The sequence below is a fragment of the Sebastes umbrosus genome, chromosome 16 (assembly GCF_015220745.1).
Source record: "Sebastes umbrosus isolate fSebUmb1 chromosome 16, fSebUmb1.pri, whole genome shotgun sequence".
Lineage (NCBI taxonomy): Eukaryota > Metazoa > Chordata > Actinopteri > Perciformes > Sebastidae > Sebastes > Sebastes umbrosus.
In genome coordinates, this window is record NC_051284.1 from 19,886,969 (window position 1) to 20,008,689 (window position 121,721).

At 38.9% G+C, this 121,721-nt stretch overlaps 9 protein-coding genes across 11 annotated transcripts; 4 read left to right on the plus strand and 5 right to left on the minus strand.

The window, feature by feature from the left end:
* Nucleotides 1–3,885: 3,885 nt before the first annotated feature.
* nkl.4 (NK-lysin tandem duplicate 4) lies at nucleotides 3,886–6,448 on the plus strand. Its single transcript, XM_037746697.1, has 5 exons — nucleotides 3,886–4,014; nucleotides 4,099–4,184; nucleotides 5,391–5,468; nucleotides 5,564–5,718; nucleotides 6,137–6,448. The coding sequence occupies exons 1-5, from the start codon at nucleotides 3,966–3,968 to the stop codon at nucleotides 6,216–6,218; spliced, it is 450 nt and encodes a 149-aa protein (XP_037602625.1). The 5' UTR covers nucleotides 3,886–3,965; the 3' UTR covers nucleotides 6,219–6,448.
* Nucleotides 6,449–8,389: 1,941 nt separating this feature from the next.
* Nucleotides 8,390–21,943, minus strand: tonsl (tonsoku-like, DNA repair protein). The gene is made up of 28 exons (XM_037747476.1): nucleotides 21,661–21,943; nucleotides 21,453–21,548; nucleotides 20,049–20,191; nucleotides 19,723–19,906; nucleotides 19,474–19,603; nucleotides 19,116–19,287; nucleotides 18,891–19,005; nucleotides 18,636–18,787; nucleotides 18,145–18,297; nucleotides 17,737–17,862; nucleotides 17,370–17,568; nucleotides 17,212–17,267; nucleotides 17,020–17,109; nucleotides 16,631–16,703; nucleotides 16,363–16,526; nucleotides 15,002–15,125; nucleotides 14,634–14,875; nucleotides 13,684–14,173; nucleotides 13,402–13,604; nucleotides 12,775–12,881; nucleotides 12,064–12,220; nucleotides 11,887–11,965; nucleotides 11,491–11,798; nucleotides 10,587–10,758; nucleotides 9,977–10,152; nucleotides 9,761–9,834; nucleotides 9,330–9,463; nucleotides 8,390–8,931 (listed from the first exon to the last, which is right to left on the minus strand). Exons 1-28 carry the CDS (start codon nucleotides 21,683–21,685, stop codon nucleotides 8,732–8,734), a joined length of 4,344 nt encoding a protein of 1,447 aa, XP_037603404.1. The 5' UTR covers nucleotides 21,686–21,943; the 3' UTR covers nucleotides 8,390–8,731.
* A 4,786-nt stretch (nucleotides 21,944–26,729) lies between these two features.
* On the plus strand, nucleotides 26,730–44,191 carry LOC119475074 (gamma-aminobutyric acid receptor subunit rho-1-like). The gene is made up of 10 exons (XM_037747560.1): nucleotides 26,730–26,840; nucleotides 34,387–34,437; nucleotides 34,580–34,686; nucleotides 35,619–35,686; nucleotides 36,135–36,358; nucleotides 36,700–36,782; nucleotides 37,298–37,438; nucleotides 37,895–38,047; nucleotides 39,789–39,985; nucleotides 42,009–44,191. The coding sequence occupies exons 1-10, from the start codon at nucleotides 26,734–26,736 to the stop codon at nucleotides 42,309–42,311; spliced, it is 1,434 nt and encodes a 477-aa protein (XP_037603488.1). The 5' UTR covers nucleotides 26,730–26,733; the 3' UTR covers nucleotides 42,312–44,191.
* A 1,440-nt stretch (nucleotides 44,192–45,631) lies between these two features.
* Nucleotides 45,632–84,266, minus strand: LOC119474597 (peptidase M20 domain-containing protein 2-like). 3 transcript variants are annotated; one of them, XM_037746702.1, is made up of 9 exons: nucleotides 84,155–84,266; nucleotides 69,397–69,529; nucleotides 50,371–50,821; nucleotides 48,833–48,981; nucleotides 48,582–48,724; nucleotides 47,077–47,231; nucleotides 46,638–46,764; nucleotides 46,342–46,449; nucleotides 45,632–46,165 (listed from the first exon to the last, which is right to left on the minus strand). In XM_037746702.1, exons 3-9 carry the CDS (start codon nucleotides 50,803–50,805, stop codon nucleotides 45,990–45,992), a joined length of 1,293 nt encoding a protein of 430 aa, XP_037602630.1. In that variant the 5' UTR covers nucleotides 50,806–50,821; nucleotides 69,397–69,529; nucleotides 84,155–84,266; the 3' UTR covers nucleotides 45,632–45,989. The 3 variants fall into 3 exon arrangements, with proteins under 3 accessions (XP_037602630.1, XP_037602628.1, XP_037602629.1); XM_037746700.1 differs by lacking the exons at nucleotides 69,397–69,529; nucleotides 84,155–84,266 and adding an exon at nucleotides 53,513–53,931; XM_037746701.1 differs by lacking the exons at nucleotides 69,397–69,529; nucleotides 84,155–84,266 and having other exon boundaries at nucleotides 50,371–51,307.
* LOC119474596 (cannabinoid receptor type 1B-like) lies at nucleotides 77,832–81,354 on the plus strand. The gene is made up of 2 exons (XM_037746699.1): nucleotides 77,832–78,213; nucleotides 78,915–81,354. The coding sequence occupies exon 2, from the start codon at nucleotides 78,991–78,993 to the stop codon at nucleotides 80,410–80,412; it is 1,422 nt and encodes a 473-aa protein (XP_037602627.1). The 5' UTR covers nucleotides 77,832–78,213; nucleotides 78,915–78,990; the 3' UTR covers nucleotides 80,413–81,354.
* On the plus strand, nucleotides 83,740–89,112 carry LOC119474599 (akirin-2-like). Its single transcript, XM_037746703.1, has 6 exons — nucleotides 83,740–83,949; nucleotides 84,232–84,414; nucleotides 86,440–86,583; nucleotides 86,705–86,854; nucleotides 88,244–88,315; nucleotides 88,455–89,112. The coding sequence occupies exons 2-6, from the start codon at nucleotides 84,234–84,236 to the stop codon at nucleotides 88,463–88,465; spliced, it is 558 nt and encodes a 185-aa protein (XP_037602631.1). The 5' UTR covers nucleotides 83,740–83,949; nucleotides 84,232–84,233; the 3' UTR covers nucleotides 88,466–89,112.
* A 561-nt stretch (nucleotides 89,113–89,673) lies between these two features.
* On the minus strand, nucleotides 89,674–98,262 carry orc3 (origin recognition complex, subunit 3). The gene is made up of 20 exons (XM_037746698.1): nucleotides 97,926–98,262; nucleotides 97,766–97,823; nucleotides 97,587–97,684; nucleotides 95,959–96,097; nucleotides 95,316–95,420; nucleotides 95,019–95,185; nucleotides 94,769–94,920; nucleotides 94,405–94,564; nucleotides 93,593–93,706; nucleotides 93,316–93,449; nucleotides 92,989–93,052; nucleotides 92,771–92,887; nucleotides 92,553–92,632; nucleotides 92,130–92,263; nucleotides 91,564–91,658; nucleotides 91,364–91,461; nucleotides 91,114–91,255; nucleotides 90,913–91,029; nucleotides 90,536–90,615; nucleotides 89,674–89,937 (listed from the first exon to the last, which is right to left on the minus strand). Exons 1-20 carry the CDS (start codon nucleotides 97,947–97,949, stop codon nucleotides 89,832–89,834), a joined length of 2,184 nt encoding a protein of 727 aa, XP_037602626.1. The 5' UTR covers nucleotides 97,950–98,262; the 3' UTR covers nucleotides 89,674–89,831.
* A 1,033-nt stretch (nucleotides 98,263–99,295) lies between these two features.
* znf292a (zinc finger protein 292a) lies at nucleotides 99,296–115,102 on the minus strand. The gene is made up of 8 exons (XM_037746795.1): nucleotides 114,918–115,102; nucleotides 111,474–111,628; nucleotides 109,680–109,758; nucleotides 109,264–109,399; nucleotides 107,856–108,058; nucleotides 107,370–107,506; nucleotides 105,977–106,118; nucleotides 99,296–105,849 (listed from the first exon to the last, which is right to left on the minus strand). The coding sequence occupies exons 1-8, from the start codon at nucleotides 115,065–115,067 to the stop codon at nucleotides 99,736–99,738; spliced, it is 7,116 nt and encodes a 2,371-aa protein (XP_037602723.1). The 5' UTR covers nucleotides 115,068–115,102; the 3' UTR covers nucleotides 99,296–99,735.
* A 1,859-nt stretch (nucleotides 115,103–116,961) lies between these two features.
* cga (glycoprotein hormones, alpha polypeptide) lies at nucleotides 116,962–119,138 on the minus strand. The gene is made up of 4 exons (XM_037746311.1): nucleotides 118,876–119,138; nucleotides 118,687–118,798; nucleotides 118,394–118,578; nucleotides 116,962–117,248 (listed from the first exon to the last, which is right to left on the minus strand). The coding sequence occupies exons 1-4, from the start codon at nucleotides 118,900–118,902 to the stop codon at nucleotides 117,174–117,176; spliced, it is 399 nt and encodes a 132-aa protein (XP_037602239.1). The 5' UTR covers nucleotides 118,903–119,138; the 3' UTR covers nucleotides 116,962–117,173.
* Nucleotides 119,139–121,721: the final 2,583 nt, after the last annotated feature.

Below are 121,721 nucleotides of genomic sequence, written 5' to 3' on the forward strand. Positions count from 1 at the left end.
TAAACAATTCCTTTGTCTCAGTTTTCACATCAGTCCCAAACTCTTCACAGTGTCAATCATTTGGGTGTTTTATGCGTAAACACAGCCGTTTTTAACTTTATATTTTTCCACTTTGTATTTAGATTTTTGCCCACATGTTCTCTGTTATATGCAGGGCCTAAAGAACTGTTTCCAGGACACTTTATCGTCTCTCCATCTCACAGTTCAGTAAGCCTCACTGATTTACCCCCACTTGATCTGCCGGACCATCTGACCAGACAATCTGCACCCTGCAGTCCTCCATCAGAGAGTCTGGTTCAGACTTCAGAGGCTTCAGCAGCTCCATTAAGCAACTGCTCACATGTTGAAATTGTCTCTGGAGGCGCAGCCTAACTATAGAAGTTGAGACAATTACAGTCACTTTGCTATTTCAGTGACTGCCCATTTTCCTGTTCTGTGTCTGTGTAATGACACACACACCAGGCCTTCACTGCAGGATGCCTGGCCGGTCTCAAATACTTGACTCTAGCACCACCTGTCGGTTTACTAGAGTCACAATAACATGCAGTTACTGAAGCTGATACAGTTAATGGTCCAGAGCAACAGCAATTCAGCAATCTGAATTAGTGACATTGGAAACTACACTTTTCTAACACATTTTGACACTTTTACATTTTCACTACATGAGTTGAAGTTGTGGGCAATTCAAAGTTGTAGTGTGTGCAAACTCGTTTTACTGGATGCATAGCTGTTTAGTTACAGACAAGAGAATATATTCAGTAATTTTTTATTTTTCTTATAAAACTATACAGTAGATAAAAACAGAGGTACTCATTCACAAGTCACACTTTTTTCGACCTACTGCACTATGACCTTTTTCAACAAACTATACTATAACTTTTTTTTCCCTTTTTTCCAAATACTATACTATGACTTTTTTTATGACATTTTTTAACATACTATACTTTGACTGTTTTCATGACATTTTTTAACATACTATACTTTGACTTTTTTCATGACATTTTTCAACATACTATACCATGACTTTTTTCATGACATTTTTTAACATACTATACTTTGACTTTTTTCATGACATTTTTTAACATACTATACTTTGACTTTTTTCATGACATTTTTTAACATACTATACTTTGACTTTTTTCATGACATTTTTTAACATACTATACTTTGACTTTTTTCATGAAATTTTTTAACATACTATACTTTGACTTTTTTCATGACATTTTTTAACATACTATACTTTGACTTTTTTCATGACATTTTTTAACATACTATACTTTGACTTTTTTCATGACATTTTTTAACATACTATACTTTGACTTTTTTCATGACATTTTTTAACATACTATACTTTGACTTTTTTTCATGAAATGTTTCAACATACTATACTATGATTTTTTCATGAAATTTTTTAACATACTATACTTTGACTTTTTTCATGACATTTTTTAACATACTAAACTATGACTTTTTTTCATGAAATTATTTGACATACTATACTATGATTTTTTTCATGAAATTTTTTAACATACTATACTTTGACATTTTTTTCATGAAATTTGTAGACATACTATACTATGATTTTTTTTCATGAAATTTTTCGACATGCTATACTATGATTTTTTCATGAAATTTTTTAACATACTATACTTTGACTTTTTTCATGACATTTTTTAACATACTATACTTTGACTTTTTTCATGACATTTTTTAACATACTATACTTTGACTTTTTTCATGACATTTTTTAACATACTATACTTTGACTTTTTTCATGACATTTTTTAACATACTATACTTTGACTTTTTTTCATGAAATGTTTCAACATACTATACTATGATTTTTTCATGAAATTTTTTAACATACTATACTTTGACTTTTTTCATGACATTTTTTAACATACTAAACTATGACTTTTTTTCATGAAATTATTTGACATACTATACTATGATTTTTTTCATGAAATTTTTTAACATACTATACTTTGACATTTTTTTCATGAAATTTGTAGACATACTATACTATGATTTTTTTTCATGAAATTTTTCGACATGCTATACTATGATTTTTTCATGAAATTTTTTAACATACTATACTTTGACTTTTTTTCATGAAATTTTTCAACATACTATACTATGATTTTTTCATGACATTTTTTAACATATTATACTGTGATTTTTTTTATAACATTTTTTGACATACTAAAGTATGACTTTTTTTCATGAAATTTTTCTACAAACTATTGCTATGCCCCCGGTCTAGGGGAATCTAGATATAACACGACGTGCGACTCCCACTCTTCCCACTCTCAAGAAAGGCCATCTCCACAGGGTTTGAAAACACACAAGCAGCAGTTTATTTTCAGTTGCAGAGTTGAGCCATGCCCAAAACAACAAACAAAATATCACTTATTTAAATCTAACCTTCCCTAAACCATTATTGTATTAAATAAAATACAAGTCTCTAACCTAAGCTCATACCATCAAAACAAGAGAAATACAGCCACTTGGCAAACAAAAGAAAAGAGCTTCTCACTCCTACCAAAACTGCTTTAAAGTGCTCTATATTTACAGTGACAAAAAAACTGAAATATTCACAAATTAGTCAAAACATAGTCCCAAAATTCAACCCTAACAAATGATCAAATGTTGTGTTAACAAACAATTTACACTACCAATTAACCACTCTCAAAAGAAACACATTAAGTCATAATTCATACTTATCACAGTTCACAAATATGCTGGCAGCTGGAGTTTAAAAAGGCTGATATCATCCAGTGGACCAATCAGCATGCAGCAATCTCCTTGACTGGACCAATCACCAAGCAGCACCTCATCACTCAAGTCTCACACTCTCACACACGCACGCACGCACACACACACACACACACACACACACACGCACACACACACACACACACACACACACACACACACACACAGGCACAACAACACAAAATGTTTGGCCGTTATTTCCATTTCTTCCTCTCACCCTTTTTCCGCAAACTTACCCTTTCTTAATTATATTTGACACAGTGCATATTTATGTGTTTCGTATTTTCAACTAGGCTATATTATAATGCATACATACTTGTGTATTTACTATGCCCATTAGAAATAATGTCTTATTTAAACCTGTGTTATCAAATCTTAATCTGGATAGAACATCACTCTTGTAAATCTTCCTTTAACACTGTTTTTTGTACTTTATAGTATGTTCTACCTTTACTGTCCTCATCCCATTTTTTCTGATAATGTTCAGATATTTTCCTTTTGATTGTTGCTTTACCCTCCCCTTTACCTAATGTAATGTCCATTATATGCCTCATATTTAATGCTCTTTTCGCTATCCTGTCTGCAGCAGAGTCGATACACAGCACCACCATATCTGGTCTCACTTCTGAAGACCGATATTCGCTGCCATCATCTCAGGATGTAAACTCCTGTTCCTACATGATCATATGGTCTTTTGACTAGTGTGTGAATATTGTGCGTGCAGTCCCTTGGCAGGTCACAACGTGAATAGATAAAGAATGAAACATAAAATACTTAAATCTCTATTTGAGGACAACACACATGAACATGAACATGAACATGAATATGAACAACATTGATTTTTGGTTCAATTCGAAAACAAAGACTTTGATCTACACACAAATGACCCAGATGATTAGATTGTATTAGTTTTTTATGTTGTCTTTGTGGCGACACGGTGGCTCCAGCACACCATTTCCCTTCACTTCAAAGAGTGGGTGCACTGACTGGAAAAAAGATTAAAGTCTAGATGAGTGTGTGTTCATTTACGGGGTGGTCTCGACAAAACCACCTGAAAGTTTCAGTCGCTACTTGTGGTTTGAATTTCCATCCGTGTAGGTTTGCAGAAGTGTTGTCGTGCAGCCCCTAAACTCTGTGTATAAAAGGTATAATATCAGACACACACCACAAAGCATTGCTCACTGCCAGCAATGGAAACATCTTCAGTCCTCCTTGTGTGCATCCTGGTGACATGTTCAGGTGTGTTGATGTGTTTTTTGATGTATAACATTGTCTTTATCATGTTAACTGTTCTTCAACAGTTTTGTCTTTGTCTCTTCACAGTCTGGACAGTCTACGGGAGAAGCTTCGAGATCAGCATTGATGATCAGGAGCAGGTGGAAGTGGACATCTCTGTGAATGCCGGCAAGGTAACGTCACTGTTTTAAACACTCCGATAGTCCAGCATTCATCTTCAAATATCAGATGGCAAATTGTTAGCTGATCAACAAAGCGTCACTTCCCAGTTCGCTGTGTCTCTGTAGACTATGTGACCTTAAACTTGACGTTGGGCCTTTAACCCTGACTTTATTTCTTATCCCAGTCTAAACCCAACCTGAATAAACTCAGGTTTATGATCAGTGATGGCGGAAATGCTCAGATCTTCCGCTTAACTAAAAGAACCAGTGCAACATGCAAAAATAAAGAAACAGATGCAGTTCTGCAGAAAATGGTCCCTGTGACTCACATATTATTACAGATTTCATTATTAGATTATTAATACTAATGCATCGTTGTGAAAGTTGATTTCTACTGTTACAGCTCGATTTATTACTTTATTTAAACTAATAGTGGTAGAAAATCTGAGGGGTGGTTAAATGGTTAAAAGGTTGGAAAGAACACAAGTGTGTATTCTTTTTTAAAATTTTTCTCTAATATTAGCAATTGTTCAGGGATTATATATTTTTATTAAGATAAGGGCAACATTTTACTTTAACCCTCTATTTAGCATTTATAAGCAATTTAGAGACATTTATAACATACTATAATGTAGTTGTAAGCAGATATATAAGGACATTTTAAAGTGTTTATTAATGTAAGTCAACAATTTCAAGAAGACATATTGTATATGTTTACAACTATTGTCAAGTTATAGTGACAAATACATTAATAAACACTTAAAAAATTCCCAATATGTGTCTCGAGTCCGGACTTGAGTCCACTTTTTTGAAGTCTTGCACTTGTCTTGGACTCGTGCCTTGTAGGACTCGGACTTGTCTTGTCTCGGCTACTGAGAACTGGTCAAGTTGTGCCTGGCTGCTGATTTGGGATCAGTTGTACAAAAAGGCAAAAAAAAGCAAACTCTAGTTCTATCACTATATGTAGCCTATTGGCATTGGGAAGACATTATTGCCTATTATGGTCTTGAACAGGACTCGATTTGCTCAGGACTCAGTCTTGACTTGGTCTCGACTCCCTTAGGACTTGGTCTTGGACTTGACTTGCTTAAGTTGGACTTGACTGCAGCCCTGTTCCTAATAAAAGCATTTATTAGTTGTTTATTTACTGCTTATTCAACCTATTTCCATCACATAAAGTATTATTTTTAGGACTCATCCTTTTACTCCTTTTACTAGCTTCCAGGTGTGTGCTGGGCGTGCAAGTGGGCTTTAAACAAAGTGAAGAAAGCTGTCGGAAATAATGCCACTGTTGAGGTAAAAAATGAAATGTCATCACACAGTGAGCAGGATGATCTAGTTGGTGTTTTGTGTTATTATGAGCAAATAATGATAATTGTGTACTCTTACAGAAACTGAAATCAAAGTTGATGTCCGTCTGCGACCAAATTGGCCTCTTAAAATCTCTGTGCCGCAAGTTTGTGAAGGCACACCTCTCAGAATTAATCGAGGAGCTCACCACCACTGACGATGTGAAGACGATCTGTGTCAATACTGGAGCCTGCAAGTGAGTTACAGCCCGCCTTTTTATAGTTCAACTTAGTTCAACAAAGTATTTTTTATTCTTTGCATTCCACTCAAGTATTTCCAAGTTATGCTACTTTATACTTCTACTCCACCACATTTCAGAGATAAATATTGTACTTTTTTACCTCACTATATTTGTTTGATCAGTTTATTACACATGATGCATTGATATAGATTAAACTACCCAACATTGTATGAAGTAGTTTCGATTATCTTTATAATTATTATTATTATAACATTGATAGGGGTCTTTTACTTTACTTGTAATGAGTATTTTCACAGTATGGTGTTGCTAAGTTTACTTAAGTAAATGATTTTAATACATCTTCCACCACTGATTCTCCATTACATTTTAATTATTTTGATCCGTCTCTGTTTTTCTGATGTGCTCTCTTTAGGCCAAAGGACATGTCGGACTTGGACCTGGTCTTTTATCCAAGCGAGGAGGAGCCATTTGTTGAAATTAAAAAATTTCTCTGAGGTTGTAATTATGGGCAATAATTAAGATGCACTTAATTTGCAAGAAAAATATACAGTAAACCACATGTGATTGACATAAAAAGGTATATAATCAAGAATCTCTTTTAACCACTGCATTTACTTTGTGCTGTGCTTTCTCTTGTACCTTTTTTTTTCTTCTTTGCAATGCCTCTAATGTCACTTCATATTTCTGTATCTGTGCACAGATATCAATAAATGTTTGCATTTCAGATTTTATGAATATTCTTTGTCAGACGAGACACACAGTGTCAATTTAGAAATTGCATCTGCACCGTTAAACCCTGTAAAAAATCGTATAACTTAAATTTTGGTGATTAAAGTGTAACTTCACCCCCCCTCACCCTAACTCCACCCACAGCATCATTTTGAAAAATGAAAAAAAGTTTGAAGGGGCTGAGACGGAGACGTGGACGTGTGAGGCAGGAGTTGCTGATTAAAGGGTGTTAACAATCTTTTTTTTTAATATAAATTTGGTAAGAAATGTCAATATTAACACCAGTATTGATGTGTATCATCACAATTCAGCAGAGTAAGTCACACATGTGCAAGTCACGAGCAAGTCTCAAGTCTTAACCTTCAAGTCTCAAGCAAGTCTCAAGTCACTGTGGTGAGAATCAAGCAAGTGAAGTCGAGTCCCTGCTGTTAAGTCAAGCAAGTCACAAGTCAAGTCATACGAAATTTTGATGATCTATCCCAGTTTCCACATTTAAAATCAGTTAAAAGACAGTGGTCATGAAAAGATGATTATAGGCATACTTCACAGAGCTCATGATGAGTCTAATTAAAATGCTCACCATGGCAAATAAAAAAAAAGTTGCCAGTGAAGTGTCCCTTGAAAATATTGAGTTACGGATAAATTAATATAGTTAAAAAAATCTGTATTCTTCATTCCTTATCTCTTCCTTTTATTTCAATCCAGAGGCTGCTTTAATAATAATAATAATAATAATAATAATAATAATAATAATAAATAATGTTATGGGAATATCACATTGAAATGAAACATTTACAAACCTCCTCTGATTATTAATTCTCCTGTGTAGGCCTCTGCTCCATCCTAGTATGATGCCAGGTTTGCGCGCATTGCACTAGAAATCACCCAATGTTTCAAAAACAAAACGTAACTTCTCAATATCTAGAAAAATTAAAATATTTAATTAAAAAAAAGGCAAGTTCTTTCGAGTCATCTGTCTCAAGTCTAAGTTAAGTCTCAAATCATGAATACCAATTCAAAGTCAAGTCGAGTCTTTCATCAATGTTAGTCAAGCAAATCTCAATCAAGTCATGTGACTCGAGTCCCCCACCTCTGCAATACAGTTCTTAAATTAAAAGATTACATGCACCTCTATGGTTTGAGAAAAATATTTTCTTACAAACATAAAAAAACAAGATTTTGTAATCCATTTACAAAAAAAGCTAAAAGAAAAGTACTTAGTTCGTGAAAACAAAATGTTTTAAAAGTTCATTTGACGTTCAAAATGACCAAAACAATATTAATAGTGTGACTACAAAGCTGACACAACAAAGGCTCTTGCTGAGTAAAATCACATATGTGAAATTCTATCGTCTATTCTTCTCAGAAAACTTTAACTTCCATACTAAAAAAAAAAAAAAAAAAAGCAACCACTGCTCACACCTTTCTCTGACAGGATGCTGTTGGGGTTATCACCCCTCACCAACACAATGACTAGATAAAACACATACATGTGAGAATGGTCCACATGAATATTTCTCACCAAAGCTTTGAAGTGCAAAAAAGGTATTTGGGACAGCCCTAGTGATAAACTCAGAGGACAGGTCTGGTGATAGTGTATATTTGTAGCCACGCTAGCAGCATGAGGAATGGTTGGTTGATTGTCCATCCAGACTGAAATATCTCAACAACTATTTGATAAATTGCCATTGAACTGGGCAACATGAATGTACAGACATTCATGTTGCCCAGAGGATGAATCTTACTGACTTTGGTGATCAGGTCAAAATTTAATTTTTGTCCCATACTTTGGTTATTTTGTGCACAAAGGTACAGCTGTTTTTTTTATGTACAGTCTGTGTACGATATTGATTCAATTTTAAAAGGTTTTGTTGTTTTTTATGAACCAGGAAGAATCCCTTCATAGAGATGAAAAATGTGCCACTGAAAGACAAAATCATCATCAGTCACTTTAATTGTTTTTTTATATCAAATCATACAATCCTCCAGTGGGTACATCATGACACGACACACTGCTAACATAACAGACTTTCACAGATACACATAAATAAGGCGTACAAAATACATGAAACATATAAGCCATTTACAGAGCGTTTCGTGGATGCCATGTCACTGACAGTTTGCTCTTTTTGCAGCTTCACTGCTAACTGAACAAAACCTTAAAAGAGTAGCACCCTTATTATAAAAAGTTGTGTGTCAATGATTTCACATGGCTCAAAATTCAGTGATAAACCATCTGCCATCGTCTCCCGAGGCCCGTTTCCAGTTTCCCCCATCTTCACGAGGAGGCGGCAGCAGAGAGCAGACATTTACTGTTTCGGTCAATGAAGTGTCCACGTGACCGACTGGTGTCCCAGCTCTGCTTTAAGGCCTGCCGGTCCAGCTTGTTGAGTCCCTGAGAGCAAAGACGGAGATCCTTGACCAGCTCTGACAGACCATCCAGACCTGCACTGTCCCAGGGCCCAGACACCTCACAGCCTGGGGGTGAAGAAGCAAGCAGATTATTTTATCTTATTTTGGCTCACCGTTGTGTTAGGGATTATCCTCATAATTAAATATTATTAATATTACACACAGCCTCACAGGTATAATGTACAAATTTAAACTAACTTCACCAAAAACTGAAAAAAAATCTAAAATGTATACATCTGTTTATGTCACCTCCTCTTAATCCATCCATGCTTTTGAAATATATTCAAAATGTCAATATATGAAAAATCTGGAACTTTTTTAAACAATGTTTGTCACAAATCTTGATATAAAAGGATAGTAAAAATATAAATTATTTTAATTTGATGAGAAACCGTGAATGTGCGGTCAACATCACAGGTTACCTGTAACTTAAGACCCATGCACACACCCACACACATGCGTACCTTGAAGGTTTAGAAGGGTCAAAGGTCGACAAGCCTCTCTGAGAGTGATCAGGATGTTGTGAAGTCCGGCTGAGGTAACAGACGGATTTCCCGACAGGTTCAGACTCACCAGGGTCGGACATGAAGGCAGGCACCTGGAAGGAGAAACCAGAAAGTTTATTAGAGAAGCTGATGACTGTAGACAGAGATCCCAAATTAAAGATCATTCACAGTGAAAAAGAGCTCTTGGTTCTGTGTTAATGTACGGGGCATGAAAATAATCCTATCACCCAAAATAAGGCAAGTTAAAATGTCATCACTGGTAATTCTGAACGCATGTTCACAGACCTTTGGCAGCCCGCTTCAAAGACATCATTACATCATAATTATAATTTGGTGATTATAATAATTCTGATTGAAATTATGCATGTTCACAAATGCAGCACACTCACCTGGCCAAGGTGGCAACACTGCTGTCCGTCAAGCCGTTCGCTGCCAGACTGAGGTGGGTCAGTGAACACTCGTCCTGTGAGGAAAAACAAATGCTTTGATTCGTCCTAAAAGGTACAGTTACACGTCTCAATCAATCCACACATGAAGGACATTTGTACATGAAATGTGTTTGTGTGTGTGTGTAGAGTACATAATCATGATTTATGTGCGTGTACCTGTGACAGGATTTTGGTGAGGTGTTCCAGCGCCGGGTAATCAGCCGGACCCCTGCAGACGGCAGACAGGTCCAGGTGAGTGAGACTGTGGAGAGGCAGAGTCTTCAACACCAGCTCAAAGCCAGTGGAGCCCAGTGCATTGTGGGATAGACACACTGATTTCAGGTGGCCCGCTCCTGAAAGATTAAAAGGATATTAATTTATTTATCTATATACTCATTTTAAACTCCCAAAACATCCTTTTTAAAGCTGAAATAGATTATATGTTGGATCCTGACACAAAATATTGGCTTCTAGATTAATAATAGCACCCTTTGTCTCCATTTATAACAAACTGAAAAACATGATCTCTAAACATCCGGTGGCAATTTAGTTGAGCTGAAGAAAACTCTGCCTGTTAAGCATCTTTCACACAAAGCATAGATAACCTTTCAGCTAGTGATTTTCCCATTTTCCCTGAAATGTTACTCAGTCTTGAGGTGGGAAATTGGCAGTACAGATCTCCCCGAATATCGATCCCTGCCTCCCATTCACACATGAACCCATGCAGGGAAAGTCCCTGAGCATTTCAGTGGTAGTCTGCATCTGCAAAGGGACTTTAGAGAGTCACCTGTGAGAGCGTTGGCTAGCAGCAGTCGATGCTGCTGCAGGAAGCGAGCGGTGAGGCCACACGCCTGCAGAGACAGCTTGGCTAACAGAGGGCAGCAAGACAGCAGACAGGACAAGGTCTCAGACACGCCGTCACCCAGCTGGTTCATACTGAGGTCAAGCTCCTCCAGGCACTGAGAGAGGAAATGTGCATAAGAGAGAGCGAGAGAGAAAAAAAAGAATTAGATCTAATCTATAATAAACTGATGACTTGTCATTCTCAGTGTGATGGAAAATGTGCATGTTTGAGGTGACAGTTAGTTTTGACGCTGTGGTTTGTGATAATACAAAACAGGGGGGTGTTGTTGATTTTGTCACACTAACAAAGTGTGACTAATCTCTTCTTCAGCAAGAACATTCGTCTTCACACGTAATTTAAGTCTAGTAGACACTTAAGTCAGTTCTCCCAAACGGCAACAACGAAAAAAAACATTTTCTTGCCCACTCCTTCTGTTAGTTCTGAAAAGATAAATCTAAAACCGTCTGCGTGACCGAAATATCTATTTCTAAGAATCCTGCCACCAACGCAATAAAATAAAGCAGATTAATGTTTTGTTTGTGGTATTGAACTCAACAGCGGTATGTATTTCTATAATCCACAGATCTCACTGTGTTTTATGTGGGTTTTTGAGTGCTTTGGTGGAGGCAGAATTGCTGCGTATAAAAACAGAAACTAGTAAAAAGAATGAGAAAATTCACTATAATATAACTAAAAGTTACTATAATATAAATGTAACTAACTTCAATGTTCAACTTTCACCACTCTCTGGATCCAAACTGTCAGTTACGGGACCAAATTATCTTCACAAGGAACACTGATGACAGCGGGTGAAATAAAAACAGACTCGTCCAGCTGGGCTCTTTACCGGAAACGCAGGATGACTCCGTCCATTTAAAGCGTTTACTGCCTTCTCCAGCCCGTCCCCTGTAATGCCGTTGGCAGAAATGTCCAGCAGTCGAAGCCGAGGCATTGTTATTGCCGTGGCAACCAGCTCTGGGAGAAGGTTGTCGTGGAGACGGTTGCCGGAAATACGCAGCTCGGTGAGGCTGGCCTGCAGTTTGAGGGCACGGAGGAGCGGGTTGAGGGAGGAGGGCGCCAGGCCGAGGCCGCACGCCGACACAGAGGAGCTCCCATCCTGCACCTCACACAGCCGGGTGACACGCTTGTTCTCATCTGCGGGGGGAGACAAAGAGACGCTCCAGGATGGGTTATCATTACATGTATGTCTGTGTTTGTGTGTGTGTGTGTCTGTGTTGCTCACCCACTGCCAGGCTGTTGCAGGCCTTCTTGTAGCGCTCAGGGAGAGGAGGAAGATCCCATGAGCAAACTTCAGCCAGAACCTACAACAACAACACACCATTATAATTCTGTCCGAGTGAAAATAAGTCAAACTAATCTTTAGAAAGAGAATTTTCCTAAAGCCTCAAACTGGCCTCACCTCTTCATTGGTGTGCAGGACAGCCAGCAGCAGGTCCTGCGGGGAGAGCAGAGCACCTTCCTTCTGCAGTGAGAGGCGAGGCAAGAGGCCACATTTCTGGTAGTAACGCTGAGCGGCCTGCTCACACAGCCACGACACGGTGCAGGAGTCGGCCTCACTGGAACACAGTGGATATACACAAGGATATGGCTAACAACACAAGTATGGTCCCTTCGACTCAAAACTGTTAATGCCAATGTTAAATCCCCAAAATCACATAACTGGTGTCATTCATTCATAAAAAAAACTGGACCCCAAGATGGTGCTTATTAAGTCCAATGAGAATTGTTCACCTGGCGCATACGCCAAAACATGTTTTCTAGCTTCTGGATTTACTTCCGGGTTATGCATTCCACTGAATCTGCACAGTAAGGTTTCTCCCACTGGCCCCGCCCACAAGTTCACACTTGCCCCATAGACTTTACATTGTGATGATGTCACAGATTTTTAGATTGCTTTTCTCAACTCAGGGAAAGTTTGACAAATATAAAACATCCATGGATCAAAAATTCAGAATAGAAAGGGGTCATAATCAACCTTGTTTACAGATGTCTCTTTTACAGTGGTGGCCTATGGGGAAAATGCTTTATGGGCCACAGGGCGCTACTGGAAAAAACTGGAAGCAGCGGCCCCGTATCCGAGTCTTGTTATACGTCCATGATGTACACCAACCTTTGCAGAACTGGGATGAGGAAAACATCTTCCTGAACTCTGACCCTCATTCGTATTGGTGGAGGCAGCGATGTAGGCATGGGAGCAGCCAAACGTTGAGCTGGAAGCTGAAATAAAGTGACAAAAAACGTACATATAAGCAAAACAAGTTGGCTTCTTTAAAAGGGGAAATCCACCAAATCCCGAAATAAGATCAAGACTAAGATCTGCAAAATGCTGAAACTGAGCAGCGTGACTCGTGCGAAGTTATGATGTAAAATACACAAAATCAGTTTAGATTCAAGGTAAAGCTGATGGTATTCAAGCTGCAGCAGTGTCTTAAAATGACACTACCTTCTTGGTCATCTCTCATTCACCGGCACATTCATCATTGTCTAAAGTTAATCAAGAAAAAAAGACAGATTCCTGACGAATGAAGTTCCACTTATGGCCCCTAGTGATGCTGAAACATGAATAATTGTTTAGCGGCAGTCAAGGCTGTACTGAATAAGGAATATGAAATATCTTTCTGAACTTTGACTCTTTGACTTTATAGTTACATTACCTTTGTCTAAGGCATTTTTCTAGATCTGACTCCATCTGTAACTCATCAGACTAAATGGCAGTATACTGAAGTTTTTTTCTCACCTGCATGTATATTTGTGGCGGTGGCGGCGTCTCAGGTCTCATGTCCTCATCGTCTGTAACCGTGGGGCTGTGTGACCTGTTGACCTCTCTTCTGCCCAACCTGACCATCCCCGGCATCTGAGTCATTTTGACCTGGTGAGGCTTCAGAGAGCCGTTCCTTTTCAGAGAGAGACTCCTGCTGGAGGACGAAGGAACTGCAGATCCTGAAAGAGAAGAGGGGAGCATAATGAAGGTAAACAAGCAAAGAAATGTGGAGTAAAATAAAAATGAGACAATCATTACCTCTGCAGGCTGTGTCAGAGTTTAAGAGCCTGTTTTGACTTCTTGCTGCTGAAGACGAGACAGTGTCCTCGCCTCTCATCCCAGTCTGTTCCACTCGAAGCCTCCTCTTCTTCTTCGGCTGGATTTCCCCCAAATCGTCCTCCAGCCACTCGTCAGCCAGATACTCCTCCTCAGGCACTAGTGCTGATTTGTTGTTGCTGGATGAAACAGCTGGCGTGCCAGAGTACTGAGGCTGCGACAGACCCTGGAGGAGAGTTTTGGCGCTGCCCAAGCCTCGAATGGCACTGTGGTACTCCTCACGTGCAAAGACAGACGGAGCGGGGGCCTCCCTGGCGCTCTCTCGACCTGAGTTTGGGATCAGGTTGGCTTCCCTGTTTGCGGGGACTTCCATTTGACTCGGGGCTGCTGGGAAACCATGTCTAGGGCGGACGGCACGCAGAGGACTGACCGGGCAGTCAGGGTCGCTGTCGTCTGAGGAGCTGCTGTTATTCTGAGGAATACATATACACACACAGATCTAAATAATTCAGTTTCAGTGGCAGGGTTTCTGCAGGAAAGTTAAATTCAAGGCTTTTTCAGACCTTTTTAAATATCACATAATATGCAATTTAACACCTGTTTCATTTCACCGTCCAAAGTATGACAGAAAACCCTAGAAGGATTTATTATGATATCACATTATTTTCAGTACATTCCAGCAGTATATTACCATAATTCCTAATTATTAATGAGATCTGGACCCGGATAAGCAGCATAATTAACTAATCACTTGCCCGTTAATAGACGATAAGCTTCCTAGTGATAGCGTTTGCATGATTTAACAGCCTCCTGCAGCACAATCCACTGTTTAAAGGTGTATAAAGTCTCCCGACAGGTCATGATCAAATACAAAAACATTAAAGTATAAAGTGTTTTTATCTACATATGAATAATCATTTGGCAGACATTACCCCATACAAGAGAGCAGCCTCTGTTCCTCTGGCTCTGTGCCGCTGCGTTGAGCCGTTGCTCTGCCACCGTTTGGGGCTGGCAGGTACCACCTTCACCTGTGAGTTCCTGCTGGGCCTGGGCCAGTCTTGGCTGGAGGAACAGCCCCCTCCAGAGGACGACAGGGGCTCGGAGTTCTCGGCATCAAACAGCTGGCTGTCCTGCAGGGCATCGAAAGGCTTGGCTGGGGCCGGAGCAGCAGACACTGTGTTAGACAGAGATAAGTGTGGGGGGGGGGGGGGGGGGGGGGGGGGGGGGGAATTCTGTGTCTGAAATTATATTTAAAAAGGCAAACCGAGGCTAAACTGTTGTGATGATGTAAAGGTCTCACCTCCCCCTGCAAGCGCCTTCCTCAGCAGTCTCTCGGTAGCGACGCACTCCTGCTTGGTGTCCTGGTCCAACTCTCTGCTGTACGTCCTCTGCCACTGACGCAGGGAGTCCATGGCGTTGTCGCCCTGATAGAGGATGGTGAAAGCACGAGACAAATGCACACAGGTAAGCCGGCGATATGGCCAAAATCTTCTATCCCAATATAGGTCATTTCATATCTGGATAACGATTTACATCATGATAGAGCATGTTTTCTGGTAATTCAATAAATAAATAGTTTATATGAAATAACCACATGGTAAAGCCGATTTTTGTAAAACTTGAGTGCAAAATGGACAAAACACTTTTAAGTGAAATTATATAGAAAAAAAAATACATATAGGCCTAGCCTATATCACGATAGAATCAATATAGAAAAATGTATACAATTTATATTTTTATATCGTTTTGACAATATATTTATATTGTCATATTGCCCAGCCCTATGTAAGTGTTTAGTTTACTAGTGATTTCAATATTACCAGTCAGTGATTTTAACCCCATCAGGAGTGAAGATGTATGTGAGTTTTCACCTCTACCTCAGTCATGAGAACAACCCTGCTATTTTTCAGAAAACCAAATTAGGAAAAAATAATAAAAAATTTAAGTATCAGAAAGCCTCTTATGTTTTATGTAGAATTTGTACTATTTGGTAGAATACCAACAGAAATGTTGTGTAAGGATGATACATATTTATTTAATATTTTAAGGATTTCTGCTCTGAAACTTGTAACGAAATTATGGTTACAGGAATCCTGTCCGTGCCTCCATGACGGGAAAGATGTAATAGGGAAAATTCAAACCACAGAGCAAATTACATTTAAACTAAGAGGGAATTACATGGAATAAATGGTTTCATTATGAAAAACAAACAATATTTCTATCTATTATATAATAGATAGAAATATTGTTTATATGAGACATATTGCATTTTAAAAGCGTGTCTCTGAGTTTTTATACATCGAGCTGTGTCTCTGAGTTTCATCAGCTCAGCACACGGTTTAACTGATTTGTTTTGCTACATCTATTCAACACTGTCGCAGAAACCAGTCCCTCTGTTACTGTAAAAGCAGCCTATTCAGAGAGATTGTTTGTTTGTAACTGTGTGCGAATTACAGTTAAATAATTACTGATAAAGAATACTAGAAAAAGTCAAAATTCTCTGATTCTAGCTTCTTAAATGTGAATATTTTCTGGTTTCTTTACTCCTCTGTGATAGTAAACTGAATATATTTGAGTTGTGGACAAAACAAGACATTTGAGGACGTCATCTTGGGGCTTTGGGAAACACTGATATACCAGAGGTTGAAAAGCCACACACACCTTGGCGTTGCGTTGGGTGACCGAAGCCCCTCGTTCCACCAAGAGTCTCGCAACTCTTAAATTTCCACAAGCGAGGGCATCATGGAGAGGCGTCACTCCCTCACATAAGGGACCACCAGGGTCATTAATGTTAGCGCCGCGATCCAGAAGCACCGCTACAATGTCTGCATGAGAGAAAGAGAGGATACAAGAGGGGTTTTTGTTTTTTTCATTTTTATAAAAACTGCATTTATACAAGGTCAAACACAGTGAATATGAAATCAGTTACCATAGTGACCGTGGTTGCAGGCCTCATGGAGAGGAGTCCAGCCACAATAGTCTCTGGGGTTCACTGGGTGACCCTGACATTCACACAAGCAGAACATAATTAACTATCATACAATCCAGGTTGATGTTTTTTATTCTTTCTTTTTATCTTTATAAATAAATGCTGATCTCTTCTTGAAATTATGTGTTTTTTGTGTAATAAATATTTAACAAGCTTAGGCAAGACGTTTTGTTATGGGACTTCTGCTCAGTATACTACAGATTTGACTGTTTACTGAGGATTTTACTGTCATCTGTCTGACTTTCATTGCATTTTGTCTTGATTTTGCCTTTTTTTGGCCACATTTCCATATTTTTTTAAACAAAAATGATAAATCTTGTTACACTCACCTGTTCGACCAGATACTGGATCTGCTTCAGGTTTCCATCTATACACGCTCTGTGAAGAGACGTCTCGCCCTTCTCGTTTCTCTTCTTCCACTAAAGTAAGAAAACAGATACAAAAAGAGAGTAAAACACTGAAGAGGGAAGATAAAGATGAGATGACAGCTTGTGCAAAGTGACAGCTGATATATGACTCACCCTTCCTGCATTCCTTCTTCCTGATACCATCTTGTCATAACCCTCTAAATCATCATCTAGAAACCATATAAAAAATATATTAGACAAACAGAAAATAACTTAAATATCATATATACTATAATCCATTTTGTCTAGAGATGTCAGGGAGGCAGTTCTACCTGACTCTGAGAGAACGACATCACTGTCATCAAGAGGTTCACTGTTGTCCATCTCCTCCTCTTCATCCTCCTCGCCATCACTCCCATCTGGACTCCAGCCCTCGGCTGCACACAGCTCCTGCAGCCTCGCCTCGGTGTCATCAGCCTGCGATGAGCCATGTCGTCTCTGGGACGCCAGCCAGAGCCTCAACACGCGTTTCTGTCGAAGGGAAAGTGTCTGTTTTTAGACCCTTCCCACAGTATTGTTATATGGATTTGCAGTTGTATAAAAAGGCTGATTATGTATCCTTTTTTTAGCCTTTTTAATTAAAGTTTAACCTTTTCTTATCCAACTAACTTCCCCAACTGTCAGCTGCTCATTGCTTACTTGTAGTCTGGTCTGCCCAGACGTCTGAGCGCAGTGTGAGGCTGCACTGTAGCTGCTGTCCATGTCCTCCAAGGCACAGCCGCTCTCCTCCTGAGCTGCTGCGATATTCAGCCAAGTGCTACACCCCTGATATAGACAAGTACAAGGAATTAAATTATATGCAAGATTTATTATTACATTATTCATTATTGTAAATTATGTTGGGACAGTTTGACAGTCTAAAGTAAAACACTACCAATCAATTAGTAAGCAGGTGTTCTCCCACAAACATAAAAGTGATTCAATTGGTGATTTTTTTTATATACACATGATTTACCTGTATCCATAAAACCCAGATAATATCACTATGGTTGTAGAATGGACAAAAGAGAGTAATGATGGGTGAAGGAACATGCAGTGCTTGTATACCTCAGTGGAGTTGCCCTGTTGTAAAGCCAGCTCCTGTCTGTAGTGCTCCACTGCCTTGCTGTGCTGTCTCAGGTCTGTGTAGGTCGCAGCCAGGGAGACATGGATGACAGCCAGCTCCCTGGCAGGTTTTCCCAACGCCTCAGCACCCTTAAGCTGCACCACATAGACAACACAGCTTAAAAGGGATAGTTCGGGTGTATCGAAGTGGGGTTGTATGAGGTACTTAGCCATAGTCAGTGTATTGCCTACAGTAGATGACGGACAGCACGCCCCCAGTTTGGAGAAACAGGAGTTTCCGCATCCGAACGGAACCAAAGCAATGGCATTTGCCGGCCGTCATCTACTGTAGCTAACACACTGACTATGGATAAGTATATATATATATAATATTATACTATATATTAATTATATTATTTGAATAAACACAAATAAAGAGCAGTTCAAATGTAGTGAATATTGGGTGCTAAAGTAAACATTCACATGTTCTTTACCTGAGCTTGATATGCATCCAGAGCTTTGTTGTAGCAGCCGACTTTACAGTAAAGGTCCCCAAGCTGCTCTGCCAGCCCCACGGCCTGATGGGAGCTAAGTCTTTTGCCCTGATCCTCCCCCAACTCTTCCTCCAATTTACAGCCCTTGTCCGCTATAAAATTCAAACAAATCATGCCATCAACTCAGCTATCTTAGTGAAAAACATAACAAACAATCAACAGGACTGAGTGAATAAAACAAACTGGCTCTTTCACCATATTTGAAAGCTTTCTTCACTGCCTGCCTGTCAATTGGCTGCTGGGAACCCAGAGAGACAGCTTTCTTCAGAGATCGTCTAGCTGCTACGAAATCAGCCAGAGACAGCTGCACCTGTGGATAAATGTCACGGAGACGCACAAATTACAAAATGTACAGCCACAAAAACAAAAAAAATGGGTTAATTTTACTATAGCTTTCTCAAGAATGTGTTTTTTTTTTACCTTGCCAATGCAGTGAAAGCACTCGCTCTCACTGAACTTCTCTTTGATCTTCCTTGCACACTCTTTGGCCTGTTCAAGGCAGCGCACGGCATTGGACTGTTGACCGTGACGGAAGAAAATGTTGCCCAGGTTAAAGTTTGCACGGTAAAGATCCTCCAGCAGCTGACTCTTCCTTTAAAAGGATAAGAATGGAGAAAGCACAATTAACAAAACTTTATGATAATCGTTCTTACTGTAAGTTCCTGTTGAACACGGTTAGTAGTTAAGAGTAAGAAAAAAATGAAACATTCCTCACTATTTCCCATCTTCCTCACTGAGTTTTTACATTTTAATAAAGTTTAGTTTAGGATGTACTTACTCTGCAATAAAGACACTTCGTCGGATAAACTCGCTGCAACGTTTAGCCTCCCCCAGGTGATCACAGACCAGACCAAGATTGAGGAAGAGACGTGCCTTCATCTCACTAATCTCTCGCGCTGGCACAGTCCCTGGAGGTAAGAAAAATGTAAGAACAAACAAGTAATACAAAAACTATAGGCGCTAGATAATTCTATATGCTCCATTAAATCCCTGAGGATACAAAGAAACACATAGAAACAGTGCAGACCTTCCAGACGGTCATCCACAATGGCCAGGCTCTTCCTGAAGGCATCCTCCGCTTGCTCCAAACTGTTCCTCGATTGGTCCGATTCATAACGGAAGAGGTAGGTTCGACCGATAGTGGCCAGCGCCCTTTGCTCCTCAGCATGATCTCTGACAGAGCGAGCCAGGTCCAAATGACATCGCTGATGCTGGCGAAGAAGAATACACACAACCCCTTACATGCTTTCTTAACATCCCTGCAGGGTTTTAATATGAGCCTGCATGTTGTCCGCTACATGTCTAACACTATAGCACTGACATAAAATAAATAAAGCAGATCAATCTACTCACTTTCAAAGCAGCCTCGATGTTTCCCATCTCTGCGTAGCACTCTCCTATTTTACGATTGGCCACCGCTCGTCCAATCACATCATTTAGCACCTCGGAGAGAGACAACTCCTGCTGGTGCTCCCTAATGGCAGCCTCATAATCACCTGAGATACACACAAAAAAGGAACAAGGATGGATGAGTAGATTTAGAAAATAGGACACAGTAATCTTGAAGCTGCACTTTATCTAACTGGAAATCCTTAAACTGTTTTTGTGATAAGTACATAGAGGCAGAAAGAGGTTGTACATGTAATATTCACACACACCATGAGAGACAGGAAATGATTGCACACTTGCCAGGACAATCGGAAGATTGTTGGATGGTGTTTTGAATGACAACTGGATTGATTAAACAACTAGTAACTCCACACTGAGAGGGGTTCAATCATAAGGAGGTAGCAGAAGAAGAAGACAGTGGTGTGGAGGACTGTGAAGCTTCAGATTTATGCAGAGATGATGCTCGAAGCTGCTGATTGAAACTCACCAGCATGGCCCTCATTATGTGAAAGTATTGTGAATAAATTTGGGTATAATTTACAAATACATTCAGGTTTGGGGGCGGCAGTAGCTCAGTTCATAGGGACTTGGCTTGGGAACCGGAGGGTCGCCGCTTCAAGTCCCCGCATGGACCAAGTACTGAGTGTGAACTGGTCGCTGGAGAGATGCCAGTTTGCCTCTTGGGCACTGCCGAGGTGCCCTTGAGCGAGGCACCAAACCCCCAACTGCTCAGGGCGCCTGTCAGGGGCCGCCGCCTCGCTCTGACATCTCTAAATTAATGCATGTAGATCCTGTTTGTGCATGTGTGTGTATTTCGGGCCGGTGTGTACTATGTAATATGTAAAGTATAACAGAGTGAAAAAAATTAATTTCCCCTCGGGGATTAATAAAGTGCCTTTCTTCTTCTTCTTCTTCTTTGCAAGTTAGGAGTCACCTCCATCTGTATATGTATAATAATAATAATAACTTTAATTATATAGCACTTATCTAAGCAAGGTTACAAAGTGTTTCACAACATACATGAGAATAAAACAAATAAAACATTGATGATCAGTAACTCTGCATGATCTAGACATATTACTGCTATCAAAACCTCTGATCTGTGCCCTTGTAAACTTGTGTTTGGTGGATTATTTCTCTGTTGTTACAATGCTAATTGGCATTGTATTTTACATGGTTGGAAAGTCTGTTTATTTACCTTTACAATGATGTCCAACTTGTAAGGATCATGCATTTGTGGGATGAGCAAATGCATGATCCTTACAAGTTGGACATCTTTATTATCTTTATCCCTTTATTCTATATAATAAATGTCATCTGCACATATTCCTATCAGAGTAAGTTGTGAATATTATGAACTGAACTCACCACTTCTGGACAGCAGCTCTCCCAGCTGATTGCAGATGTTTGCTTCCTCTGTCAAGTTGCTGCTGTTCTGCGCTTTGCTCTTTGCTTTCTGCAGCTCTGCAGAGTAAACATACACATATCATCAACAGTGTAAACAATCAAAAACAAAAGTGGACACACACAAACGCCTTTAAACTCACAAAATACCATAAAGATAATCACTACTTACGTTTTATCTCCCGTGAAGAGCTCATCTTGATTCAGCACTAAAAGCTAACAACTATGTTAGATAGCTTAGATGGACGAAACCCGACTAACAAATCATTTAATGCTTCATTTGTTTTACTGATACGTGTCTTTACTTGTCCATTAATGTCCTCGTTGTCATTTGCGTATGCGATCGTGTTTAATATCTCATCAAATAGCGCTAAAGTTACCTAGTAAACATGTTGTTTTGCTTTAGCTAGCAGCAGTTTAGTTTACAATGCCCCGCCAGGACTGCGACAGCCAATCACGTCACTGCATTAAACCAGCCAATCACATCACTGCATTACGCACATGCGTAATTTCCCCCTCATGCTAGACTCTCAGGCACAAATCCTCCCGCAATTACTAGGATTAAAGAGGTCGTGTGTCTCAGCCCTGATCATCTGCTATAACCTAGAGCAGGGGTCAGCAACCTTTTCTATCAAAAGAGACATTTTAGTCCAAATTAAATAAAATAAATCTGTCTGGAGCCGCAAAACATTTGATCATCGTGATGAAGGTAACACAGTTTATAGTCTAAGAATATAGTATATAAGTCTAATGCAGTGAGGGCCAAAGAGCAAATGTACTACGGAGTATTAGGGCCACATTGAGGGGAAAAAAATGGAGATTTACAAAATAAAGTCATAATATTACGAGAAAAAAGTTGTAATATTTTGAGAATAAAATGATAACTTTACGAGAATAAAGTCGTAGTATTACAGGAATAAAGTCACAACTTTACAAGAATAAAGTCGTAATATTACGAGAATAAAGTCATAACTTTACGAGAATAAAGTCGTAATATTACAGGAATAAAGTCATAACTTTACAAGAATAAAGTCGTAATATTACGAGAATAAAGTCATAACTTTACGAGAATAAAGTCGTAATATTACAGGAATAAAGTCATAACTTTACGAGAATAAAGTCGTAATATTACGAGAATAAAGTCATAACTTTACAAGTAAAAAAGAAAATAACTCGTAAAATTACTACTTTATAATATTGACTTTATTCTCATAATACTACGACTTTTTTCTCTTAAATTTATGACTTTATTTTCATAATATTACAACTTTCTTTCTCAAACTTGTGACTTTATTCTCAGAATATTATGACTTTATTCCTGAAATCTCAGATTGATTTTTTTTCCTCAATGTGGCCCTAATACTCCATCGTACTGTCGTACCATAGACATACAACAATGATAAATAAAAATGAAAACGTAAACAAACAACAGTTATTCATTTCCATTTTTATAAATCCAAAGGGAGCCACTGGAGAGGAGCTAAAGAGCCGCATGTGGCTCCAGAGCCGCAGGTTGCTGACCCCTGACCTAGCACTTAAACATAAGGTCTATGAGGGTTGTTGACGTTTCTGTGGACTGTGGATGGTGTACAGCTTGAGGACAGTGTGCTTGTTTGTCCTACAGACTAAACTCAGGGAATAAATGGCACATATTAAAAAAAAAAATGCCTACTGTTCATAGTTCTACATAGAAACAGGGAAGGGTTAGTTCAGGAGACACAAAGAAAATTTCAGGACAACTCTTCTTCTTGTGGGTTTTTTTTGCTACAGTTTGACAACTAGTGATTGTCAGTGCATGTCACAGCCTAAGAGACAACCGCAGCAACACATAATAGCTGTAACTCACACTCTGTCTTTTATTTACTCCTCTACTTCATGGGTTGTTTTTTTTGTTTGTTTGTTTTTTACATTTATCCTTTGATATTGCAATATATTGTTATTAAATGTTTTTTTATTTGTTTGTTTGTTTTATTGACACAACAAACATTAATTACTTCTTTGTTGTTTTCTTCCATTTACATGCATGTTCTTTTTAAATATGTATATATTGTAATTTGCTTAATGAATTGTATATATGTGTATATATGTTTTTGTTTTTATTTTGTTCTTTTTTTAAATTTTTATTTATTATTGAATTGACGCTTTGGCAATATTGTCCACCTGACAGTCATGCCAATAAAGCAAATTGAATTGAATTGAATTGATTGCACTCAAATCACACACAAAGCTATAGTACAAAGCTACAGGAGAATATTAAAGGTCCCATATTATAAAAAAGTGAGATTTTCATGTTTTTTTTATTATAAAGCAGGCTTAAGTGCTATATAAATACTGTGAAAGTATCGAAACACTCAATCCACAGGGAAATACACACAGCCCGTATTCAGAAACTCTGCATTTGAAACAAGCTGTCAGGATTTCTGCCCATTCGTGATGTCACAAATATACAATATTTAGACCATTTACACAATTTTAAACGTAAAGATTCTAAAGGTGTCCCAGTTTATTTCCTGTTGCAGTTTATGTGAATGTCATCAGCTGCAGGAAGTACACATGGACCCAAGCTGTAGCCTAGCAACGCAATTCGGTCAAAATGTGCTAAAACGGAGCGTTTCAGACAGAGGGTAAATACAGGCATATTCAGGCAGACAGTATGAGGAAAATAAAGTTTTTTTTTAACATTACAGCATGTAAACATGTTCTAGTAGAAACACAAAATACAAGTATGAACCTGAAAATGGGCATAATATTGGACCTTTAAAGCATTGTGAGTGAAACAACTGATACAGAAGTAACAAACAGGGCAGGAATTAATGTTGATGAGTAGCTGGTGCCTGTTTCCTGGTCTGACTCTACTGTATGTGGGCCAAGTGGATGGATGGATGGATGGATGGATAGATAGATGGATGGATAGATGGATGGATGGATGGATGGATGGATGGATGGATGGATGGCAGAAGACATTTAAAGGTAATAGATAATAGTTAGGAGCTCATTCCTGCCAGGGAAATAAAAAGAAAAATCTTAAAGAATTTGAATTGGTAGAAAAAACAAATATTGAAATACCTTATAATATGACAGGATATGAAGTCAGATAGTGCAGTATCTCATGATTATTAGAAATCGATCAATAAATTGTCATGGCCAATATAATTGGCTTATTTTAGCTTATCACAGATATATTTGTATTGGTTTATATGTGGGCTTTATTGTAGTACAGAAGATATGTTAAGATATGTTCCAAGCATAAGCAGCCCCCAGGGAGTGCTGAAAAATTATATTTTAGAAAATTTCCCGCTCAGTGTATATCTTAGTCTTAATTGCTAAACAACCAAATTTAAGGGATCCTTATTCAAAATGTTTGTTAATGAATCTAAAGAGATGCACTCCAATCTCTTCTTCTTCTTCTTCTTCTATGAAATGAAATGCATGCGTGCTATTAAGACAAACTGAAACATCTGCACACCACCTCAATAATGCAAATGCTAATAATAATAATTATTGTTTTGCATTAAATATTATTTTCCTCAGAAGTCGTGGTGTGCAGACTTTTCAGTGTGTTGCATGTTTATGTTAAAGGTCCCATATCGTGCTCATTTTCTGATTAAACTGGGACACATTTAGAATGTTTACGTTTAAAACCGTGTAATGATCTAAATATTGTATATTTGTGACATCACAAATGGACAGAAATCCTAATGGCTTGTTTCAAACGCACAATTTCTGAATACGGTCTGTGTGTGTTTCTCTTTATGGGAACTTTAAAAAATAAATATCGGCCAAAATACTTCATGATCTCAGATTTTTTCACTCTCAAATATTGTTATCGGCCAAACAGTATCTGCTACTTGTCTAATAATCTGTTTTTCACTGCCAACTAGTGGTAACAGCATGCTGTTTCTACTCACCCTCTAAAGCTGTGATGCCAGTGTATAAATCATAAATAGTTTGTGCATTTGGTAGCTGTAATATTTGCTCGATCAGCAGGACTACTGTAAAAAAAAAAAAAAAAAGGATCCACAAATCTGAAACAAAAAACGATGCCTAACGTTACTTACACCAATTTTCAGATTGACATCCATGGAGTTAACCCAAATTCATGATCTTATAATCCAACTGTTCAGTCTGCTAAAAAAAAGGGGACACATGGCCGGTGACGTCAGCGCTGAGACATTTTTTGATTGGCTTATTCAGACGGACTGACAAATAGTGGTGCAGCCTCTAGTGCGTTGCTAAACTGAAAATCACACCCATTATTCATCCTCTTGACTTTTTTGAAGCAGATTGATAGGTGTGCGATGATCAGACTGTCTGTTGTAACCAATCAATGTAGTCCTGTATTTCTTATCCATTATTTGACAGAACAGAAGATGTTGAAAAACACTGCAAATATTAAATAATCAGTTGCTTTATTGGCTAAATAGTTCATATTATATATGCTCTAAAGGTTGTAGATTTGTAGGGCTCTTGTTTAAAAACCTCTGTTGGCCTTATTTCTGCTGGATTTGACAACACATCAACCTGTGTAATCATTTTTTGGAAAATATTCCAAAATCTGAGTCCCCTGAGAAAACGCAGTAGACACGGCAGACAGCGAGAAAATAACTCCTCAATCATAAAACCCTACATTCACGGTCCAGGTTTCATATTAAACAAAACTGAAACCCCACAAAAACACCGACAAGCAAGAAATACAAATTTGCAATTTTTTTGGCAGAGATATTTGACACGCCAGACACGAGACTCCTGCATGAGAAAGAAAGGAGCCGAGCAGCCTTTCACATCAGACACAGCGCTCCCTCTCAGCCTCTCTCTGTGAGTCTGCAGCTCTAAACCGTTGACCTTACAAATGAGCGCGCCGCATCATTGTGAGAATTGGTGTTTCTGGGCGGTGCAAAGTGGAGTAGAGCACATCAGAGTGCAGGGTATCTGAGCACAGCAGAGCACAGAGAGGCAGGCACATCCGCCGCTGGAGGGATCAAATCTGTACCATCTGACGCTCAAGGATTTATGGGTTTAGTCAAAATTGCTTTTCCCACTGTGGAGATTAAGCACCGTAGGATGTTTTCCACTCAGGCCGTAGAATAGCTCAGTGTGGCTGCTGCTGCTGTTGCTGTTTTTCCTTTCCTGTTATCGGCTCTGGCGCTGGAGAAGGGAATGTCTCGGCAAGGCAGAGTGCTCCGAACCCTGGAGGGGAGTAGATTCTGACTGACAGGAGAGGTCCGTCCTCTGGGGAATGTGAACCATGCAGGTGGATGCTGTTCTTGTGCTCTTCTGTGTTTGGCTCGCGGGTGCCGCTGGGAAGATGGCCCAGTCGAGGGGTCACAAGCTGGAGACCAACAAACAGAGCAGGTAATGTCAAAGGAGTCACAAAAAATGTATTAAAAACTAACAATGGAGTGCATGTTTTTTATTGTCTTGACAGTTTTAAATGAATGCAAACGTTTCTTTTGTTAAAGCTCCACAGAAGGGCTTCTTTATGTTCTTTTAGATGTTTTTTAAGGTTTACACGATGTTGTCCGGTGTTTCCTGTGTCACCTGTGCTGCTCCCTCCCCCTCTGAAAACATACTTATTCAGACAGCAGATTGGAGAGTGGCGAGAGAGAGAGAGAGAGAGAGAGAGAGAGTGAGAGAGAGTGAGAGAGGGAGACCTAAATCCCCACATCTATTTATGCACTACTAGTGTATGCTGTGTTCTCTTGCCCCACAACTGCCGCGGGCCAGTTAATGACTGTTTTCCCCACTGGCAGCAGTTGTAGCCAATGTCATTTCCAGGTGATTATTTAGGCTAATTGCTGCCTTGTTAATGCGTCCAATGGATTAGATGTTTTAGTCGGGGTCTGAACTAGATCTGGGAATTGTTAAAGCACCCTCAATTCTACATGTTATTGACTGAATTGGCTTCAACATTTGGAAGGGATTTAAATAGAAAGGTTTGTGTTTGTTTGCTTATAGAAGTTTTATCACTGCAGAACAGTATGTGGAGGTGCAGTCTGGCATATCTGTGGTGGAAGAAATGTCACATTTGCACTACAAAACAAGCGACTGGCATCTTAGTCCTTTTTGACTCACATTAGAAATGCTGATAACTTGATGCTGATAATCAAAAATTGACATTATTTTAATGATTCAGTTCAATTTGAGGCCCGTAATGAAGCAGAAAAACAGTTGAAAATTGGTATTTAGAAAGCTGAATGCTTACATACAAATTTTCAGAAATTATTGTTTTTGAATTCTCATAATATGTGTGTACAAAGTAGGGCTGCAAATTACAATTATTTTCACAATTGACTAAAAATCTGCTGATTATTTTCTCGATTTATCATTTGGTTTATAAAATGTAAGAACAAAAACATGCTATGCAGGTTCCCAGAGCCAATGGTGACAGTTTATAATGCCTTGTTTAGTCTGGCCAACAGTCCAAAACTCAAAGATATTCAGTTTACTATCATATAAGACAAAAAAACACATATATTCACAATTAAGGAGCTAGAACCACTCTTTTTTATTTATTTTTTTTTGCCATTTTTACTTAAAAAATGAAAATTAATTGTCAAATAGTTGCAATTTTGTGTCAATCGACTTGTTTCAACTCTAATAAGAATATATGTTGTATCCCTAAAGGTGCTAAATTCGAAATTCAGAGCATATACTGCATATATTGCCTTCACATGGCTCTCAACATGGCAACGGCCAACAGCGCGAACAGTGCTGACAGAGCTAACGGTGTTTAACTGAGGGGGAACCGGAGGGTGGGCGTTACGCTTCTGCGACAACGCCTTTCGGTTGGGACGGCGTTATCAGCTGTAACCGCCGTATGCAAGCAGTGCAGAGCAGCAGCCGTGAGCGAGCCGGTAGAGCACGCTCACATGCACTAACATGCGCTAAAAGGCACGCACCTGGCTATGTCAACAAAGCACGGAGAAGCTCGGATAACAACACACACAGAGGGAGAGCGACTTCGTTCTCTGCTCAGGATGACATTACTCCACTATATCTTTACATAACAAATAGTTGTTTGATGCTATATTAATGCTCTGAATATCATAAAGAGAACCTCTAAGTGTATTGAACAGTGTGTGCAGGTGCAGCCTCACATAGCCTACTTGCAGTGCAAGAAATACGACTTCCTTACAAAACAAGCAATAAGCATCTCAGTCTTTGACGTGCATTAGAAATGCAAATTCGATCATTATTTCAGTGAGTCAGTTACATTTGGAGCACATTTTGAGGCATAAAAAACAGCTGTAAGGTATTTAGAAAGATGAATGTTTACATGCACAGCAAAAATTGTCAGAATGAATTTAAATAACACCCCCAGATGGCTTTGAACACCTGTCGAGGGCTGTGAGCAGAGAAATAACTCATGGGGCTGCAACTAATGATGTTTTCATTACCGATGAATCTGCTGATTTTCTGTTTGTATGATGAATTGTCAGAAAATTGTGGAAAATGCCCATCACATTTTGTTAAAGCCCAAGTTGATGTCTTGTTTAATCCGTCGAACAGTCCAAAACCTAAAAATATTTAATATATACTGTCACAAAAGACAAAGAAAAGCATCTTGACATTTGCATTTTCAGATGGAGCGAACAAATGTTTGGCATTCTGTTGTCAAAATAGACTAATTGATTAATCATTGTGCTCTTTTTATATCTATCATATAAGTGGAGCACAATTATAATACGTTCAGCTTCACAAAGTCAACACTTTTAGATGGCTCTGAACACTTGCTAAGAGTAACATGGGAATATTTGCCTTAAAAAATAAGGAGAAAAATAAAAAATGTCTGTCCAAAATTCCCTATAGATTGGACTCTTTTCCAGCATTGACATCTACAAACTCAACTATTCTCTTGTAGAAATATCAGTATATCAAGAGCTCAACTATATCCTGAGGTCGTCAAGTGAGAAATGATGATAAGAATTTCCCAAGCAGGCAAAGTACAGCGGCGTACGCCTCATAAGGCAATCAACGTTGAATGATTTGCATCCACGCTTAATATATTCAACAAACCCTGTCAAATCATATAATCCCTCTGCCTTTAGATACACTATCACTTTTCATGCGGTAACTGTTGTTATTTATAGATCAGAGCTGCTACTAAGATTCTCATCATTTGCGTGAAATGAATGCGTTTGACGTAACATACCTACTGGTTCTTATGTACATTATAGCAAACTGAATGTGGGTTAAACAGTTCAAGCTGCCTTTTTAAACCTAAACAATCCTCCGTGAAATCTACAGTCATTTATAGTGATCATCTCAGCCCTGAGGTGATTAGGATGATCATTAAGTATAAGAGGAGCACAATCATCTGTGGAAAATCTTCAAAAGACAGAAAAGCATCGAGTGGCTCAAAGCTGCCTAATCTCTAAACGCCAGTGTCGCCTTGTTATCAAATCTGTTTTTTTCCCCTGCAACTAGTTAAAAGTCCTCTCACATCGTGTCTTTCTCTCTGCTGACACAAACACAGTCTGAGAATACAAATCAAATGTAAATCTCTCATTCCTCTTCCAGCAGGCTGGAAACATCTCATACACTTATGCAGAAGTCGAACCTTTCCTTCTCCCTGTTTCTCATCACTCCACTCCTCCTCTATTTGAGTGTGAAATTGCAAAAGCGGCTGGATGCTGCTGGCGGGAGTTGTGGGAGTTTTCCCTATATTACTTACATTTTCTTTTCACTCGCTGCCTTGAGGAGGAAGCAGAGAGGGGGGGATAAGTGTAGGACAGAAGAATCCCACACATGAAATCATCTGAGGAGAAAAACCCTCATGAGGATAATTTTAAGTGGTCGTTGGATGATTATTGGGACAGAAAAACACATTGTGATGATGTGAAAAAATTAATCATCCTGCTTGTTTTTTTTTTCGATTTCCCTCTTACTTTTTCTTTTTTCACACCTCCACATCATGGATGTATTGAGAACATAACTCCACATAAACAACTAAAGCAGGGGTTTGATGACTGAGTGCCAATTTAGGAAGCAGCATAAGACTGAGGGTCAGGTTCAGGTCAGGGCGTACGATGTCTCTTTCACTGAACAGCTTAGCTATTTCGTGAAATACGCAGGGCCGGCTTAAGGCATAGGCCATATAGGCAGTCGCCTAGGGCTCCTACTTCTGGGTGACCAGGTGTCCCACTTAAAGAGGAACTGGATAGCATTTTTATCCTTTGTCCCAAGTCCCACATATTGAGACGATGTCCAACATATTGGGACGATGTCCCACATTTTCATTGGCTTTAGTTTTCAAAAGTCAAACCACTGCAGGACAGACGGATTTTCCAATCCCGCAAAGTGACAAGCTATGCAGGTTTTGGAAGGAATATGATGGAAACTACAAAGTAAACGAAAAGCAGCTACAACAAAGACTGTCAAACTACTTATTATTTAGAGTTTTTTGTGAAATTTGCCAGTTATTTTTCAATTTCATACAGGGGCAATACGACATGAAGCGATTTTATTATGTTATATTATAATATCATTTTAGTCTCACAAGAAACGTGCAGGCTCAATAAGAGATGTGCCGATCTATGGATGCATTCGGGCCAAGCATATAGAGATGTTACAAGATAAAGGGCAGAATAAAATGTTTATTATTTAAGTTAGATAGATAGTATCAAAATTGTAGACGACCTCTCAGCCTTGGTATCGTGTCCCACATTGTCCCACACAAACATACTCTTTGTCCCACATTTGGATTGTTGGGATCTGGTCACCCTACTTCTGGGGGACCCTCTATTTTCTGCATTGAGGTAACAAATGAACAAATAAAGAAAGAAAGAAAGTTTCACCCCTGTAACTCTCGTTGTAGTGAAACTGTCTAAACACTTTTAAGCCAACAATATCAGGGATCAATGGTTTATTTATATTATGGAAATAAATATCTTACCTAACCCTATATTGGCAACGCCGCTGGTGGGGCTTACGGGGGCTCCAAATCCGAATTTCACCTATAGGGCACCAAAAGGGCTAGAGACGACCCTGGAGATAGAGACACCACATAACTCACCTGGTTACAGCTTCACAATATTTTTATTTATTCGTTGGGCAGATAAGCCTCGTTAAAACTATTCAACCTTGCATTTGTTCTCTTCACCCATGAACTTGACATAGTATTTATAATTGGTCTCAAAATGGCATTTTGTATTAGCTTAAATTACATGAGCACCGAATTCACCTGTTTGCAGATAAGGCAGATCACTTTTTCTGTCCCCTGAGGACAGAAGAAGAGCTGATCCATTTCTACTGAAATCTCCTTTTTTTTCTGTGGTAGTTTTTCCATCTCTCTTCCACATTAAACTGACGAGTCGTCCACCAAAATTGCTAACTTTAACTAACAGCACTAGCATTGATGACAGAACACGAGGTACCACTAGTTGCCTGGCAACCAGTAGCTTTCTACAAGTTGGGGGCGCAATTTGACGCATGTTAGTGAGTAGGCTACTAGTGTATTAAATGTAGCTAACTGTTAGGCTATTGAAAGTAAAAGTATTGTACGACGGAGTATTAGGGCCACATTGAGGAGAAAAAAAAATCGGACATTTGGAGAATAAAGTCGTAATATTACGTGAACAAAGTCGTAATATTACAAGAATAAAGTCATAACTTTACGAGAAAAAAGTAGTAAAATTACGAGATAAAAAGTCATACATTTATGAGAAAAAAGTCGGAATATTACGAGAATAAATTTGTAATTTTACGAGAAAAAAGTCGGAATATTACGAGAATAAAATCATAATTTTACGAGAAAAAAAAGTCGTAAAATTACGAGAATAAAGTCGTAACAGTCATGGAGAATAAAAAACACTAAACTACCCTGCTAGCAGTAACAAGCCTAGTTTAGCAGATTTACCAATAGCTAGCTAACTAGCAGGTAGTATTTGACTCTACGAAAGCACAATTTAAAGTATTGAATTGTAAAAACATTTTAGATATTAATTTCAAAGTAATGGACAATTGGAAGAGGAAAAAAATGCATTGAGTTGGTTAATATTGTGTTTTTGCCTTCATATTCCCTAAAGTTTTTATAAAGGTGGTGGAAGAAGCATTCAAAGTCTTACTTAAGTAAAAGTATAAGCATCAAAATATACTTGAAGTACTACAATTATAAGTACTCATTATGCAAAATGGAACATCACTAACTTATAATGATAATTAGCCTAGCGATGTAGTGTGTGGGGATACTTTTTTTATGTTTTTATACTGCCAGGTAGCTTAATCCATAATAATACATGGTCATTTATTGTTGATTTATATTTTGTGTTAATAATCAGACTCTGCAAAGTAACTAGTGACTATTACTAGTACTTAGTTACATTCCACCACTGTCTATATGTCAATGATTTTTGTTGTAAAATAAGTCTAAAAATACATCAAATGAAGATATTACACCCTATCTGTTCTACCCAGTCAGCCGGTAATCTTTAATTCCCTTTTTCTCAACTTGCTCTGCTGTTACTGCTCTCTGCATACGTCATCAGTGTGTCCACAATGACCTCTGCTGGACTCTGGCCCATTAACCCTGATGCAGCCCCTACTGCGTTTGCATGCATGCAGGTCCGAAGCAGAAACAGTGTGTAGACAGGCGGTCTGCTGTGTGGCGTAGGCAGGCAGGCGGAGAGAGAGGGGGGATTGGAGAGGGTTTCTGCCAAGAGGATTAGGAACCAGCTGCTGGATGGACGCAGACGAGTAGCACCCATTGCACATCAGAGCTCTGCAAGCGAGCCAGAGAAACCCTCTTCTCACCGTTTCGTTTTTAAAAAAAATCTGTTTTCATGCAGTCCATTCATCTCTCCCCCGCGCTCTCTCTCTTCCTCTGTGGTATTTCCTTAATGCATGTCTATGGTTGTCACAGGGATTTGTCCCTGTCTGTCACAGCATGCTCTACTCTAATAATCCATTTTAGGGTTTTTGGAAATCTTTTTGGCCTCAAAAGGCTGCCTAAAATACAAGTATACAAAGGCAAACCCCTCTTGAAAAGTGACACCAGAGAAGAGCTGGCTTGCTCTAAATCAGATGTGATGAGGAAATGCTCTTCTGCCCTTTATGCTATTTGTGGATAAAATGTGTGTGATGTAACAGAATGTACTACTACATCGTCTTAGGAAGTGAGAAGCATCAAAACAAAACAAAAAAAGGCTAAATTATTGTGCCTACTCTAAAACCATGTAGATTTAGGCTTGCCAATAACATGCGCATCATCATTTCTTTCAAAATTAAAGCTGCAGCTAATGATTATTTTAATGATTGATTAATCTGCTGATTATGTTCTCAATTAATCTATCTATTAATCTTTTAGACTGTTAAATACAGTAGAAAATACTGAACAGTATAATTTCACAGAGATCTAGATGACATATTTAAATTGCTTGTTCCAACAGCTCAAAACTAAATATATAATATAAAATATATAAACTCAAATATATTAAGTTTACCATCATACAGTATATATGACATAGAAAACCATCACATCTGCATATTTAATCATTTTAAAGCACTCTGAACTGCTTTTGTATGATATTGTGCTACGCAAATAAATTTGAATTGCAATTCCCACAGTCCAAGGTGATGCCTTCAGATGTCTTGTTTTGGCTGACCAACAGTCAAAAGCCCAAAGATATTCAGTTTACTGTCACATACAACAAAGAAAAGCATCAAATCCTCTCAATTGAGAAGCTGGAACAAGCAAATGTTTGGCTTTTTTGCTTAAGAAATAACTAAAAGGATCATTCGATTATCAAAATTGCTGCAGATTAAATTTCTGTGGATTTCTGCTCTACATATATTAGAACTGAGAATGAAAAATCTTGTAAAGAAAGCTAAAAAAGACATCTTGATTTGACTATAAAATCTCAGCAATCTCAATTATGTATTACTGTTGTTAACTTATCAGGTCGCGAAGAGAGACCAGCATGGATGGGGGTGGAGGTCCCAAAACCGGAAGGTGAGTTTTCAAAATCTTTGATTAAAACGTTTTCTAAGTAATATTGATTCTTTGGCTAAATTGATTTGGACATTAAAACCACACATGACATATCCCTGAAAGCTCATTGTGGCCCACATGTCTTTCTTTTTTTGTTTTACAGCCCAATTTACAAACGCAGTCCCGACATGACAAAAACTCTGATGACAAAATCTGAGCAACTCCTGAGAATAGACGACCACGATTTCACCATGAGGCCGGCATTTGGAGGTCAGAAAATGAATGTTACTTCATTTCTTTTTAAATAAAATGGTTTTATTTGTAAAGCTCAGACGTGCTGGGTGGATGTGGTAGAGGCTGCATGCTCAGCTGGATAAGATCTGCTCATTGGTTTGGGCAAAACAGTCCTATAAGCATTAAGCTCTTGGAGATCTTAATGACACCATCCATGCAAGCTGTGCCACAGTTTCCAATTGCAGCTCAGTTCTTTACATCGCATGTGTGTGATGATACACGTCTTTTTTGCATCATCACTTTATATTAGAGGGATTTGAAACAGAAAGGCTTTTGTTTTCACTAGAAGATAGTAATACATTTATTATCCTTTTAGCTGTCTTTATCCTTTCATTTGTCATCTAAACCAAGTAATCACAAACACGAGAGCTGTATTTAACTACAAAAAAAAATCTCAGCCATGAGGCTTTGAAGAGAGAAACACGTGTTGTTTTTATCAGACCGCGACTACTTTTAATCACACGACAATCTGCTGTTGAAAACGCACCAAGTGACCCTCGCAAAACCCCTTTGGTTCGTTTGATTTCAAAACATCAAGTGCGTCTCAGCTGGAAGTGGAAAAGAGAGCTGGATTTCATCCACCGCTGCATCAACTTTGATCCATTATTGTGACCTAATTGCATTTGTGTACTATTGGAGGATGATGATGCAGAGTAGAAAGGCTAAAATAGGTCAAAAGTAGAAATCCCAGCCAGACCGACGCAGTCGTGGCGCAAGCAGTTGCTCTAAATTTGTGTGATTCATTGTTCTTTTTGGACACGTGATTTTCAAAACAAACAGTCTCTGTTATGGTCACCTTGACTGTTTTTACCCACTGGTACATCCAAAATCAGGCAGAGCTCAACAAGCTTCTACACAGAAAAACAACACTTCTTCATTTGTTATATATTTCTGACATTTTCTTTCAGGTCCTCCAATTCCTGTTGGAGTGGATGTTCAGGTTGAAAGTCTGGACACCATCTCCGAGGTGGATATGGTAAGTATGAAATAGCCTGTTGGTATACTTTTTAGAATGATCTTTTACAGGTTATAATATAAAACACCACAGAGGTAGAAGAAGTAGTCAGACAGTGTATAAATATTATGTTACAAGTAAAAGTCCTGTATTCAAATTTGTACTTTAGTGAAAGTACAAAAGTATTAGCATCAAATATACTTAAAGTGCCAAAAGTGCAAGGGGTCACTGCTTCTGCAACTGTCAGTGTTTCTCTGTAAATGTCCCTTACAAATAAATAAATAAAATAACTGATGTGTTCATAACTTTAATGTTGTAGTTGGTGAAGGTATAGTGTTAAGTTGAACTACTTTATATACTTTATCTGCTGTAGCTTGTGTACGATTTTTGAATGCACGACTTTCACTCGTAATGGAGTATTTTTTCTTTGTTGTATTGTTGTACTTACCAGTTTCTTTTCTTCTCGTAGGACTTTACCATGACTCTGTACCTGCGTCACTACTGGAAGGACGAGCGGCTGTCGTTCCCGAGCACCAACAACCAGAGCATGACCTTCGACAGTCGCCTGGTGAGGAAGATTTGGGTTCCTGACATGTTCTTCGTCCACTCCAAGCGCTCGTTTATCCACGACACCACAACCGATAACGTCATGCTGAGGGTTTACCCCGATGGCAACGTCCTCTACAGTCTCAGGTAAACACATTGACAGGAGCCTCAACTTAGCCAAGGAGGATTAACTCACGAAAGTTTTATTTCCCTGTACTTTAAAAGAAAAAGAAAAACATCACAATAGAAACTTTTTTACAACAGGCACATAAAAAAGTTAAGCAATGCCACATGAAACACACCGCATGAAAAGATCACATAGCAGTCATCAGAAAGGCTAAAGGTCACCACGGATTTACTTTGATGATTCACAAGAGGTGATGGTCAACTAATATAGCAGCCTATATACAGAAATTTGTAAATTTACCCTTCACCCGTGCGTTTACTTGAGGAAGTTGAATTAAAGTGCATGTTTTTCTTTGTGTCAGAGTCACTGTCACTGCCATGTGCAACATGGACCTCAGCCGCTTCCCTCTGGACACCCAAACCTGCTCGCTGGAGATCGAGAGCTGTGAGTGGATTTATCAAAAAATATGAACAAATACTTTAGCAAGACAATCGCTTTTTTCAAAGTTTCCTTAATCTGAAAAACGAATGTCTGGATTTCAGTGAAATTCATTTTCATGATTCCCAGAGTATGGATTCCAACCTCTCTGCCCTTTCTTGTAGCGCCATCAACGTGCCAAACTTATATACAAGAAATATCAACATTTACTGAGCACATACAGTACACACCTCTTTATCATTTCCATTTTGGACACTATATAAGCTTTCCTCTTGCACTCTCATCAGGCCAAATTGCTCAAATTTTCTCACCAGATATCTCATGAAATCTCAGATATATCATGCCATAATATGCCAAAACCCTCTCCTCTAGCATCACTCTTTTAGCTCTTCTGCTAGTACGGATCTAAGACTCAAAATCAGAGGATTTAATGGACATTGTTGTCTCTCAGGACTGTTAGTGGTGCTTTAGAATTGTAGTCTTGTCTTATTAAACCTCACTTCTACGTCTTTCCCCTCCAGATGCGTACACAGATGACGACCTGATGTTGTACTGGAAGAAAGGCAACGAATCCCTGAACACGGACGAGAGAATATCTCTGTCCCAGTTCCTCATCCAGAAATTTCACACCACCACCAAGCTGGCTTTCTACAGCAGCACAGGTTACTGAAATCCACAACACAAGCACTTCTAATACATTCAGTAAAACTGAACCGATTATGCAAATGGACCAAATGTGTGCACCATGCATGGAAAGACCAGATCACAATTGAATTAGAACTTCAATGAATGTCATTTAACTTTATAAGCCTTTTCCAATTTAAGGATTGAGTCTTCCTAGCATGTCACACCGAGAAGAATGTACTAATATTAAATCCTTACAGTGAAATGAAATGAATCTCTCACTCGTACGCTGCTGTAAAGCCACTGTGACCGCCCTGCAGCCTTCTTATAACCACATGTCACTCTCTAGCTCTCAAGAGCAACCTGAAGCACAAAAAGGATTTTGCGTCTTATCTCTGCCTGCCACAATAGCTGGGAACCTCTGCTTCGAGTGTTTGTACGGTGTATCGGCGGCTAACATATGACAATGTAATGGTGATCTTTTTTCTTTCCAGGCTGGTACAATCGTTTGTATATCCACTTCACCCTGCGGCGCCACATCTTCTTCTTCCTGCTGCAGACCTACTTCCCTGCTACTCTGATGGTCATGCTGTCCTGGGTGTCCTTCTGGATTGACCGCAGGGCCGTCCCTGCCAGGGTGCCACTAGGTAGTTTCCTTAACCTTAGCAAAGAAACCTATAGCTCTACAAAAAGATTGTTTAGTTTGAAAAATTAAGGGTTATTCCTGAAAAGCAGGGGAGCATAGTGCAGTGATTCCCAACGTCTTTGTGAACCCAAACTTTGGGAAATACGCTAATTTGTTTTCTTGCCGAGAGTTAGATGAGAAGATCGACACCGCTCTCACATCTGTGCCGTAGATATACAGTAGCTGGCCAGAAGGCAGTTAGCCAAGCTTAGCATAAAGACTGCAAACAGGAGGAAACAACTAGTCTGGGTGTGTCCAAAGCTAACAAAAAAAACAGCCTATCAAGGTCATTAATTATGGACGGTGCATTCAAATGGGGTCGTGTTTACTATATTCACCAGAAGAGTCCATATGAACGCCCCCCTCTTGTGGTATTCACGACCTCGTAAGTGGAAAGTTTCTGAAAGCTCAGCGTTCACGAGTTGTGACGTGTTTGTTGACGTTGTCAGAAATGGCGGAGGCCTTGGAAGTCAGTTTTTTGGTGCATTATAAGTTAATATATTGTAATTTTAGTCGTATATTGTTTTTCTTCGTAATTTTATAATGTGAAAATGTTGGTACTACCAACGGCCTCATCTTTTTCCTCTGTCATTATGCCTTTGCATTTACTGCATTATGTTACCCGCTCGCTAAATTGTTAGCCTCTAGTGGCTTCTAGACGCCAACAGTGCCTAGCAGCTGTGTTTTCACGACTTAACCACTTGAACGCCAGGCATATTGTGTACACGACTTCCCATGATGTAAACACGAGCTCATGAGTTTCATTTGAAGGCACCATATGTCTTGTTTCGTTGCCAGGTAACCAACTGAGATTCCAGGAAGTTAATGGTTTTGGGCACAAAACCCGAAAAACTGCAAATTGTTTTTTTTTTATTGTTTATTTTTTGTAAGAATTAAACAAACAAGATATAACATGATAATTAATGAGCTTTAGATGTTGTAGAAGCTAACCGGCTGCTGGCTGTAGCTTCATATTCTACCTACAGACGTGAGAGTGGAATCGATCTTCTCGTGTAACTTCCAGCAAGAAAGCAAATAAGCGTATTTTGCAAAATGTCAAATTATTTCAAAGCAGTGTCAACTCGCAGCATCTTGTCACAGGTGCTGAGCTGCGAGCAGTTTACTGAGTGATTTCCCATCCCTGGTTGTATATTATGAACAGTTCTTATAGGACGATAGAGGTAAATTCTACCTGTGATTTCACAAGAATAAAGCAAAGATTAGAAAAAATAAATTCCACCCCAGAAATATGGTATTTGATTTGTCCTTTTCTATCTGTTAAACATGTCATGACCCCTCACATTTGTCCTCTAAACCTTTCAGGGGTTCCCGACCCACAGGTTGGGATCAGGTAGCAGAAATAGTGAGTAGGGAGTCTGCTCTTACAACATACGTTCTGGATTAAGGCTCTTAAATCAGGAAGTATTTGCCCTGCTGAAGTGTAAAGAGAAAGTCATTCAATAAGTCGGTCATATTAGGTTTTTTTTGCTCTGCAGCTGAGCCTGACCTCTGACCCTCCTGAGGAGGAGGGAGAGCACAAAATAAACACAAATAAAAAAGCAGCACAAAATAACAAAAAAAAAGTTATTGTCTCATGTTCAGCCCTTTCTATGATATTTAGCATTTGTTTTTAGCTCCCCAGCAAGGTGATACAGCAAATAAGCTCTCTGATGTGACTAAACTGTTTGTGTGTTTCCCTCCAGGCATCACCACCGTGCTGACCATGTCCACCATCATCACCGGGGTCAACGCCTCCATGCCGCGGGTCTCCTACATCAAGGCAGTGGACATTTACCTCTGGGTCAGTTTTGTCTTTGTCTTCCTGTCGGTGATAGAGTACGCGGCGGTCAACTACCTCTCCACCGTGCAGGAGAGGAAAGAGAGGAAGCTGAGGGAGAGAGTAAGTGTTATTTCACTCTGTGTTTGTTCATTGCCTTGTGTTATAAAACGCAGTACGACACGTTGATCTCTTAATTATTCACATGGACAGTTTAATATTACCAAGCCAGTGTAATAATCTCTCTGCTGCTACTGCACACAGAAACAGAGCGCTTAAAAATTAAACACAAAAATAAATTATAGCACTTAGAAGCCTGGAAGTATTGATGTCCTTGTTCCTTCTGAGTGAATGAGTGCAGCATTGCCGAGTTTAATCAGTGGCCAAAGTGTTCCAAAGACAAAGTAAATAACTGCTTTATTCTTACTGAGTGATGAAATCATATTTCTTTTCATACTAAATAATGAATGTGTGACCAACTCATTCTTCTCCCTTTTCGCCAGTAAAAATAAGGAAGCAAATGCTCTGATGTTTTCATGAATATTTAATTACGACAGTTTGTGCAACAAACATTTTCTTGATGTTTAATGCTGTTTTTCCCGTTGAATTAAACCCTCGCCACATAGATTTGGATCTGTGCCGAGGACATGGTATCCTTTACAGTTCTAACAGTAGTAGTTTAACCCTTTAATACCTACCCCATGCCTTATGTTTGAGGTTTTAGTTGCATATTCTGCAAGGCATTGTAGCTGGATTATTTTTCTTGGGAGCTTGCAAATTTCAGTGTGCAGACCAAGGTTATAATAGTTTTACATTTTCAATTCACTAGTTTTGACTTTTCAATTGCATTTTAGTTCAGTTTTAGTTAGTTTTCAAAGGTGCCTTTGCTAGTTTTTAGTTGAGTTTCAGTTTTTCAGAAAAGTTTTTGTTTTTATATATTTAGTTTTAGTTTGCTTTTGTTAAGGCCAGCTATACTGTCTTAGAAGTATGCAGCAATATACATACATAGAAAATACATGCTTCGAGAGCTGTATAGGAATGGCAATAATGTCAATGTTTAATCTTCGTGCTATTTTAGTGAAGCAATTGCGGATCATCTCCTGGAAGGACAAGTCCGTTCAATTTCTGTGGTTCATTGTTACGAGAGTTGACGGAAATTCATGCAGTCTCCTTTTTTTGTTAGGGATATATTATAGCTAAAAAAGCTAAAACTGATGAATGAATTTAGATTAATTTTAATTTTATTTTTATTAGCTTTTTTAACCAGGCAATATTGTTTCAGTTTACTTTTAGTTTTTCTTAGTTTCAGTTTTTCTAAAAATATTTTTCACTGGTTATTTTTTTTTTAGTTTATGATGATAACCCCGGTGCAGACAGCCTCTTACTCTCCTTCAGGATGTTTTTTTTAAACATGACCACGCTGACCAAACATATGAGTCTAAATTATCAATACTTATGAGCTAATATTGATGTTAAGTTCTACATAGCGGTGGTAGGTGGTAGGTGGTAAAAGGTTAGAGGTCAAATTAAAATGTACCATAAAGCTTATATGTTTTTAAAGCTATATGGGCTGATTTAAATTTCAAAAATGTTAAATTGTCTACTGATAAAATTCCTGTTGTGTCCTGTAATAGCTGCATTTAAAAAATAGTTTCCCATTAAAAGTAAGAAAGGAGACAGCTGCTGTAAAATGAAACAGCTCTCTCTAAGTCAACACAGGATAAGGCTGTCCTGATTTTGTATTAATATTTTTTAAACATTAAAATATGTCTAAATTGGTAGAAACATGAATTAATACTTTATGTGCATTTCCAATAAACAGATAAATATTTTTCTAAATTGGCTCACTTTAAGCCGCTCTCGGGGCTATGGCGAATTATTTCTGGGACTACAGCTTGTGCACTATATTGCTATTCTTCATCTGCCAAATGCTGCAGCATATGGAGCCAAATTGCCCACGTACCCTGAGGAACATTTCCAGCACAAACATCCTTCTATAAATATTTCATGCCAAAGTTATTTAAAGTCTCTGAGTGTGCAGAAAAATTATGAACATTAAACAAACTAATGTATTTGTATTCTTGTTTTAGTTTCACTTTACAGAAATAAACAGATTTCAAAGGGTTTCCTTTTTACCTCTCTCTAGCTGCCGTGTACATGCGGCATTGGCAACCCTGACGACATGATGATCGACCCCCAGATCACTGGCTACGGGTCCATGGATGTCAACACCACGGGGAATTATGGGATGCCAGAGAACGGCGGCCGCCAGGATCGAATGTTGGCCCAGGTGTCACTGAATGACCCGCAGATGACAGGCCAGGTGAGGCCATCCAGAGGCTACGTGAACATTTGGATAGACACCCACGCCATAGACAAGTACTCCAGGGTCGTGTTTCCTGGAGCGTACATCCTCTTTAACATCATCTACTGGTCCATCTACTTGTAACCCAGGATGCAGACTCAGATCCTCTGTGAGAGTCGTCCATGATGAGGCTGGAGCAGGAAAATAACATTGATGCTTTTCAGACAGAGAACTGCACTTAAGATGCATGGGGACCACTGACAGATTGGTGACCATTGCCTTCTCGACCCAGCGACTTAAAACTGAAGAGCTTATGAATGAGCTACTGACAAACGAGACAGTCGTCGTCGCTGGTTTTGTCACTCTATGTGGTTTCATGTTGTAACGGTAGTGCTGTTGGTGAGAAGACGTTTGGATGTTGTTGACTTGCCGCACAGAGAGACGCACAGACATGGACCCGTGTTAACTGTGCAGTTTAAAATCTGAGACATTTCAGAGATTTCTGACATTTCCTGCGTATGGACAATTTGCTTCTCCTTTGCATATGAACTATGACTTGACAATCAATGGCAAACTAAAAATATTTTAAGGAGTAGTTCGGCTTATTTGCTTTCTGGTGGAAAGTTAGATGAGAAGATTGATACAACTCGATGGGCCTCATGCAAGATGCAACATATGAACACTTTTTCTCTTAGTTGTGTTCGTATCCACGATTTCTTCTTATTTTGTTAGTACCCAAAAAATGTTCTCTTACCCTGGTAAGAGAAAATGTTACGAGTGGTTGAGAAAAAAATACCTTGTTTTCACATGCAGTCCACAAATTGTTTGCCCAACGCAAGTAAACATAAGGTTTTAATTTGTGGAACATAAAAATATATATATTATTATATGTGTTTGAGTGATTATAATGATTGGATTATTAAATTTGTGGGCTAAAGAAACACTATTGGTCCATTGATCTCAATTAAGACTATAAAAACGCTTGGATGATATCTATCTATCTATCTATCTATCTATCTATCTATCTATATATCTGCATCTCTCCGATTCTTGGACATGTGCCAGCGTATTTCCACATGGCACAATGCCTGCCCTTATATAGTGTTTTGGCAGCGTTACCTATAATTATATTTAACAAATTGGCCACACGCCTCCAATTTATTTAATTTCAAATGTGAGTCATCATTCAGCACACCTGAGTAAGAGCAGATTTGGATGGTTAAGAACATTTGATGCATCTGGAGTTGACTCCTTATATTTTCTCTTAACAGAAAATTAACAGATAATATGAGAGAATATTGCTGCATGAGGCCCAATCTTCTTATCTGATTTTGCCTGAGAAAATGAATAAGCACCATTTCCTCAAATGTGGAACTATTTCTTTAAAAACCTGCTAATCTGATTTTTTCTTTTGCAGCACGTTAGTATGATTCAGTATGTGTGACATTTTCTTGTGATCTTTGTATCAATGCAATTGTTTTGCTGTCAAGCTACTTACTGCGTTGCATTTGTGATTTGATAAAGTTTAGTAAAAAGGCAAAAATAATGCAGTCTATTTAAATCACAAATGTAAAAATATATATGTTTAGTAAATCCCAAGCACTGATTATGGTATTGACTTTTTTTTTTAAATGTCCTTATTTCTTCTTTTTTTTTATACAACTGAAGCTCATCTCCTCTGTTCGGTGTTGTGAGGCTTTGAGGTTCACTGTGACCCGTTAGTTGCTAGTTTTATCGTCTTTTTCAGCTTAAAACAACTTTATACTTTGTAAGGAAAAACATATATTAAAACTATCTTTTGGTGGTTTATGACAATGTAACAACCAAACAGATAGATATTAAATCAAACTCTGGAAAAAATGTTATATATGGGAAAAAATGTTAAATAAATGTTTTGTTTTCTGAAAATGTGTAAATTATTTTGAGCAGAGCTTAGGTGCTTAACAACATAATTACAATACTGTATATTTTAAATCTCCATGTAATACATTTAGTACGTACAAATATAAATGGATTGAGATGCATGGCTGAATAGTGCTTTTTTTCTGAATATTGCTTCTGCAGACATCAATTAAAATCTGCTAAAAAACATTTTTCTGGTACGACCTCTAACGTCTCGTACCCAAATTTGTATCCCATTTTCCTTCTCTCTTATACAGTATATTTAAACAGTGCTGGAGGATAAGCTTTCACAGTTGTTAGATACTGGATTTCCACCAGCTGCAGGGTCTCTGTTCTCTCTATGGCACAGGTCTGATTGCTGATGAGCTTTCATACCAAATCATACCAACTGCATATTCTGTAATACCATTAACTGCTCACATGTGATGTAAAGGGATAAATATATGTATTACATTAAGCCAATTTTCTGATTTCTTCCAGCCAAGTGTGTGGATTATGTTGAAGAATGTTTCTTCCTTTTTTTTTTGAACTTCTCTTTTTATCAAAGTAACGTCCCAGAGGGCAAGTTGACAATTCAAACGTTGTGCATCATTATCATCCTTCAAAAAACTTGAACAAAGGCATCACTGTAGCTGAAAGACATGAAAAGGATAAAGCATCAAAAAGATGCCCCGAACTTGATTTGCCACCACATCTGTGACCACTCAGAGGAAGCCAAAGTTTTCAATCGACCTGTGTGCTGGTGAAAGTATGCCAATGGGACTGCTTCAACGGATAGTTTGGGTGTTTTGAACTGGGGTTGTATGAGGTATCATCCATAGTCCGTGTATTACCTACAGTAGATGACATTCGCCATGCTACCTGTCAGAAACAGACAGGATCGAGTTACCGCATGTTCACTGCTGTGAACGCTTAAAGGTGCTGTGACACCTAAAAGAAAGGCTCACCTAAAAAAATCAATCTCAGTTTAAGTTTATTGATGTGGTGAGAGAGGACATGCAGGTGGTTGGCGCTACAGAGGAAGACGCAGAAGACAGGAAGAGATGGAAACAGATGATTCATTGTGATGACCCCTAATGGGAGCAGCCAAAAGAATAAGATATATAGGACAAATTCAAATTTTGACCTTATTTTGACAGAAATATTTCCAATAGTTGTCAGGAGAGAAAAAACAAAAATTTCAACCACATGGTGGCGCTGGGGGTAAAAAGTCAGGGGATCCCCAAAAACCATGTTTCATCATCTGAGCACCATGAATGTTTACACAAAATTTCATCTTAATCCATCCAGTAGATCCTGAGGGGCAAAGTTGGCACCTTGCACGGCAGCCTCTGCCATCAGTGTATGAATGTGTGTGTGAAAGGGTGAATGCTGACATGTAGTGTAAAGCACTTTGAGCGGTCGGAAGACTAGAAAAGCGCTGTATAAATGCATGTCCATTTAGTCCAGACTTTATTACTCAAACCGATTAATCGATTATCATAAAAGTTGACAACTTATCGATTGATCATTGCAGCTCTAGTTTCACATAAGCTGTAATTTTACCTTCCTTTTAAAGTTGTGGTGTTAATTATTTACTTTATTATCATTTAATGCGCAAAAGTTAACTTTTTTCAGGTCCTGGCACCACACAACCTAAAAGAACATTACCATGTTGATATTCTAGTCTGTAACAGCAGTTCTAGTCTACTGGGAATGAGCTCGTCCAAACTAATGAAGGTGGTATTTGAGGCCCCTGTTGTCATAAATATAATACCACAGAGTCCCACACTGAGTTGTAGTTTTACGGCTCTATCCTTCAAACATACAAACTGTTAGAACTGCTGTTTCCCAACATGTGTCCTTGAGTTAAAAGCCCAACACAACCCTGACTTGTCAGCTATAAAATGTCCTATATACTTATTATTAAAGTCATTGTATTTATGGAGCTTTCAAAGCTGCATCGCTGCCTTCTAGTGATTTCTCCTGTTTCAGTTTGGCCCGGGTGAAGTCCTCTCTCACTTGCCTCAGCAGAACAGGGCAGCACACCACATCCACAGCTGTCATAGCCAGGGCTTTTGCTGTCCTCAGGGTGAACAACTGGGCCTTTTCAGCTCCTGGCACAGGGGGAAAGAGCGGAGGAGTTAAATAAAGCATCTAAGCAAAGAGGAAACTAAACAGACAGACCGAGTGACCTGGAAAGATGATGACGGTTGAAACCGTCTGATCGTGGTACAATCCAATTTCATCACAAGAAACAACATCTGCTCCCGATAGAGGCATGCTGCCGTACCTGCTGCTTCGGTGTATTCCTCAGTGTGGTTGAACGCGTCGGTGCCGATGTAGAAGAAAGGATGGATACCGGGGATTACGAATGATACGTTGCCAAAGTCTGTAGATCCTGCCAGATAATTATAAATACGCTGTGATTCTTTGTTGATTCAGTGAACAACAAAATATATGGAAAGACACACTAGATCACTGTTCTGCTGTTACACTTTTTTTCATTTATTCTGCACAAACCAGATAAAGAAAAGATATACTTTAGATATAAATCTGTTTCTATGATTTGTTTTTATTTTCACATACCAGAGAAGTTGGCTGGCTGCTCTTGAAACTGAATCCCCAAAGCTTTTCCATTATTTTCATACAGGTTTGCCAGCGTGGCATTAGGCAGAATGTTATAATAGGCAGTGCTTCGGTAGATTATCTCCACCTGAAGGAAACAAAAAGTATACCGTCATTCATAAAATGTAGGGTACAAAAATAGAGATTGCTATCATATATCAACAGAATTTGCATGCTCTTTAATGTGAGTTAAACCTGCCTGAAGCAAGTGCAGACGTAGGAGAAAAGCAGCCTGAAGTGAATGGTGAATTATGTAATGGTAGAACAACACTCAGAGCATAATTGCAGGAATATGTTATAAAAGGCAATGTTATATAACAGCGGAGTCAACATTTCTCAGCTATATCAGCATATTTATTCATATATCTGTGCTAGAGGGAGGATTTTTAGGTAAGCTTACTTGGCAGCCGGTGGCGACGGCGGCTGCCCTGAAACAAGCCTCAGCTTTGGCCTTCAGGTCACAAAGATCCTTAACCAGCGGCGTGCGCATATAAAACTCTAGCTCGGTGTAGGCAGGGATGATGTTGGGCTTCACCCCTCCATGTTTGATGATGCCTGTAGTGGAGAAAAATGGACACAATGGAGGATAAGAAGGGATGCATCCATTGGACAATTCATGTGGGTTCGATATTGTGTGTTATTTCCATTAGAGATAAAACATCCTTCTACATTTTAAAAGGCAGAAAAAATATAATATGTTAGGCAGGGTTTTCAACAACAAGTGTTGGGTAATTTTAGTCCCGGGACTACTTTTCGGCTGAAGGAACCTTGTAGTTCTTTCAGCTGAAAAGTCGATTGTTGTTAAAGACCTGCTAAGATTAGGCAAATTAGTTCTCTGACATATGATTTCCAGAAAGTACTACCCCCAACCAGAGCCTTTCTGGAGGGTTTAAATGTCCCCAGAAGTTAATTTAGACCCTGGTCCCTGCGGTCGAAATGCAATGAGTTCCTCAAAAGGTTCCATGTTCTGGGGGAAAGTTCCTGCGGTCGAAACTAGGCTTTACACCCTCTGATTGCTATCCTCATTGAATGCAACTGTTGGTATACAACTTCACCGTAATATGAAGACAACACACAGAGGCACATGTTTGCAAAAGTTATTAGTTTCCTCAGTTTTGAGGACTAATTTATAACTTTGAGAACACACCTCAAGTGCAAGTCCATCAAAATTAAAAATTCATCACACATATCCCACAATCTTCCTCAGAGGGTGTAGTTTGCCCAGTCGTCATGGAATATGTACATATTTAAATTTCCATTTTTCTGAGCACATTAAAGGAACAGTGTGTAACATTTCAGGAGCTCTATTAGCAGAAATGGAATATAAGATTCATAACTATGTTTTCATTAGTGTATAATCACCTGAAACTAAGAATCGTTGTGTTTTCGTTAGCTTAGAATGAGCCCTTACCATAGAGAGCGGGTCCTCATCATGGAGTCTGCTGTGTTGCTCTGCCATTTTTCTACAGTAGCCCAGAACGGACAAACCAAACTCTGGCTCTAGAGAGAGACTTTAATGTTTTTACGTTACCTGAAGGCCACCGTAATTCTCCAACACGCTTATGAAACTGCGGTAATGTGAGCCGCAGAGTGCAAAATCGTGGTACCGCCAGCTGCCGTCTGATTTCCGTTGCTCCTATATTAGTGTTATTATGGTAAGGATGGCCTCTGCATGCGGTTTTGCACTTGGCGGCTCACGTTAACGCACTCTTGGAAAGGGAGGAGTGAGTGAAGGGGTATTCAGTTGGTTGCAATCTGCAACCACACAACTAGGTGCCGCTAAATCCCACACACTGTACCTTTAAGGACTTCTCATCCATGTCGGCTTAAACAGCTAACCAGCTCTGAGGTGAGATTGTTTTGAACTTGAAGCTTTGCTGATCACAGTTTGTGTCTGTTCCTCACCGTGAAGCCTCCACTCTGGTTTGAGTTGCTGTCTGAGCGCAGACAGATTGTTGTAGGCCAGCACAGCGGCATCCAGGGCGTTCACTCCCTCCCAAGGGTACGCAGAGGCATGAGATGCCTTCCCATGGTACTTCACTGACACTCTGTTTCACATCAACGAACATACCGGGTTAATGGTTATCTTAAAATAATATGTAGGAGATTAAAGGACACAAGTTGTGAATTTATAAATGCGGTGAACAGGAAGTTACGCATTCATGGCGACACAGGGCAGGAATGAAGCATCTTGCTGTGCTGGGTGAGCCATGAAGACGAGGTCGACGTCAGCGAAGGCTCCTGCCTTGATTAAGTCAATCTTTCCTCCTGTAGACTCCTCTGCAGGAGTTCCCAGAACTGTTATCTGGTATAAAAAAAAGCATTCAGTCATTTGACATCATCATATCAGCTCATGTGTGTCAGTCAGCCTGCACTGATTTTTTGTTTACATTTTCATTTTTATTTATCATTGTTATAGGTAAAATAGATGTTATGTAAACAGAGGTAATTGCACTTGTAAAATAGTATAGGGTATATGTAATAAATAAAATGTAAACAAAGGTAGTTGCACTTGAGGTATATATGGCATCAAAGGATATATGGCACAGTCAAATGTGTTTATTAAAGGGACTGTTTGTAACTTCTTACACATATAAATCACCAGGGGTCGGTGTCCCATGCGCGCTTGCATATGCGTGCTCATGCGGGCTCGCATGTGTGGCTACGCTGTTCAGACGAGACTCCAACCCAAACTACACGGAAGCACCAAAAACCGCAAAGTTATGTCTAGTGAAGCCCGTCTGTTAAACAGTGTCGGAGGACGCGGGGAAGACCGTAGCTTTGGTCTCCAAGACCGGAGCCTCTGCTCCTCTACCTGCCTGCTGGCCTTCACTCAGCTCGCTCCACCTCACGTGCATGCGCGCACACTACACACTGCAGGAGAGTTAGTTTAGCTCTGAGAATATCTAGTGAATGTACAGAGGACGTTTGTGCAGAAATAACTGCTGCAGCTCCTCCAGACCAACAGAGGTTTTCTGTGTCTCGTGAAGTGACGGCGCTCCGCAGCGAGAAACGTTATCGTCTCCCTCCGGCTGCACTCGGAGACGATAACGTTTCTCGCGTGAAGCAGGAAAAGCCAACACTGGGATCAGCATTGATTCATGGAGAGACCTTCGTCTGGTCAGCTAACATTACTGCCAAGCAGCTGAAATATAGAGTGATATTGTGGTTTTAGCTGACGTGTGTCGCCTCACTGTGTTGAGTGTGACGACCCCTCCACTTCACTAGGTGTCCTGTGTCTTTTTGCTGTTTCTCCTTTGTTTTGCAGGAGAGGGTCGTCAGGTTGATGAGCCACACCTGGGCTTGGTGTGGTTGGGATAAAAGCTCTCTACCTTTCAACAGATGTCTCTCTCTCTTCCTTGGCTGGCGCACCTGTTTTGGTTTTGTTTGCAGCAGACATTTTCACACATGCCTACATTACTGATTACTGACTTTCCACGTTTATTTAGTTATTGATTGTTAGTTTGTTAAATAAATGCCTGTTACTATTTTTAAACTCGTCTGGTCTCCCATTTTTGTTGCAACCTTTGAGCCGGGTTGTAACATGAGCGATGCTCGTTCATGTCTATGTAGAGCGAGCACAAGCCCGACGCTGACTTTCGTTGACTTAACGGCCACAAGGTGTCGCTGTTAACAAGCATTTCTGATTCTTACAAACAGTCCCTTTAATTAAAAACCACAGTATCCTGGTTACCTTCACAGGTTGAGGGAGATCAGTGTGTCTCTCTAACAGAGCAGCTTTCAGCCCCAGTGCTGCAGCAGCTCCAGTCTCTGCGATCAGATTGTGACCACATGCGTGCCCGATACCCGGTAGAGCGTCATACTCGCACAGAAACCCCACGTTCAGCACCTCCCCGGTACCAGCCCCTCCGGTACCGGCACCGACCGGACCCCAGCTGGCCCGGAACGCGGTCGGTAACGTGTAGTGACTCTCTACCGTCCATGTCTCCTCCTGAGAGAAGAACCGGACCAGCCTGTCGTGCGCTTGTGTCTCGTTAAAGGCGAGTTCCGGTCGGCTCCAGATGTCCAGACTCAGACTGAGCAGCTCGTCTTTGTGTCCGTCTATGCAGCTCTGCAGGGCGGATCTCATCTGCTGCTGCTGCTGCTGCTGCTGCTGCTGGGTCTCCATGATGACGGAGGGTTATCTGTTCAAGTGAAGCACAAACAGAACATAACCTTGCATGCGCACGTGATTTACTGCATGTGACTTTGTTGTTGTGCAAAGATCTGTTGCACAAATGAATCTGCTTTCCTGCAGGTGTTCTACTGCATTTCACTGCACGTCCACTGTTTAGACCAGAGTGGGAGGAGTTTTGTAAATGATCATTTGGGGACATGTTGTCCTATTTATTTGCACTTTTGACTCTGCATGTAAAACATTAGGTGGCAGTTTTTATAGGTAACTTGTTGAAAGTGTGTTTAAACAGAACACTCTGAACATGTTTATAAAAACATAATATTTTTGGTTTAAAGCTGAAGTAGGCGAGATTGGAGCAAATATGATTGAAAAAAGTTTTTATAAAAGGTTGCTATATCGTCACAGTAGTAGATTAAATAGGTAACCTGAAAAAAAATCATGTGCCTCTGTGTCCTCAGGTGTCCTCCGGAGCTCCTAACGGCATCTGCAAGATTTCACTTACAGGAGGAAAACAAGCAGTAAGAGCTGATCTGAGGAAAAGTTATTATGGATTTTTTTTCCCAGTGATGCCAAACATATTCTGCCTACTGCCACTTTAATTGATGACCCAATTTAAAGATAAAAAATAACATTACACTGGGTAAAAGTAACCAACCTTTTGGGATTAAACCTGCAGTAGGCAGAATGTTTTAGGCATCTTTGGGCAGAAATTCCATAATAACATTTCAGCATATTGTAATTCAAGTGTTCTGAGAGAAAACTAGACTTCTGCACTTCATCATGGCTCTGTTTTCAGGCTTTAAAAAATCTAGGAGACTTTGGCCAATCACAGGTCATTTCAGAGAGAGAGTGTTCCTATTGGCTGTGCTCCGGCTGGTGGGCGGTGCTTGGTATTTCTTCAACTGATCTCAACATGGCAGCCGGGTCAGAAACCTTTCTCATTTTACAGCTAAACAGTACACTACAAGATGTTTCTGAAAACATTTGAGGCGAGAAATAGGCATTACAGTAACAGAATATTGATTCATATTTGATCAGCGCTGCCTAGTTTGACCGTTTGATCGGAGTTCGCGAGTGATTGACAGCTGCTCGGAGACGGCAAGGCTCCAGCTCAGCTCTGATTGGTTGTTTTCATATTACCTGTCTCATGCACTACTGTCAGGATATAGATATAGGATATATAGATATATAACATAAATGTAAATATGATGTAATTGCTGGGTCAAAAGAACCACATATTGGTATGGCTGAATATCCTAATGGAAATAATAATCCGAATCAAAATAATCAGAAATACTTATATTAATATATAAATACTACTATATAAATACTTATATATTATTAATATTGATCCCTGAGGGGAAACTGGGGCATTACAGTTGCTCTTATATAAACATAAAGAAATGTAAGAAAATATAATTAAAGGAGTATGTAACATGTAGATTATGTACATAATGCTACAATATAAACAGACTATATGTAAAGAAATATAAGTAATAAAATTGAAAATGACAATAATAAGAAATATGAAATACAGTATGTACAAATATTTGCATTAAGACATGCAATATATAACATAACCAATATACACATAAATACAGTAACACTAAAACTTGGTCAAAATAACCCATTTTTGTGTGTGATTGGTGACAAAGTGTTATTTATGCTTTTTATGACCTGGTTGAACTTTAGTCTGAGTCGCTGTGCTAGATTGACCCAGTACTGGGTACCACCATTGATCCAAATTGGGTCAATATTTTTGTTTTTTTTTAGTGTGAAAATAAATCAGTATTCTGCGCAACATTTCATGTTTAACCTTAACCACAATATTGTAATTTTATTCATTTATTTATTGCCTGTGGCTACTCCGATGACACACACAGGAAGCAAACATTGTTTTCCATCGCTGAGAGCCAGTATACTGTTGCAACAGCGTAGAGCAAAAAAGAAAATGAGCAAAAAGCTGTGCAATAATTTAAAAATAAATTAAAATAAGTAGAAGATTTTTGACTGTACAATTACAGCTACTTTATACATAACAATATATCATAATTTATTAGTTGTTTTATGTTAATCTTACTCTACATAATAACTAAATTTGTCACATGAATGTAGTGGAGTAAAACACACAATTGGCCTATATCTGAGTAGACAACACCTTAATCTCAGTCCTCCTGTAGGTAATGAGTAGAATAAGAATCATAAAATCGCCTGTTTCTTTTCTAGAATATTATTTCAATAAATTATCTGTGCGTTCCAGTACCCTTACTACCACACTATTTAGTATTTCCCAAATACATAGTATGTCAAATGCAGTATGCCAAAAAATAGTTACTATATTTAGTTACACAAGCACATTCACTGCCCTCTGCCTGGTGAAACAACTGCCACATATCTGGAATATATCTGCCTGTTTTACACTCTTTGACCAATAGGGGGTTTCGTGTGCACATGATGAAGCCTTTGTGAAATGAACCCTTTTGCGAACCAATATGCTGGAGAGCTTCAATGCTTTATGAAGCTTAATCTAACCATGACTAATATTAACCTTCTCTTTTATTAGCCTCAGACTCTAAATGAAGCTGGATTGCTATATGCTGGACAGAATCACACTCAGCTGATGGATGCAGCACAGACAGGGAGGACAAATGCAGACTCAATGAAGATACTTTAATAGTGCAAAAAAAAGTTTACAGACTGAGAGTCTAAAAGGAAGGCAGGAACTGCAGGCCGATTACAGACAAACAAAATTCCACATGACAACGAAGACAAACCGACAAACAGATGTAGGAACTGGGCTGGTATAAATAGTGAGTGACTAACGGGGAAGTGGGAACAGGTGAGCAGGAGGTCTGGTGAGTGCAGGGCTAACGAGGGACAGGTGAAACTAATCAGGGCGAGAAAACACACACACACAGAGTGAAGTGATCTGAAACGAGGAGAGAGAGAGAGAGAGAAAAAGTATGCGGCTGGGGGGTAGAGTGGTTATACTTTAACCGCATTGGTTGGCGGTTTGATTCTCGGTGCCTATGGTTTGCATGTCGCAGTGTCCTTGAGCGAGACACGGAGCCCCAAATCACTCCCTGGGTGCTTCACAGCAGCCTACTGCTCCTTAGGATGGGTTTAAATGCAGAGATCAAATTTCATGTATGTAACTGTATGTATTGGTGCCTTCAAATGGGGTCGTGTTAACCGTGTTCACGAGAAGAGTCTGTATGAACGCCTCCCTCTTGTGGTATTCACGACCTCGTAAGTGGAGAGTTTCTGAAAGCTCTGAGTTCACGAGTTGTGACGTGTTTGTTGACGTTGTCAGAAATAGTGGAGGCCATGGAAGTTAATTTTTCAGTGCATAATAAGTTAATATATTGTAATTTCAGTCGTATATTGTTTTTCTTCATAATTATATAATATGTCTGAGGAAAATGTTGATATTCCCATCATCTTTTTCCTCTGTCATTAGCTTGCTAAATTGTTAGCCTTGTTTCTAGACGCGGACAGTAACGTTAATATTGCCGTTGCTTAGCAGCGGTGTTCGCACGACTTAACCACTTGAACGCCAAGCATATCGTGGACATGACTTCCCATGCTGTAAACAAGATTTCACGAGTTTCATTTGAAGGCAACATATATAACGTATCGAATGAAGTTTTTGTTTTCAGTAGAGCTGGTCGTCCTTTAACCGCAAGGTTGTCGGTTCGAGCGTGACCTTGAGCTAGACACTGAACCACAAGTTGCTCCCTGGGCGCTTCACAGCAGCCCACTGCTCCTAAATGCGTATAGGATGGGTTAAATGCAGAGGTTAAATTTCATGTATGTACCTGTATGTATATGACAAATGTAATAAAGTTTGAAAGGAGCGGTGAGTAACAAAATAAAACATGAAACACAAAACATTAATGAATGGCATGAAACAAAGGAAAAACATAATTATAGGAGCAGGGCAGATTATAACAAGTCTATCACTTTTTTTCTGTTTAACAGTTTGAAAGAAACTGCATTTAAATAGTAAATGCTATTTAATTTAAATCTAGATCTTTGGACAGGGAATTATACAAAACAAATGACCCTTTCATAGCACTTCAATGCTCCAGAAACCCAGACAAAGCAATGCACATTTCTGTACGTTAGTCCTTTACATATATCAAAATGATGCTTCTCCACTGTGTCTTACTTTATCAAGATAGATCACAAGCCTTCTATGAGGCCTGTGTGTTATTAAATGACAGTAAATGGAGGCTGGGACTAAAATCCTTTTCCCATCTGTCTGTTACCACACTAGAGGGACCCAGAGTGACATACTTTGGTGGAAGGCTCCTTCTGCACATGCTTCTGCATTTAATTAGCAGTGAAAATAAATCAGTATTCTGCTACGTTTCATGTTTAACCTTGAACATTTGAATGCATTAGGATTGAATAGAAAACCGACAGTATTGTAATTTTATTAATTTATTTATTGCCTGTAGCTACACATACACACGCAGCAAGCAAACTGCTTGCTGAGGATAAACTAAGAGCTCTGTAAAACAAGGTCAATTAGCGCTGAATGAATAAAGACGAAGCTCCACAGCTGTCACACACCCAGCGAGTGTGTGTGTGATTGAGTGTGAGAGAGAAAGAGAGAGCAGGTGTACTTGTATGTGTTTCCTGTCTGTATTTGAGTTGAAGGTTAATTGGGGGCGGTTGTCAGTCACAGGAGGAGACATGTTGAACAGAGCTCTGCAAGCTGACATCTGACATGGTCTGTCTGTCAGCTTACTTTACGCCCCGTCGTCGACGCCGACACTCTCCATTGTGTTTCAATTAAGTGACATGGAAGGGAGGCATCCATGTGTCACTCCATTGTCTTATTCGGGGATTTGCGCTGAGAGCATGTGTTTAATTTCACATGATTACATGTGATTTTGGCCTCACGTATTGGCCAGTGAATGTTGATTTAAGACTGTTTTAATTTATTACAAGATACTTGTTTCAAACAGTCAAAGAGATTCTGATGATAAAAGCTCAGAGGAGGAAGACAACTAGCTGCACTAGAGACTAAACTAAAAACAGTTGCATCCATTGAGTGATACAAATAAAATCTCTTATGACACTCTAAGTGTGTGATACATACATTAACAAGCCTTCAACATTTCAAGCAGCATAGATATTTTAGGTTTCGCCACTAGTCATCACACCCATCCGGAGTGATGCATGAGTTGTGATGTATGCGTCACAACAGCAGGACGCCCCAAAGGAAGGCTGGTTTGACAGCCCCAATGAATGGATGTGCTCCTGATGACAGCACGTCTCTGCAATGGGAGATGAAACAAACAACAGACTTTGCTTGGGTGTGTGATCGTGTGGCCACAGCACTGAGCGTGGTCCACATATTAATGTGTTTTTGTGCCTCTGATGTAGCCTCAAGCTATGGAAGCCCAAACCAGTAAAAAAAAGTTAGTCATGCTGAAAATAACAATGTGCATAGTATGAAATCAATTTGGCTTTTTTTTATTATGACAAAGAGAGTGGGGGTGACATATAATATGCACATAATCCATTTGTAGTGCAACAGTTTCAACCTACTGATATTGCAGCCCGTTCACACAAAAAGGCGTATGAATGGCACGATAATGCGCAAGGCATTTAGAGTGTAATAAGAACGCCTTTACTGTTTTTGGCGTGTCTTTTTTACAGCATGACGTAGAATAATATGGTATGAAACGTATCAGGCTTTCAATTAACTACAATGAAAACCCATTCACAGCAACAGTAAATGCTCAGAGAAAGTGCTCCGAGAGTTTGGTGACGTAGTTTAAAAGAGCGAAAGAGATAAACAGGGTTGAAGCACGCAGCTTTCATCCAAGAGAGGGCGTTATGTTTCACTATCACTTTACAATCAGCTGTTTGTTCGTGTCCTGTTTTCACAACGTCAAGTCACATTTTCGCTGTACAAACGTAGTAATTTTACGCTCAACCATGTTGTTTTTCCCTAAACCTACTAAGTGGTTTGGTTGCCTAATCCTAAGCAAGAGGTTTTTTTTTTATTCACAACATTAAACGTGTTTACTGCGACAAAAAAAGTGACGCCGAGGGGTCTGACAAAGCGTCAGTATGTGACCAGTTGGGATGAGAAGATGTTGGAACCACTGTTATAGCCAATTTACAACAAATCACGTATACTCGCAGCTAAACATTTTTACAAACCGTGCTGCTGTGTTTTAGAAATTTGAATACGTTTAATTTTTTTACTGTTCTATTCATTTTTGTATTATATGATTGGTAGATTCTTTAAACTGTCTCATGCTAAATCACAATTTTGACATTTTTATCTCAGTAATTAAACATTTTGACAAATCATGAGCAATTTAATATTTTTAATGATTGTATTGCCACCATTTTTTTTCTTTTCCTGGCATAATTCAGCTTCCGTAACAGCCTCAGCTACATCCGTTCATTTTCTTTTTCCAGCAGACAAATATGAACCCCGGCAAGTCATTGATGAGCCTGATTTTAAACATGAGGTTCCAGCTGACTGAAGGAAACTGACAACGTGTCAGTCGTGCTTGCTCTGTCCTGTCAGCATCACTATCAAACAAAATGAACCCTTACAGGAGTCCCCCGGAAATACAGCCTGCGACATTCGATATCGCACAGCAAGCTGCTTGGTTGTTGGAAAATATCACCCGAGGGCCTCAGAAATATGAGTGTGCATGTGTGTGTGGGTGCATGTGCAACTTGACAGTCCCGTTTCTGTCATTAATGTCACATCAGTGCACACAGTGTGCCTCTGCGTTCTCCGAGCTGGAATACATTAACACCTCGGTTTATCAAGTCGTCCTGCATCTTCAGGCGGTGGAGTGGGGGTGGGATGGCACTATACAACATTTGTTCCTGTTTTTGTGATGGTTTATGATGGAACGTAGCTTCAGCCTGGTGTCTATATAATGTAAACCCACAAAAAAACAAATTTTCTACACTGTCAGGGTTTATGCATGTGAATTATATTAAACAGTAGATTATCAAGAGCCATAATACATATTTCCGTATACATTAGTGTCTTTGTATCACTGAAATCGTACAGTTTATCACCGCTTCAAGTCATTTCCAGTAAATAAAAGCTTTCACATTTGCTGTTCATAACACTCTTTTTGCGATGAAAAAAAAAAATCCTCAGATAGTGACACATTTTCTCATCTCGGGTTGCAACAGACAGGAAGTGATTTGTTTCTAATGGATAGAAGAACTTGATAGTCTGCACACGCAGGGAAAGCCATTATTGCGGTGCAGAAAAAGCAAGGAGCACAAAATAGAACGCAAGATCTGAGAAAAGATATGTCAATAGTGATGTCCACACAGTGCAAAAACATCAAGTGAAAACGTCTCACCGAAATACAATACCCAGATCGCTGTTCGAACAGAACACATTTTTCTTGTCTTCATTTCTGAGTCGTATATTTTCTTGTCCGTCTGGAACAGCTGCCCTCGCTGCTTCAGAGGCAGCCCAGGCGTACCAGTGCCCTTTCTTTGTTTGACAGCGCTGAAAAGGCTGCTGTCTGCCCCCATAACATCAACCTTTGTGGCCAGTGTGTTGAACAGTGGGAGCATGAGTAGTCCCTCCAACCACAGAGGAGCCGCAATCATCCAGCAGGGTGTGTGCAAAGTGGAGCTGAAGAGCGGATTTGAACTCCTACTGAGTTGTTGTTGTGCTGGTTGGTCTTTTGTGATTACAACAAATAAATAAAGTTTGTGATAACAAAAAGTAATTTTAGTAAGAAAGCTGAAATAGAGTGCTACAGGAATAAAACCCTGAAATTAGTTGGCATTTTAGCACTTCTGGTTCAAAGTCAATGTTTTTTTTTAATGGGTTTTTAGTTAGATGTCTGAAATAAGGTCTGTGGTTAACACAAGCGTAAGAGATTTTAAAGTTTTGTTCTACGATATAAAATATGTCAGTAAATATCCCACTCCTGAATTTTGAGGTCTTTATTTATCTTAAAAAAAGGCAGTGGTTAAAAACGGCATCACGCTGATTCGTCCGCCTTTACAGCCTCGTTGTGTTTACTATCATAAAACTGGTGTTCATTTGTGAAGATTATCTTGCTGAACAAAACATGTAAATATCATAAACGTTTGTTTGCCACAGAGTTTATTTTCTGCAATAATCCAAAACCCAATGGAAAAATCCCACCAGCTTTTTGTCGAGGGAACCAGGGCGATGCTAACTTCCTGTTGGCTTATAAAAATATGTCATCCCTGGAGCATGCTTTATTCCCCACATGCATTACACTCACTGTTCACCAAAAAATAATGAAGCCAATATATCTTCTTGTTACACATTTTTGTTCACATCAGTAAGTAAGAAGCTGTAGTTGAAAAGGAGGAGACTTGTTGAAAATAATTGCTAAGCCCAGAGACAGTTGACACATTGATTGTGCAAAAACAGACCACAGTTTAGCCTGATTTTCATACGACCCACATGTATTGCATTTGAAAGGTTGATACTCTCCTTGGTACACTGCTAAGCTTAATTTGTAGTCTTCAAAATTCACTGGGTGAGTTCCTGAGGGTGCAGGATTAATTTCAGTTTTCTGCTCCAGAGGAGGGAAGAAACACCTCCTTCTCTTCAGAGGATCCCCGGCTCTGATAATTGCCACGAGCACAAACCGTTTAAATAAAACATAGACTGGGGTGATGCCAGACGACTGGGGGGCAAAAGTCTGCAGAGGACTAAGGGATCAATTAGAGATCAGTGTTTGTCTTCAATAGTGTAAAGGTCTGAGACAACACAAGAGGAATATTAGATTTTTCAACCCTTTCAAAGGGGCAAGATGGAAACTGCTGTGTCAGAGTAGCTCTGTCTACCGTCATGTTTGACAGTCTTTGTGAAGCAAAACACACAAGAGGAGCTGCTGTCTATAGCAGAATGCTCCAGGGATGACCTATTTTTGCAGCCCAACCAGGAAGTTAGCATAGCCTTGGGTTCCCTCGACAAAAAGCCAATGGGATTTTTCAATTTTTCCATGATACTTACACGTTTTGTTCAGCAAGACAATCTTCAGAAATGAACACCATATGATTTGTAAAGTGCGACGGCAATCGCCAGAAGTAAAGAGTTAACATTAGTCTATAAACGAACTACATACGCATGAGCGCGAGTATACTATACACAACGATACATTTTTCTGATCCCGTTTGAATTGCGGCATGAATCAAACATATGTTTGTCAATTTAAAAGATACTTTTTTGCAAGTCTCTTTATGCTGCTGATGTTTAGGCCTAAAGTTCCATCTATTTCATGAGACATGTGCGTAGGAGAGGAACGAGTAGATCAAACGTTGCAAACAAACCACATTGTCTAACTTGCAAAAAATACATTTATGTGTGACGTTTCTGTGCAAGACCTTCATCAGGCTAAATCTAGCATACTAACATTTGCTAATAAGCGTTAAACACACTGTTTTTTGTGCAGGTATTAGGTCATAAACCAAAGTGTTGATGATGGTGCTAGACTAAAAGTTAAGGAATCATCAAACTTAAAACAATTAATCCTAAGGGGTTGTACACACATGAATGTGTGTGTAAGATTTCCAACTATTGGAAATGCTTCCAATAGATGTTATCGCCGGACAATATATCTTAGATTTTGGATATTGTAATATGACATAGGTGTTGTTTTTCCCTGGTTTTAAAGGCAGCATTACAGTAAAGTGATGTTCTGAACTTACCAGATTGTTCTAGCTGTTCTATTATATGCCTTTACTTAATCATTACATTCACACTACTAATGATTATTTAACAAAACTCTCATTGTGTAAAAATTTTGTGAAAGCACCAATTGTCAACATTACAATATTGTCGCAATATTGATATCAAGGCATTTGGTAAAAAAAAATGTGATATTTGATTTTCTACATATCGCCAAGCCCTAATAATTGTTTTAAAACTGCAAATGTCAACCTCATGGTGGCGCTAGAGAAACAATTAAAGGTCCCCCCAAAGCAATTAGGATTCATCTTGTAGTTACCATGAAGGTCTGTACAAAATTTCATGACAATCCATCTAATAGTTGTTGAGATATTTCAGTCGTGAAGTGGAGGAGAGACAAAACAACATTGCCATAAAGCCATGCTGCTAGCAAGGCCAAAGAGTGAAAGAAAAAAACACTTAGAAATTAAATAAATAAATCAAACTATGTAAATAGTTCTTATTCATTTCAAAGAAAAAATACTTGCAGTGTGCATTCCTTTTTTACCTAAAGACCACAGTTCTCACAGTACATATCTTTCACCTTTAGAAATGAATGCTTTCCCTCTTTGTGTCTGAACACTATCTCTCTTTCTCTGCCTGTCCTTCGTTCTCTGCACATTCTCCAGCCAGCCATCATGTCATGGAGAAAGCTTGAGTGTTAATTGGAAGCTCTCCCACGGGAACTCGTAGGCGTCTTCCTTGTCCTCTGTGTTTATCGGCTAATGTGATTGCCACGGCTCTTCTCGGATTCATAGCTGCTCCTGAATAATGAACATGCTTAGTATTCCTTTCAGACTCTTGTGACCTGTTGTGCGTGAATGATACTTTAGCATTCAAAAGATTAAACCCCAGCTGACACAACTGGATTTATTGTACTACAACAGACACAGCGGCATGTTGTTTCTCTGATGGTTGCTCTGTTGCAGGGTTAAATGAGACCAGCTTTGATGTATGCCCGCTTCTAACACTTGTAGTGTATTAATGATTTCCAAAAAATCCTTTGGGATATCCTTGTTTATTAAATAGTGAGCTAAAGGAATAATTACGTACATAAATAACGTTGTCACCGTGACGTCATCCATTTGGTTTATGGACTGCAATTTTGAAGTCTTGAGTTCAGCATTTCGACCAGAAGTGACACGAGAGGCTGGAGCTAAGTACAACCGAGCACTGAATAAGACATTTTTAGGCGACCAAAAAGGTTATAAATAACTTTAATGAACTGAAAACACACTGTAAAAGGGTTAAAGTTGTAAGACGAACACATGGTCAACTCCCAGACCGGACAACGCCGTGGTAGCGACCTGTCAATCACAAGGCAGCCACGCCATGGTCTATTTGACTCTGAATGTGACCATAATTTACTGAAGCCAAGTTTACTAAAGCACAACACGTCTTTCAAAGTCGTCAGATCGCAGTACTGTTCACACTACACAACTTGCTGTCTTTGTGGTTTTCACACTACATGACTGACCGGCGACAGAGGGTCACACACTACAAGATCTTTCACCAGGAGGAATCCCCGATGAGGTCAACAAACTACGTTTTGTCTCGAAACAAATGCGAGAAATACACGGTAAGTGATACCATACGCAAGACACATTGCTGATGTTGTTGTTGGCACGTGTTCACAAAATAGCCTCTTTCCACACGTCTTTTTTACTATTTATTCCTCTAGGTGCAACAACAACTTTGTTCCGTGTTTCAAATGCAGTATAAGTTCCTATTATCACAGGCGACCGCTCCTCACCCAGGTTTCCCCTCAAACCCTTGTCTCGCGCTCTCATTGGCTGTAGCTCGTGGCCGGAGTCCCCGACAGGTCCAGATATTTAGCACGCTAGATATCAGAAATATGTCTGCGAGGCAGAAAGAGAGAGAGCTTCTTGGCTCGTGTCTTTGAACAGTTCACACATAGTTCACACAGAGCCAACGCTGATTTACCTCTGATCTAAGGCTTGTGTCGGGAGCTCCAAAAACTGTCAGGGAGCGAAAAATCAGGGCTAAAATCGTGTAGTGTGAACTATAGGCTTAAATGAACATCATGCTGTATTGGAGAAGACTTGAAACTAGCGATTGAGACCATAAACTCATGTTTACAATGTTTACTGAGGTAATAAATCAAGTGAGAAGTAGGGTCATTTTCTCATAGACTTCTATACAATCAGACTTCTTTTTGCAACCAGAGGAGTCGCCCCCTGCTGGCTGTTAGAAAGAATGCAAGTTTTATTCTCTTCCTCATTGGCTTCACTTTTCAGACCCCGAAGGTGCCCACTGATCTAAGCATATATTTTCCAAAATGTTGAACTATTCCTTTAAATGTGCTCCTTCAGTAATGGCTGATCCTGATTATATTATTTTACTTGCAAGCCGACAAGATTAATAATTGAGACTGAACTCACTGTAAGACGACGGCACACATCGTTGGTGCTTTGACCTGAACCTCATCGATCAAGCTCCTCTGCTTGCGGTGTGATTTGCATTAGAGTAAGTGTAGCAGTTGAAAAATTTGACTAATTCACTCTACAAAGATTTTACTTAATTAATAATATACCCTGCTTCTATCATGCTGCCTGCAGGCTCATATTTCTGAAGCTGAAAAGTGAAATCTTTGCACGCATGAATCACACCAAATAGCTGAAGCCAGATAATGTGCGCTCATGAAATTGCTTTTGTCTAATTTGATTTTGTAGAAGATAGTGTCACAAGAAGTTAATCCTTCTCATAAGCTTCTTCCATTTGTTTTGATATTATGTTTGATGGAGATTAAACACAGCCTGAGTGATATAGTGTTTCAACAATTAATCTAATTGTTATTCCTCAGCCTGTTGTTTATTCAAACAACATGAATCAAACAGACTGTTTTTTTAATATGCACTCCACACCACTTGTATTGATTTTTCACTTTACAAGCATGATGTAAGTATTTATAAACTGAATACTATATAGATTTTTACCCGCGCTAGAATTACAGCTATGTAATTGAAGGTGGTTATAAAATGTGTCAGTATTATAATGGCTTTAAATGGTTGCAATTACATTAGATTACCTGTAACAGTGTAATAAAGATGAATACCATTATAATTAAAATGTAAGTTGCTGCAGCTGTAATTTACACGAAGACTCACTCAACAGCCGTTTGATTACTATGATAAACTCAGCCTTCAACAATCAGACAGGATGTGAAGACAGGGTTGCTCACCACGGGACGCCGTTCACAGCCTGATTAAAATGGGAAGCAGCAGTGTCAGATATGGAGCCTATTGTGAAAAATGTTTCCTGCTTTTTGTTAATCACTGATTATCCTTCCAAAAAAGTAGCGTAATAACAGCTTGATTTAAAAAAAACAACATGAAATGGGTCCAGTGAAGACCATCAGCTTTGTATCTATTTTCTTCTTGGCAAGATAGTTCCCTTTCATGCAGTCTCTATTGTATTCTATTTATTTATATCTGCTTTGTTGTGGTGGTATTTTTATATCATTTTCTTGGTAGTTTTCCATTATTAAACATTAAAGTGTGCAAAGTCAGGAAATGTTATGTATCATATTTTGTTGTGATGCATATGTTGTTGGTATGTGTGTGTCGACAATGAGCAATTTAAACATTAACTTAATTTTATTATGTGTCATTGTCTTAAAGGTCCCATATTGTGCTCATTTTCAGGTTCATACTTGTATTTTGTGTTTCTACTAGAACATGTTTACATGCTGTAATGTTCAAAAAAACCTTTATTTTCCTCATACTGTCAGCCTGAATATACCTGTATTCACCCTCTGTCTGAAACGCTCCGTTTTAGCGCATTTTGACGGAATTGCAACAGAATTGTGTTGCTAGGCAACAGCTTGGGTCCATGTGTACTTCCTGTCAGCTGATGACATTCACATACACGACAACCAGGGATAAACTGGGACACATTTAGAATGTTTACGTTTAAAATTGTGTCAAGGGTCTAAATATTGTATATTTGTGACATCACAAATGGGCAGAAATCCTGACAGCTTGTTTGAAATGCAGAGTTTCTGAATACGGGCTGTGTATATTTCCCTGTGGATTGAGTGTTTCGATACTTTCACAGTATTTATATAGGACTTAAGCCAGTTTTATAATAAAAAAAACATGAAAATCTCACTTTTTTACAATATGGGACCTTTAATAGTCAATGTCTTTTCACCATTTTATAGACCAAAGAACTTATCGATTCATCAAGAAAACATTCAAAAGATTGATCAACGATGAAAATAATCGTTAGTTGCAGCCCTATAGCATGATCCCTCAGGATAAACCTCTCAATCTGAGTCTGTCACGACTTGTAGAATAAAAAAAAATCATGTTCTTTGTATTCTGGTGTGGATTGAACAGCCTTGTGTGGCTTGTTTTTTTTTTTTCTGATAATTGCATTTTTGCATTTTAGGAGGCTGTCAGGCATTTCTTGTTTGCTTTCAGCTTCAAGGTAAAACATACTTACAAAACAAAAGAGAGACAAACAGAACAAAACGGTGATGCTTTCAAACTCTGCCTTTCATTCAACCACTACATCCAACCTCCTGCCACTCCGCTTCCAACTCCCCTGTATTTATCTCTTTTCAACACCACTGAGGCTACTTTCTCAGGACTGAAGATAGGTGTCCTCTTTTTGGGGGTCATGTTGTTGGCATCTCTGCTGATTTTTATTTTGGGGAGGAATAAAATTAATTTTTGATAGAAATAGAAACATAAATATAAACAATAAAAGCAGAAGAAGCATGCAAAGTCACATAAACACACATAAAATACAAGGATGGGAAGCTTTTGTAGATAACGTTATTACGCCTCTGACATTTTATGATACATACTTGTGTTGATGTTAGCTTTCTAGAGCAGAACCAGATGGCTGTTCGGACAGTAATGACACCTCAAAGACAAGATGAAAAACAAAATCGCTGCTAATACATTTACTTCTCCTAATGATTATAGCCCAAACCTGTGGACTTTAATAATGTAATATTAGGCTGTCTGTCTCAAGCTCCCAGAGCTCATACATCAAAGAAATCATTTAGACACCTTCTCTGACGCCACAGACCTCCTAGCAAAATCTCTCTCACACACACACACTTGGCAAAGCAAACTGTGAAAGCTTCACATTCAGTGAAAATGAATTTTGGGAATCATTAGAAAAGATAAAATGCTGATTTCGTTGTAGGAACAGGTGTGGTAGCGTGACACGCCATTAATCAATCAAAACTTAACAATGAACTCCTGACTCTGGTGGTCATGACCTTTGACCTCATCCACAAACATATATTTGAGAGAGACTGATGAGGGTTGAACCTGCGTGAACCCAAAACTGGGTTAAACCACTGAACCGAAACTGATATAACACGTCTCCTAACATTACTCGTATTGTGAAAAGAGGCTGAAGCAACCTGCAGACACAAACAGCACTACAGTGACCAGGGTTATTATAGTAAACTAAGACTGAAACTAAAACGAAAATAAGCATTGAAAAATATTGTTAGTAAACTGAAACTAGAAAAGGAACAAATTAAAACTAAACTGAAACTAAACTGGTTAATAAACTAATACAAAATAAAATAAACAATGAATGCAAATTCACTTCAGTTTTAGTTTTTTTCACTATATAATGTATCACTACAGAAAAAAGGAGAAAGCATGAATGTCCTTCAACTCTCGTGACGTTGAACCAAAAGTAGCCAAAACCTGATTTAGCTTATTCCTCACAGAGCTCACAACAATGAACCACACTGTTGCACTGTGGGACATGTTCCTTCATTTACGATGAACGTAGGTACTGTAGGATGTACTGTGTAGTTTAGTGTCAGCGAATGTGTGTGATGTTGTGAGCGAACAAGTGAGCTAGTGGAGCAGAAGGGAGTTAGTTTAGCTTTGAGAATATAAAGTGAAGTTGCAGTTTATGTAGAAATAAATGCTGCCTCTCCTCAAAACCAACAGAGGTTTCCCGTGTCTTGTTTCCCCGGCGGCTGAGTGAAGTAATGGCGGTTAACTATACGGAGCGAGTAATGTTATCGACTCCGGCCCAAGCAGGAAAAGTTAACACAGTGGTTTGTCCGTTCTGGGCTACGGGCTATGTAGATATAAACGGCCCATTCTAAGGTAACGAAAACACAATGATTCATATTTTCAGGTGATTCTACACTAAAGAAAACATACTTATTAATATTATACTCCATTCCTCCTAATAGATCCCCTTAAATGCTACACACCATTCCTTTAAACCATTTGTGTCTGAAGTTTTGTCCGCCTGGTGAATCTAAGTCCAATATTCACCTCCGTTTAGCTCTGTTTTGGTCTTCATGAGAAAAATATCTGTCTCTTTAGCTGCTAAATGCTCCGCTTTGAGCCATTGTCAGTTTGAAAATAAAGATTATAGCAGCTTTAGAAATGAAAGTAGAGGCAAATAACAATAGAAAAACTGACTGTGACTGTCCAGCTTACTTTGAAAGGAAGTCCTTGGTAAAGGATGGCAGTCTGGAAAACATCCAAGGCACTTCTATTGTGAATCTAAAATCCTTTATTAAGTGGTGGATAACACCAACGCGTTTTCGTGCCTCGGATGTTTTCCAGTCTGTCATCTTATACCAAGGACTTCCTTTCAATGCAAGCTGGACAGACGCAGTTTTTTATTGTTATTTGACTACTTGCCCCCTCCTTGAAGAGCACCTGTTTTTTAACTTCAACATTACCAACACAGAGTTTCCTGACCCAGTGCAGCACTCACAATTCTTTCATTATCTGTAAAAGAATAGGCAGGTCAGGAACAAGCAAGGCTTGGGGATGAGAGCCACAGACAAGCTGGAAAGCATTGTTGGCTTTGTTTTTTTCATGAGCTTTGTTGACAATAACAAATGTATAGTATCACCTGCATTATCTTTTAGAAGTTCACACAGAGATATTGGGATACATTTCTATGCGTGCAAGTTTTTAACGCAGCGAGTCACCATGACCTTGAGTAGCGACCCTTTGATGAAACCACACAGACTGACACAATGGCAAGCATAATAATTTGATCTGTCACTCTCATGTATCCCTGAGTAAAGTACTGGCAACTGGCATCAATAGGCACAAAAAAAAGCAATTTAGCCTGAAGGATCACAACATGCCTGACGTGGTGATGGACCCACCCAAATAACAACAGAACCTGAACGCAACACATTCATCGTCCACTGCTTTACAAATACACTATCATCAAACCAACTGTGGATTACTTTTTTTTGTGCCGTCTCAGAGTCTCTGCATAGTTAGACACTCAAATGTACACACGCACAATGGTGTAAGCCAGGCGACCTTGTGCAGCAGCGTCGCCATGGTGATGCACCTGAACTGCTCACAAAGACACGGTACAGCTTTTATAATCCTTTCAGCTTGTAAATCAGAAATAAGATTGATAATTGTTCTTGCCGAGACATGGAAGAATCTTTTTTTGCGGGGCTTCGCAGTTATCACTTGAGGGTTGGATGAGAAATAAATACAAATATCGATGTGAGCAACAAACAAATCGGTGATAAGAAAAATTGAAATTTTAAAGCAGCCTGTAAAAATATTTATTCCATTTGAGAAAGTCACCGCAGACAAATTACATCTTAGTACTGGAGGGGAATAGTGAAAAGGTCTTCTAGGAGTTTCTTTACTTTATATTCCATACTGTGCTGCAATACAGTGCTGCCTGAGTGAGTAATATCCGCAGCCGCTTCGAAGTTTAACCACATACGTGTAAGCCTGAAGTCAATTAGGCCACAAGCTGTGAAGTGATAAGAAGTGGGGGGGTTATAGGTACAAAGCGAAGGAATCGGCTCTGCTCGCCAAGTTCGTCGTGATGGCTGATGGCGGGCTGCCAGCAGGGTTGTTTATGCTCTGTAGCCATCAATCTATTTTCCAGCCCAGATGGCTGTGATTGCTGTAGGAGGGGGAGATACGAGCTCTATACCTGACAAGGTTTATAATCAAATGTGCCATTACTTTTCAAAATCAGCTTCTTTACAAACACTAAACTGATGTACACAAATATCATATTTTCGTCATTATCAGCTAATGCCCAACTGTTGATCATGCAACACACACGGATGTGTGAAAATACAGAATCAGATTTATGTGCCATCATCAAATGATCATCAGATGATGATGATGGATGTATTTTTCTTTCTTGGGCTTAAATGGAGCAGCTCTTTCCTCTGGAAATCAAGAACGTTTAAAATCAATGCAATTAACTAAAGTAAAATTACAATCTTGCAAATTTGCCTCTATATTTTCTCTATAATTACTGCAACATTACATTTTACTGCTTTCAAGAAATGATTAGGAAATAAAGAATCCGTAAAATAAAGCATTACCCAAAATTATAATTTACACTTATAAGTAAACTCACTTTATGCATTTACAGAAGTTAATTCTGCTTTAAAGACTACAAAGCTCTCATAATTTACAAACTGCTTACATCACCAGTAAGATTTCCTGTAGTGGTGGTTGTTTTGTGGTGTAACAGATTTTCCTGTCCTGGTTTGGATATTTGACTTGCACAAGACTTCAGTATCTGGGGTCACAGCAGTTGAATGTCATTGGGAGTTGAAATGTCATCTGCCACTAATGTTCATCTTTGACCCCGGCCTTTTATTAGGAAGGTCTTGGCGTGCGGTGTATGTGTGTAACCCACTCCTGGGTAAAGTACCTTTCGCTCTAGGTTTTGGAAGGAGCTCAGTTTTGAGTGCAATAACCAGTAAACTTTGTTTGAGTTCAGACCAGATGGAGGTCTGATCTGTCAGAGTCCGATGAGTCAGAGTGCATTCTCTAGGTATAGTGTATGTTTGAGCTGGTACCAAATCCAGGAGACTGGTACTATCCTACCACAAAGCAGAGAGTTCATCCGGCTGTTTCAGTGGCGACGTAGATCTGGGGTTTCTGGAAATCAAGCTGGGAGGCTCACCATCTACCGGAGTCATCGGACCTTCTTCACTGGATCTCCTGCTCAATAACAGACCTGCAGACATTTACAAACAGGCTTATAGTGTCTGTTCTGCTTTGAATCATGTGTCATAAATCTCTCTCTTATGATGTACAACATCATACTTGATCAGGTGACCCCTCAGACAAAGCTTGGAAAAAGGCGCCTCCTCACCCCCAGTAGTTTACTTGCTTAGTTTTGCTCAATTCCTAGATGCCTATGGATCATGATTGCTATTTGATCCTATAGACACTCAACAATTGAGCCAAGATAGCTTAATATTGCTGTTTGACATAACGCCAGACTACACCAAATACATAAAAAAGGTCTGTCCTAAGGTATTTATTAGTTTCTGACTGTGGGAAAAGTGAGGAAAACAGCAAAAACTGTTGAATTTCTGAAGTGAATCTGTTTAACCAAAACCCACACATTTAGAGTATTCTATGTGATCTTCTTTGTGACAACTTATGTAATAATTTTTCACTTCCATTCACTGATCCTTCCCTCCACTGCCTCACACTTTGAAAACTGTTGTGCTGACTGAATGCAAATACCTAACACATTAAAAATGAATGTGTTACTCTCTAGTTCAAATTCTCAAATGATATTAGAATTATTTTGTCCTAACAAAATATGTTTAGCATATATTAACACAACACAAATATCAAACATGAAAATAGAATTCAACTAAGCCAATATTTGAGTAAGCAATAAAACACATCTTACAACCTAGAAACCTTACTCTCTCAGGGAAGCAAATTTATATTTTTTCTTTAGAAACACAGTAACTGTTTCACCAACTGACAGACTCAACCCTGAACTTGCGGGTTCTGGACGGACACAGCCCTTGAACACACGGTGCTATTATATGTAAGGGAAACATGAATGTGTATAGGGAACATGAATGCAACCGTATGTATGTCTGAGAGCTACGTGTGTCAGCTTTCTCTGGTGTACGAAAATAGTGTGACATACTGGTTGGGGGATGTGACAAGAAGGTAACGTGGTTTGTCTAAGTGCTACGTGTATCAGCTATTTCTGGCGTGCGAAAATTGAGTGACATACTTTGTGAGACTGTGCAGTTATGTAAGGGGAACATGGAAATTGTTCACTGTATGTAATGTAATGTCATCTTTATTATGGAGTGGACTGTTAGTGAAACACCTCAAGCAGCTGGACTTCCTTCCTGTTAGCGAATACAAGGGAGTACTGAGCTTTTATTGTGAAGGGAAAGAGGAAGTGTAATGTGTATAATGTGATGCTACTGTGACTGGCACCAAGGAGTCTGGAGATGGGAACGAGTAAAGACGCTAACATGTTCAAGCCTCTGTCTCATCGTGTCCTTATTCCACATAATAAATAAACATAGGCGCACATAAAAGACCGCTCGGTTACCGTAGCTAGCCAGCAAAACAGAACTGAGAAGCTAACGTTATAGCTTACCGAGGCGGTCTCGTAGCTTCTGCAGAGAAACCGTTTCACCGACACCTGATAACTGCTCGACTTCAAGAACTGTTTTGACTTGGTTCCTATTGTTTCTCAACTTTTGTGAAGCCCGGAGTTTGTTAGTTAGAGCAATTACTTCTAGCTCAACGACTCATATATATATATACGTAGATACCGCATTGGCGTTTGAATCGTCGTACATCAACGTCCAACTTCCGGTTAGTTTTGGTAAGGGATGGGAATGGGTGAAACTAAAGATTTGACTAAGTTATCACAACTGTAGTGTCAGGTAACAGAAATAAAAGCATTAAGTTCAAATTTAAGTTGATAGTTCAATTGTTTATAACTTTATTAATTTCTACTTTAACCAGTTTTTGTTCAGCTGGGATACATGTGATATATTGCCATCATGACCATGGGACTTTATTCAACCATCCTATTGCACAGAAGACTGTGCTTGAATAAAATATTATTGGATCAAAGGGTTTTCTCATAATTGAGTGCGCAGTAAATCTAAATTTATCTATTTGCCAGACACGCTTTTAAGCATGAAAGTGGGGAGGCGTTAATAGAAAGTTGAAGGGAAAATGACAAATATTAAAAGGAGAGAAGAAAAACCTTTATCAGCATCAGATGGAGCCTTTTTTTCCCTTTCATGAGTCAATGTTGGTTTTGTTCTCTTAATGCTGATGAGTTCACACACAACCCACATCTGACCAACAGTCAGCACAGTAATGCTTCATGTGAATGCAAAACACTTATCAACATCCATCAACTAAGTCAAGCTGCTCTTTACTGCTTACCACAAATGCATTTAGACTGATGGACAATGTGTACTAGACTAGAAATATTTTCATTTTCCTGCAACATGCAAGCAAATGCATGCTTGCACCAGAACAGAGGCATATTTTCCACCCTTTTTGTGACAAAGCTTTACGTTGCAGGTCACTGCAGTAAAAGCAGTGAGTGAACTTATGTTGTAACTCTGCACTGACCAAGCTCAGACCAATTTTAAGCTCTTTGTTCTTAAACGTCAGCTCATTTGTGGTGGAGTCTCTTTATCTTGTGATGAAGCTAAAAGCTGATACACAAAGTAACTCTATGATGAAAGAACTCCCTCTGGGATGTGAGAGGACTCTGAAATTTGCCGGATGCATTTGCCGGTAATGGGTGAATAAATACAATGGGATGAGTAGAATGAGAATGGATATGTGCTGTGGTGGGAATGCAATGTTTTCAAGGATGTTCTCATGGACTTGCTAGGTAGGAATGAAGTTTATAAGCAAGTCTGTAACACATAACTTTCCCATTTCCTCATTCATTGGCCTATTTGTTGAATAAAGGAAGCCACCGTGTCCATGCTCCCGTTCACATTATTGTATATCTCCATTTTAAAAGGTGCAACATCAGCAATATAGACTTTAAAACCAGCTATATATCATTTAAACATATTTAATGTAGTAAGGATTTAAAGCAGCTATAATCAATATTTTATATTAACATTGGATCATGTGACATGTTTTATTCCCCTCAGCCCTAAATTGTGTTTTAACACCTTCCAGCTCTTTTGATTTTGGCAACGTTACTGTTTTGGTTCACTCTTATTGCTCTCATAGCATCATTTTTGGATGCAGCAAGCAGCTGTTTTCAGGGGAAAAGCTCTAAAAAACCTGCCCAGTAACAAATGCAGACAAAATTAGAGTCAAGTTGGTGAACATAGTGGAGTATTTAGCAGCTAAAGAGACACATATTTCCCTCAGGAGGTGGTGGAGACCAAATCAGAGCTAAAAGGAGAGTAAATATTGGACTTAAATTCATCAAGTGGCCAGAAATATGACTCCAAATTAAAGCTAATGTCCATGTTGGATGTCAATACAGGAAATCAAACAAGGCATATCAACTAAAAACTTAGCAAAAATATCAATGGTGTATTCACGGTTGGTTTCCAAAGCCCCCAAATGGCCAAATTGCAGGTTTAAATACTTCACCGATGTTGAAGTACTGCAAGCACTGAATGTTAGCACAAAGTAAGACGTGTATAAAATGAACGAGGAGGTGAACAGCTAAAAATAATGGGGTCAATTTCATAACTATTCTCCCTTCTGACAGATAAAGGCCATGTGATTACAGGTGACTGTTCTGGTCTCATGGCAGTCAGGTCCATTCAGGGTTCTCGTCAGGCTCTGCACCAGCTGGGTGTAGGTCAAATGAATTATTCTCTGGCTCTGAATCATGCCATGGCACTTGCAAGGCGATGCCAGCTCATGCTCTCGCTGTTCTGGGTTGCGGTTTCCTCTGAGGCCGCAGGGCTACTTCTACTGTAGGTAACGAATCACTCTTCCTTCTGAAAACCATGTAAAATACAACAGAGAGAAACAGATCATCTGAGCTGTGATTTGAAGCTCTGCTGCCTGAGCTATTCATCTGTGCCTGTAGCGTACATTTGCATAGTGTTCGCACAAGTGAGCACTCACTGAACCACCTGCTAAATCTTTGTGATTACCACTGTGTTCTACTGAGATAGCCTAAAAAAGGTCTTTATATGACTAAATGGTGCATGAAGGGGATTCTGCCCACTGACCATTACGCTGTTAGTCTTTCTATTCTGCAGAAAGAAAATCCACCAATTCTGCAACGGAAATACATGCATTTCAGCTGATCAACATGCTTATATTGTTCATCGGAAATAAAAGAAATGCATTGAATTACATTGATAATTTATATTTATTTAGTCTGTTGAAAAATAGTCTTTAGTCTAGTAATAGTCTTTTTATACTGGCATTTTTTTGTGTTTTAAAAGAGACGGGTTGAGAGAAATTCAGTCACAGAAGGTATTAAGTCACAACTTTTTCCTCCTCTCTGCTGTGCTGTTATGCGCTGCGAGGAAGCTCTGTCCTGAAAATCAGATACAGGAAAGAAACATGATGGGGAACTTCCGCACTTTACTTTCTCCCTGTGTATTTCTCTGATGTCGTTTCCTGGGAGGGGGAGCCGTTTGTTCAATTAAAGGTCTTTGGAAAAATGCATCAACAAACACCTTTGATTTGCCTAATGAAGCCAGGTTGTTTGACGAAGTGATTCAAATGAGGATGCAGACAGCTGATGGCTGATGATATAGGAGATGATGCACATGACTCTTCTGTGAAAGAGATGGAGAAACATGCAAAATGATATTGAATAAACATTATATTTGGGTCTTTTTTCTCTTTGCTGAAATGATTTGAATCGAGATTGGCTACAGTATGAAGTGTCTCCAGCTGGGGGGGAACAGAATATAGAAGTGGCAGATTAGGAAACTGTCAGTGTTCATCCACAACCTCCTCCCCTTCTCTATTTATGCATCCTTTCCTCCTCGCCCGCCCTCCCTCTCTCCCCACTCTCTCCCATCTTCCAACCCCTTGACACAAACACATCAGAGACAGCCTGCTTTAGAGTCTCGTCTGGTAACATGCTGTTTGTAAAATGCTTATTGCTCTCTGGTTTCACGAAATAAGTAACTCATGTGCAAGACCTTAAAGAAAAATGTATGTTCTTGCATGCAAGTGTATTGCTTAAACGTGTCTATTCTGGAGGATTGGAGCCTGCGTGGACTGAAAGTAATGGTTTCATAATGTAGACAGCCGCTCAAATAACAACTGTAAATGGAGAAGGATCAATACTAACTGAGATGCATTATGGTGCTTTTTCTCGAGGAACCCTGCTAAAAATCAATCACTGTAAATCACTTGCAATATTCCCCACCAAAGACAGATGGACGTGAAACAATAGCAGCAGCAGCCTCCCATAACTGCACGGCCCACATGGCGGAAGAGGATTTAGAAAAATTGAGACAGCTTTGTCTTCGAAATCTCTCCCTCGCTCACTGACGGAGAGAATGACACTGAAATATTGACGATAATTATTATGATGGATGTGGATACCCGCCTCCCTGCTTTGAGAGATGATGGTTGTTACTTTCAAGCCAAACCCACATTAAAAAAACTTTATCCTGCTCAAGAGGAAAACAATAATGAGAAATGAAGCAGTAGTCGCCCTGCAAATATCTGAATTAAATTCATTGACAAGATGCTTCACTTACACTTTCTGTCTGTCTGTAAACTATCTTCATATTGGATATACTGCTCTGCCACAAGTGATCAATAGCTGCTTGAATCTGCTTCAAACGGCGCATAACAAGTGTTCAGTAATTAGTTGGATGACTCCTCAGCCTCTTCTGTTCTGCCAAAACTGGAAGCACTGGCATCGTGTGCACAGTCTTTCATTGTTTTCCCATGATGTTGCATCGCCAAATGTCATGTATTTTCCACAACAAGATACATGTAATTTGGGAGATAGCTCTGCTGGGAGTGCGTAGTGGAAATAATTGCGCAGCTGCGCAGGACAGGAAAAGGACTCTTAATAGTATGTGCATGTGACCCCCAACTGCAGTCGATAAATAGATAAATAGAGGAGGATATTCAGAATGGACTTTAAGTGGTGCTGTGGCTTTGCACTAAAATGACTCTGTATGATGTCTTTTTTTATTTTACTATCAGCATGAGATTACTGTAAAATTCATATTAACACAAGCAGTAATGTAAGAAGTATTCACATCTTTTACTTAACTAAAAGTAGCAATACTACAATGTAGATATACTCTGTTACAAGTAAAAGTCCTGCAAGTATCAGCAACAAAATGTACTTTCAGTATCAAAAGTAAAAGTACGATGCAGAATTGCTCTTTTCAGAGTGATATTAAGAGATATTTCATGATTACTGATGAATTAATATGTAAAAAGCATGTTAATGTTGTCAAGTTAGAGCTATTTGTAATTAGGGGGTGTATAAATCACAAGTTTCATCACGATACGATATGTGGATTCTTTGGACAACGATACAATATTTGCTGATATCACAAAGTTTGCTAGATACGATTTTTATTTGATTCAATTCAGGGGCCTACGATCGATATGAGACGATATGCCCATTTATGCTTTTCTGACCACATTTGAGGTGCATCTGGTCAACCTGCTCGGAGGAGTACATTAAAATATAAAACATATCATTTCCTGTTGCCAGTAGGGGGCGCTGACCAAATTTCAAGTGCATGGGCGCTAACTATGGCCCTGATCCATTGAAGTGTCAGAATGAAACTGATTGGAAGGTTTGTGTGTGTGTGTGTGTGTTAGTCAGCCTGCTCTGATTGGCTAATGTGAATCACCTGTCTGTCTAGCAGCAAGCAAAGGTTGCCGTGGTGATGGCCACTGCTAAGTACCCTCAGTGAGACAGCTTATAATAGGAGTTAACCAGAGACATACATGTCATAAAAGTGCTTCTCTGACTGTGACTCCTATCGCTATTTTTACGAGTCTTACGACGAGTAAGGACTCTCTGATGAACATATGGTGTGAAATTTAGTGTCAAAAATGAGATCTCAGCAGCAGTTTCCAAAATTAGTAACTTTCGGAAACCGCTCTGGGAATCTCTTAGAAAAGTCGTCATAATTTCGTACGTTTTGATGTATTTTTTGTACAGGTGTTGGTGTTGTAGTGCAACAAAGTTTTAGGCGGAAGACGAAGAAAAATAATTTAAACCCGCAGGATTATAGATCACACTGGAATTATGCATTTTTTGTTTCACGGGTCCACGCTGTAAAACATCGTTAAATACAATTGATTTTCAAATGCTCTCTATCTGTGACTGACCGTATACTTTTCACACAGCCCCGCCCCTCTTAAAATCCCAACTAACTTTATTTGCTGGCGCTTTATAATAGTTTGTTTATTAGAGATCTAACAGGGAGTTATAAACTTGTATTTCTGTCACTTCAGTGGTTTTTCAGAACATCTCACCAAAGGACTGCAGCTGAGAAAGAACCAGCTGGCGAACACTGGCACGTTTACAGAAACGTTGATTCATGTGTGATGTCCTTATAAATGCAGAAATGAGATGGCTAATTGACCCAAAACATTAATAATGTGACTGTGTGGGAGATCATACTGCGCATTTCTCTTTTTCTTATCATGCATAGCCCAAATAACATATAAAATATGTCCTTTATGTGGTGTAAAAACAATGATTTTATGATAATTATTGCAAATGGAAGGGTTACTAAACCAGATAATGATCTTATATACTGCACTAGAACTTTTACTCTTGTGTGTTATATTCTATTTTAGCTTCTATCCTAGCTTTTATTTTTAGCTTGTTTTTATTTTCTAATCTTTAATGTTTTTATGTTTTTATAACTGTTTTAATTATGTCTTAATGTTCTTTTGCACTTTGTCGCAATGTTCTTTAATGTTTATGTAAAGCACTTTGAATTGCCCTGTTGCTGAAATGTGCTATACAAATAAAGCTGCCTTGAATTGCCTTGCCTTACTACCTCAATGCCTCAACTAAAAATAAAAGAAAGGTGAAAAACAGCTACATAATGTTTCTTTAAACAGTAAATTAACTGTAAAACTGTGAAATTAATTTAAAAAAAATCAGTTCAAACTGTATTTTTCATTAACAGCACAAAGCTGTAAATTTCAGCGACAGTATAATAATGATAATTTTACAGTAACATAAAGGCAACCCTGCTGCCAGTTCTTTACTGTTATTTTACTGGGAAATTCTTAACAGTGTAACCCAAATAACATATAAAATATGCCCTTTATGTGGTGTTAAAAACAATGATTTATGATAATTAATGCAAAGGAAGGGTTACTACTTCAATGCTATTGGGTTTTAGTCAAGAAAAATGCATTTAAATAGAAAAAAAAAAGTCTGATATTGCAATAATTATTGTTATCATTATGATTATTGGGAGAGAGAACAATGAAACATGGGTTAGAGGCTGGTTTTTCATGTGTCGCCTGCAGCAGCTGTTTTGCCTCTTGTATAAAAAGGTGTGGATGATGCTCATGCACTTTCTGCTGCGCTCACACACACCTCAGACCACGTGACCAGCAGGCGCACAAAAAGCAGCCTTTAACACCGCCCGCTCCCACAAACACACACACACACACTCTCACTCACTCCACTCCACCGGCTGCATGCCCAGCTCTACCGTAATCTGACATTGACAGTATATGTCTGGGGAGTAAATACACGATCATTCCCATCAGCAAAATCATCAAAACAACAACTATTGTAATTTCACTCTGAGGCTTCCGGTTCTTTGTGGAGTTGCTGCAAACTGTAGTTGAAGAGACAACAGACTGGTTTACTCCCAGTTTATTTTATTTTGAATTTATTGATTTATTTGGCGTCATGGATCGAAGGAAGATGTTTGTGCTGAGAAAATCAAGGTAAGTTTTTTTTTTTTTTTAATTTTAATCTTTTATTTATTTATTTATTTTTAAAAGTGATTCATTTCTGTTATTTTAATGTCTTCAGTCGTGCTTAATGAGTATTATTGTCCAATATATCAGCATATCTTTGATCAAAACTGCTTTTTTAGACACAATATTAAATATTTTCTTTCAACATTTTTTTATTATTATTATTTATGTTTAATTGTTAGCCAACACTGTTTCTGTTTCTGTCTTATTCCAGAAAAAAAACTTCATTTTCTTTCATAATTAATATCATCATTACTGGACAGATATGTGCACTCTTTATCTTGTTCCTCCCTTGATGCCTAATTAATCCAATGATTATTGAGAGAAAGAGAAGAAGAAAAAAAAACAGCTTAATGCCTAATGACCTGCTTTAATTAATAAGAAAGCCTGTCTGTCCTACATACTTAATGCAATGATTTCCCCCGAGGCTGCACAGGTTTGTCATCAACTGTTCAGTTTCCCACTATTGTCTGGGATGCATCTGCTCTGGAGTCAGCTGGCTGATACACAGATTCCCCAGCAATATCTCCCAGCAACAAATTGATTTTATTAAACATTGATGTACCTTCATGTATTCAAATGTTTTAATAATGTAATAATATGTATTTTTTTAAAGAAATTATTGTTTTCTTTATGGAAAAAATTCTCCTTTTTTTTTTTTTTCCTAGATGTCCTTTTGCGTGGATCTGATGCTGTTACACCACACTCCTCCCCACTGAGCATCTCTACAGCCACAAAGCAGCCATGAAGTTGGCTTTGCACCGGATAGCAGGCACCACAATCAGTACATTAACAACGGGCGTCCAGTATCTCGGCTCCAACGACGCCAGCTACGACGACCCCTCCGTTGACTCGACTCTAATCAAGAACCGATTCCACTTTGAGAAGCCTCACTCCGCCTCGATCAGTAGCTCCATCCCTGGAAATAAGGGGGTCATTTACAGCAGCCTCTCTCCCATTTTCCCCACCAATGTGTCCGACCTCCTGCTGAGCAATGGCACATCTGTGGAGAGCGGCGGGGCGGCACAGTGTGGGGAGGACTTTGTGGACAACATGGAGTGTTTTATGATTCTGACTCCCGGTCAGCAGCTCGCAGTCGCCATCTTGGCACTCACCCTGGGTACGTTTACGGTGCTGGAGAACCTCATGGTGCTGTGTGTGATCATGCACTCCCGGACGCTTCGATCTCGGCCTTCCTATCACTTCATAGGCAGCCTGGCTGTGGCGGATCTGATAGGCAGCATCATTTTTGTCTACAGCTTCTTGGATTTCCACGTCCTCCACAGGAAGGACAGCCCCAAAATGTTTCTCTTCAAGCTGTCCGGGGTCATCGCCTCCTTCACCGCCTCCGTAGGCAGCCTGTTTCTCACTGCGATCGACCGCTACATCTCCATCCACAGGCCGATGTCGTACAAACGCATCGTCACAAAGACTAAAGCAGTCATTGCCTTCAGTGTGATGTGGACCATCTCCATCGTCTTCTCGCTGCTGCCGCTGCTGGGGTGGAACTGCAAGGTTCTCAACTCCGTCTGCTCTGACATTTTCCCTCTGATCGACCAGAAGTACCTGATGTTCTGGATCGGGATGACGAGCATCTTGGTCCTGTTCATCATCTACGCCTACATGTTCATCCTCTGGAAGTCCCACCACCACGCTGTCCGCATGCTGAGCCGCAACTCCCAGAGGAGCGTGATTGTCTACACCGCGGAGGGGACTAAAGTGCAGACGGTGAGGCCCGAGCAGGCCCGGATGGACCTTCGCCTGGCTAAAACCCTGGTTCTGATCCTGGTGGCCCTCATCATCTGCTGGGGCCCGCTTCTAGCCATCATGGTTTACGACCTCTTCGGGAAGGTGAACGACTTCATCAAGACTGTGTTCGCCTTTTGCAGCATGCTCACCCTGCTCAACTCCACCGTGAACCCTGTGATCTACGCCATGAGGAGCAAGGACCTGCGCAGGGCCTTCGTCAACATGTGCAACATGTGCTGGGGAGCGACGCAGACTCTGGACAGCAGCGCAGAGAGTGACTGGAACAGCAGGAGCGTGAGAGGCATGGCAGCAGGCGGGGCGGGGAAAGATGGAGCCGGCAGTGGAAAGACTCGAGTAAAAGTAGCCCAGGTTACCGTTTCTGGAGTGACTGATACTTCTACAGCAGAGCCGGTCTAAAAGACAAGCTGCTCCGCTCTGGTACAACTGTGACGTTATTGTAGAATAGTCCCGACCCTCCTAGTACACTGCTCTGTTACTGTGAAATGTGCCAAAAAATGACTTAGATGCAGAACTTGAAGAAGAAGTTTCTGTTGCTTTCAAGCTGAAATCTGTAATATTTATGGTGGAGTGTGATGAGACACTAAGAACTGTGCATTATCTCTTTACTCTCTTATTGAGAAATGGTTTGTTCGGTTGCACAAGTCTGATTGACAATGCCAATTTTATCTAATTTCATTCACTTAAACAATATATTCAAATCAACACTCTGCTCTGTCAGCTTTTCGGTAGTTTGAATATGCATAAAGTTACAGATTTCAGCTTTAAGGAAGACAAATATGGGTTCCCTTTTGTTCTTTCTTATTCCACATCACACCATAGAAACATTGTGGCCGTAATTCAAGGTGAAACTGTGTCTACCTTCATGCAACATGTCAGTTTTGAATGACAGCACACTGCTTATAAGTAAAGTTAGCATCCATTAGTGATTTAAAATCAGCTACTGATGATTTTTGTAAGGCCATAATATTGTGCAATTTGGCATTTTAATGTTATTTGACTTTATTTATTGTATATTTTTTTTAAAACTTGTACTTTGCAAAGCAAAATGGTGAGTCATACTTTGGCTTTTTGATCAAATCAAAACTTTAGTCTGTAGTGATTTTGGGAATGTTGCATAGTTGCTTATAACACAATGTGCTTGTGAAACAGTTACAGCATTTTGTGAGAAGCTACACTTTGGTATTTCTGTGACGCATTCCGTTGTGCCATTGTGTCTCATAACAGTGTGTATAAGCAAGGACGTGAGTTCAATAAATATATATTTGTCTATTTTTATCATAATTTTGTCAACATACCTGGTGTCTTTTTTTTCCAATAAAATGATGAATTCTCAGCAAACCATCACATCCGTACCTGCGGATGATAGTGAGTGTGTGTGACTGTGTGTTAATAACTGTGGGCCAGACCTTTTTGGCTTGTCTGATTATATTATACTCAATTTAGTCCTGTGATAGTCTGGCGTCCTGTCCAGGGTGTACCCCGCCTTCGCCCAATGTCAGCTTGGATCAGCTCCAGCCTCCCCCCCCCCGCGACCCTGAACAGGATAAGCGGTTACAGATAATGGATGGATGGATAGATTCATCCATCATTATACATCAACATTATTGTCATTGCACTTAGTATAAGTACTAAGACATACAAGTACAGTTTAGCATCCAACCAGAAGTGCAAATGTAGAGTAATGTTCAAATGCATAGTGATAATAATATAAAATAAGCAGTAAGAGGTAGATATGAATATGCGTATCAGAATGAACAGTATGAAAAGTGTGATATGAATACGCTTAGATATACCGTATAGCTACAGTATGAACATACAGCAGTTACAGTAGGCAAAATAGTGCAGGTATAAGTACAAGTAATGGCAGAATACTTGTGATCCACTAAGCAATGTCAACTTGTAATCCCTCGTCACAGGCTGTGGTCTTAATGATAGAAAGATAGATAGATAGATAGATAGATAGATAGATAGATAGATAGATAGATAGATAGATAAATAATAACTTTATTAATCCCGAGGGAAATTCAAGTTTCCAGAATCACAGTTCCATAGTGCAAAACATGTTAGTAAAAAGGCAGTAAAAAAGTTAGTAGTGCAAAGTACAAAGTACAAAAAAATATACCAGATATAAAAATACAAGGAGATGAAGAAAAAATGTTCAAACTGAATATAGTGCAGGATAACAGCTGGGATACACGACTATTAAAAAAAGTGAATATAGTGCAGAAGAGACTGTTAAAAATGAATATAGTGCAGGGTAACTCCAGTAGCTTAGTCTATGAAAGTGCACTGTGTGCATTATTATCTGTCCTGGAGACCGTCCTCCTTTGACTGACTGATTGACTTTTACTGAAATATGCCTTAAATTTAAAGAAAAAAGCTTGAGAAAAGCTACTGATAAATAAACATACTTTTGTGTACCAGAATATAGATTTTTAAGTCTTGTGATGTGACCTTTCAGTGTAACACTGCCCTCCTGTGGTGATAAAAAGAGAGACTTTATTACTTCCCATGGACGTTGTAGTTAATTAAATAACATAATGAGGCTATAATGTAAATAAATTAAATTAAAAAATTCCAGATGATGTAGGTCAGGGGTCAGCAACCTGCGGGTCTGGAGCCACATGCGTCTCTTTAGCTCCTCTCAAGTGGCTCCCTGTGGATTTTTTAAAATGGAAATGAATAACTGTTTTTTGTTTACATTTGAATTTTTATTTATCAATTTTGTAGGTCTATGGTATGACGGTACGACGTAGTATTAGGGCCACATTGAGGAAAAATAAATAAAACTGAGATTATGAGATTAAGTCATAATATTATCAGAATAACGTCATGATATTATGAGAATAAAGTCGTAATATTATGAGAACAAAGTCGTAATGTTATGAGAATAAAGTCATAATATTACGAGAATAAAGTCATAATATTATGAGAATAAAGTCGTAATATTATGAGAATAAAGTCGTAATATTATGAGAATAAAGTCATAATATTACGAGAATAAAGTCATAATATTATGAGAATAAAGTCGTAATATTATGAGAATAAAGTCATAATATTATGAGAATAAAGTCGTAATATTATGAGAACAAAGTCATAATATTATTAGTATAAAGTTATAATATTATGACAATAAAGTCATAATATTATGAGAATAAAGTCATAATATTACGAGAATAAAGTCATAATATTATAAAATAGTGATTTTACGTGTGATTTTCTTTTTTTCTCGTAAAGTTATGACTTTATTTTAGTAATATTACGACTGTTTTTTCCCGTAAAGTTATGACTTTATTTTAGTAATATTACGACTGTTTTTTCCCGTAAAGTTATGACTTTATTCTTGTAATATTACCACTTTTTTTCTCATAATATTATGACTTTATTCTGTAAATCTCAGATGTTTTTTCCCCTCAATGTGACCCTAACACTCCATAGTACATTTGCTCTTTGGCCCTCAGAACATTAGACTTATATACTATATCCTTAGACTATAAACTGTGTTACCTTCATCACAATGCTCAAATGTTTTGCAGCTCCAGACAGATTTTTTTTTGCCTAAAATGTCTCTTTTGGTTAGTAAAGGTTGCTGACCCCTGATGTAGGCTATACTTTGGACAAGATTAACCTTTTCATTTAGCATCTTTTTTTTACTTGTTTCACTACATCACCCAGAATGCACTGCGGGCTGCATTTCACACGTGACGTCAGGAGCCGGAGAAGCCGACAGCAGCAGCCCCCACACACACATATATATGAAAAACAAGCAGCTAAGTAGCTCACAGCTAGCAGCTAGCTCTCCTCTCCTCCTCTCTGTCGAGCAGACAGCCGGCTGATCGGCACCTCAACTTTTTGGGAAGCAACTTTTTAGAAACAACACGAGTTGTTTGTTGATCTCCAGTTGGACAGACAACAACTTTACCCACCTAAAAGGTAACACATTATTCAAATGTACACCTGTTCTGACCAACAAGCTAACGTTAGCTTTGTTTTCTTTTTCATTCTTTGCTAGTTAGCTGTTAGCTGGCTTCGCTAGCAGATATTTAAAGCCTCAGCTGCGCAGTATGCTTAGTAGTCCTGTTGACACTGTGTGATTAGCAGGTCGTGTTAAAGAATAGCCACATGGTTTAGCAGTTACCTGATGTTATCTCTTCATTAAATGTCCTGTTTTTGGTGTTTTGTGCTCCTCCATCTCTTCTCTTTAACACCCTGAAGTCATGGCGTGTGGAGCCACCCTGAAGAGGACCATGGATTTCGATCCTCTGATGAGTCCTACGTCTCCTAAAAGACGAAGATGTATCCCCGTGTCCCAATCATCCTCCTCCTCCTCATCCCCTAGGAAGTATCTGAGCATGGAGCCCTCGCCATTTGGGGAGTCGTCGTCCAGGCTTAGTGCAGGTAAATGGTACTAAAGTTGGCCTGCTTTGGTCAGCAGCCATGCAGGCTTTAGAGGCATTAACAACACGATGAACAACACTATAATATGACTATACTATACTATATACTATACTATATACTATGAGGACTTTAAGAACTTTAAACATGCACTATCTGCAACCATCTTGGACTGTAACCACTGGCACACTTTACACTTACTTTACACTATACATCCTATATACACTTACTTTACACTATACATCCTATATACACTTACTTTACACTATACATCCTATATACACTAACTTTACATCCTATATACACTTACTTTACATCCTATATACATTTTCTTTACACTATACATCGTATATACACTTACTTTACATCATATATACACACTTACTTTACATCCGATATACACTTACTTTACACTATACATCCTATATACACTAACTTTACATCCTATATACACTTACTTTACACTATACATCCTATATACCACTTACTTTACATCCTATATACACTTACTTTACATCCTATATACACTTACTTTGCACTATACATCCTATATACCACTTACTTTACATCCTATATACACTTACTTTACATCCTATATACACTTACTTCACATTATACATCCTATATACACTTACTTTACATCCTATGTACACTTACTTTACACTATACATCCTATATACACTTACTTTACACTATACATCGTATATACACTTACTTTACATCATATATACATTTACTTTACATCCTATATACACTTACTTTACACTATACATCCTATATACACTAACTTTACATCCTATATACATTTACTTTACATCCTATATACACTTACTTTACACTATACATCCTATATACCACTTACTTTACATCCTATATAAACTTACTTTACATCCTATGTACACTTACTTTACACTATACATCCTATATACACTAACTTTACATCCTATATACACTTACTTTACATCCTATATACACTCACTTGAACAACACTATAATATGACTATATACTATGAGGACTTTAAGAACTTTAAATATCTGCAACCATCTTGGACTCTAACCACTCGCACATTTACTTTACACTATGCATCCTATATACACTTACTTTACATCCTATATACACTTACTTTACACTATACATCCTATATACACTTACTTTACATCCTATATACACTTACTTTACATCCCATATACACTTACTTTACACTATACATCCTATATACACTTACCTTACAATATACATCCTATATTCACTTACTTTACATCCTATGTACACTTACTTTACACTATACATCCTATATACACTTACTTTACAATATACATCCTATATACACTTACTTTACATCCTATATACACTTACTTTACATCCCATATACACTTACTTTACACTATACATCCTATATACACTTACTTTACATCCTATGTACACTTACTTTACACTATATATTCTATATACACTTACTTTACATCCTATATACACTTACTTTACACTATACATCCTATATACACTTACTTTACATCCTATATACACTTACTTTACACTGTACATCCTATATACACTTACTTTACATCCTATATACACTTACTTTATGTCCTATATACACTTACTTTACATCCTATATACACTTACTTTACACTATACATCCTATATACACTTACGTTACACTATACATCCTATATACACTTACGTTACACTATAGATCCTATATACCACTTTATAGACTGTACATATTACATTTATTTATTGTATTGTACTCTGTATCTTTTATATCTCTATTATTGTTTTTTTTAATAATTTGTGTATACCTTTACCTCTCCTGTGTTTCACTCTGTTTTGCTGATGTTGCTGCTTTGACACCTGAATTTCCCTCTGGGGATTAATAAAGGTTCATCTTATCTTAATAAACCCAGAAAACAAATATGCTTATCTATGTTTAAGTTATGTTGTGGACTCCTATAGCATGACAGCTGTTTTGTCTTCACTAATGGACCATTCTCTGTCTTTTTTTTACTTTCTTTTGTCCCCACTAGAACAAATCCTCAACAGCATCAAGCAGGAGTACAAACGCATTCAAAAGAGAAAGCATCTAGATGGAGGCTACCAACAGTCAGACTGCTGCTATTCTCCAGAGTCCCCATCCCAGTCGTCTACTATGAATGTTTCCAGCATGCCAGGTTGGTTGAGTAACAACACACTGCCTCCAGAGTTTCTGTGTCATGTAAACTGAGGCAACCAGAAATACCACACACCACGCCATGATTCTTAGTGGGGTTTTTTTTGTTTGATTTTGTACAGGAACGTCCTCTGGAGGCGTTTCTCCGACTAGAAAAGAACAGCCATTATTCACCCTCAGACAAGTTGGAATGATCTGTGAACGCCTGCTGAAAGAAAAGGAGGAGAAGGTGCGGGAGGAGTATGAGGAGACCATGACCTCAAAACTGGCAGGTTGGTACATTGAGCAAGTTACGACTCTCTCTCTCTGAACATCTGAAGCTAAAACCGAAAGGTATCCAATTTCACATCATCACATTTGAAAAGCTGGAAGCAGCAAATGTTTGGCATTTCTGCTGATAGTTGATAAGCAAAATTGTTGTCGGGTCAACTTTCTGTCGATTGATTAACGTATGTCTCTTTGCACATTTTATTTTGATTATCAAAAATGATCAGTATATGAAATTCAGAATTAAATCTATAAAATGCCAAATTATAATTGATAGCAGAGCCCGAGATGTGTCTTTGAGTGCTTTAATTGTCTGAATAGCAGACTAGGCAGATTGGAGCAAATATATGATTTTAAAAAGTTATTTTTATAAAACGGTTACTCTATCCTGACAGTAGTGCTTCAGACAGGTAATCTGAAAAAACATCATGTGTCCTCCGGTGCTCCTAATGGCATCTGCAAGATTTCACAGACCGGAGGAAAACAACCAATCAGAGCCGAGCTGAAGCCTGCCGTCTCTGAGCAGCTGTCAATCACTTGCAAACTCCGATCAAACTAGGCAGCGCTGATCAAATATTAATTAATATTCTGTTACTGTAATGCCTATCTCTCACCTCAAATGTTTTCAGAAACATCTTGTTGTGTACTGTTTAGCTGTAAAATGAAAAAGTTTGTGACCCGGCAGCCATGTTGAGATCAGTTGAGGAAATACCAAGCACCGCCCACCAGCCGGAGCAAACTTTCTCATTTTACAGCTAAACAGTACACTACAAGATGTTTCTGAAAACATTTGAGGTGAGAAATAGACATTACAGTAACAGAATATTGATTCATATTTGATCAGCGCTGCCTAGTTTGATCGGAGTTCGCGAGTGATTGACAGCTGCCTCCGTTGAATGAACAGCCAATAGGAACACTCTCTGAAATGACCTGTGATTTTCTAAAGCCTGAAAACAGAGCCATGAGGAGGTGCAGAAGTCTAGTTTTCTCTCAGAACACTTGAATTACAATATGCTGAAAGGTTATTATGGAATTTTTACCCAATGATGCCAAAAATATTCTGCCTACTGCAGGTTTAATTGTCTGACCAGCTGTCAAAACCCAAAAGTTATTAAACTAAGTGTGTATAAAATGAACCAAGCAAACAAATCCTCAAAATTGTGAAGCCGTAACAGGAAACTGTTTGGTATTACTTCACTAACCCAGATTTTGAATATGGGAATAGATTGATTCCTGACCACAGTAACTAATTAGTAACATGTGTGTGATCTGTACCATAGTTAAAAGACAAGTGTCTGGGGAAATTATAATATAGAAGACTATTCCAATAATGCACATACAGCTTCAGTTAGTTGTACAATATTAATTCTTATTTCCTGTCCTTTACGTTTCAGAACAATATGACACCTTTGTGAAGTTCACACATGATCAGCTAATGCGACGATTCGGGGAGCAACCTGCAAGCTGTGAGTTCTTTCATTTCCACATTCCTGTCTCTCTGGCAATACTGTGTGTGAGAAAGTCTTGGATCTCCGTTTGAGTTATTCCTTTTGAAGTTTTAAAAGTCTGGTTTCTGTATTAATGTTTCATCTCCCTCTTCTCCAGATGTTTCCTGAGTGTGGCCCAGAAATCTTTTTTGCAAGACGGCCTTTCTCTTGCTGCAAGCTATCATGTGATATCTCAAGAAAGAAGAAGAAGAAGAAAAAAAAAGCTCATCCTTGTAAGAGATTCAGTTTAGCTAGTTTAAATGAAACTTTTCTTACTGTGCCATATTTCTGTCTTTGGGCAAAGGTTTATATGAAGCTGTTGTCAGTTGTTACCACTCTGTTGTTAGCAACTAGGTGCTTCCTTATGTAAATGAATGGACCCTATCTCTACCAGTGGCCTATGTTCCTCCTGCTGTACGTGTATCTACAGTTTATCTCACTTTTGTAATGATTCCCAGCATTCCAGGCTTTGTCACTTGTTTTCTGTTTGTTACATGTAAATATGATAAAGCAGTGCAAGAGTTTTACTTAAAGGTTTGCTGGTCAATCTGAGAGGGAAGTGGAAGAAACGCAGCAGAACAGAGCGAATACGTTTGCAGTTTGTCCTCTGTTCATTGCTTTTTAAATTGAGCATAAAGTGGGCTGATTTGATTTTTTAATTTTTTTTTTTGTCCTCCCTACCAGTGTTTTTATTTATTTTGACTTTTGTTTTGCTGGTATCACTTTGAAACCAATGTACTTATTGGAAAAACAATAAAAATCTTTTAAGAGTTGAATTGTTTTGATGGATCTTAGACATTTCTATGGTACTAAAGTCAACGACACCACCAATTGTCTATTAACTGTATTATGCATCCGTATTCGAGCTGTGCCTTCGGTATAGGAACATATGTGCTCAACTATACTAATCACTGCAGATACTACTATAAATAGTTTGTGGAACATTCAGCACCCGATATGATTGTACTATCATGATAGAGGTACATTATGTGTTTAAGGCTGCAACTAACAATTATGTTCTAAATTAATTGAATAGTTGTTTGATCTATAAAATGTCAATCAGTGTTTCCAAAAGCCCAAGATGACGTCCTCAAATGTTTTTTTTGTCCACAACTCAAAGATATTCAGTTTACCGTCATAGAGTAAAGAAACCAGAAAATATTCGCATTTAAGAAGCTGGAATCAGAGAAATTCGACTTTTTTTCCTTTAAAAAAATTACCCAAACATCAAAATAGTTGGCAATTAATGTGAATAATTGACAACTAATCGGTGAAGCTCTAGATGTGTTTGCTTAATACACAGTTATGAGTCAAAATCAACATGCATGGCACCATGATTATTAGACAATATTCACATATATTTTATTAGAAGGAAAAATACAGTACAAAATATAAATCGAAGTCAAGTTTGATAAGAGCTGGGATGAAGGGAGACCGCAGCCACAGATGTACGTAAAGTGTGTGTGTGTGGGGTTTGTTTTTTTTGAGTGTTGGGTCAGCAGCCTCCCCAGGTGAGTCGAGCCACGTGGTCGGTCTTCTGCTTGGTGGACTTTATGAAGCCCAGAAACTCGAGCTCGGACACGGCTCGGATGAAACGAGCGCTAGAGAACAAGCTAAGGAAGCAAATTTCTCAACTGTGTATTATACTCTGGAACAAAAAGTAAAATAATTCAGATACAATCACCACTCCGACCACCTCATCTGTCATGAAACTTCATCGAATGAACTAACTTGTGTTACATGTCCCTAAAGCAAACAATTCAAAAATCAAATCAAAAATTCATCACAACATTGGTGGGATAGCATGATCGGAAAAACATGTTTGTAGATAAAGTTATGGAATAGGAATGCAAAACTGAACTGTGGACTTGAACCGTTGCACCACTATTGAATACAGGCCTGCTAATTATCTGATGAGTTGCCAGAGACATAGAAGAGGCAATCATCTGAACATTGATCTACTTGACCATTAAGTAGCCTGCTTTATTCCATGTAAAATATAAGTGTTTTGGCTTCATATAATATAGAAATATTCATTACTTTCAATCAATTAATTAATATATTTTGGAGTTCAAACACAGAAATAGTTGTTTTCTTCTCCCTAATGTGCAAAACAAACCAAACCGTGACCCAAAAAAATGCAATACAAACCAAACCGTGGGCTCGTTGAACTGTTGCACCACTATTAAAGAAGGATACTGTTTGACTTCATCCACTTTCCCAAAATTGTCAGAATCTGGGTTGTTCCCTTCAGCAGCAGAAACCACGGTGGCATAGGCCTGTAAACAAACAAACAGGCTGTCATTCATGTCAGTATCCAGTCCGTGCTGGGCCGATATTTTGATTTTCAGATCAATAACGTGACACATTGATCCTCGGGATCAATAAAAGCCTCCTCTAGAGAATGAAAAACAAACTTCCGACCATCAAAGTTTGTGGGGCAAAGGTGCTGTTATTGTTGGGAGGTTAAATGGATGCTGTACAAACATCATCATCATATCTTGTTTTTCCTTAAAGACTTTGGTTGATGTAGTTGAATTACATTATTAGACTAATTATTCCGTGTATAAACTCACCTCCAGCCAGTCGTAGAGGTTTATCAGCCTGCCGCACTCCAGGTGGAGTTTGTACACGAGGCAGATATCAGGAGCGGCGTTAGAGACGGATCCATCCTCAGTCTTTAGGTGCTCATTCTGGAAGAAGAGGCTCCAATGAGTACTTTCAGTTTCTCCTCATAGTTATACACACTTGATGCGATGAAGAAGAGGCACACGTACCTGAAGATAATAGTAGGGAGTGTTGAGTGCAGCCTGAATGGAGGTGCGAGGTGTTGCGTTGAGGTGGCGTCTCACAGTGGCAGAAGACGTGTAGTAGCAAACTTCATTCAGTGTCTGAGACTCGGGGGGAGACAGGTGACTCCTGTGTGGGAGATGGAAACGTTAGCCAAAGAAGAATTTCAACCATATTTATGTAATTCAAATTGTATAAAATTATTTTCAGCAGAGCAAGAAGGTAATTATGTCTCACTTCACTAAGCCGTCGATGAACTCGAGAGCTTCATTTCGCAGAGCCTCAAACGGACTCAGTTTCTTGGATCTCCGAGACTTGTTCATCTCCAGCAGCGTCTAGAATACGTGAGAATAATCACACAGTTTATGGATTGCACACAACAGCGAGGTGGAGAATCTCTTCACATAACGTTCTTCATAAAAACCATAAAAACAAACCTTCTGCAGCTGGAAGAGATCGGTTTTCTTTTGAAGATTTTTCACTGGAGAGGTGATGCTCTCTTCCACACTGGGGGGAGGTTCAGCAGCTACTGCTGTTAAGAACGAGACAAAAGAATTGCAACAAGTGTTTTTGCGTATTCATTACTAGTTAAAGGACAGTTCAAGAAATGTCTCATTTCATCTTGAACCTCATGGCTATACACTTCTGTTGGTTGTACATATTTACTTACTCTAGGTTTGTTTGTTTTTTTCTTTTACTACCATGTATGCTTGCGAGTTTTGTGTATATAGATATTTTTGTGTTATATGTTCTTTTTGTTTTGTTTGCTTTTGATGAGTAATAATCTAATTTATTTGTTTAAATAGGGGAGGACTCTGAATACACCTTCCAGGCTTCTTTCCTCTTCTTTTCCTCTCAAATTACTGTTTTCTCCAATTGTATGTATTTTATATCCAAATAAATAAAACTAAACACCTCCAGTAATAATTATCTGAAAACAGAGACTAATCCAGAGTGAACGCAAAATGTCATGTCGGTGCTACTTCATTTTTTTACTACTTACTGTCCAACTGCTTAAATTTGGCGAGCATTTCTTCCAGCTGGACAAGAGCACTCTTCATCTTCTTTGACTTGGCAGGCTGCAGAATCTCCGCACACCTCTGTAGCAAAGCGACCAGCATGTCTTTAGCCAGCATCCTGGAGGGAAATTTGCACACAAGATTTACAACTGAATGGTACAGCGGCACCCCAAAATCAGACTGGGTTGTTTTTGAACTAACGCCTAGTTAGCTCTTCATAAAAGGCCAGCGTCAAACAATAAAAGCTGTTTGGCTGTATATTAATGACCATTTGGCCACCAGGAGGAGCAATAATCATCTAAATATCCTGGAATATGTGGTGAAATGTGTGAATAAAGTTGGCTAGAAAGGAAGAAGTACTGTTTATTACTACTTACTAACCATCCAGACTAAATATCCAGACTTACTTCAGAAGCTTCATGGCTGACTGGTAATCCTCATTCTCTGATATGTTCTTCTCCAGACATATTAAATGGAGCTCTCTGATCTGTAGCACACACACATAATTCAGTGTAACATCAAGGCAGTTTGAAAAAAAAAAAAAAAAAACTGACACCATTACGTCAACACTACAAATAGTTTTCAAAATGTAGTTTAGTGCACTTCTAGAGCAGTGATTTCTTGCCTGCTTTCCGAGGGGGTACCGAGGTAACGATGAGGTCAGAGTGTGGAGACACCTCAAGACAGGATAATAGTTCTTGTGATATTTGCGGAGGTCTTTAATCAGCTTCTGACACACCTCCTAAAAAAACAGAAAGAAACGTAAAGCATTAGATTCTGTCCAGGTATGTGCGCTCATTATTGGCTAGTGCCTCAGATGAAGCGATAAAACAAAGAATGCACCTTTAAGTGAGTGTCGTCCGTGAATAGATTCACTTGTTCCTGAGGTTCCTGCTTCTCTACATACCTGGGGAGAAAACACACAGGTTAGACTCGATTTTAAGACTTTGTAAAGTTCTACATTTGAAAAGGTCAACCAAACCATACAACAAGCTACTAAACCACATACAACAAGCCAAGTTACCGGTTTGTTCACTGCTTGCAGCCAAACTAAATGGTATATTTACACAGTTTGATGTTTTGTCTGCCAAGTCTATTTAGAGTCATTGCACACGTGAAAACCAAATTGTGTGTGTGTGTGTGTGTGTGTGTGTGTGTGTGTGTGTGTACCTCTTGAATGACGGCAGCTGCCTGATCCCCTCCAAGTCGCTGTGACCGAGCTGCATCACATTAAGCAGAGCCGCCTTCTTCTTACAGCACAGCACACTGAGAGGCTGAGAGTGAAAGTGCTCCAACATGGCCAGCTGCACCAAGACAAAGCACAACACAAAGTTAGTTTAGCACCATGTGCGTGTGTCTGAATTAAGACACGCGAGTCTACAGACAACCGGTACAAACGGAGGATAATACACATATTGAATGAAGTATTTAAAAGGCTACTCTGTACCTGAACGCCCTTGATGAAGTTTCTCACTGAGAAATCGTGGTAGAGGAAGATGCTGATCAGCACCTGCATCACTTTACCGTTGAGCTTAAACGGGAACTGAGGTGTCAGGATCAACTGGAAACGTAAGACAAGACAAAAAATGCAATTAACTTCCAGGGAATTCACTTATACAATAGTCTGGTAAAGAATTTGATTGGAAAATGTGCAACTTAGATTACATTTTACGGTGCAGGTGATCATGTTATTGTGTCTATCGCCTGTATCTGAGTAGCCAAATCTGTCCCTCACATGTTTACAGATGACATAGCAAAACATAAGCTTAATTCAATTCAACACATTCTTTAAATTCTCTGAACACCCACAGATTTGTTTTCAGTTATTCTGGCAGATTAGAAGATGGTCCGGAGTTTTGATGGGAATTTATTAGGTCCAAATCTTCATCTATCAATAACAATGATAAAAGGTATAATTTGTCCCGCTGTAACAGGTTCAACAAAGCTAACAGGAGACTCAGGAAGATGTCACTCAATTAGCCTAAACACGCCCACACAGTCCTGAGGAGAGGTCTGATCAGCCAGGTGAACAAAAAACACCTGTGTGGATGTTCAGAGGCTTTAAAAGGCTGCACTGTTCCTAATTTGGATCCTCAACACAGATCTAAATCCTCTGATACAATCTCAATAATGCAGAACAGCAGCAAAGATGTAGATTTTGAGCTTCATGAAGTAAAAAAAAAAGTAAAATACCTGCACGAGTTGGGAGTTCACTTTCAAAATGTAGAAGTAAGAAAAACTCTGTGAATGAAAAACTACCTTGTCTATGACTGTGGCCAGGTGCTGTGTGCAGGAGAGGGACTGGAAGAGCTCTATACACAGCAGGGAGGACACAGAGTGGGGCAGCATGTGTTGGATGGTGCTGGGCGATGTGGCGATACCGAAGATGAACATCAGCGGGAGACGTTCAATGTACCGGCTGTGGAACGGAGAACATGTCCATGGGGATACCGTTTTAACATTTCAACTTACAAAACTGCATCAATAAAACACCGGATATTTTTCTCAGTGGGTCACTTGGTTTAACACTAGTTCAGATGTATGGGAAAGTGGCTACAAATCATGATCATTTTATTGTAATTTCGTAAACAGGAAGAGGCTGATGCTCAAAGTTTCTAGTTACCTGCAGATGAGTATGAAGTCCTGAAGAACTCTTGGGTTGAAAGCCTCCAAATCTTTGAAAATAATTACAACGGGAGGCTGCTGCTGCTGCTGCTGCAGATCATCTCTGACAGGAGAACTACGCTTTTTTCCAGGAGTATCAGTGTTGGATTTCTGAAAAACAGGGACAAACATGCTTTTAGGTGATCAAACTCTTTTTATGTACCTAATTAAAAATGTAAAAATCATATAGTTATGCTTCACGGTCGCACCTTTGTTTTGGCATTGTACCAAGCACAGAGTATACTGAGGGAGCAGTGCACACTCTTGTGGAGCTGAGCAACGCTCTGCTCAGCCTGCTCCTCTTCCTCATCATCGTCCACAGTCACAACGGTGCCCATTAACCTCTCCAGGACCCTCTTCATCAAATGCTTCAATGCTGAAATAATAAAAAAACAATATAAAGACTTGAAAGCAAATCCCGTAATGGTGGTATATGACAAAATAGTTGCTACTATTACTATTCTAAGATACAAAGTTTCTTCAAAATCACCCTCCGAGTCCCTTACCTCCGCACTCTTTGGCCTGTACAGACGCCACATGCGGAGTGACAGACTGCTGGAGCAGGTCAGACAGACTCTGGAAGGTCATGTCGTGGTCCGGGACATTCACACCTTTGAAGAAAAAAACAAACAAAATGCATGACTCAATGTTAGATAGGGATTCAAGACACGCTCCAAAGGCATACCACAAGACTGTTGAAAATAAAGAGAGGGGATGATTTGTTTCCATTATATTCTAAATGTGCAGTTGTTTGGATAATTAGTAAGCAAATGATATAAGTTACTAGGGGTGTAAATCGCAAGTTTCTTTACAATGCAATATTATATTGATTCTTTGGACAACGATACGATATTTGCCAATATCACAAAGTCTGCCACGATACAATTGTTCACTAAAAAGTGCCACATTTCTCATGTTTAAGCACTGTTTGGATGTTTAGGAAGGAGGTGGGCTTGGACGGAAATGGTGACACAGACGTGCCATGGGACTTTCAAAATAAAGGCGTATCTTAAAGATGACGACATACATATAAATTGATGTTTTCACTTTGCATCGATGATATTGGATCGTTGATCACTGAATCAATATATCGATCCATATCGGTGTATCGTTACACCCCTATGGGTTACTGCCTCGTCAACAACATACCGAGCACCAGAGCCGCTGTGGGAATCTCACTGGCCCTCATCTGTGACGCCCAGTCGCTGTGTTGGCGACTGGAAGAGGACTTCCTCGTGAAGTCCAGCAAGCTGTCCAAGATGTTCCTGTTGAGCTCATCCTGTAAAACCTTACAGGTAGCAAAAACATATATTTGTTAAACTTTTTCTTTTTCTCTTACTAAATTCAAATCCATAAATTGTTTCTGAGACAATGTTTCTGTTTGGGGCTAAAATCTTAAAGGTCCCATATCGTGCTCATTTTCAGGTTCATACTTGTATTTTGTGTTTCTAGAACATGTTTACATGCTGCAATGTTCAAAAAAAAACTTTATTTTCCTAATACTGTCGGCTTGAATATGCCTGTATTTGTCCTCCGTCTGAAACGCTCCGTTTTAGCGCATTTTGACGGAATTGCAACAGCTTGGGTCCAGGTTTACTTCCTGTCAGCTGATGACATTCACATACGCTGCAACAGGAATTAAACTGGGACACCTTTAGAATGTTTACTTTTAAAATTGTGTCAAGGGTCTAAATATTGTATATTTGTGACATCACGAATGGGCAGAAATCCTGACAGCTTGTTTCAAATGCAGAGTTTCTGAATACGGGCTGTGTGTATTTATTTGAGTGTTTTGATACTTTCACAGTATTTATATAGGACTTAAGCCTGCTTTATAATAAAAAAAAAACATGAAAATCTCACTTTTTTATAATATGGGACCTTTAAGGCTATTGTTTACCATGTAAACATCTCTCAAAAATAATGCACTGTTCAATTGCAGATTAGACCCTTTTCACAGCAGTGATTTTGACATGTCATAGCAGAGTAAACACAGGTGTAATTAATCAAATTCATTATGGCCCCATTCTATTTAGTGTGTCAGTGAGCCAGCATGCACAATACCAGGGCCCTGGTAAATGGAAAAGGGACATAATTAATGTTTATTAGTCCCAAGCATATAAAGATGATGCTCCCTTATAGTACTATTAAATATTATATAATAGTTGTAGTATACCCAATAGTATTAGTTTTAAACATTTATACCAAGATGTAAAGTTTAATATGTACCGGTATTTAGGTATTTATATGGCATATTTAATATTTAGCTATATCTGTCAAGTGTTAATGAACATTATAATATGGGTCCTGGGCAGGATTTTTTTTTTATTTTGCCCTTTTCAATATCATTAATAATAATAATAATAATATTATTATAACAATATAATTAATTGCCCTTTAATGTGTGATTAATGTTGTGTTTTATAAATTATTTTAAATTTGATCATTTTAACTGAGTAAAGTATCTTTGAAATGTGTAATTTGTGTGTTGAGAAAGTAACATAATTAATGTTATTAATTACACCTATGTTTAGCCTGCAATGACATGTCAAAAGGGCTGTTGTGAAAAGGACCTATAGAGGTGGTATCTCCTGCTCTTGTCAACACATCTGGTTGTTTTTGTGACACTGCTTTTGGTTCTGTATCATATATGCTGCTGAGACACCACTAATAGGCATTAAAACATTTCATATAATATATAAAAATGTACCAAATAACCTTAATGACACCACCATATTAGAGAAAGAAGTTCTGTTAGATTTAATATCTCCTCTTACCTCTGTGTCTGTTTTAATCTTGTCCCATAGATCCTGACACAGCTTGAATCGTGTCTCACTGTTCTCAGCACCTTCACAGCCATGAATGAAATGATCCTCTGTGGAGGAGAAAGTAGCATCAAGGTGAGTGTTGTTATGGGAAGTGAAGATATTCTCCTATAAACATCAACAAAACTCACCCAAACTGAGTGTCTTCTTCTTCTTCTTGTTGTTACTTGGCTTGAAAACAAAGCATCCCTGAAATATCAAGTTACAAACAGTTAACTATGAACATAAACAAGGTTAGTTAAACACTGATGTGAGGTTTAATGTTAACATAACGTCTGAATATCTCGTTACCTTGGATACAGATGAAGTAGACATGTTAGGCTCGTCCAGTCAGTGACGCTGCTGGTGCTGTATACAACAAGCTAGCCACTACTTCCCGCCAATGTGACGTTTACGGAAAGAGTTGTGTTCAGGTAACAAACGGTTTACGCAGCGTGTTCATAGTTTAACGTTAGCTTAGCTTGGTTAAGTTATCGTGCATGATTAAAAACTTTCATAACCAAACTAAAAATGACAAAATGCGACCTTATTACGTTATTTCTAGTTTATAATTCTATTGTTTTAATTGCGGTGGATTTTTTTACAACATTGCTGATCTTGAACACCCCTGACCCTTTACAGCATCCCTGCTTTCCCTGGGTCATGTCTAGAAGGTAACCCGAAAATTGTGAAATCTGATATGAGCTCCGCAAAACTCTCGCGAGACTCGCTATCCAACGAACTATCCTAACGGACCATAAACATCTCGCGAGAGTTTCCCCAGTTTGCTGGTCCCCTTGATATGACCGTTTCCCTGTTAATGGCCTCTTTGCAGTGTTTAATGTTCATATCCGTAGGTGACCCTCATTATAAAGATGATGCTCCGTGATACCACTAATAAAGTTATTATATAATAGTAGTAGTATACGCAACAGTAGCACTTTTAAACATTTATACCAGGATGTTAAGTTTAATTTGTATGTATTAGATATTTATATGGCATATTCAAAATTTAGCTATATCTGTCAGGTGTTAATGAACATTATAATATAGGTCTCACAAAAACAGGGACCTGGCCAGGACTTTTTATATTTTTCTCAGGGAAAAATATAAAATATAATGACTATAATTTAATATAATTAATTGCCCTTGGATGTACGATTAATGTTGTGTTTTATATATTGTTATTTTAATTTATGATCATTTTAACTGTGTAAAGTGTCTATGAAAAGCGCTGTATTAAAAAAATTTATTATTATTATCAATAGTCTTTAGTTAGCATTGTGCATATTGTATGGCATTTCTCTTTATGTAAAAAATATTTTACTTGGATTTGTAATGTTTTTAATAGGACATGCTTTTGTACAAGAATTTGATTGTATGTAATATAGATTTCTGGTGGTTCCTAGGCAGATGACAATAAAAAACTGAATTTATACAAAAAAATATTTTCATGCAAATTAAGTCAGCAGACAAAATTATTATTTTAAGCGATCTTGCTCTAATATTTTGTCAGAAATTCAAATACAATCAACTAGAGGTGTGACACGCTATGACATGCCATTATTTGTCTATTTTCCATATGAAAAATTGTGCATGAATCTAGGAAGCTGAGGAACAAATGTACTCGACCGTGAACTAACTGTAAAACAACTGAGACAAAAAAAAGTCTGCAGACAATATTTTACAAAAGGAAACAGTAACATTTTATTGAACACTTTGTGGAAGACATGTAAATATTACAGATAGGTCTACTAGTGTTGAAAAAGGATGAAATAAATACAAACAGAACTTGAAATCCCATAGGGATATATAAAAACATAGTTTTTCTTTAAAAGTCTCCATTTAGCAAAAAGAAAAAAAAAAACATCTTCAGTACTAAGCATAAATACAAACATGTTTCTAAAATCTATGCCCTATAGATTACCTGGTTATTATAACTAACATACATACTTAAAATCATCCAAGACATTTTTTCATTAGGTACAAAATAGGCCATTTCATCGTTAACTGTGACCATAACTGTTAACAGTTGGGAATCTGATGCATTATCAAACAAACCATTCTGCAGCATAACTTCTCAAATCCTGAGTGAGATCGAGTTGAAAACAAAATATCGGGGCTATGAACCGCTATAAAGCCACTTTTTTATTTTGACTATGGGCTTCATGTCTTGTAGCTGCTTTAGCAGAAGATCAGCACCGTCTGAAAACCTTTTATCCATGACAATCTTGACATTGCTCACTGATTTGAGATTAAGCGGATTTCTGAAGTCTACTAGATTTCCACAGCCTCTGATTTCATCCGTTATTTTACTTTTCATTGCAGATTTCTGTCTTAGAGTTAGTTGTCTTTTGGACGGCAGTTCAGCACTAGATTTGTCATTTAATTTGCGTTTGGAAGAGTGGGTTGACTCTGAGGTTTCCAAGAACTTAAGGAAGGAGTCTTCAAGCCCTAAAGGCTTGAACGACCCTGGCGTGACCCCGTCGTCGCGTTGTTCTTGGGCTGTAGGGGTACCAGGATTTGAGTTCTCTCTTGAACTGTTAACAGTCGAACGGTTCCTAAGGGTCTGGATCCTCTCCGGACAAGCTGGTGTAGGATGTGCAGGCTTTCTGGGGCGGCCTCTTTTAGTCCCTCCGTCTGTCCCAGTGGAAGCTTGAGATTCTGCACTATCGTCGTTGGACAGCTTGCTGTCTTCTTGGCCTATTCGATCCACCGGCTCATCTGTTTTCTGTTCGCTGGGCTTCTCGGCGTCGTCTGGCTCAGTCTCCTCAGAAGATGAGCTCGACGCGCCCTCCGATTTGCTTGAATCTTTGAATCTGGAGCGTGAGTACTTTTTGCAGAAAATGAACTGGCTCCTGTGGTCTTCGATGTATCTTTCTGTGAGGCCATGAGTGGTGTAATGCTTAAATATACTTCTCTCAGCCCGCTCCACTGCATCGCAGCCTATTATCATGCATGGGTACTGCAGGGCGGACTTCTTGGTGCACATGGCTGACGCCTCTTCGTGTGATTTTAGTGTAGGCTTTCCAAAACTAGTCCAGTGTTCAATGGACTTCCCGTCTTTCTTTTTAGTGTTTTTCTTCTTCGATTTGAATTTGTTTTCAACATTCTCCTTCCCGTTAGCCTCCGTGAAGAACCCCATTGATTTAGTCCGTCTTCCGTCGCTCGTTTTAGGATCATAAACGTATCCGTGCTTTTTTATCAGGTGACGGAGGAGGTTCGATTTCGTAGTGTAAATGCGGTCGCATTCATCGTACTCGCACCTGAAAGTTGGATCAACCGAGCCGCTCTCGGAGATGGCGATCTCCTTGTGGTAGTTCTTAATGTGCTCAATGTACTTTTCCACGGAGCTGAAGGGGAGAGCGCATTCGGGCCGGTCACAGTTGAAAGTCCCTATGGTCATGCTGGCCATCATGGCGGTGGCTTTGTCGCGGGTGAACTTGTGAAGTAAAAGGTAATGCTGCACTAACCTCGTGATTCCCATGAACACCCTGGAACAGTTTTTAACTTGACACCTGACCTCATCGTCTTTGTCTACGCTCTGATGGCTCTCCTGTCCGTTGTTAACGCTCGTCTTTTCAACGTCAGGTTCGGGTTTGCTCGGGGGCAGCGACGCCTGATGCATGGCCCTGTAGTGGAGAATCAGATTTTGCTGGATGGTGAATGCGGCGGTGCATCCTTCGTGAACACAGCGATATGGTCTGTATGGACTGTAGGCGTTGTCTGTCTCACACATTTTTAAGCTCAACCTTTTCTGAGATCTCTCTTTTCTCTGAGATTCATCCTTCGTCGGTGTGCTTTTGGAGCTGCTGGCTTTCTCTGGGGAGGACGAAGCAGACGCAGTGGAAGGGCTCGACGTCGGCTCCTTAAAAGATGCATCTAATCGTCCTTGCTGCTTCTTCGCTTTTTTGCCAACCGGACTGCGTTTCTCTTTTAAACAGGATTTGTCTTTTTTCTTCATATCTGGACTCTTGTTTACAACAGCCACTTTAGTTAGTTTCTCTGGAGATTTTTTGTGCACTGGCTGTTCCACCTCACAGAACGGCCTATCAGTCATATAGTTTTGAGGTGGTGGTAGTTGTGCAACAATCGATACCTCAGACATGAAGCCCTGTTTATCTGCATCTCCTGGCGACGTGATTTGAGGACCTTGTGGATCATCGTCTGTTTGATCTGCGATTGCGATGTCGAGTGGTTCTTGTTTTATAGCAGGTAACATGACTGCGGATTGTGTCGTGCAACTTGGATTAGCATCAGCGGTCACACGGCTAATAAACACTTCATCTTTGTTCAGTCTAAATGCACGCCTGTTTCGAGCGCTGATCCTCAGCTTCTGCATTTCTGGCTTTGACAATCTATGGACCTTTTCATAGTGAATTCTCAAACCTGTCGTTCTCGTGAACGTTTTGGGGCAGATCTGACAGGGATATGGAGACAGCTTGGATGGGGTTTTCTTTAGATCTTCTATCATGTCATTAGAGTAGTCGTGCATTTTACTCAAGTGTTTGAATAACGCCTCCTTTGTCATGAATGAGTACTCGCACTCATCCTGGTCACATTTAAAAGGTTTGGGGACCTTTTCAGAGGGCTTGTCATCACTTTTACTCAGCATTTTACTTTTTTCAATGTCACGGGGAATGTCACGACTGACATTTTGCTCTAAAGCCAGAGCACTCCGCATCTTCCCTTGTGCCTCGATCAAATCCAACCTTTGAAAGGCATGTGAAATTTCCATCAGGTGATCCTCTTGATAATGCCCAGCGAGGGCTGGATTAACCAACTCTCCGGGCTTCTGTTGCTGGTTTTCATGGGAGACAGAGTTTGAATAGTCCATTATATTTGTATTCTGGGGCTCCTGTTTCAACACCATGGGTGAAGTCAAAGTGGTCAAGCTACAAGATTCCTGTGAGAAATCGCCATTTGACGCGTTGAATGGTGCTCCTGCTGCGTTGGCGTCAGGGACGTGGGGGTCATTGAGAAAATCCAGAAAAGATGACGGCAGATCTGCGGTTAGGTCGATTTCATCTACAGGCCGGCACTGTGAGCGTTTAGATAAGTGGCCTCCGAGAGACTTGGTGCTTGTGAACTCTCTGAAGCATCTCCTGCAGATGACTTTGCCATCCTTAATGATGGCCGGCCATTTGGTTCGCTTGCTCAACCTGGCGCGTTTTCCTTTCAGCGTGTCGGGGTCACCGGCCTTTTCATCTGACGGGTTAGCCTCACAGTCGGCATCGGGACACTCCTCATCGTAAGGGAAATCTGCGTTTGGACTGAGCATGCCGTCCACGGAGTTGTCCATATGTTCATAACAAGGAACGGACACATTCTCTGTTTTAATTATTTCATGTGTAGCTTTTAATGCAACTTGAGCCTCTGGGCTTAGACATTTCATGGGTATATCGACTGACGAGTCTTGAGTGAGACAAGAGTTTTCACTCTGAGCATATGGAGTGTGGTAACTTCCTTCAGGGAGGCTATCAATTGTTGAGATACTGTTTCCATTATCCAGCTGGCTCGTCACACTGCTTTTTCCTCCCACATCTACGCCGTCTCCACTGCCCTCTGGATGCATTAGCCCATACTGATTCCCTCCATTATGTATATGCCCTCCATTGTCAAGCATCAGAGAGCTTGACACATACTGAGACATCAAACTTGAAACTGAAGGAGCGTGTGACATAGACGGACCTTGCATAGCTGCCATTGAATGATCTCTATCAGGCGGGTGAGACGCTGCGGTTTGATAAGAGTCTGCCTGCCAATGAGGATAGCTCCGATGGGGGTACTCGTTCATGTTGAGGTTGTCTGGATAGTTATTCATGGGAGGTGAAGACCACGACTGGGACACGTCTGGCTGCATCATTCCGCTGGGATTATTCTGGCTTCCCCATGACGGGTACATTGTGGGGTTTACCATCGGAGTGATGGGCACAGGCTCCATTGATCCAGAATAACACTGGGCGGGCGAGGCTGAAGATCCCATTGGGTAATCCATCTGCTGCATCCCAGGTTTGTTGCATAGTACTCCTGGCTGATGTGACGGCCTGTTCCCAGGGTGCTGATTCGGTGAAGCTGGCCCACCTGGAGCCCTTTTTGATGTAATTTTGGCCACTTTGTTATACTTCTTTGCCAATTTCCAATCTTCAAATATTTCCGGGTGTTGCTTCTTCACATGCCTGGACAGACTTTTGTTTGTGCTGTACGCCCTTGTGCATTCACTATACGGGCAGCAATGCAGATTCTCCTCGTTGCCAGCAGTTGCAGCAGGCGTGCTGGAAGGGTATCCTTGCAGCGAAGAAGGGATTTCAGTCTTGATTTGACTCGGAGAAATTATTTGTGGAATCGCTTTTGGAAGTTCATTGCCCCGTACATTATTAAGCCCCTCTCCCTGTTGACTTGCAACAGGGTTTGGTGCACTTGGTACAGGATTTACTGGTGGAGGGATCTCACCTTGCCCAGCCACATTATGGTGCGCATGTGGAGCCTCTGGTGCTGGTTCCACATCGGCTGGTGCTGGAGTGGGGTTTGTCAGCGGAGTGTAGCATTTCTCTGGTTCTTTCATTTCAGCACGTGCTGCAGAATTCAGCATGCTTTCAATCGAGTGTTTCACTCTCAGCGGAATGGGTTCTTTACCGAGCTCTGGTAAGCTGCACGGTGATGCCTCCTTCATATATACACCTGTGTTATTCCTTTCAATGCAGGCGACTGCAGAACAGGTGTCTTCATTGCTCTGGGTGCTCTCGGGTGGTGGTTCTACTTTTGGAGTCTCGGGAGGGTTTTGACTCGTGATGGGCAAACTGTGTACTGCAACGTTTGTACTGTGATGCTGTTGGTGAGACAAGAATTGAGTCTGTGAGTAGAATATTTTGCCACAGTTTTCCGTTTGGCAGGTGTAGGTAAGGTAATGCTGAGCCTCGTGATCATACAACAGGTAGGCCTCACTGAAAACTTCGCCACAGTTGGGGAACATGCACTGGGCCTTGAATTCGGGATGTGTTTTTCTATGCATCAGAAGCTCGGAGTTGGAGTTAAAGTTGGCCTTGCAGTCCAGCTGTATGCAGATGTATGGTTTGCTGCCACAGTGCATCTGTAAGTGATCATTAAGGTGTCTGACGTTAACAAACTGCCGTCTGCAATACTGGCACACCACCTTCTGTTTTTGTATCTCTAAAAACCTCATGGCCTCTTCGTCGTCCTTGTGAGATCTGACGTGAGCCATGAGGTTGCGGAAAAACTTGAACGCCTTGGAACAGTTTTTGACGGGACAGAAACAGTCTTGACTTATATGAATGTCCGATGTAGTTTGTTCTATCTTAACAGGAGACGCCAATTGGTCGCCAACTTGCGATTCAATTTTAACAGGACTAATGCTCACCTTGGCAGCGACTTTTGAATTTTTTGATGGACTTTTCGGGGACTGAGGTGGTTTGGTTACCTTCCTAGCAGCTTTCATCGCAGCTAGTCTCTCTTTGCAAGATTGCTTTACATGTGATGCTACATGTGGCTCTAAAATCTCCCTAGTTTCAAAACTGTCTGCACAAATTGGACACAGATACACTCCATCTTTGAAGTGCTTCTGCGCGTGGCGAACAATCCTGTGACCCAAGAACTCCTTGTCGCACAAAACACAATACTGCATGTAGGCTCGCCAGTTTCTGAAGCGGGCAGACACAAAACCCTGCTCCCGGAGTTTTTTAGCCTCTCGGTTTTTTTCTCTTTCATCCGTGATTTCATTGAGTTCATTTGTAGTGGTTAGCAGGAAATCCTCCAGGTCTCTGTATTCAGGGAGTTTGCCAAGTGCGCTTTCCACCTCCTGTTCGTCTGTGTCGTTGAGTGTGTCAATAGATGACACAATAGCTGCCTCCTCTCCCATCAGTGCCAAGCAGTTGCGTTTCAGTGTTTTCCAGTCCCAGAACTCTGGATCAAAAGGCCACTGTGTCTTGAAGGCCAGCAGTAACTCACAGCGTAAAGAATTGGGCACTGGTAGACTCTCGTCCTCCTCGGGCTTTTGGTCGGGTTCGTTGTACAGTGACTCCACAGCATAATACGAGTCGACGGTAGGCTGGAGGAGGAACTCGGTCAGCTGGCACGCACGCTTGACCTCCAGATCAGTCGGCAAGATGCAGGAAATAGTCTTGCAGATGGTGGACTTGCTATCTTTATGGTCACTGGATGTCATTTTTAGAGCTTGAATGCACATTTCCACGCACACTGGAAGACCCACTTCTCCAACCTATGGAAATAAAACAAATAAAAACAAAAATTAAAATAAAACTAAATTGCCAAGTGTTTTATTTTAAGGCCCCCTTAACAGATACAATCATATCATATGGGTCATTGTTATAGACTACTTCTCTTACCTCATTTTGGATTACTTTGATTAGAAACAGAATATGACAGACGCTCCTGCAGAGATGAGCCATCTCTTTGCTGTGTCCAAGAAATGCATCAGCTGACGACTCTAAACGCATGAGTAGCTTACTCCAGAACAGTGTGAGTTCCCTGCAAAACATCACAAACACAACTGTTAAAAACAACTTTTTAATTTGAAACTAAAAAGTATATATATTCAGATTACAGATGACCACAAATCTACATAGTTTTAACTTCAACTGTATCAAAGAGTGTGAGTCATTTATTCACAGTTGGCATATCTTCCCTCGAGTACTAAGCTATAAAGAGACATGGACCTTCAAACACAAAGAGTCATCCTCTCCAACAGGCTCAACAGTGAGGGTATCTTTGTGCACATGATTATTACAGAGATTATTTCAGGTTAGAGATGCACCGTTTGCAATTTTCTTGGCCTATTACGATTCCCGATTTTTTAAGAGTCTATCCTGCCGATTCTGATTTTCTTTCTAAGAACTTTAATTGACAGGAAGACTACAGACTGACATTTCTTCACCACCGCCCCGAAAAATAATTTCAAACGATCAAAACTTCTAAATGTTATCCTTTTACTTTATGATTGTCATCTTTAGCGGTTATTTAAAAACACACAATTCAAATGATTAGGAAATACATGATTGTATTTTTATTTAAATATTTTCTTTTATTAAAAAAAATCTTGTCATTAATAGTTCTAATTATATATTATAATCTGCTTAGAACTAACGTTAGTGTTAAGAAGTTAAACAGGTCATAAATTCCTCTCTATTATCCATTTTATATTGCTGTGAAAACATCTCTATTCAAGTTTCTCACCAAAAACTTAATTTTACAAGATTACATTTGAACGTATCATGATAGGGTTATAATTTACCTTCGCCCAATGCTCATCTGGAGCTTGAAAGCACTATAATGTAACTCAATTGAACCTCCGTTAACGGAGCTCTGTGATTACTCTGAGCAGCATCATGGGAATAAATTACGATATAATAAGTTTCTGATTAAGTTAGTTGTTCTAAATGTTTTTAAGGTTGTTCCTCCACGGCTTATTTTGCAGTTGTGACAAATTGCAGCTTTATGTCTTCTTCACTCATGCTGAAGAACTTCTACACCAACGACATGTTGAGTGTGTGTGTGACTGTGACGTTACTGTCTGTGCCGCTATGTGCCGACGTAAAACCAACATTCGGCGGTGTCACTAAATGTGACCGCCAAAAAAAATAAGAAATATGAGATTGATCGGCCGGTCACCACTCATGGCCGATCAGCTGAAAACCATCCAGTTTCGATCGTGACCACTGTATTCCTGAGAGTAATTCTGTGTTCTAAAAGTATTTATCTGAAACAAACTGCAACACTTACCAGGCACAATAAACATCTCCTTGAAGCAGCTGTCGCTTGAGAAAGGCAGAACATAAGCAGAGAGCTCCTTTCTCGTCCCCCTCTGACTCCAAGTTGCAGATCATTTCAAGAGCATCTTTACAGTCTATCGACGCAATCTACCAGCAAGAAAGAGAGAAACAATCACCGAAACAGTCAATTTAAATGAAATCAAATAACTATCTGTCACATTTGACAAAACTGTTGGGACATTTTGTTATCAAATATCAAACAAATGCTGAGTGATTACTAGGTTTTGCTTGTTTTTGGAAAATAACAGTCCGTCTTCATTCCAATTGTCCATTTGTTTTAATGATCATGTTACAAAAAAACATTTAGATTTCAATTTTCTGATTGTGGATTGGGAGATTTGCTGGGTTAATAAAAGATATAACATCGCTGATCAGTTGTTGAGCACTTGTTCAAGTGTTACATGTAATGACTGTGTTGCTGTGTGTCATTTCTTACCTCTTCCATTAGCTGCTCCTGATTTTTTGTCATACAGATGCAAACCAAGTAGGTTTGCTTGAAGTTTCCTTTTCCTTCGTATCCCGGATACTCTGAGCACATCTTTGCGAGGACAGCAGCTTTATTGACGCTGTCCACTTTGATTAGGTGCTTTATTCTCATGTTCAGAAGCGTGGCACCTTCCAGCTCAAGGTACTCATGAACTAAGAAACAAAAAGTAAAAAAGGACAAATAGACAAAAAGATAAGAAATTGCAGATGACATGCAGACAATTATAATACACACATTGAATAATTATAATTTCATGCAATTACAGTTGTACAAGTCAGCGCGGTGCATCTTCAAACTAGGGGTGGGAATCACCAGAGGCCCCACGATACAATATTATAATGATATTTAAGTCACGATACGATCTTATTGCGATTTTAAACATTTTGCGATATGCTGAGTATTGCAATAAGGTATATAGCGTTTTATGTAACAAATCCTTATATATATATATATATACAATATTAATAGTTTATATAATAAAAGATCGATACTTGACGTCCGTGTATTGATACAATATTGTATATTTTTCCCACACCCCTACTTCAAACCCAGTGGTGTAATGTAATGAAGTAATAATACTTTGTCACAGTTGGGAGTATCTGTACTTTACTTGACTTTTTATACTTCTGTCAATTTTCACTTTTTTACACCACTACATTTCCTAAATAAAATGTGTACTTTTACTCCGATACATTTCCCCTAAGCATCTTCGTTACTCATTACTATTGCAAGCAAGCAGGTTTGGTGAATCCGTGGTCCTAGCTGGCAAGTTCGTTCATTCATGGGAAAGGCAAGTGCAAACAAAGTGCAGTCAAAACGGTAGTTAGGTTTAGATTTCTGCTCAAGTCCAGGCAGGCTGCATGTCAGATCATGCTACATGCTATATGGAAAAACTGGATTTTGCTCTTTAAATCCTTTAAGTTGTGGAGACAGTGTTTTTCTTCAAGTCTAATGTAGCCTCCATTTTTAAGGTGGTGTACATGTTAAGAGGAATAATAAGAGCACGGTCACACATGTGCAAATGCAGGTGAGTGACCATCAGCTGCCGAGGCAATTTTTTAACTGAAAGTTCACCAAAGTGAACTGCATTTCAAATGCAAAGATGCAAATTAGCTTTTTTTATTAACAGTATTTACTTGCACTTTTACTTTCAATACTTAAGTACATTTAATATCACAAAAATCACTATACTGATATGATTGTACAGTAAATATCAAACACTTTTACTCAAGTAATATTCTAATAGGTGACTTTAACTTCTACTAAAGTCATTTTCTGGTTAGATATCTGTGCTTTTATTCAAGTGTGGCTTCCAGGTACTTCATCCACCACTGCTTCAAACCCAGTGAGAACTAACCTTGCTCAGTTTGAGGGTTTTGATAGGACAGGATGCTGCTCAGCGTGGTGTTGGACCAGACGCCATCCTGTTGCGCCAGAACTGAGAGCAGGCAAAGCTGCGTGCTCCCACTTTCTTGCAAGAGGCTGTGTGCCAACTGCAACAGAAGATAAATAAGGATGTAGTAACCTAATTACTAAAACAGCAGTGAGTCATACTTAATGTTATACAGTCTAGAGTCTAAAATAACTGTTATGACAACAGAATGTGTCACCAGTTTATATTTCTTCAAAAGCAGCAGTGATCATTTCATGCTCACATGGTTTTATTACTTTTAAATGATGAGCTAAACCAAATGCACTCTAATTACTAAACAACTTGTCTTTGCTTATCGCTGCAACGATAAGCCTCAGGAAAAAGTCCCTGGGAATACTGACCTTCACGGAGGACTGAAACTCCTCCCATAAGGCACCAGGGACATGCTGGGGCATTAAGAGCAGCAGCTCCGCACAGCTCCTATGAATCCAACACAGTCATTTGTTTTAAAGCCACATTTAGGTCAAGGATGTGCACACACACTCCACAAATTACAAGAATAACTATACACACAGTGTGGTGCTGTAAAGTCAGTCAGCGTGGCATTTTGGAAATATAATAAAGATGACAAAGAGGAGGAATGGGGGTGTAAATCCGTAGCGGTGAGACACTTTAGTTACATGGATCAATAAAGGTGTACGTGTAGGTGTTGTTAAATAGTATTTGTTGTTTTTCATATAATGAAAAACCGCTCAGAGTGGCCAGATCGGAAACTGTGATCAATAATGTTCAAAAAGAAAAAAGTGAAATCCTTGACATTAACAATTGTTGCCTCTGTGACTCTTCATTGTGTGTGTGCACTGCATCTCCACGTGCAAAAAACAAAGTCTGCAGCTCATCCCAAATATGTCGAAGCTCCCCAAGAGGTAGCCTACATTTCTATTCTGCTTACAGCCTCAAGGACTTTGCCTTTATGGCTACTTCAAGAGCACTTTGTGTGGATATCGGAGTATATCCTGTAAACTGTTTGCAGAGTATTCCACAACTTTTCATGTCTAAATTTACTTTGTGATTTGGGTGTGTTTTGTTTTAATTATTATTGTCAAATATTGTGCATCTTTTGTGTAAGATCGCTGTCTGTCTTTGCGATCACTAATAAGGAAACAAAACTACACCAGTGGAACAGAAAAGCAAACTAATTGTCTAATGTTGTATGCACATGCAAAACCTGTAACCCATACTTTGCCACATCAACTTTGCTTTTAACTTTAGTTTACCTGACTTCTGGAACAAAATTCAGCAACTCATTCAAATCAATTCACTCCTAGTAGGGCTGCAACTAACAATTATTTTCATTGTCGATTATTCTCTTTATTAATTGATTAGTTATTTGGTCTATAAAATATCAGAAAATGGTGAAAAATGTTGATCAGTGTTTCCCAAAGTCCAAGATTAAACCTTCAAATGTCTTGTTTTGTCCACAACTCAAAGTATATAAATAGAATATAATATGCAAATAATATAAATTGAGTTTACTATCATAGAGGAGTAAAGAAACTGGAAAATATTCACATTTAAGAAGCTAAAATCAGATTTTTTTTTACCTTTTTTTCATTAAAATACCAATTTAATAGTTGACAACTAAACGATTAATCATTGCAGCTCTCAATCGTACCTTTTGATTTTAGAAATTTGATCTTAAATCTCCCGACTACTACTTTCTTTTGCATAAGTGTGTTATATTTTACATTATAATCTGTTAAATGATCTATCGTAAATTGCAAGATTCTAGGGCTTTTGTATATTACTGTACTTTATTTTACATCTTAAAATATCCGAATGTATTTATCAAATTATTTGTTAAAGATATTGCATCTTCTCTGTTTTATCATTGTTGTTGTTTTGGTTTCCTCTTCTTTGTTTTGTTATTGACCTCAATGTTCTCTCGAGTATAAATAAAGGTTGAATGAATGAATGAATGAAATGAACTTTACAATACTACAGGAAAGTTAAGACTTAATGAAGAAGATGATTTCCCCAACATACAATTTGAGCATTATGCATCATTAATGTGTAACAGATATTATTACAGGTCAAGTTTATAAGGAAGATGCTGTTAGAAAGAATAAGAGAAATAATACAGGATTTTGAGAAATCGTATTTCCAATGACACCCATGTCGGAGTTCCTACTCACAGTGCTAACTTTTCAAGTAGGAGTGGCCCGTTTTCACATTCGGAGGAGAGACAGGAGGCAGCCTTAGCGAAGCTGAGGATAGCCACAGTGTAGACCCCCAGCAAAGGCAGTGGATCCTCATCAGTTTTCCAACGACCAGCATGTTCCACAAGGACCTGGAGAGCATACAAATACTATAATTAGAATAAAACCATTGATAGGTTGGTTGTTTTTTAAGGATCCTAGTATATAATAGCAGGCTAAGAAATACCTGGAAAATGAGAACATAAAAATCTAACAAACAGACAATGTGTATAAATCACTAATATATTTCTTTAAAACAAATAGTCCTTCATCAAGCAAAAAAATGTTTCTGTTTCTAGCTTCTCAAATGTGAAGATTGCTACTTTTCTCTATTTCATAATCATTGTAAATTATATTTCTTTGGGTTTTTGCAACTGCCTGGAAGAAAAAACATTTGGAGTCATTGCCTTTCACACTGGGACATTGTAATAGGCATGTTTAGGCACTATTTTCTGACATTATATAAACTCAACAAATAATCAATCTTCAATCTAAAACTGACAGATTCATCAATAATGAATCACAATCAGTTTTATTTGCCTTGTACATACATACAAGGAATTTGACTCCAGTTTTATGCATCTCTCTGAACGCACTTACACAGAAATGTGAAATATGAAAGTTGCCGGTTATCATACCACATATGGGTATGTTTTTTTTTTATCTAAAGTATAGAATAAACTAACGTAAGTGAGTGTTTGGGTTAAACATACAGACAGGAGCAGTCTGGCTGCGCTGCTGCACACCTACAGTACATGTTGATTGTTAATAATCATAGGTCATTATTTTAAAAGCTCACAGCTGATGTTTTTCATTTAGTAATTAAAAACATGCTAAATTATAATGCTGCTAGAAAAAAAACTAGGCCTGTGTATCGGCAGGAATCTGGTGATATGATACTTCAGGGGTTACGATTCAATATATTGTGATGTATTGCGATACTGTAAGCAAGTCGATATATATTGCAATATTTTTTAATCTAATTTTAGGAAAACTGTCATAAATATAAAGAACACACAACCATATGCATAAAATCAGAGAAACAAAAGTTGACTTTTTTGATGCAATCAGAACAGTGGGATCTGCATTTGCATTTATCACAGTCTCTGAAACATCCAACATCATAGCACTACTTTGAGAGGACACATACACAAAGAGGGCACATCTCTTCACAAATGAAATAAAGTATTGACTGAGTTCCTCTTTGCATGTAAACTATTCATTAAAAATCAATAGTGTTTTTGAGAATCGATACAAAATATAATATTGTGATATTCGAACTTTTCTTACACCCCTAATGTAAACTAATATGCTTAGTTATAACATAACATATTATAGTTACATGCTATTTTTATCAGGTTTATAATTCTCATTCCTTTAAGGGTCTTTGTAACTGATAATAATTAGGGATGCACCGATCCGACTTTTTCAGTCCTGATATCGATGCCTGGGCTTTTGGTACCAATCCAATACCGAGTACCGATGCGATACCAGCGTTTAATCAATAAACTGAATGCTTCGCTGTGTGGAAGAGACTGGGATCATTCTTCTATATCTTATAGCTTTCCTCACTCCGTAAAACATGTAGCAAATAAATACATAGATATAAATTTACTGAACTGTTATTTAATATTAAAATAAGAAATGGTGCACTGGCGACTTGGTAAAAAAGATCCTAAAAAATAACAATTCAAGTGTAAACCTTCTTAATGCTGCAACAAACTGGTCAAAACGTAAACATAAATTTAAATTCCAATATATAATGTATGTAGTATATAAACATTAAATGTAATTGAATAGATCAGCCCCATTATCACCGATACCCGATCCAGCTATTTGAGTCAGTATCGGCCTGATATTCGATCCGGTATCGGTTCATCCCTATTAATAATGATAATATTAAGATTTATAATAGTGTAATACCATATACCGTGATATTTTCTCATTCCTCTGTACTACGACTGAGTACAAAGATGTGATAGCAATTTAGATTAAATGGAAAAAGTAAAACTTTGTGGTTTGCTTTGATTTCAAAAAGTCACAAATAACTTTTAGATTAAGAAAAAAGAAAAACTATCATGGATGGAGAAAAAAAATACATTTGGATCAATATTTACTGTTATTACATACTGATTATAAAAATTCAGGCAAGATGTGGACACCTAAGACAACAAAGCATCAGTTATGTGTGGCTCTGCAAGCAAAAAAAAAAAAAAAACTTTTCACCCTCCCTTTCTTTTTTTTTCACCCAGCTCAAGTAACACCTCACCTTCATCAATGAAAACTCCCTCCATTTCTTCCACACACACACTAATAATATTCACACAAGATTCAGCATTACATCCTGAATGAATCCATTATATTCCTGCAAGTTTGTGAGCTAAATCTCCATCAGTATTTTAACAGCATGCAACCCAAAAGGCTCATCCCCCCCCTTTTTTTTTTTTTTTTTAACTCAAAATAACTTAAAAAGTTAAAGTAGGACAGAAAACAAACCAATAATCCAAACTTAATTTGGTGCAGTGACAGTAATCCTTGCAGTAAATCAGCTAAATGGAGACCTTGCATGTAATTTTTTCGTGGTCAAATTAATTAGAGGAGGATGTGTAATGGAGTCAGTGACCACTGCCACACTTTCCCTTTTTCAAATCTCAGTCTCAGCTGCTATAACATTTAACATCTTTTTATCTTAAAGCTGAGCTATACCACTGTAATAACTACTAGCTGGATTAATTAGTGCAAAAAGGCCTGGTCTAGGCTAGCACCTTAGAAAGAAAAAAAAAAAAATCATTGATCTTTCCGTACAATAAAAAACAGCTCCCCTTTTTTAACACCAAGCTAAAAAAAAACTAAACATGGAGATGCATCGTTATAACAGCTTATAATAAAAAAATGACTTGTGCATATCAATGCAATCGCCCTGTAAAAGATGGCTAACCTAGCTACCCTTTTTTTTTTTTTTTTTGCACACAGCATGACCACTGCACAGGACAGGGGACCCTGCATACCAGCTAGCAGCATTCATCAGCTATTAGCTCTCCTTATGGCCCTGGAAAATACCAGTAATGCTGTGCACGGCGCTCACACACTAGGGTGACTTCTCCTCACACTTTTGCATGTATAAGTTAATGCAATATATAAACATTATTGGAGATAAATGGGTGAAAAAAAAAACATAGTGGAGTTTTTTTTCCCCCATCTTTGAAATTAGCTACAGCTAAGCTCTCCTTTAGCTACATTGTTGTAGCAGAAAACGTAGACGCGCATCCTCGGCCAGGAAGCCAGAGGGGCTGCAGGCTGAGCTGCTGCTGCTGGCCGGGATGTTGCATGCAGCAGCAGCAGGGAGAGGAAGAGGAGGACGGTGGTCGGTGGAGGTCTAACCTGGCAAAACTCCTGGCAGAAATGCAGCGAGGCTTCCAGCGGAGACTGCTCTGTCTCTCTCAAAGCTGTAGTCAAAGCGTGGAAGCGCTCTCGGAGCTCCTCGGTGGCTTCCCGTGTGTCATATTCCTTCTCTGTCTCCCCCTCCGCCATCTTCACAACACAATCACGACCGCGTACGCACAGATGTTACGTTGCTGCCAGACCCCGCACACGCACGCGCACGCAAGAGCAAGAGCAAGAGCAAGAGCAGAGCAGAGAGAGGGGGGAAGGGAAGAAACTACACCACATACACACATGCATGATGTCAACAAAGCATCCATGGCCTTTTACAGTGATCACACACACTCTGCAACACACACACCCACACAGACTGGACTGTTTACTCATCAGCTTAATCTCAGTGTGATTGCTCCTGCATGAAGACCACCATGCTTATTACCATCCATGCAAAAGATATACTGTAGGTCAGCTATGACCTGCAGTATAGGTTAGGCTGTATGTTATCAATGTTATCGAATAGCACCTTTAATATTCATCAACATTTAAAATTGTGGACTTTAGATGTTTTCCGATGACAAGAAGAAGATGTGTATTTTCCTTCTATTTTCAAACATGCATTGGTGCAATTTATTTATCGATTTAGCGTAAAAATAGCCAAAATTTTGCATAAGTTTGGAGCGTTATTTAGCCTTCTTTGCGACAAGCTAGTATGACACGGTTGGAACCAATGGATTCTTTAGGTTTTCTAGGTTCATATGATAAATTTAAGCCCGCTACAACCTCCAAAGGATCGATTGCGTTTATGCATTAAAGAAATCAGTGGCGTTAAAACATATTTGCGTAACTTTAACTTTGAAAGCCCTAGTCACACATCTAAAAGCAAAAAAAACTTTCAGATGCTGGACCCTGGAAAAAATCTTATTAAATGAGGGTCTGCGGTCTAATTTGTGTAAGTTTAGGGGTCCTTGACGTGAAAAAGTTTGGGAACGACTTGTATAGTACTTACTATAACTTCTTGAAGTTTTACATTACCCTCAACATGTGGCTTAATTCATTTCCACAAATAAACTGATGGGATTACCCTAATTTTCTACACATCACCATCTACTCACACTAGAAATTAATTAAGCATTTCATTTCAAAATAATTTAAATTCTGAAGCTCTTCTGTTGTTTTTCATCATATCACACAATTTACTCAGTTGTCATGGAATTGTAGAGGTTAAAACTATCATAACTTTTCCTTTCTTTTTGAGTAATTTAATGACTTCTGTCCGATGTTGGCTTCAATTTCAGTTCTGTTCGGCTACTTGACATATATTTTGGTCGCCAATTGTGATTGATTGGTTGACTGATTGAGTCGAATTTGTCATGGCACAAACCCGTTATCAACCTCAAAGTCAATTTTCACTTTCAGTTCCTTATGTTACTATTTCTTACTTAATGTAACTAAGTAGGCCTACATTTACTTATGTACAAGTTTGACGTACTTGTAGCCAACTTTACTTGAGTATTTCCATTTCTTGTCACTCTCTACTTCTACACCTCAGAGAGAAATATTGTACTTTTTAGTCCACTACATTTATTTGATACCATTAATTACTTATCAGATTCAAATTAATAAAACAAAATATAATCAACTAATAAATGATGATGTATTATTATATATTAAACTACCTAGCAGTATATAGAGTCATTAAAATGAGCTCCACCATTACCAACTGCAACATTAACGTGATTAACACATTAATGCATCAATAATTATAATACAATAGTATAATATATATTATTCTGCATAATGAGTGCTTTTATTTTTGGTACTTTAAGTATATTTTGGTGTATATACTTTTGTACTTTAAGTACAATTTACATTTACTTAAGTAGAAGGGTGGAGTACTTTTTCCACATCTGTTACACATCATTACATTAATTTAGCAGACACAGTTGTCTAAAGCAACTTAGCGATGTGTAACACACCCAAAAAATTGCTCCCAACACACACACACACACACACAGTGTCAGACACATTCATGAAGATGCAACATCTGGGATGCACATTTTAATTGCTTTTCAATCTACAATTAATCATGCACTTCTATCAACGCAAATATAGGCTAATTACACAGACACAGACTTGCTACAAAAATATTATCTGTCAACACGTGAACAAACATTTTAAAACAGAAATGAGCTTGTGCATATTAAAAGAAACACAGCGTGTTGCCAAGCCGAGTGCTGCAGGATGCTCTCCAGTTCTTCATATCTTATGGAAGTAGCAGGTGCTGCAGTGGCACATTGTGTGGTTTTTCACCGGTATGCCGGACACCATCGTCTGAAAGAGGCACAAATGAGGAGGAAGACACAAGAGGGATTATTAATAAAGTCAGCAGTAGGTATATATGATCAAAATTATCTTTTTAGCAGTGTGAGCAGTCAAAATGTTCTAAATACCTTTGAACAACAGAAACCAGAATTAAACTGCAAACTAAATTAATTAAATAAAATACTAAGTACTTGGATCCTTTATTTAAATAGAAGTAATACCACAATGTAAAAGTTACTCTATTACAAGTAAAATTACTGTATTTAAATTCCTACTTTAATAAAAGGACAGAAGTATTATCAGAAAAATGTAAAAACAAAATAAAAAATAAAAAAGTACTCATTATACAGAAAGGCTCCTTTCAAAGTGTTATATTATTATAGAATATTATATTGTTCTGTTTTTATCACACACGGGTACATTTTAATGTTGTAGTTCTTCGTCAATTTAGATACTTTATATATTACTGGGTAGATGAGTAGTACAGTACTGCATCATATCATAAAAGCATATATGCTTTTTAATGTAAAAAGTAACTATTAAAGTCTCAAATAAATGTGGTGGAGTAAAAAGTACAATATTTACCTCTTAGATGTAGTGGAGGAGAAGTATAAAGTAGCATAAAATGTAAATACTCAAGTAAAGTTCCTCAAAATTGTACTGGAGTAAATGTACATGTAGTTACTTTCCACCATTGTGCATTGTACAATAACGGGTCTGTTATGTTATAGAATCTTTTCCTCAGAATTGCAGTGGAGTAAAAGTATACAGCATATAACTGAATTATTTAAGTTAAGTACTTCAAAACTGTATTCAAGTAAATGTACTTTCTTACATTTCTGTAGTTTCTTTTCACTACTGCTGACCTAACATGACCAAATCCTCGGAAATATAATGTGAACATAAATTAAAACCTTAAAATTATATATAATCTATAATATAGAATTTAAACTAAAACTACAACAGAAATATTCTAGTCTATTTCCAAAGTGGAGCCTTTTTGTTTCAGAGTATTTTATCTGCAGATTTGGTGAAATATTCAATCAACATAAGCCTATAATTTCCTACAAATACTCATTTCAATAACCTACAATGTAAAGTAAATAGTATGTAAAGAAAAGTTTTCCTGCCATGTCTTCTGTCTGTACTTGTACCTCATAGCTGTGCTTTGCAACACAGCATGTTGCCTCCGAGGTGATGTTCTTTGGGATGGTCATCGTCTTCATGGCCTTGAGAGGAGTTGGGTACGCTCTGGAGAAGCAGCAGCCCATGCACTGGTAGACCGGACGATCCATGGAGAAAATTTTGTTCTTCCTCAGCGTGCACTCCTCACAGCCCACTGGAGAAAAACGACACTATTTATCAGCTTGTGATACAGTGCCAGTGAGATTAAAAGCACAGTGTACAATCTTTGTGAATAGAGGGAAATAAAAGTAGTAAATCTTACCGTTTGACAAGTCAATGTTGGGGTAAGAATCAGCTATGTAAAGAAGAAAAGACAGCAGAAGAAGAGACAGTCCGGCTGATTTCACTGAGCCCATTGTGGTTGCAGCAGTTACCTGATAATACAGAGAAAAAAGAAAATGGTCAATCAAAGATCAGTTGAATCGAAAAATGAGATATGATAGAGTACTACCATGTTGAGAGAAAGCTCCCCCTTCATTGTGCCTCTGAGCAGGACGGCTTTTTATTGAGTGCTTCTGCTTCCCTTCATGTCGTTTTATACCCGTCGGTCTGTGACCTCTTCCTGGATTAGCTGAAACCTACCAACCTTATCAACGATCTCCCTGACTCACTGGCCACGCTGCAACCTTTCTCATAATCCCTTTAAAAGGACAAAATGATAAGAACAAATCATGGAAAGACAAAACATACTTCCATCATGCTTCCGTCCTGACTATGGAGGCTGCATTTAATCCCTGGGTTTTTGTTACTTGGTTACTGGGGGCTGTTTATTATTTGTCATGTCACAGCAAAGGCAAGGTCATTAGTTTGAGTTTTTCCTGAGTACTTCGGTTTACTGCAGAAAGACCATTTGTAGGCTGTAGGTGGCCTAAAGTTGTTGTTTTTTTGTGTAAAAGTGTGATGCTGAAATATCACTTTTAAAGTGATATCCACACTCTGGATGTTATTGATCCATTTGTCTAGATCTGGATTTGTCTCTTGAGAATAGCATCACAAATTTCCTATATTCTTAAAGGTCTTATTGATAACATTTTATGTAGATAAATATTTTTAAAAATAATAATAATATATTTACAAAGCTTTTGGAAAGGTGCTGAATAAAAGTATGGCTTTTCCTAAAAAAAATAATATTATTATGATTGTAAATTAATCATTTAAAAAAATTTGGCAGGTCAAAAATTTATGTTTTGTTTATCTCTGTGGAAGATATCTGATTTTTGGTTCCCACTTCTAAAAAGGGTTTGTGAGCCAATAGTGAAGTGATGTCACGTGGTATCTCTGGGTCGTCAACCATCAAGTTGCCAGTTAGTGTGGAAAAAAAACTGTCTGAGATTGATGGTAAGTGCCTGGCAATGACTTGTTGTGAAGTAAATGCAATGGAACGGGGGAGGGAGAATGCAACATCTAGTGGCTGAATGTTATCAATGTTATCAATAGCACCTTTAATATTCATCAACATTTAAAACTGTACACTATAGATGTTTTCCGATGACTAGAAGAAGATCTGTATTTTCTTTCTATTTTCAAACATGTATTGGCGCAATTTATTTATCAATTAGTCGATTTGTCAATAGACAAAACAATTTTGATAATTGATAAATCATTTCAGTTGTTATTACAACAAAATAAAAAGTGAAGCATGTCAAACATAATTTTACACTTTTTATTGAGTCATTTCAGTGCCGTGGCTTCTTCAAAACTGGAGGAAATGATGGATGGAAGAAGTTATGAATAAATGGAGAGATATCTGATAGTTGTCAAGGAGTATCCATCTGTCCGCCTCCAACATCCGAAATGTCAAGGATGAATATTAATGTATTTCGTATTTCGTCTGACTGTTTACTTAAGTATCCGTGTCCTGTGTCCTTGGTTGTGCTGGTGATAAATCCATAGCCTAAGACACGTAATTCAATAAGTGCGGAAGACCAGATGTTTAAAGGCTCTTTTTTTTTGGCTTCTATCACAGCATTTTTAATATAATGTTGTAAAGGCTATAATAAGTGGTACCAAATGTTATAAGAATCAGTATCAATGGTGTGCTCTTTCTTTGGCTATATGGCATATGTAATTTTATTGACTTCAAACAAAATGTCCTGTCAATCAAACATACACACTAATAAGTGACATTATTATACTGTACATATCTCCAGATCCGACGGCTTTTTAATATATAATTTTCTTATATAATATCACACGTGTGTTTAGGATACGAGAGATGATGAGACCTTTAAGACACCTGAAAGGAGTGCTGTTATACATTAAAGCCCAACATCAGTTCATTGACAAAAAAAAGGCAACCAAGTGAGAATAAAGGCAAACGTTTGAGGAAATGAGCAGCTTCTCTTTCTTTATATTTGAATTCTCTCACTGACCTGCTTCAGGGCCTCTTGATTTATAAAACAGAGTAGTGCTGAGTTTCTTATGTTCTGCAGCAGGTAACTCAGATTCTCTAAATTGTACAGTATGTTGCATTGATCTGGCTGGATGATTATGATGATGAGAGAGATGTGGAAAGCCCCCAGGTGTAGAGTACATTTTGTCAGTCACGCCTGGTGAAACACTATACAGATTTATTCTCAGGGGCTCCGGTGACGACAGCGTCACTGTCGCTGTAGATGAGAGGGCAAGGGAGACACGGTGAGGTTAGCAGGTCATACAGATCACGTTAGCACCATGGATCTTGTTGGGTCTCTAAATTATGGTGTACGGTCTAAGACCTGCTCTATATATAAAGCATCTTGAGATAACTTCTGTTGTGATTTGACGCTATATATAAAAATAAATTGAATTGAATTGAATTGAATGTCTGTACTCAGCCAGGCTCAGCTCAAAGTCAAGGCGTTCTGAATGGCATCAATGAGACAGTGAAGTAATAAGCTGTGATCTGTACTTTTCTTGGCTATGAAGCTTATAAGAATATTTAGTGTATAAAGAGAATGAAGATCAAAACCCATCAAATCCAAGCATATTTGCAATCCTGGCTCATTCCCCAAATTAAGGGCTGACTAAAAATGTTCGGATTTTAACCATACGTCTATGGTTTTAACCATAAACTGTATATACAGTATATATAGATGGACGACACGTCTCCACTTCCTCCCACTGTACAAAAGTGAAGCCAAAATATTCTGGATATGGGAGCGGCCAATTTTGAGATTTTTATTTATTTATTTATTCATTTTTTTGACGTCATTTGGAGCCGGAGACTGGGCAGTAGTGATCGGGGAACTGGAGCCGCGGTATCAAGGTCCCGCCTACTCATCCGCCCGAGCCAATCACGAGCCGAGCACAGCTGCA

Excerpts from the sequence above, each read along its gene's own strand:
- znf292a (XM_037746795.1), bottom strand. The coding sequence starts at position 115,067 with ATGGCGGAGGGGGAGACAGAGAAGGAATATGACACACGGGAAGCCACC. Across the intron at positions 109,400-109,679 it reads AGTTTCAGTCCTCCGTGAAG|TTGGCACACAGCCTCTTGCA; the intron begins GTCAGTATTCCC and ends CTTCTGTTGCAG. Across the intron at positions 107,507-107,855 it reads AGGAGCAGCTAATGGAAGAG|ATTGCGTCGATAGACTGTAA; the intron begins GTAAGAAATGAC and ends TCTTGCTGGTAG.
- tonsl (XM_037747476.1), bottom strand. The coding sequence starts at position 21,685 with ATGAGCTCTTCACGGGAGATAAAAC. Across the intron at positions 21,549-21,660 it reads CTCTTCACGGGAGATAAAAC|AGCTGCAGAAAGCAAAGAGC; the intron begins GTAAGTAGTGAT and ends TTTACTCTGCAG. Across the intron at positions 18,788-18,890 it reads GAAGAAAGCTTTCAAATATG|CGGACAAGGGCTGTAAATTG; the intron begins GTGAAAGAGCCA and ends TGAATTTTATAG.
- LOC119474597 (XM_037746702.1), bottom strand. The coding sequence starts at position 50,805 with ATGGAGACCCAGCAGCAGCAGCAGCAGCAGCAGCAGCAGATGAGATCC. Across the intron at positions 46,765-47,076 it reads CCGTCGCCACCGGCTGCCAA|GTGGAGATAATCTACCGAAG; the intron begins GTAAGCTTACCT and ends TGTTTCCTTCAG. Across the intron at positions 46,450-46,637 it reads GCAGCCAGCCAACTTCTCTG|GATCTACAGACTTTGGCAAC; the intron begins GTATGTGAAAAT and ends ATTATCTGGCAG.
- LOC119474599 (XM_037746703.1), top strand. The coding sequence starts at position 84,234 with ATGGCGTGTGGAGCCACCCTGAAGAGGACCATGGATTTCGATCCTCTG. Across the intron at positions 84,415-86,439 it reads GTCGTCCAGGCTTAGTGCAG|AACAAATCCTCAACAGCATC; the intron begins GTAAATGGTACT and ends TGTCCCCACTAG. Across the intron at positions 86,584-86,704 it reads GAATGTTTCCAGCATGCCAG|GAACGTCCTCTGGAGGCGTT; the intron begins GTTGGTTGAGTA and ends GATTTTGTACAG.
- nkl.4 (XM_037746697.1), top strand. The coding sequence starts at position 3,966 with ATGGAAACATCTTCAGTCCTCCTTGTGTGCATCCTGGTGACATGTTCA. Across the intron at positions 4,015-4,098 it reads CATCCTGGTGACATGTTCAG|TCTGGACAGTCTACGGGAGA; the intron begins GTGTGTTGATGT and ends GTCTCTTCACAG. Across the intron at positions 4,185-5,390 it reads TCTCTGTGAATGCCGGCAAG|CTTCCAGGTGTGTGCTGGGC; the intron begins GTAACGTCACTG and ends TCCTTTTACTAG.
- LOC119474596 (XM_037746699.1), top strand. The coding sequence starts at position 78,991 with ATGAAGTTGGCTTTGCACCGGATAGCAGGCACCACAATCAGTACATTA.
- LOC119475074 (XM_037747560.1), top strand. The coding sequence starts at position 26,734 with ATGCAGGTGGATGCTGTTCTTGTGCTCTTCTGTGTTTGGCTCGCGGGT. Across the intron at positions 34,687-35,618 it reads CATGAGGCCGGCATTTGGAG|GTCCTCCAATTCCTGTTGGA; the intron begins GTCAGAAAATGA and ends ATTTTCTTTCAG. Across the intron at positions 39,986-42,008 it reads AGAGGAAGCTGAGGGAGAGA|CTGCCGTGTACATGCGGCAT; the intron begins GTAAGTGTTATT and ends ACCTCTCTCTAG.
- orc3 (XM_037746698.1), bottom strand. The coding sequence starts at position 97,949 with ATGTCTACTTCATCTGTATCCAAG. Across the intron at positions 97,685-97,765 it reads GAAGAAGACACTCAGTTTGG|AGGATCATTTCATTCATGGC; the intron begins GTGAGTTTTGTT and ends TCTCCTCCACAG. Across the intron at positions 96,098-97,586 it reads AGATTAAAACAGACACAGAG|GTTTTACAGGATGAGCTCAA; the intron begins GTAAGAGGAGAT and ends GCTACCTGTAAG.
- cga (XM_037746311.1), bottom strand. The coding sequence starts at position 118,902 with ATGAAGGGGGAGCTTTCTCTCAACATG. Across the intron at positions 118,799-118,875 it reads GGGAGCTTTCTCTCAACATG|GTAACTGCTGCAACCACAAT; the intron begins GTAGTACTCTAT and ends CTGTATTATCAG. Across the intron at positions 117,249-118,393 it reads TTGCAAAGCACAGCTATGAG|ACGATGGTGTCCGGCATACC; the intron begins GTACAAGTACAG and ends TGCCTCTTTCAG.